The sequence below is a fragment of the Sorex araneus genome, chromosome 1, assembly GCF_027595985.1.
Source record: "Sorex araneus isolate mSorAra2 chromosome 1, mSorAra2.pri, whole genome shotgun sequence".
Taxonomy (NCBI): Eukaryota; Metazoa; Chordata; class Mammalia; order Eulipotyphla; family Soricidae; genus Sorex; species Sorex araneus.
The window spans coordinates 28,014,685-28,158,863 of NC_073302.1; positions in this window are offsets into that span (position 1 = coordinate 28,014,685).

Sequence of the window (144,179 nt, forward strand, 5' to 3'; positions counted from 1 at the left end):
TGCCGTGGCCCGGTGCCAAGGGACATGCCTTGCCACCAGAATATGCAGCCCAGACTCCCCTCCTAGCAGCCCTGGCCCCTGGGTGTGTTCTGTGGGCGGGTTTGTGTGCGCTGCTGCACACACGTGGCGGGTTCGGTGGTGGCAGTGGCAGTGGTGGCGGCGGCGGTGGCGGTGGCTGTTTTTGTTGTTGTGGGGGCCAATGACAACAGAGGCCTCGCTGGCTGGCTGCTGCTTTCCATTCTTGGCAGTTTCCAGATTCCCAGACAGGAAATTTGCCCAGAGATTGCAGCTGTGAATTGGCCCATTTTTCTGGAAAGAGGATAAAGAGAAGAGTTTTGTGGGATCTTTTGCAGTTCTCACACAAGCAGGGGCACACTGAATACAAATGAGGAAGTAGAGGAAAAGGTGGGGCGGGAATCGTCCCTGGACACAGACACAGTGCTTTTCCCTGCAGCCAGATGTGGGGTGGTCCTGAAGGTAAGACCTGCTCTTGTTCCTTACCGGGTTTCAGCAATTTGAACCCTTAGACCACCCAGAGAAACTCACTTCTTATTCTTCCTTCCACAGATATTTGAGAGCTTGTTCTGTGACTGGTGGCTGGGAGATGGGGATATACCAGCACTCAAAACAGACAAGGTCTATGACTGAAGGAGCTGGCAGCGGGATTGACAAAATACATACCAAAACAAACACATCACAATCGCTCCTTCCTGTCTGTATGGGTAGAGAATGATGATGATGATGATGATGATGACGACACTTAGGGAATAATTCTTAAATTCCCAGTACTGTTCTGAATGCATTTCACATTTAATCTTTGTAATTACTCTATAAAGTAAATACAATGAAAGCAGGCATTTGGGGGGTGGTTGAGAACAGCCTCTGCAAGGAGTTAAAATCTGAGTTGAGACATGAAGGACCCAAAGGAGTCGGTCTTTTAAAGAGACCAAGGGAGGAAACAACAAATACAAATGTCCAGAGGTGGGGAATAATTTGGGTGAGAAAGATCTACCGGGGAATAGAGGAGGGAACTGGAGGGTTTCAAATAAACTCAGAGAAATAGACTTCTGGTGATTGTGTTCTGGTTAAAGGTATAAGCATAGAAAGATATTATTGGATTTAGGACTGGGAAGAAGCATGAGAAGATCACATTTTAAAAAGATTTCTCCAGGTAAATGGGGAGAATGAAGTGGATTGGGTCAGACAAGTGTGGAAGTTAGAGTAAAGGAAGCTATTACGGTCAAGAAGTGATGGTGATGTGAATTAGGGCAGCAGATGTGAACACGAGAGGTAGAATACAAGTATCTGTGTCGGAGGGAGATGCAGGAGGAAGTGCCAATCAGCAGAGTTGGTAAGGTAGCAAGGCAGAGGAGTCAAGACTGGCACCCTGTTCCTTTGATCTGCATCTCTCTGATGATTAGTGATGAAGAGTGTTTTTTCATGTGCCTTTTTGCCATTTGTATTTCTTCCTTGAGAAAATTTCTGTTCATTTCATTGGAAAAGAATAAAAGCAACCGCTGTTGGCATGGATGTGGGGAGAAAGGGACCCTCTTACACTGCTGGAAAGAATGCCAACTGGCTCAGTCCTTTTGGAAAACAGTATGAACACTTCTCAAAAAGTTAGAAATTGAGCTCCCATTTGACCCAGTGATACCACTCCTGGGAATATATCCTGGAGAGGCAAAAAAGTAGAGTCGAAATGACATCTGCACTCGAATGTTCATTGCAGCTCTGTTTACAATAGCCAGAATATAAAAAAATTCTGAGTGCCCGAGAACAGATGACTGGTTAAAGAAACTTTGGTACATCTACACAATGGAATACTATGCTGCTGTTAAGAAAAGATGAAGTCATGACCTTTGCATATAAGTGGATCAATATGGAAAGTATCATGCTAAGTGAAATGAGTCAGAAAGAGAGGGACAGACATAGAAATATTTCACTCAACTGTGGAATATAAAGTAACAAGATGGGAGACTGGCACCCAAGAATAGTAGAGATAAGTACCAGGAGGTTGGCTCCAAGGCTTGGAAGCTAGCCTTACACGCTGGAGGAAGGGGCAGCTCAGATAGAGAAGGGAACACCAGGTAAAGTGTGGTTCGAGTACCCGCAAGGGATGGGAGGTGTGCACTGAAAATAGACTATAGACCAAACTCAATGGCCACTCAGTGCCTCTATTGCAAACCACAATACCCAAAAGGAGAGAGAGAACAAAAGGGAATGCCCTGCCACAGAATTGGGGTGGGGTGGGGGGGTGAGGTGGAGGGGGTGGGAGGGATACTGGGATCTTCGGTGGTGTAGAATGGGCACTGGTGGAGGGATGGGTACTCGAGCATTGTATGACTGAAACACAAGCACGAAAAGTTGTAAGTGTAAAAAAATTTAAAAAATTAAAAAATAAAAAGACTGGCACCCTGATTTCTGCCTCCAGTCATTGCCTGGCGGTCATTCACTGAAATGTAAAAGATGCACAACAGACCTTAGGGGCCCTCTATTGGCACACAGAACTGAGGTAGTCTTGTACGCTAGAAAAATCCATGCACAGGGAGGAAATATGAGGCTATTCCAGGGAATAAGAATGACCATACCATAGAAAAGAAAGAATTTACATTTGTGAGGAAATGATTCACACTTTAGTTTCTAGTCTCTATCGTATTAGATCCTCACTCTAATATTGAGAACTAATTATTTCAGTTTTGTAGATAGAGAAAACGAGATCTACAGATGTGAACTGACTATACTTCTAGTTCTTGCTACCATGAAGGGAAGGCTTACTTTATACCAAAGACTGTTCTATGCATTGTGAAAATACTGAGTTTTAATAATCATGTAAGACATATCATTCCTACTGTATTTTGCAGAGTGCTGGGGCGATAGCACAGCATGTAGGGTGTTTGCCTTACATGCGGCTGACCCGGGTTCGATTCTCCCTCCCCTCTCGGAGATCCCAGAAAGCTACCGAGAGTATCTCAGCCACACAGTAGAGCCTGGAAAGCTATTTGTGTGTATTTGATATGCCCAAAACAGTAATAACAAGTCTCACAGTGGAGACATTACTGGTGCTTGCTCAAGCAAATCGATGAGCAATGGGATGACAGTGATACAGTGATATTGTGATTTTGTAGAAGCCTAACTGAGGCATGGAAAGTTTGAATAAATTCATTCAAGGCTATACTTTTGCAGGTATACAAGCTAGACTTCAAAGCAAATTCTTTATTTGTGTTCTTAACCACCCATGTGCATGAAGTATGATTAACTAAGGAGTTTGATTCTCACAATTTCAGCTATCCCACAATTACTACTCAGTGCTTCTTGCGATGATTACTTTCTCATCAATGAATCTTTGTATCTGGGGCATATCAGCTTTTTTTTCAGTGAATATATACTCATTCCTCAAATATTTTGTTCCAAAGGCTATAGAGCACCATGCCATGATATCTGAGAAGACTATAACTCGAAGTGACACTACTTACAATAAAAAATTTAAAAGACAAGAAAGGACCTAGAAAGTAATTCAGCCTATGTTTATATATTTATTGGAAAGTATGTTTTTCTATTCTAAGTTAAAAGTTAGTACATGCATCATAGAATGTGGCTTCTTATTTTCTTGAAAGTCCAAAATCCAGTAAGAAGGCAGGCATGTAACTTTCTAACAGTTTTATTTTCGTGTCTCTTAAAAGATGATTTATGTATATAATAAAGATGAAAGATTTGGGCCAGGAATAGTCCCCACATATGCCCTGATGTGGTCCTGGAGGTGATCTTCTTGGCAGCATCTAGAATGTTCTTCACATCACATTTCTTTAGTAAGGCAAATAAGAGAGAGACTATTCAACTTTATTGCACATATGTATCCAATCAGGCTTTCAGACTTCAGTGTGGCAGTGATGATGAGCATGCAGTCTGGCTTGCACACCCTTTCAGGAGGCTACTTTGCTCCCAAGTAGGGTTGAAACAACCACAGACAATTTTGTTGTTGTGGATACTGCTGTTGTGTAGTGGAATAACCATGGGGCCATATCATTCTCAAAATGCTCCACATAGTATCTTGTGCCCAGATCATGACGAAGGGTTGTTTGCCTCACCAGGTTGATTGTTGAGGAGATAAAGTGAGATAATTTCTCCATTCTGGTCACTATCCAATCAGTTATCTACGACAGAAAAGCAAAATCGGTATTTCATATTTCTAAAAAAAAAGATTATAATATTTATTTTAGTTCAAATGTTCATTTTGGAAATAGTACATTCTCTTCCTGACACGTACTGGCATTTTCCCCCCGCTGTATTTAAACACTGTGGTTTACAAAGTTGTTCATGATGATTTGTTACAGGCATTCAATATTCCAACACAAATGCCACCACCAGTCACCTTCACTCCACCATTGTCTCCATTTTCCCAACCACCCTTCAAGCCTGCCCTTAGAGCAGTAGGCCCACAATTATTTATTTTGTACTGCTTAATACCACTAAATGGCTAATGGAATGATCAAAAAATACTTTAGTAAAAGAAAACTTGTGAAAATGATTGTATCTCACCATGGGGGACATTAGGTCCTTACCCTGAGGGTTTACTAAGCTTGTGTTCCTAGTTAAACCTTCTGTGCCAATGTTTTTCTTAGTGAAGATTAGTTATCTTCTACTTTACATTCCCAGTCAAACTGGTGTGCTCATACTGGGATGTTAGTAGTGTAGAGTTTGGAGATGTTGCCCCAGAAAATCCAGAATATTTAACTGGACAGTCCAGACAGAGGCATGCAGGCAGCTATTGCAGTTATGAGTGTGGCTGCCAGAGCTTTTGTAGGGTGGGAACTTGGCCCACAGAGATCTCAGCTGGAACCAGGTGTCCAAGAACTGTTTGCAACTAGTTGATCTCTTTCGAGATTTAAGTATGAGTCTCTGGGACAGGGCTGGTAGATGACCTTACATGACAGCAGTCGTGGGACATGGGTGTGGCTTCAGAAGCTTCTGAAAGTACTGGCATTTTAAAAAGCTTTAATAAGTCCTATAGTAAAGACACTTACTTAATTTTCCTTAACTTTTACCAAACTTTAATTACCCTCAATGCTGATAAATAGTTGTCACTGATGTCCCAGTCAGACCATTTTTTACTTTATTCAAGACGTGTTGAGACTTAATCCCTCTTAAATGAAACCATATGAGAAAAAAAAAGTGTCTAGAATAGATTCTGATGAGCTGGAGCTCATATATAAGTTTACTTTATTATAAATTCTGTAATGTGGGGCAAGCATACTAAAATTTTTTGAGTTACTGCAAAAGCTCATTTGCAAAATAGAAAAGTGACCCCTCAAAAGTCACTTGCGGGAGCTAGAGATGTAGCTCAATGAAGTGAGCACATGCATTGCATGTGGGAAGCTTGAGTACTATCCCCAGAACCACATGGGTTCCCTAGACCTCTAGGAGCAACCCCTGAGCATAGAGCTGGGAGTAGACCCCATGCTTGGCTGGGTGTGACCTAAACCCCCTTGCAAAGAGGCACCGTGATTTATTCATTAATAAATATATTCATCTAACCATTATCTACTGGATATCTTCAAAGTGCCTGGTACTGTGCTGTGGACTAGGAATTCAGCAGATAACAAGATATGCTAAGAGTTTTCTAGAGAACAAATCCAGTAAGCTATTCCGTGACTTATAAACAGAAATTGTCTGATTCCAATTAGAGAGTCTGAGAAGGACCGTGATCTGCAGTCTATAGATGGTGACTCAGGATATCTCCCGTGTGATTCAGTGTTGGAAGGCCTGAGGTCCAGGAACACCAAAGGTAAGAAAAAATTAACAATGTGCACAGGCTCACAGGCAGGCTGGGCCAAATTCCCCCTCCACTTTTCGTTCTGTTCAGGCCGTCTGTGGAATGGGTGATACCACCCACTGTAGGAAGGCACATTGCACTGCTGAGTTGATTTCATCCAGAAACACTCTCACAGACCCAAAAAATAAAGACTGAGCCAATATTTGGGTATCACATATTCACAGCGAAGTAGACACATAAAATGAACCATCAAACCTTTCTACTTGGAGTTGAATTGTTTACTCACAAAAATTTCCTGATTAATATATATTTTCTTACTTATGCCATCCTCAGGCATCTCTTCCTCAATCTATTTTTGGCATAATGTAGCAAGAGAGATTTACCAGCAAGGCTGGTCTGTGCCAGACAAAGCCAGATGTTTTTCAAAAACTCCAAGCAGAAAGGAGCTCCCTCACAGCCTGGATGAAAAATATAAAATGTGCCAAAGCAAAGACAGGCTATTTGTCAAGGTTTCTCCTACAAGAGTTTTTAAAAACATTATTCTGACTTCTATCTTTTGTACTGCTTAAAAATATTCCTGGACTATTTCATCTTGGTTCTTTCATTTGAAAAATTTATTTTTAAAATCTCACACATGAAAGATTTCTTTTTGTAGATGGATATGCTAAGAAAGAGGGGGGGGGGAGGAGGACTGGTGCACTTGTGCCTTCTGTTGTTATTACTGATTCCCAGGTGGAGAAGATGTTTGATCCCCTCACCTCCTCTTTCCTTCCTGCTGCCTTCCTAGCCTAGAACAGGCACCCTGTGCTTTGTGAGGTCATTGTGTAACTGAAGCTACACCCGCCCTCCAAGATGTGTGGAGTTAGACACAGGAAAAATGGATCATCTTTGCTTTTGCCAATGGGACACCAACTACTTACTTATACTTCCAAGGAGTTGATTTTGTAAATTCATCCATACTGGTAACTTGGCCCTACAGTTTGTCGAGCTCATAGATCCATGGCAACTTGTTACCTGGAGAGTTAGGGATAGGTGCCCAAACTAGAATCAAAGGAAACATGAACCTATTTAACCTGGTCTGTCTCAAAGAGGAGGAGGACCCAAAAGGTGAATGTAAGTGGGAAACAGGTGGGAATGAAAAGACTAACTTTTGTTGTTGCACTTTAACAATAAAGGTTTCTAAAATTCAGCACAACTAACATATTTTGGGCTCAAGTTTTGTGTATGGATTCTATCCTGTGCATTGTGAAATATTAGCCGTATATCTATCCTTTAACCCACTACATGCCAGTAGCAACTATTTCCTGATATTGCTAGATGTCCCCTGGGGTTAATGACAAAGGTATCCCCAATTGAGAGCCAGCAGTTATAAAATTAAAAATTCTTAAAGATTTTGTGGCAAAGGATACTTTTGAAAATCTGAAGTTTAAAATGCACAGAAAAATCAAAGAAATAATTGCTACTAAAGTTATATAAATATTAAAATTAATTCATACTATGATAATTTATGGCTTTTAAGTAGAACCAAATACCAACCACAGGTTTGACTAGTGATGAGCTCAACTGGTATTTTAGGAAACCTGCAACAATTCATATATTTGTGAGTTCATGCGACAAAATTATGAGATTTCTGTGATTTGTTCCCTACATTTATATTTAAATGTAATATTAAATGTCAGTTAATAACTGATGAACATGTACCTTCCCTCATTCCCATTCAGAGAGTCCCTGAATTTGGAGGCATTTAATTTAGCATCTCCTTTTCTAAAGTATGAAAAAACAAAGCAATATAAGATTCCATTTTTAAATCATATTTGATTAACACTCCCGGTTTAAATCAAATCAAACTCCTGAAGTAAAGGCAACATTTTGGCATTTGGACAACTGTAAACCAGCTGGGAGTGCAGGAAAAAACCTCTAGATTCAGGACAGCACATATTTACAGGCATATTTACAGGTATAACCAGAGCACTCCATTCCATAAGCATAGAACTCAAAGAAGGAAGAAGACAATAGAATTGGAATGAAACAAAAGAAGATGCCATGGTGGAGTCCAGCATCCCAGAAGATAAGCTGGGCTCTTATGATGATGGTGTGAATATTAGTGTTGGCAAGTGGCTTGATTTACTGTTAACTGTCATTGTGAGAAAGTTAGCAGATCCCTTTAGGTCTTATATCTAAAGAGATAAATAGGCTCAGCTTTGACCAATACTGGTTAAACTAGCTAGTTAAAGCTGACATAAAGGAAGTGTAAATGGGTAAAGTATATGATAAAAGAATGTAGTGGAGACTGTGGTCAACTAGAGGTATACCATGTCTCATTAAAAAAAAAAACAACCACTAGTCATTTTCAATCCATTGTACTATGGTAGATATAGTCTAATATTGCAGCTTTTTCAAAACTTTTAAACTACGTTTTGGTTTAAAAGTTGACAATGCTTTTCAAAATTTAAAAGCACCTCATACTTCAGATTTGACCCCAGATTTGACTATGAGGGCTCTCTAACTTTTGCAAAATTAACAATTTAACAAATAAAGAATATAGATATGTTTTTGTTCTAGGAATATTTATTTTTATTCACATTTTACAGTTTGCTACTCATATGATTTTTATCCAAATCTCATGGAAACCCTGTTTTACTGAGGAAGAATCTCAGTTTCAGGTATGTTAAGGAATGTGTCCACTATTGAAGAGAAAAAAAAATGGCAAGATTTAAATTCTCTCTCTAGTCTTAAACTAATGCTTCTGCCTAATATATTGTTCCATTCCAAAATACTTAGAATCCCAATTTTGTATCTCTGGAGGTCAAAGAGAAAGAGAACACAAAGGAACATCATCCTCTAACCATTCAGCCATGGAAGTCTGCTCTGAAATGAAGGACTATGGGAAAACCAATCTTGTATACTTGGGGGCTAGAGAGCTAGTACAGTGGCTACTATACTATTTGACTTGCAGGTGACCAACCTTGGTTCAATCCCTATCACTGAACATTTCAGGGCGCATCCCTGGAGGTCCTAGAGCATCACCAGGTGTAGCTTTAGAGGCCCCCAAGCACAGCAGAGTGTGGCTATGGAGCACCGTTAGCATAATGGGGTGGTTTGAGTAATCTCTGGTACTGCAAGTACCAGGCAGCACTCAGTCTTTAGGTCATTGAACAGAACCAATAGCCCAGTTGGCTAATAATTGTAGAAAGGGGACCTCAGGGTTCCCAAGCATCACTTGGGAGACCCTCTCTACCCTCCTACCCCCAAAATGTATGTCTAAATTTGTATTCCATACCAGGTTAAATATGAGGTCAATGTTTTCTCTAAATTCTTCAGTCACTGCAAAAATAAAAAAAGAAGAAGAAAAAGAAAAAGAGAAGAGGGGTCTGGGGAGATAGGGTGCTTGCCTTGTACGTGACCAACCCGAGTTCTGCCTGCCAAGAGTGATCCCTGAGCTTTGAGCTAGGAGTAAACCCTGAGCACTGCTGTGTGTGGGACCCCAAACAAAAACAAACAACAAAATGAGAAGAGAGCTGAAGAACAGAATCTTTTACTCTGGTGTTCATTAAACAGCCGTGACTTTAGGTGAAAGATCCTTTGTCTTCTTCCTGAACATCAGGATCCTCATCTATATAGAAACCATAATGTACAAGTGGCAGACCTGGAAGCCAGATCAGTACCTTCCCCAGTTCCATCACCATCAATCAATCATTTATAGACCACAGGCAACTGCAGGAAGCCAGCCTCCAAAGTGCATTAATACTACACAAGGTGAAGTATGCTACTAATCAGGGAGGCAGAGAGAATGCTATATAAGGAAGATACTGAGCGAGGCATCCTTGGTATTATGGTGCTTAGGCACAATTCTTTTCAGTGGTTATGAGTGAACGTAACATAGAGGCTGCCACTATTTGCATTATTATCTTAATGCTTTTCAGAAAGGCTGAAAAATTGTAAACATTAAGTATATACAATGGAAAATAATCACTCAATTATTCTGTCCCCAAATGTTATTTTGTAAAAGATATCTTTAATTTTTAAATTTTTGTGTTCTTATTAATATTTTTGAGCTGTACAGAAGTACTTGGTACATATCTTCCTCTCTATGTTTGTATATATATATGTGTATATATAATACATATACTTATAAAACTTTGTAATTCTAAACGTTTGAAAATATTCCATGTTTTTCAAAAATGGGAATACACAACACGCACCTTTTAAATTTGCTTTCTTTAGTTAAAAACAAATGAGATCTTATTCTTCATAGTAGCTCTATGGTATTCTATCATCATATTTCTATATACCTATCTTAGTTCTGACTTCTGCAGACTTGGTGACTTAAAAACAAATGTTTATTTTTCTCAGATTTATAAATTTATAAATTCTAAGATCAGGAAACCAATGTGGTTGAATTCTTGATGAAGACCTTTACCTGGTTTAGTGTGCTGTCCTCTCAAATGCTTACTTTGCTGAAATCATACTGAGAGGAAGCACATTCTCGCTTGTGTTTTATCACTAGTGCAATAATATAATTTGTTAAGGATTCAGTCATAGGACCTTATTATCTCATAAAGGCTCCACTTTCTAATATCACATCAGAGGGTTTTGTGTCAATATATGCATTTGGGGAACACAAATATTCAACCTATAATATTTATTTCTAACTGATGAAATACATGTTCATTTAGAGCATATCTATTATTTTCCTATTTTAAAAGGTTCTACTGTATCTACTTATGTATATCTAAGAGTGAAAATTTACTTAAGGGGCTGGAGCGATAGTACAGTGAGCAGGGCTTTTGCTTTGCATTCGGCCAACCCGGGTTTGATTTCCAGCATCCCATATGGTCCCCTGAGCACTGCCAGGCGTAATTCCTGAGTGCAGAGCTAAGATTAACCCCTGTGCATTGACGGGTGACCCAAAAAGCAAAAAAAAAGTCTACTTTAAATAATATTTTACTATTGTTTTATTATAGATTTTGAATGTCAATAATATTCATTGAAGACACTGTACTCTTAATACTAAAGAACATTTCAAGTAAATACCTACATATTTTACAAACATTCTATATAATAATACTTTTTATCTAATGAAATGAAAATGTTCCAACTTTATTCACACTTAGTTGTTTTTCATTACATCAAACATCTTTCCTAATCCTGGCAAGATAAGTTATCTCATGATAGGTAATCTGATGATGAAGTGATGTCACTGAAAAGCTGAGCGTATACCACGGCAACAAAAGCTTCTGCTCATCATGATGAAAGGATGAAAGGATGGTGCAATACTTCTTGAATAGGATCAGGTTTATGCCACTGTGAGTCATTCAGGTTACTGGAAAAGCTGATTGACCACTAAAAATGATCGCACATTTCCTGCAGTTCTCCAGGGATCTGAGGGCATTCCAGCAAGAATGTTCTCATTCCCTCAGTATACAGCCATTGTCCTGACTTCAAGGTTTGTCTCTGCAAGAAAAATTACAAAGAATCTCACAGCAAAAAAGAGTTCCTAGTTATTCCGAGTTTATGAAAAATAGTGTTTTTTTATCAACTGACAGGAATTTGGAAGGAAGAGTCTGGAGACATGTTGGAGAGTCCTACACCTTCAGCCAGCTTTGTTCAGTTCCCAAGCGACACAATGAAGTGTTTAAAGTATCCTAGCCAAAGCAGAAGGAGTGTCTGTTAATCAGGGAGAGAGAGTTGACAGCAGCCTGAACCAGTGGAGACAAAAGTCATATATAAAGTCATATATAGTCTCTGAGGCAAGATGAATGTCATTTAAAAATTCCGATCCACATTTGATAAAGCAGAACATGAAACAAGCTCCCCACTACAGACACTGAGAATGGATGTTCATGCCAAAGAGATTTGGCTCTGGTGTTATGGCTTAGTGGTAGAGGGGGTCTTTCTTGCAACTATGAAGCCACAAGTCCAATCCCCATCACACCCTACATGCTGAGTTTGTTTTAAGGGACACTGCCAGTTGTATGACCCCTGGCATCATAACCGATAGTGTGTGATCTCTGTTGTAGTACATTCAACTGTGTTGGACAACCAATATGTGGAGCCCCAATCATTGTAACAGCAGGAAGAGAAGGGAAGTTTATAATAACTAGCAAAACAGTTCAGGAAAAAATGCATTTATGCCACTAAAGCTTTCAATGATCAATAAAAAATCATGCTTAATTAAGGGAAAATTTGTTTGGGTTTATATGGGGCATTTGTTTCAAGTGTCTTATTACTGCTGCTGGTCTCTATTTGTATACAATATGCAATAACAAGTTGTAAGTTATTTAATTCTTGGCTTTTAAAAGTTAAAGAGATCAAAATTTGTGCTCTGAGAGATAAAGGATCAGCTGTTTCTGTTTCCTTAGAACTAAATTTTAGTGTGCTGGGGACACCTCTCCTCGTCTCAGACAAATTAGAATTGTCCCAGCTGATTCTTTCTCTAGTCCTGTAGTCTATAGAAAATTAAGTTAGATCAATTGCACTTGAATTTAATGGGGATTTATAACATATAAATAAGATCATAGCATTGAATGAGAGATGTTGAAATTATAGATATAATTTATACTATATAATTATATGGGGCTGGAGCGATAGCACAGTGGTTGGGCATTCGCCTTTCACACGGCCGACCCAAGTTCGATTCCTCCGCCCCTCTCGGAGAGCCCAGCAAGCTACCGAGAGTATTGAGCCTGTGTGGCAGAGCATGGCAAGCTACCTGTGTGTATTGGATATGCCAAAAACAGTAACAAAAAGCCTCTCAATGAGAGATGTTACTGGTGCCCGCTTGAACAAATAGATGAGCAACGGGATGACAGTGACTCATAATTACATATTAGGTATAATATATATAATCACATTTAATATATTATGTATAGTCATATATACATATATATGCCATATAATACAGAAGAGAAAGAGGATTTCTGACATATATAGTATATATTACTAACAATATCATATCATATATAATATATATATCATATATAATTATCTATACATATATGTCATCTAATACAGAAGAGAAAGATGATTTCTGAGGTAACTTCTAATTCTGTGATTCTTTGATTGTAGAAGACTACTTCTTATCACCTTGGGGAAAATTAAGAGAAGCAAAATTAAAAGCATATTGTGATTTATTGAATAGTACCAGGTAACACTTTCTGTGGTAAATTCTTTATTCCCTTGATAGCCTTAGGAAGTATATTAGCTATAAAGTAGGGGTGATAAAAACAAGTATAAAAAGATAGTATCAGGTTAGTGAGATAGTACATAGGGTAGGGCACGTGCCTTGCATCTGACATAGTCTCCTGCCCACCAGGAGTGATTCCTGAATGCAGAACCAAGAGCAACCCCTAAGCATTGCTGGGTGTGTCTCAAACAAACAAAGAAGCAATCGTATCATGTCCAAAGTTATGCAGGTAGTGAATGGTGAAGAGAGGATTGGGATTCAGGTCTGTTTGCTGCGCTAGATGTCACACCCGTCATCTCCCCAGCTTCCATCATCCATAAACAGTGCTGAGCAATCATTCTTGCTGCTCTCTGATAGGATACTGGTACAGGTTATGATGTGATACCACAGAGACCTGGACTCCGGCACCAGGCTGTTTTCACTCAGGCCACCCCAGAGGGGGATGGGTGAGAACCCTCCCGGCCCTAAGGGAGAGACCTTCTCATGCATTGGGAAGGAGGGGAAATGGGGAAAGAGGAGAAACGAGGAGGGACTAACGAGGAGGAGCCTCTAGCTGGGTGACTTCCCCCCTTTTATCCCTCTCGCTGCTTGTTTATGCCCAAGTGTCTACAGCTGATAGGCTAGTTACACCTTGTGGGCGTGACAGGACATCCTGTTTCCTTATTAGGAGTTGTTTTCGAAGCACGGTGCAATTAACAAGAAACAGGTGTTGTTTACAAAAATAAAATGCTAGGCACAAAAGGTTCAATAACAATAGCAGAACACCTATTCTCTAGGACAGATACTCTTTCAGCAGGACCCATCAATGATGAAATCCCATGGTTGTGTTTCTCCTCTCCTTGTCCAACAAACATGAGCATTCATAATATTAATCGTTTTGTATGGGCATAGCAAGAGATGCATTAAACTTTTAGAATTGCTCTCCTGGGGTCATCTCAATCTCAGACTACAGTGCCCAGGTCAGATTAGTCTTTCCTATCCCTAGCAGGGTCCTAGTCTCATCATTACTTTAAGATCATGACAGCACTTGTCCATGATCAGACTCTTAACTTATAGTTAAGAATGAGGCACTTTGGCCAGGCCCATCTCGATGCCAGGGTAGCACATAACTTACCGCTTGCCCTGGGTCCGTCTCGTCCCCGGTTGGGACCCTGCCTTTTAGAGGGCTAGGAACTGAGGGCAACCAAGGCTACAGTCAAGAAAGCAGATGCCCGGGAATTAATAATACTCAAAGCCATTAAATCCCACTTGCAAAGGCATATTAATAAATGTCTTTCTTTGTCCATACAAAAAGGACTTGCTCTGAATAAGCTATGCAAAGGACTCCAGGAGAAGAGAAAGACATTATTTACAAGTCAACAGAACACTAAGAAAGAAGCTACAAATAAACACAGAGGAATGGGAGCACTGTGACTGGAGTAACCCAATAAACCTAAACTACCTGAAGGTATGTAATCCTACACAACCCCAGCAGCCAATCTCCACTACCTAACTGCCATCACGCTCCAAGGTGCTTTCTGGACACTTCCTATCCGTTTTCCATAATTACCACACCATATTTGATGGAGTTCAATCAGTAGGCAACAAATCATAGAGTAATAATACATATACATATACATATACATATACATATACATATACATATACATATATATTATACACACACACCTCTCAGCCTGGCAAGCTACCGAGAGTATCCTGCCCGGACGGGGAGTACCTGGCAAGCTACCCATGGCGTATTCGATATGCCAAAAATAGTAACGATAGGTCTCATTCCCCTGACCCTGAAAGAGCCTCCAATTGTTCGGAAAGATGAGTAAGGAGAAGCTGCTGAAATCTCAGGGCTGTGAGGAATCGAGACGTTACTGGTGCCTGCTCAAGTAAATCGATGAACAACGGGATGACAGTGACAGCGATACAGTGATACCACAGAGACCAGAGAAATAGTAAAAACCACAGCATATATTTACATTACATAGTTTACATTTCAAAACACAATTTTCTTCTATATTTTTCCTGTTACCATTCAAAGATTCTGCAAAGAAGTTTATGTTGATCCCATATTGATTTATAAGGGCTAGGAAACAAAAAATATGGATAACTATGGTCAACTGTTGATGGACCCTCCAGGGGAATGGAAAACTGGACTCACAGATATAATTCATGATTTTTTTTAGGCACCAAATCTAAGTTAAGCAGAAAAGAGGAGTTCTATGACTCTCCTGATGGATATTCAGAGAAATGCACTTGTTGGCAGGAGTCAGTCTTTGTCCTCTTCACTTATTTATTTCCTCCACTAGACAATTCTGACTTCTGGAAAAGCTGGATTATATCTCTCTCATTTTGTATCCCTTAACTCTGGCACAAGGTTTATTAGTCTATATTGAATAAACAAATGAATATGCTTCACCCGAACTTCTTAATTCAGAAGGTACTCACCCTCTCCACTTCCATGCTATGTAGCTCCTTTCTCACAGCTCTGCCTGTTTCCTCTTCATTTCCATATAATCTAAGTTTTAACTTCTACATGTTTGAAGAACCAAAGGTTCTTCGGCTGTGATTTTGTCACTTCCTCCAGGCAGATCTCCCAGGTGCAAGGGTTGACTCCTTAAGTCTACTCCCTTCTTCTGTTCCTCTGGATCCTGTTTCTTTCTTATGATAGTGATCTGTAACTTGCATAAATCAATAAGGGGTGGGAACTACAGCTTACTGTTTTATGTAATAGTGGCACAGCTACTCAATTTTATTCATCATTACTATGCTGTAATGTAATGACAATGCTGCCAGATCTTTCTGATTTTCTTAAATGGAAATTGATTGGAGTTAGAAATATTGATGACCCTTTTCAAAATCTTAAAGATACATTTTAGGCTAAATTTGACTCCAGGATGGCAATTATTCCAAAGTTTAACTATTCAATGACTACTGAAGATATACTTATTATCTGTGAAATCATATTTTAGCACTTTCATGTAATGTTATATGTGTCCTGGGGAAGATCCTGTAGGTTACCGACATTCCTATTTTCCAGAGAAAGAAAATGAAGCTCAGAATTTTTAAGTGAATGACTTAAATTTATTCACACAACTAGTAATAGTGTCTAGATACATTTCTCTAATCTTTACACTCCCATTTCAACCTGCAACCTTATGTCCCTTTTCCTGGACATGTAAAAATTAGTTTGGTCTTTACCATTATCCTTATAGAGCTGTCTTAGACATGTGTCCGATGCATGTTTACTTGGAAAGAAAAAAAATACACAGACATGCTTAGAAGGAATAAAATACTCAACAGATTATATTTCCTTTTTATTCTAAGAAACCAGCTGCATTATAATTTTCTTGATTATTTTCGATGATGTAGGAATCCACAATCAGATATTCAAACCATTCCATTTCTTGGTGCAACTCCTTCGAATTCTCATTGCTTTTATGCAGATAGTCTGTATTCAAAAGAGTTTCAGTAAATATGTATTGATTAGCTGTGCCAAGTCTTATAAAAGATTTTAGTGTGTGGGTGTGCATGTGCATGAGAAGGAGAGAGAGTGTTCTGGGGAGGGGAAGAGGGTGAGGGAAAGAGAGAGAAGACTGGGCGTGAGTATATGCTAGGTAGGAGTTACAAAGTTAGGAATAGAAGGGCTGGAGTGATAGGACATTGGGTAGGGCACTTGTTTGGCATGCAGCTGACCTGGGTTAGATTCCCACAACAACATTAAGTCCCCCAAGTCTGCCAGTGGTTCCTGAGTGCAGAGCCAGAAGTAAGCCCTGAGGAACTGTTGGGTATGCCCTCACAACAAAAAGCAAAATAAAATAAAATAAAACCAAGAGAAGAATATGCCTTAATTAATCAATAAAAATTTGTTTGATTTCAATTCAGTCCAAATATGTTTCTTATAGAAAAGTGTACAACCTACTTGAGAGGGAGATGTTATACACATTCACATAGACACACAGACTCCACATTTACACTTTCTCACCAATTGCCATGCTCAACCAGAGTATATACCTTTCCTTACTTTTAAACATTTAGGAATAAATCATTACTTTGTCCTCTACCACTTTTTGACTCTTCTTAAAAAAGAGAAACAGTTGACTCTTTCTAAAAAAAATGTAATTTTTGAAACCCAAATAGATTTTCTTCTTTTTAGCCAACTATCATCTAATCTAATTTATATTTTGTGTTACTTAGCTATTTTGAAAAGAAGGCGACTTGCCACATTTTTGTGTAAAAAAGACTCTTCAGTACTTTCATTTGCATGGTGCCAAAAACTGTGAGTTTTGCTTTTTTTTTTAAAAAATGTGTGTTTGTGTGTGTGTGTGTGTGTGTGTGTGTGTGTGTGTGTGTGTGAGAGAGAGAGAGAGAGAGAGAGAGAGAGGAATGCCTCAGAATCTGAATTAAAATCCCTCATCCCCCAGGACAGGCTCTTCTCATTGAGAGCTTCCTAGATTCCCAGTTTCTTTCCACCTCCCCTTGGGTCAAGAGGGCTTCACATTTCTTACGCTGTCAACTCTCTAAAGCTGCACTCAGCAGAGCATCTATGAAGGATCCTTTAAGTGCTGCAGGAGTCCCTGACTTGTATTCTGAACCACTACCGAGTCCAGGGGTTTCTGGAAAGAACTCAAGCTCTTTGTAACATAGATGCATTGTGGATTGGTTGGTGCAAATGTGATGTCCCATGAAGAGTCGGAAGAGATGATTTTGAGACCCATGCAGAGAGCTTGTGGGCATTGTTCTCCAGTAATGAAATAAACTGCCCACAGGGCTTGTGTTCATCATGCCATATCTACCTGTGGGGTCAACTCCAAGGGGTCATCTCTGATTAAGGTTTGGGGAGTGGGGTGGGAGAGAGTACCAAGTAGTGCTCTAGGTGAACAAGGTGCTCTTCCCCGGGATTCTTATTCAGCTGAGCTGGTGATTCAATGCAAGGTCCCAAGGATGCAATGCTGCTCAGCCATGTTGGTGCAGGAGATTACCTGGATTATGCCTCTGGTGCTCCAGGGCCTCCAGGGCTTCACCCAGTGATGCTTTGGGGACCAATTGGTGCTAGGGATTGACTGAGGTCAGCCACATGCAAAACATAAACCTTAACCCCTGTACTGTCTCTTTGGTTTCTCTTTGTGAGTTTTAAAGAGCTGGAGTGATAGCACATGGCCAACTGGAGTTTGATTCCTCCGCCCTTCTCAAAGAGAGCCCGGCAAGCTACTGAGAGAATCTTGCCCGCACGGCAGAGCCTGGCAAGCTACCCATGGCATATTCAGTATGCCAAAAACAGTAACAACAAGTCTCACAATGGAGACATTACTGGTGCCCGCTCAAGCAAACCGATGAACAATGAGATGACACTGACAGTGACAGTGAGTTTTTAAAGGATGACTGTCATTATTTTATCCAGCCCAAAGGTGATAGAAATTAGTTAAAAAGTATGGATCCCAGATAGCATAAGGCCTTTTAGACTTGCCTAAACGGTCAAGTTGTTTGATACGTACAGTTTTCAAAATCCAAATAAAATCCTACAACAATCTCATTCTTTTACTCAATGTTACAGACATCAGGGGAATCACAGAATCATACTGAAGTTGTGGACACTCAGGCTAGAGGGTTTCTCTCAGCACAAGATGATTTGATTTCAAATTTTTGTTTTACATTTTTCACTATAAGTGCCAGATGATATTTAAGATAAATCTCATTGAACCAGAGCAAGATGAAAACTTTGACATGTCACTTGCTAGCACTGTAGCACTGTCGTCCCATTGTTCATCGATTTTCTAGAGTGGGCACCAGTAACGTCTCCATTGTGAGACTTGTTACTGTTTTTGCAATATCGAATACACCACGGGTAGCTTGCCTGGCTCTGCCATGCAGGCAGGATACTCTCAGTAGCTTGCCGGGCTCTCTGAGAGGGACGAAGGAATCGAACCTGGGTCGGCCGCATGCAAAGCAAACGCCCTACCCACTGTGCTATCACTCCACCCCTACTTGCTAGAGAAACCAGAAAAATTTAGTCATTTATATACTCGAAAAGGAAGGGTGTATTGCTTTCTCCTTTCCTTAACCAGTAAACAGTCATCTTAAATTGACTTCTTAATAATATTTCTAGTGATCTTGTATGGATACGGTAAGAGATATATTAAGTTTAAAGGGTGATTTTCCTGGGGACATCTAGCTATATATCTCAGACTACGCTTCTCAGTCTAGAGTAGTCCTTCCTAACCCCAGCACGGTCCTTATCCAGTTACTTCTTTCTGGGTCATGACAGAGTTTATCCCTGCTCTTAACGTTATATTCATGATACATTTTATGGTGCTTAGCCTGTTCCTTTTCAATGCCAGGATAGCTTATGGCTTGCCCTGGGTCCACCCAAGTCCCTTGCCAGGACCCTCCTTTGGGGGGATTTAGGAAGTAAGGGAAACTGAAGCTTAAGTCAAGTAACTATGATAGATGCACAGGAGTAAATATTATTAGGAATTAACTCCCATGCTACAAAAGCATAGAATTGTCTTCCTGTGTCCTCACAGAAAGAACATTGCTCTAAAGTACACTATGTAAAGGACATAAAGGAAAAAGAAAAGCAATATTTCACTTACAAACACAAAATCCAAAGCCCTCAGAAGAATTTGACTTTATAGGTGACAGGGTCTGATTTGGGGATATTAGTGATTTACAGATAGGGGAAGAAGAGCACAAAGAGTTCAAGATAACTCTTTGTTCAAGATAAACACAGAAGAGTGGGAGTGCCTGATGGAATTGGGTGTGCTTTAGGACCACTGTTCTGGGAATAACTCAATAAACCTAAACTTTCTGTGGAGGTAGAAAAGACAAACCAATGTTATTTCTTAAAATCCTTAGAACTCTAATCCAGCAATTTTCTCCTTTAGTGCATTTTTGTTATAGCAATGGTTTGGTGTAATGAGCGTTTTTCTCATAAGGAACAACTGTGTTATTTTGGTAACATATGATGCATTTGGTTTCGATTTTGAAAAGCCAACAAAAATAACCTCCACTAACCCAAACAACCTTAAGTGTGATGTTCTTAAAGTGTGAATAACTTTCAAAATGTCTGCTTTGTCATTAGTTGGCAAAGAAGATACCCCTTACTTGACTCTCCTATGATCCCCACACTGATTTCATTAATCATCCTAGAACAACAGGAGTAAAAATGGAATTTATTCACAAAAACCAGTCCTACCAATTCTTAGAAGCCTAACTTGGGGCAAAGATTTTGTCTTCTCTATGTCTTGAATGAGAACAGCACTGATGATAACTCAGGTCCATGGGGTTTTGAAAAATCCAAGGTTTCAAAGATTCTAAGATTCTTTGCCTTGGTCAAGATCCTGATGAGTCCCAGGATTTTTTGTTTATCTCTGCCTTCCTTGTAAACAATTGCATTTCTTCTTTTTTTTTTAAAAACCCTTCATATTACCTGACAAAGTACCCCTGAATGGCCCCTCAACACCCACTGTAGCCACACACAAGGGGAGCAAAGCTTTCCTAGTTAGAAGTACAAATTATTTACATTGTCTCAGCTTCTTCTTTTAAACATGAAGTAGCACTGTCCTCCTGTTGTTCATGGATTTGCTCAAGCAGGCACCAATAACGTCTCCATTGTGAGACTTGTTGTTATTGTTTTTGGCATATAGAATACACCACTGGTAGCTTGCCAGGCTCTGCTGAGCGGGAGGGATACTCTCGGTAGCTTGCCAGGATCTCTGAGCCGGACAGAGGAATTGAGCTTGGGTCGGCCACATGCAAGGCAAACACCCTACCCACTGTGCTATTGTCTTGCCCTTGTACCCTTCGCCCAGAAGGATGACGCCCTCCGAGCTCCCATGGTTTGACTGTGAAAACATGAAGTAGATGGTGAAAATTCCAGAAATCAGAGCACAATCTATGAAAGAAGGGAAGAGATTGAAATGAATGAGGATATAATTTCTGAAGCTGAAACTGGGGTTAAGATTTATTTCTCTCAGTGCACTAACCATATAATTCGTATTATCTTCACCTTCTTCCTTTCCTGGGCTTTGCCTGCACATTTATATCTCCTGGTGAGCATAGAATACTCCTTTTTCCACATATACTTAAAGGTTCGGCTCAAAGTCTTCTCCTTTTAAGTCTTCCTTGTTTTACTACCATATAAGTGCATATTATTACTGCTACCCCAACCTCAATACACGCACATACTGTATAAACAGGTCACACTTTCTTTATTCAATAATTTATCAGTGGGCACTTTACTCATTTCCATAGTTCCATTGTTACAAATAGCAGTGTAATAAACATGGGAGATAGAGATTGGACTCTTGTGTCAATGTTTTAGTATTCTTTGGCTAGTTATCCAAAAGTGGAATTACTTAATTCCAATAAAATTTTATCATAGCTTCTTAAGGAAACTCTATCGTATTTTTCCAAAATAGTTGTACCACTTTTGCCCCCCGTCTTATCCCCAAACTCTCTCCAATGTCTCGGATATTTGCTATTTTGATGGAAGCCTTAGAAGTTAGAGAATGCGACTTTAACCAAGCAGAACACTCAAACTAAAACATCATTTTCAATTTTAATTAAGCCTTTGTAGTCACTGGGTCTCGTGTTTGAGACAGTGGTGTCTCAAATTGGTGACAAATATTAATGTTCCACTATGTAATAGAGATTCTCCCATTTCTTAGATTAGCACCTTGACTTTCACCAGCACTTATGATTTGATGATTATATTCAGTTATGATTCTATGTTCCTGCTCTTGTGTCCCCTTCTGGCCTCACAGTGCATCCCAACTTGCTGACCTTCATCTTCTCCTTGTGGCACTAACAGCACGTGTCTCAGCATACATCTCAGCATATGTCTCATGTCTCAGGTTCATCTGCCCCAACTGCCTTCTTCCCATCAATTATGCCATATACCACCATGTATTTAGTGCAGATCTTTTTTTTTTTTTGGCAAAAAAAGTGGGATGATCAGTAGGTAGAATCTTTTTTTAAATTCTCGACAAACACTTTATTAAATAGGGCTTGATGAAGGCCCTTTTCCATTGTATTCCCCTCTTTTCTTTCATTTCTATTAAATTATAGATTAACATGGTGACAATAGAATTAAAATTTGATGGTTTCATATACAGTTACTACACCTCACCATAACCGAAGTACAAAAACCCTCAACCACTTTGCCTTTGTTACTTCTACCTCTTCCTCCCTTTACTTCTTTCCTGTCCTTCAAACTGTTTTGTAATCTGTTTTATAATCCAAGGTCCAGGGGTTATCATTATTTGGTACCATCTCTTACCTTGTTTTGTTTCTTTATCAAAGATGGCTGAGATCATCTGGTATTTATCCTTCTCTCTCTGACTTATTTCATTCAACATGATACTCTCTATTTATATCAAAGTTGCAGAGAACTAAAGATTCCATTATTTTTGCTGCATAATATTCCACTGTGTATTTATACCACAAGTTTATTATCCATTCACCTGTCATTGGACATTTGGATTATTTTCATATCTTCACTATTATAATGCAAAGCACATTGATGTGCATATATATTTTCAATTAATGTTTCTGTGTTTTGGGGTAGGTGCCAAGAAGTAGCATGACCTGTATCATCCAGGTGCCAACATTTTTGGGTTTGTTGAGACCTCTCTTCATGGTTGCAGACTTCTTATATCCTCACATGGCAAGAAGAGGGCTACCAGACTCTCTGAGGTCACTTATGTAAGGACACTAATTCTGTTTACCAAAGTGGACCTTTCATGACCTAATTATCTCACAAAGTCTGTACTTGCCAATATTATCCTATAAGGGGTTATGATTCCATCATGTATGTTTTTCCATGCATCTAGCTATAGGGAGATGGATCTAGGTGAAGGTGGAGACAGAATATCATCTTATGTATCACCTTAAGTTCTCCCTGAGATAGTCTGGTTTATAACCAGAATTCTAGTATAATTATCAATCACAGTCTGCTTATTCTCAAAAGTGTCTGTATGAGGATGATAAGTTTTATGTTTTTTCTTTCTAGCCTGGAGGCATCCCCTTTCACAGAAGCTTTTGTTTTCTCAGTATGAATCATCTTGTTTAATTATTGCCTAGTTTTACCTTCACTTAAAGTAAAATCTTATTACTCATGAAGAAAGGTGAAAAACGTTGAACATTTATGTGCTGCATTGATTTAAAAAACTTATAATTTCTTTTTGGGTCACACTTGGCGATGCACAGGGGTTACTCCTGGCTCATGCACTCAGGAATCACTCCTGGCAATGCTCAGGGGACCATATGGGATGCTGGAAATCAAACCCAGGTGGACCGCGTGCAAGGAAAACACGCTACCCTCTGTGCTATCGCTCCCAAAAGTTATAATTTCTAAGAAATAATAAAGGACATGCATCACATCCTCCATGCATAACTAACATTAAAAAGTACTCATGTTAAGAAATAAGTGGGTAGCTAACAGTCTGAATCATGTACTTGCTTGATTGTGCTTCCCTATCCATGAGAAAATACAGAAACATGGGTTCAAGGAGATGGGCAGGTGGGTGAAAGGGATGAAAAGTCTGAGATTATAGCTAAAGTGGAATCAAGGTGAATGTCATCCACAGACCAAGAGAACACATAAGTTCTCAGTAATGCACGAAGCCCATACCCAGTGTTTCATTTCTATTACATTATCTCATTGGCTAATTAAAGTTCTTATGACTATTGAGTTAAGGAAAAAAACATTCTGAATTTCACATTCTTCTATGCTTTCAAAAAAGGGGAGATTCATCATACCTAAAGCCTATGAACCCACCTGTGAGTGATTCATATAAAACTCTGGCAGGTGTGGTGATGAGAATTTGCATAGAATTTTACTTTCTTCACATGCTATGCTTCCTAATTCTCAACATTTCTGGAAAAACTTTTACATAGTCAGGGAACTACAAACTCAGAGAGGACTGATATAAATTAAGACTCAGGTAACTAGCACATTCAAGACTGAGTCCAGGAATCCTTTGGACTGGCCCTCAAACTTTCCTCCACTGTCATCCTGTTGCTCATCGATTTGTTCGAGCAGGCACCAGTAACGTTGTGAGACTCTCATTGTGAGACTTATTGTTACTGTTTTTGGCATATTTAATACACCCAGGTAGCTTGCCAGGCTCTGCCAGGCGGGCTCGATACTCTTGGTAGCTTGCTGGGCTCTCCGAGAGGGGCGGAGGAATTGAACACGGGTCGCCCATGTGAAAGGCGAATGCCCCCTACGGCTGTGCTAATGCTCCAGCCCTTTCCTCCACTAGGCCTATTTATTTATTTATTTATTTATTTATTTATTTATTTTTGGGTCACACCTGGTGATGTACACGGGTTACTCCTTGCTGATGCACTCAGGAATTACTACTGGCAATGCTCAGGGGATCATATGGGATCTGGGAATCGAACCTGGGTCAGCCACATGCAAGACAAACACTACCCAATGTGCAGCCCTCTCCCCCGCCCATTGGGTTTAAAATACATAAGCAATGCATGAATACAGAAACTCTCAACCTCCCTGATTGGGTATTAAACCTTCATTGAGCACATTACTAATCTACAGATTATTCACCGGTCTCCCTGAATCTATCCCTTCTTCATTTCCACTCCTTAGCCAGGAGTGTTTTATCTACCCTGTCACCTCTTTCTACTCTTCTCCTTCCTTGCTCAAAAGAGTTCTACATACTCACATTCTGCTTGGTAAGAAGACCTAAAGCCTTAGCGCAGCTTCAAAATAACTGACGTGGCATGACCCAGACTACTTCCCTATCATCCCTTAAACCATTTCCCCCCAACCATGTTAGCACTCAAGCATCTGTGCTCTCTTTCAGTTTCCCTGATTACTCATGCTTCACTTGTCTCAGGATTTCTGCCATTCAGGTAAGACACTTTCTCTGACCATTCCTCAAATGTCACTTGGTACATTTTCCCTTCAGGAAACGTTTAGAAGCTATTAAAAGCAGTTCAAGTCTCTTTCTTCTCTTTGGAGGGTGTGTGTGTTTGCGGGGGTGAGGGTGTGTGTAGGAAACACACTACATTGCTCAAAGAATATTTCTGCTGCTTCTTGGGAATGATATGCTGTCCTGGGGATGGAATGGGGATCGGTGTCATGGCAGACAGGCACTTTATTTTCCATACTTTCTCTCCGATCCCCAGTGCAAGTTTCAGTAGAACCCATTTTGTCCCACAATACTCATAACTATTGTAATTTCATCTTGCCCCCGCACCTGGGGCAAAATGACTGCCAATTATTTGTCAGCAGAGGAGTGTGGAACACTTTCATCCCAGCAACAATCCCTACCACCTGAAACAGATGAGCACTATCCTCTCTCCTGTCTTCACCTGTCCTGTGTATCCTGGGACCCTAGCACAGAAGGACAATAAGATCATCCTTCCAGTGCTAGGGAAGCACAAAGCCACATTACATACCTGAAGTGGAAGACACTTAGACACTTAGAAGACACTTAGTAGTTAACCCCTCGACTCTGGAGTGGCTTGGATGTCCCCAACCACATCATGCTAATAATAAAAACTTAATCCTTGCTACAACCATCACAAAATCTCACAAAGGTAGCCAGCCTGGTACCAAGAGCTCATAAAATTCTAAGTTTTAGCTGAAGGAGAGGCAGGATTAATGGCATTAGCAAATGGTGTTGAAAAAACTGATTGGTCACGTGTAAAAGAAAAAAAAGAAATCCAGATCTCTTTCTAGAACCATGCACAAAAGTCAAATCAGAATGGATTTAAAGACCTTGATATCAGACATAAATCCATAGATTATCTCAAGGAAAACACAGGTAGAATACTTCATGACAGTGAATCTCAAGGTATCTCAGTGATTCAATGCCATTGGCCAAGCAAACAAAATCAAAGAAAAACAAATGCAATGGCATCTAAGCAAGAACTTTCTCCATTACCAAAGAAACAATGACCATAAAAATGAAACATGTAACAAACTGGGAGAAAAATATAACTCAAGATTTATATGGCACTGATAGAACTTCACCAGAAAGGAAAAGACCCAGTTTCATTAAATAAAAAAAAGGTGGAAAAAGATGAAGAGAAATATCTTCCAAAAGGAAATATTGATGGCCAAAAGGTATATGAATGAATGTTCTGTATCACTTATCATCAGGTGAATACAAATAAAAACAACAATATCATCTCACACCAGTGTTACTGGCACGCATTCACTGTATCACCGTATCACTGTATAATCACTGTCATCCCATTGTTCATTGATTTGCTTGAGTGGGTGCCAGTAACGTGTCTATTCGTCCTAGCCCTGAGATTTTAGTGGCCTCTCTTTACTTGTCCTTCCCAATGGTGCCAAATTGGACGCTCTTTCAGGGACAGGGGAATGAGACCCATCATTGTTACTGTATTTGACATATTGAATATGCCATGGGGAGCTTGCCAGGCTCTGCTGTGCGGGCAGTATACTCTAGGTAGCTTGCTGGATTCTCCGAGAGGGAGAACTAGACTGTAAGAGGTTGGCTGCGTGGTTCTGGGAGCTTTGTTTTATAGTCACTGGCACACATTACAAAGACAAAATCAAGTAGTGTTGATATGTGTTTGAGAAAAAAGTAACTCATTAATTGCCTGTGGAAATGTTAACTGGTCCAGCCTCTTGGGAAAACAATATGGACACTTTTCAAAAAAATCCAGGAATTGAGCTAACATTGACCCAGCAACTCCATATTTTGGTATTCTACCACAAGGGCCCAGATTTATTCAGCAAAGACCTTTTGCACTCCTATGTTTGATCTGAAAACAACCCAAGTGTCCAAGATGACTGAATAAAGAAACTCTGGTACATATTCACAATGGAATACTACTCAGCTTTAAGAAAAGATGAAAGAAAACATGCAACTTGCTGCTATGTGGATGGATACGGAGTGTAATAAGTTAAGTAGTCAGAAAGAGAATGATCTCTTTCATATGTGGCATAAAGGGAAACACGGTAGAGGAATGACAAATGCCCAAAAGCAACAGGATCTGAGGAGTGGTCTTGAGTAGGAAGCCTCCCAGAGAGAAGGGATGGAAATAGAATAGGAGTTGGGGGTTACTGGTTCAATGATGGAGGGATGAGAACACTTGTTGGAAGGTGTGGTGCTGGTATATTTTATGCCTGAAACCCTACCAGAAACAGTATTGTAAATAACTTTGCCTAGAATAAAATTTTATTATTTTTATAACTTTTTTTGGTTTTTATTTTGGGCAGTCAGACCTCGAGATGTTCGGGGGTTCCTCTTGGCTCTGCACTCAGGAATTACTCCTGGAAGTTCTCAGGGGACTATATGGGATGCTGGAAATCAAACTCAGGTGAACTGCATGCATGCAAGGCAAATGCCCTCCCCTCTGTCCTATCGCTCTGACCCCAGAAAAAAAATAAAGAAAAATAGAGAAAAAAAATTTAAATCTGCAAGATTAGGATCAAATGTTGAATCTGCTTTTAATTCTATGTGTCTCTAGCTCTGGATAAAGTATTGAACTTCACGGAGCTTCGTTTTCTCCAGTGGCAAATAAAGATAGAATAGTACTTATTTGATAGGGTTAATGTGAATATTAAATTAGTTAAATGTGACATAATTTTAATAGTAATTTTATTATGATTCTTTTTGTTTTATTATTATCTTCTAAGTTTTGCTTCTCTAATTTCTGACAAAACATATTGAGACTTTCTCTTCCAAAATAAATCAGGTTGCCTGGTTCTTATATTTCCATAATACATGAAGATAAATTTGTTCAAGATTCTGGGGGTATTTACCCCTTTATTTACTTGCTTAATTTTCTCATGTGAAATGTGAAAACAAAGGAAGTAAGTAAGAATTTTCAAAAAAGAGTAAAAGATTTTTTTCTGACTTATAGCATATAATTTGTGGGATCTAATTGTATACCTACTTCTGGGCCCTGGGAGAACCAGGAGGACACAACCATTATTGTTTCATGAGGTCTCTGTAGTTTTCTGGATAAGATGGTGGTCTGTCTTGATAGCTGCCCTTCCTATGAAGTACACTAAAATTTCTCTCAACCTTCAAACTTTACTGAGCACCTGTGGAAATGGGAATTATAAATTTCCAAACAAGGAAAACTTGGGCCATATCTTTAAGGAGGTCATGGTCTAAATAACATTTAATCCATCCTTAAGGATATTCTACCAGTTCAGTACTGAATAAAAAATAAGAAATAAGAGGAGAGGAAAGTACATTTTTTAGAGATAAATACTCTGCACACAGACATGGAGAAAAAAGAGAGGGAAAAATGATTAAGTTTGTATTCTTGCAGAAATAACCAATGGGCAGAATGTGTGGACTAACACATCTTATAATAGGGTGAAATGATAGAGAGATGGGAAGGTGGAACTAGGCAGATAGTGGTGAGAAATGGGAATCTACAGGCAGGAAGAGGTTAGACATTTTAAGCTAAACAAAGAATCTTGGTCATTGAGAGCCACTGAAAGATTTTAGCAGTGAATGGCACAGCCAGATAAACATTTCAGAAAGATCACTCTTACTTACACAGAATCAATTGGAATTGGACACGAAGTGAGGCAGGGAGAATTGATGGGAGGTTGATACAGTGATCCAGGTTAAGAAATGATACTGGCTTGAGTCAAGGTGACAACAGATAAAGGACACAGAATCAGGAAGAATGGTTGAATTTTATTAACCTGTTATATAAGGTTGGTGAGGGAGCAGCTCGGAAGAATCAATAATTACCCTTGTCCAGGTTTCTGGCTTGAACAAAATGTGCTAATAGCATTCCATTAGTTAGAAATTCAGGAAGAAAAGGAGAGAAGAAGACGAGTTAGCTTTAGACTTGAGATAGCTATGACAGACCAGTTGAAATGTATTTAGCAGAACAGTTAAACACGTTTGGAAATCAGAGAGGGGACTTCTATTAGCATAGGGGGGTGACTGAAACTAGTGGAAGGCTGGAATGAATTTCTTTGTTGAGAGGAAGTCTGAAACTGAATTTCTTGACTGAGAGGAAGTTTGAAACAACTGAGTGAATAAATGGAAACAGCAGAGAAGTCACCCGGGAAGCAAGCAGAGTGAGGAATAAATCAAGAATGAGATGGATCTTGTTTTCTTTTTTCAGCAAATATATATATATATTTATATTTATACATATATAATATAAATACAAATATAAATATGATGTATTTATATTTATAAATGTATAAATATATAGGTATATATAGGTATATATATAAAGAGAGAGCTAATTGATCTGGTTGTGTCCTGCTGAAGCCACAGTCATTATAAAACTTAAAAAATATTAGAGTTATTTCTTAAGATGCAATATTTTCTATCTTTGCTTCTGAGTTGAGATGTAGCACATTGAATCATAGTGATAGTATAACATGATGGTAAAATAACCAAAGTGGGTTTAAGGAAAGTTTATTTTCCTACCTTAACAATGATAGGGAGACAAGCACATCCATAGAAACTGAAAACACCTTTATCAGTAGCACTGATTTACAACATGGCTTGGCTGTTTTTTGTAAGTTTTGGAAGCTTCTGAACCTGATAATCTTCACTGTCTTTTTAATAGCTCTCAGCAAGATGCCCAAAGCAGTTCAAAGTTTTAGAACAAAATGTGATCCACTTATCAGTTTTTAATTTTGATAAGTGAGATGCATATTTACATGCATTACACCTTCCACCACTTACATGCATTACACCTTCCACCTCTCAAATGCCAAACTGATATCAGAATGGATAGAAGACTCAGGAAAATTCTCTCAGCAAACCTGCCCCCACAACACCAGAGTGTATTGCATATCTACTTTTGCTGCGAACTGAGCTACTCTTCACATGAATAGGACTTAAGTGTATGCTAGAAGTCTAAATTATGCCATGGAGATCATCCCTTTGTCACAGAGAAGAGAATTCAATCTTAAATCATGGAACCAGAAGTCGCAGTTAGAATTTCCAATTGTTCTGTCTCTCATCCCCTCCTTGCAGGTTGTGTGTGTGTGTGTGTGTGTGTGTGTGTGTGTGTGAGAGAGAGAGAGAGAGAGAGAGGGAGGGAGAGAGAGAGAGAAAGAGAGAGAGAGAATCTCTCAAATCAAATTATGCTATTATTATCTTTTTTTTTTTTTTTTACTTAGCAGGAATGTTCTTTGGCAATTCAAAGACATGAAAAATAAGAGGAAGAAAGGAGCCTGCAGTGGGTTTTCCATGTTTATTTTCTGGACACCAAGAATTTAATGCATATCCAGATATGTGCACAAATCAGAGTGGTTAGGAAATTTGAGATTTAATATGTCTGCGGTAGTTAGGGGCTCAGCGAAAGAAACTAGGCTATGTATCTCTTGTAAATTCAGATGCTTCTGGGTAACTGCTCAGAGTTCAATTTGTATGAGAGTCTGGGGATCCTTAGTGAAAAAATTGGTAACTCAAAAATTGAGCCGATGGCTGGTACCCTTTTCTGAATGTCATTTAAAATATGGGGAATAAAACTTACTTTTAGCATTAAAGGAAGTAGGGAAGGAGTTGTTAAAATAAAAAGGTCAAGGGCCACACATCTTGGTCCAAAAGGTACAAAAAAATCAAAAATTATTTTTAATATGATATTTGTGTGTATACTGTTTATTAATATTTTCAATCTATTTTAATGAAGAAGATACAGGACAGGGAGATTATGTCCTTTGTTTTCATTCAGACATCTATCAGTAGATGGATTTGAACTCAAGTCCATCAGATGCTAGGGCATGTGTTCCTATACTACATATAATGCAAGAAAAGACAGTTGTGATACAGAATGGGCCATGATTCTATCCTTTTAAAAGGACTTGACTCCAGTCTTTGTAATAGGGTTCCAGGTACTTCTGAAGGCGCCTAGATGAATCAAAGACATTATCATATAACTAGGCTCTATTTCATGAGGACTGGCATGGGAACTAACTGCCAAGTCTACTCTCAGGCCACTATTTTTTAACCTTTTTTATAACCATAATTCCCTTCCAAGCATGTTTCCCTTCTCTGCGTCGGAACCCCATCCTTCTGGTTGGTCCATCATCTTGTCTCATATAGTTATCTCCACTTACGTGATTTTCACCCTTGGAATATCATTCCCCTCAAACCATCCCATTTTAGAAATGCTTCTCTAGCCTAGTCTCTATTCCACACATCAAGGAGAGTATCTCTGCCACCCAGTTATACATTGCTTGTCTTGTCTTTTTTTAAATAATGTAGAAGTATTGCTATTTATTCAGACATTGATTAAGCTGATTGAATTGGGCATGAACTCCACACTTTTTTTTAATTTAAAAAGCATTTTAAAATTGAACCACCATGAGATACACATTTACATGTGGGTTTCAGTCTCACACTATTCCAACACCCATCCCTTTACCAGTGTACATTTCCTGTCACCAGTGTACCCAGTTTCCTTCCCCCACCCCAACTTGCCTCCATGGCAGACACCTTTCTTTCTCTCTTTCTCTCTCTCCCTCTCTCTTCTCTCTTTCTCTGTCTCTTTCCTTTTAGGCACTGTGGTTTGCAATACTGTTTCTGAAAGGTTATCCAGGTATAGAACTTATGACAGATCTCTCTCATCTTAAAAATTATCATATCTCTCTCGCTCTCATCTTCCTGTTCAAAACATGGTGATTAAGAGGGAAACATAGTTGTAGCTAAAACTGTTCTAAGACAGGTGACAGTGTTCATGTAGAAAGAGCTGCAGGAAATATGAGGCTGAGACCCACATTCAGTGTGACTCTGGAAAGAGTCATCACAAGAGAGACAGAACTTGAGTCAGGATTGTTTCTGAGTCATTACAGGAAACTTAAAAATAGGAATTAATGACTCTGGTGGCACTGAAAGCACAGTGGATTCTGCTCTAGGACACTTCTTTTCCATATTTATCTGTAGATTGGCTTTAATGTTTCTCAAATGTATCAGTTTGCTCCCATTTATGAGCTATGTTGCAATTCTGTCCACAACTTTATTTGGGTACATTCTTCCTGGCTTTCAGATATGAATTTTGATGTCAGGTCTCTAGAGAGCCACTGTCTAATCAAATTAACAGCCTTTCCCCAGTGCCCTTGCCGTCGTCACTCTCAGCCCGATAACTCTGCATGTTATTCTCATGCAATTGAGTGAACTTGTTCCATGTATTTGTTTACTTATGTTTAATATCTCCGCTTTTTTTCAAATGTAGGATCCTCTATGTTATAAAACTCATTTGTTTTTCTCAGTACCGCATATTCCAGAAGTCCTTTAGTAGTTGCTTCTTTTGGATGAATAAATGGATGGATACTCAAAGGGTAGAATATGGTTGTGTTGGTATCATTATTAGAATCTTTTCTGCCACTTGTCCTCAGTGACTGAGTACATGTGTGCTGTTAGGTATTGAAGTCCAAATGATTTACTCATAAACTGATTGAGAGGAAGACTAATGAGTTAGAGCAGCTCCTAGGGGCAGAGGTCATTGCACAAGCTAAATCACACAACTGTTGCAAATAAAGAAACATAGTCATAGAACACCTTTCTGGCAAGTGAGACAAGCAGAAGTGAGCACTGGGATTTCTGACTCCATTAATTTTCCATGTCACAAAGTGCCAGGGTAAAATGGCCAAGCATTATTTCTATTACCATTCTAATTTTACAAAAGGGGCACAGAAAAGTTGGTAATATGTGAAAAAAATCTTCGAGCTAAAATGCTGTACTCTAATGCCAAATCATTCTTGTAATCACTGAGATATAATGGTGTCTTCCAGACAGGATGAATCTGAGTCTTCCAAGGTGACAGCAGTGAGTCTAGGGCAATCAGGATATGTGGGAATCATGGAAAGCACTTTTCATGCAGAAGAGACCTTCTGTGTTCTTTCTTCTCGCTTCCCAACATTCTTACTGATCTGTCTGAAATACATTCTTGGAAACATTGCTGCCTCTGATTTCTGAGTAAATGATATAGCAGAGACTGAGTTAAGTAGGATACATGTGGGCCACTGCTTCTCCTTGAGCCAACCAATTCCAGCTATCTTTAAGACCCCTAGGCTCCTAAGTGCTGGTCATCTGAAATGCACCTGGCCAGGTGACCATCCTGGAGTTTCTGCACTATGAAGGAAGGAGACAGCATCCACTGTGTGACACAGGTTATGGACACCATTTGCATTTCATCTAAAACAATTAAATATCCTCACAGCAGGCTCTGGTTGTCTAAGGGATCATACTCATTGCCTTATAATCACATCTAATCCCATTGAGCTCTGCTCAAAATAGCCATAATTGGTGGTTTTATCAAAATCAATAAATACAGCTTCTACATATTGATTATCATCCAGGGTATAAAATCATCATCAGTTACCTGGAAAAGAGAAGCCAGCTGCCAAGGGAAAAGGTCAGATATTCCATTTGAACAGAGGAGAGAAGGGGGAGGTGGAACCAGTGAATTTTAAGGTAATAGTATTAAATTACCTGAAAATGCACACAGTATATTCTTGTAATTTGCAACAACAGAGAGCCCAGAAATAGGTCAATCATTTAAGTGAGTCTTCAAGTCTTCTCTCAGGAATGCACTGAACTAGCTTGCATTAGCAGTCTTAAAGGGGCTGAAGCCAACCAAGATAGAGCTCCTTTTCTGCCCTATATGACTCAACAGTGGTTCAATTTCAGTCAAAGGCATGACTTAGTCCAATTTCTTGTTTGCAATTAGTTATGGAGAGATTCTCAGCTGCTGTCATCAGTGATTATGAGAAAAATCACATAAGAAAGCGGTGAATACACAACACCATCTAAGAATGTGCGAGGCTTAAAGTGAAGACTTGCCATAAAAATGACTTGGGAGGTATTTTCCACCATGGCATTAGAGTAAGGAGCCTGCCCATTTCTGAAGCTTACATTTCCAGTCACAGAATCTAAAATGAACTAGTTTTGTTCTTTATTGCAGGATGAAGTTTTTGCTATTCTTTCTGGCAAATATTTAAAAAGTTGCATTAAATCATTCAACACCATCCTTGTAAAATATAACAAAAAGAGAGCTTTTATTTTTAATCTTGCTACTACAATATATTGAAAATTGTATTGGACAATCCATCACTAGGGTAATTCCCTCTTCTATTAAGAACAGATAACATTGATGACAACAATTATCACTAATGCCTTCTATGAGAAAATTAAAAAATACATACATATGTATATAGATAAAGAGACACATATGTAGTAGGAATTGTAGATAGCTTACACAAAAGCAAAAATGCAACAAGTAAGTCTCAAATGTGTTTATGACTTCTTTTAAACTTCTTACCCTTATAACTATACCATATTTATTTAGCCACTGCAAGAATATAATTTTTCTTTCTTTTCTTTTAAATTTTTATAAAGTTATTCATGATGATTTATTACATTTGATATTCCAACACCAATCCCACCACCATTACACTTTTCCACCACCATTATTTCCAATTTTCCCAACCACCACCCAAGGCTGCCTCAATAGCGGACCCTAAATAATTTACTTTTTGTTACTTGTTATGAGTAATTTGCTAAAAATAGGAAAAACAAAGATATCCTTAGAAAAAAGTATGTGAAGATTGTTGTATCTCACTCTGGAGCAATTAAGCCTTTGTATAAGCACTGTAGCACTGTAGCACTGTCATCCCATTGTTCATCAATTTGCTCGAGAGTAATGTCTCCATTCACTGTGAGACTTGTTGTAACTGTTTTTGGAATATCAAATATGCCACAGGTAGCTTGCCAGGCTCTGCCATGTGGGCGGGATACTCTCGGTAGCTTGCTGGGCTCTCCAAGAGGGACTGAGGAATCGAACCCAGGTTGGTCACGTGCAAGGCAAATGCCCTACCCGCTGTGCTATTGCTCCAGTCCAAGTCCTTGTATAAGAGGTTACTAAAATACTGATACAGGCTAAGCCTTTTGTGTTAATATTTTCTTGATTGAGATTGGTTTCCTTCTACTTTACATACCATCCAAAGTGGTGTGCTACTCCTAGTATATCAGTGGTATAGAATATGAAATGTTGTGACAGTGTGCTCCAGGAATTCTAAAACTTTATATGGGGTGATACATCTAGAGTTAATTTTTAACTGGATGTTGACTTTGGGGTCTGAAGCTTCTCTACAGCTTGTTGCTCTCTTTCAAGATTTATTTATGAGTCTCGGGATCATGGCTGGTTAATGAGCTTATATGCTGCTAGAGGCAGTTCATGGGCATGACTGCCAGGCTCTCAAAAAAGTAGGAGGATGGGGGGAGGTCACCCATCCTGACCCCATGAAAGCCTGGAGATTTCTACTACAAACCCACATACCTGAGTTTTTCAACAGATTCATTCCACAATGAGGTTTGTCCCGAGTCTGTGGAATCTAGCCATGAGCATGGCGGTGTTTGGGTTATTGATGTTTTCAGCTGCTGGGGCTCTGTTTGGGAGGGTAGATGGCTCACCTGCCCCCCTCTGGGATGATGCTCAGCCTGGTGTAGGGTCTGGAGGCATCTCTGCAGCTTGTTGCTCTCTTTCAAGATTTATTTATGAGTCTCTGGATCATGGCCAGTTAATGAATGCATTTGGCACCAGAGGCAGTTCATGGGTGTGACTGTCAGACTTCCGAAAGAACAGGGGGGTAAGAGGAGATCACACATCTCAGGCTCCTTGAAAACATGGAAATTTAAGTTACAAAACCCGCGTACCTGAGTTTTTCAATGAATCAAAAGATTCATTCCTAAATGAGGCTCATCAAGAGCTTATGGAGTCTGGCCTTCAGTAATATAATTTTATATGTCCTTTTTTACCTCATAATTTTTCCTCCGTAAATATGCCATTGTAGGAGCTGCAAAAAATTTGGTTAACTGTATATTTACTTAGTTAATTACCTATTGTAAAATACTTATCTATTATACATAATATTCCAGTGAATGTTTCTGGCATGCTAGTTATTTCTCTTTTTGTATTATTTTCTCAATGTAATGTGATGTGAATGTAGGGGGTTACAGGTAGTATAATGTGACAGACACTGGAAGTAGAAAGGGTTAATCTCTAAAGGAAACCATACTTGGGTATGCTTATTAGAGTAATCATAATTAAGTCATAGTCAGTTTGCAATTTAAGAGTAGTAAGTAGAAAGATAAGTTTCTATTTTGTAGATGAAAAACTAAGAATTATTTGAGGGTATTTAAGAATAGACTTATTAAGCAGTCAAAAATTGTCTAATTGCCTTCATCTATTATAGGTGTTAGCTGAAAAATAGTAGACTTGAGAAGTAAATTCTAGCATAATGTGTACTGCATTGAGAAACCAAATTGCTAAGAGTGAAGAACCAGGGATTTACAGCTGTGCAGAACAGAACATGTAAATGGTTGACTCAATCAAGATCTGTTTTCTTCACCTTCCCAGTTATCTGGATGAATGAGCGGGTTATTATTCTCTCCTTTCTTCTTGCATACAAATTTAAATAACCATCCTTCTAAGTATTTACTCTCTCTAAATCTGGTTTGATTTCCTTGAGTGCAGACTTAGGTCATAGTAATAATTCCTACAGTGATCACTCTGTTGCCAGTCTTAACTCTGTTCAACACCTACTTTGTTGACAAAGTTGATACAATAAACAAAATATTAAAAAGTATAAAACAAATGCAACAATGTCACTTCCTTCTTAAAACTGACTTAACGGTTTAACATGGTATGCTAGGAAAATCAGTCAATCAGTAAATAATGTGCCTGTGGATTTGCAACAAATGTATGCATGAGAGAATAAGAGCCTGGCAAAATTTGCTAACTCACAAAAATCCTGCATGAACCGCCTCTACTTGCATTTCTAACCAAACTATAATTTCTAGCTTATTCCTTTATATTAACAGTTCCACAAATATACCTTGTGGCTCAAATTCTATGAACAGAGCTAGAAAATGCTTCCTTATTTTCCCCCTTTGGTTAATATTTAGACTTCCTTGGGGACTCAGCTGCCATTTCCGTTGACTCATCATTTCTAATTCATAATTCTTCAAATACTTACTTATCCTACTATGTGCCAGAAACTGTTTGAGACTAGAAACAAAATTTGCAGTGAGACTACCTTTGCCCTTGAAAGTAAGTGCAGACACAGACATGAAAACAAACAATGTCATTCACAATGGATATGAGGGAGGGCCAGAAGACTGTTCCAAGGAAGCTTACCACAAGGGGTGTGGGATTGGGCAGAGGGTGTAGTTAGGACAGAGAAGGGACTATGACTATGATATTTGGAAGTGACCGCTCTGGATAAGAACTGGGTACTGAAAGAAGGCAAAGTGTCATGCATGATAATACTTCAGTATTATTACATCAGAGCCTGGCAAACTATCTGTGACATATTTGATATGCTAAAAACAGTAACAACAATGTGCTCTTCGTCTCCTGGAGTGAGTAGAAGCCACTGGGTTACACAAGCACGTGACAGGGACAAATGAAGATATTACTGGTGCCCCCTTGAGCAAATCGATGAACAACGGGATGACAGTGATACAGTGATACAACTGTTGCAAACCATGATGTCTAAAAGAAAAAAAAAAGGTAGGGGTGGAGAGGAGAGAGATATGAAATGTATTTGTCTTAGAAGAAAGCTGGGGATGAAGGGAGGAGGTGGGAGGGAAACTGGGGACATTGGTAGTGGGAAATGTACACTGGTAAAGGGATGGATGTTGGAACATTGTGTAACTGAAAATCATGAACAATTTTGTAACGATAGCTCACAATGATTCAAAAATTAAAAAAATAAATGTCATTTATTGAAAGAATGAGGGATGCAAGAAAATGGTAAACAGAAGAGAGAAAAAATAGAAATATTAATTAATTGACTCTATTTGTAGAGAGTAAAGGCTAGTGATAAAGAATTCCAAGAAAATGGGTCAACATGTAAAAGAACATGTGGTATGGGTTGAATTACCTCTCTCACCTACTAATACATATGTTGAATTCTAATCCCAGTACCTCCTAATGTGGCCTTATTGGAAAGGAGGATGTTTACAGAGGCCATTTAGGTTAAAACAAAATCATTGGGGCTCATCCTAATTCAACACAACTGATATCTTCTAATGAGAGGACATATGAAATGCTGGAAGACAAAGAAAGATGATAGCTGTTTACAAGTCAAGCCAAGCAAAGAATTTGGAATAGTTTCTTTACTCATAATGCTCAGGAAGAATACACTCGGACTGCCCCGAGATCATTTTAGCCTCTGGAATTTGGGAGACAAAGCATTTCTGTTGTTTAAGCCACCCAGTCTAGGGTACTTTTCTACAGGGGACCTAGTGAATGAAAAACAAATGATAACTTGTATGGCTTTAAATATGTGGCAATAGCAGACACAATGAAGAATAAATTCTAGGAAGACTTGGATGATACACTGAGAGTTTCTTTTCTGATCAAAGTTTGAAAAGTTATTTTATAGTTGATGAGGAGCAGCAATGACAATGAAGTAATTTAATACATCGTTTTCATATGTCTATTTCTGGTAGTTGGGTGAAAAGTATGGGGAATGACTACCTAAAACCTATGGCTGTAGTTCTGAGCAGAAAGACTGGGAACTTGGCTCAATGCAAGATAAGTTAGTTGGAAAAGATAAAACTGATGTGAAAAATATTTATTTTAATCTAATATCTTCATTTCAAAGATGAGGAAATTGAAACTGAGAGTGGTGAAATAACCTATCCAAGGTCACTTATCTGTTGGCAGAAGTGCCAGGATTAGAGTACTTTTATGCTGCGCCATGCTTGCACTATGCATCCAGTGTGACTGAGTGAAAGAAAAGAGCTAGTATATAATTTTCTTTTACTCATTAAAATATGAAAGAAATGTGACAAGTGGAAAAGATGAAGTCAACTAAAGCTGACCTCTAACAGAGATTTGGCTTTCAAATGCAGGTGAACAAATACAAGAGAATAGAAGTAAAGAATAACAGAATTGAACTCACTTGGGACAGATATTGCCTTTGTGTTCTTATTTATGAAATAAAACAAAGTTCTTACATTTCATCCAGTCTATATAATCTTAGACAGGGCTAGAAACAGAGCATATCTTCATGTATTTTTAAGTTTGATAGAATTAAATTCAGCCAGCAATGAATAATAATCAACTAAGAAACATATATCTGGGATCCACAAGGCAGATATTGGATAATAGAAGAGATGATCATTCTTTGGTTTCATTCTGGGTCTCATTTATTGCCTTATGTAATGTTGAGAAACTCATTATATCCATTTAAGGAAGCCTGCAGGGCCCAATCAATTTCTTTCTTCCCATAAAAGGAACTCAGCAAGTAGGAACATAGTTTTCTGTGATATTGAGTACTGAACAAAAGACAGAACAGATCTTTGGGTTGTGGCCACCTGGACATTTCTGGATTATTGTCTATTGTTTCACCCTAGAGAACATTTTCCTTTTGACCCCAGAGTTGATAAATTTAACCCTTTAAAATAACAAAATATCTTCCTGTACTTTCCCTTTGTTGTACTGGTACTTTAAAAACAGCGAAATAAATTTAAAATAATAATGTGGAATTGAGAGTTGTTAGCAATTCATTTTGATGGATGCCATTGCACTGAATCTTTTTATTTTGAAGCTTGAGAAAAGCATTGATTCTGGGAAATATTCTTTTTTAAAAAATTGTATTGAATCACTGTGAGATAGTTACAAGTTTTCATGTTTGGGTTACAATCACGCAATGATCAAACACCCATCCCTCCACCAGTGTACATTCCCCACCACCAATATCCCCGGTATACCCCTCTTTCCCACCCCACCCCCTGCCTCCATGGCAGACAATATTCCCCATACTCTCTCTCTCTACTTTTGGCAATTATGGCTTGCAACACAGACACTGAGAGGTAATCATGTTTGGTCCATTATCTACTTTAGGCACACATCTCTGGAAAATATTCTTTATCTACTGTAGTACAAGATGGATAGAGAAAATTTATTCTACACAGAAACAATAAATGAATTCTATATTTATATGATATTTGTGAGTTAGATGGTTAGGCACGCAATAGTTTTCCAATTTCTTCATAGGTTCTTTAGTTTTATTGCTAAAGTCAATGATTTTTTTAGTGGTCTAGGTAAAGGACAGCACTGATTTTATTCCCTGTATTTTGAACATGTTGACAGTTCTAGTGGAAGGCAAATGCAAAAATCTTGCTTACAAGTACTGTAGTACTGGAGCACTGTCATCCTGTTGTTCATCGATTTGTTTGAGTGGGCACCAGTAATGTCTCCATTGTGAGACTTGTTACTTTTCATACACCACAGGTAGCTTGCCACGCAGGAGGGATACTCTTGATAGCTTGCCGGGCTCTCCGAGGGGGATGGAAGAATTGAACCTAGATCAGCCGCATGCAAGGCAAAGATTTCAAGTAAAAATTAAAAAAGAAGAAGCAATATTGAACATAACTGGAGAAATTTAGAAATGTAGAAAAAACTTTAGAAAGAATGTAAATTGTTGAACTGAAATTGGAAATAAAAGAGCAAACATATAAGAATGTAAGATACATTCTGTGAAACATAACTATGTGGTGGCCGGGGAATTAGCTCAATAGTTTGAGCACATGTGTTGCACGAGGGGAGCCTGTATTCAATCTTCAGCATCTCAAGGTCCCCTGTACTCTTCTAGAAAGACCCCTGAGTCCTTGAACACTAATCCAGAAGTAGCTCCTGGGCATTGCTTGATATAACATAAAAACTGATAAGTATCTATAGAGATAGGCCTAGGCCATAAATGTGAATACATTTTTATGCATGTGAGCAGATACATAAATATGTATATGTATACTATATATTTATATACACATGCATAGATGTACTTCTTATTTCTGTGTGCTAATAGGACCCAGAAGGAGTGCCATTCCAGCAGTAATAAATATATCAGATCTCCATATATTGCTTTCTAAACAGAATTTTCTACTAGAAGAAACCAAGTTATTCCCTTGAAGAAAGGGTTGAGGCTAAGGCAGGAAAAGTTTAAGATAAATCACAAACATTTTTGGCAACGTAAGGTAGGGAAATGCTCATTGAATATGACAACAAGTCAAAAGGAAACTAGAGTCATAGCTCTTCTTGGCCAAATACAGGACAAGTTAAGCATTTAAAAAATTATGGCAATAGAATACTTTTGCATGAAATAATTTTTGCATGGAATTGTTGCGTCTAAACTGAAAACAAAAAGATAGAGCATGTCAAATAATAAATGTAGTGAGGATAAAAAAGATAAAAAAATTGGGGCTGGAGCAATAGCACAGCAGGTAGGGCATTTGCCTTGCACTCGGCCAACCAGGGATTTGATTTCCAGCATCCCATATTGTCCCCTGAGCACCCCAAGGGTGATTCCTGAGTGCAGAGCCAAGAGTAACCCCTGTGTATCGTTGGATGTGCATTGCCAAAAAGAAAGAAAAAGATAAAAGATTTATTATTTTATAATTCTGGTAGCTGTTTTAGGCAATAGATATTGATAGATACTAAAGCAGGTGGTTGGCAGCTTATATAAATACAACATATTAGCTTGCTTGCAGTATCTCTCTGTAAAATATTTATGCCATAAAGATAAAAGTTGTGTATAAAATGAAGAGAGGTGTCTTCAATATTCCACTCCATTGGCAGAGACAACATAAACAGAGATAAACAAATGATACTACAAACTAAAAACTTTTTTGCGCGGACAAAGAAACTAAGGAGAAATTAAGAGACTACCTACTGACTGGTAAAACAATATTTGCAGACCGTGCATATGATGAAGTGTTACTCTCATATAAAGCACTCACAAAGGTAAGAAATCCCAATAACCCTTTAAAAATGAGGAGAGAAGATAAAAAGTCACCAAAAGAGACATATGGTTTGCAAGCAGGCATATGAAAAAATGTTCATTGTCAATTACTATCAGGGAAATGCAAATCAAAGCAAGGAGATATCTCATACCAATGAGAATGGTACATATCAGAAAGATTAAAAAAGTGATATTGGTGGGGATGTGGTAAAAAGAGAAGCTTCATTCACTAATGGGAATGTTATCAAGTTCCATAGTATGGTGACTTCTTTTAAAAAAATTAAGAATGGAGTTTTCATATGACCGACCACCTCTTGGTATTTATCCCAAGAACACAAAACCAGTAATTTGTGTGTGTGTGTGTGTGTGTGTGTGTTGAAGGGATGTATGCACACCACTATTCATTGTTGCACTTGATATAGTAACCAGGATATGGAACCAATCCAAATTTCCAATGACACATGATTTTAAAAAAATGGTGCAGACTAGAGCAATAGTACTGAGGTTTAGACACTTGTCTTGCACACAGTTGACGCCATTTGGTATTCAGCACTGCATAAAACACTTCAAGGAGTGATTCCTGAGAACAGAGCCAAGAGAAAGCCCTGAGCACTTCCAGATGTGGCCCCAATATCAAAATAGAAAATTATACTTGAAAAAATTGCAATATATATGTATATATATATATTTTCTTTTTTGATCACACCCAGCGATGCTCAGGGGTTACTCCTGGCTTTGTACTCAGGAATTACTCCTGGCGGTGCTTGGGAGACCATATGGGATGCCGGGGATCGAACCCGGGTCAGCCGCGTGCAAGGCAAACGGCCTACCCGCTGTGCTATCGCTCCGGCCCCCTATATGTATATATATATATATATATATATATATATATATATATATATATACTCTCAATCGGCTATTACTCTGTAGCTATAAGAAAAAATGAAACCCACACATTAACTCCAACTTAGATGGAAATAGAAGACATCATCTAAGTGAAAAGAAATAAATGTATAATATCATTAACCTGGAGAATATAGAAAAAAGAAGGGCATAGACAATAATCAATGAAGACAAAACCTTGGCCTTTGAAGGGCTGAGAATAGTGGGTAGTGGGAAGATAGGAAAGTGGAAAGGAGAAGGTGGGCTGGGAATATCATAAGAACAGAGGTGGAATGTTCTGGTGCAAACGGCATCAGTGAAATTACAGTAGCTTTGTACACCAAAACCTTGAAAGTTAATAATATTTTCATGTTCCCCAAGTATAATAAAGTCATTAAAAACAAACAAAACCAAAAGTGGTGGATAGTCTTAGAAACTTTGGAGATGGTGAGGTGCAAGAACTTTGTACATCAAAACCATAAATCTCTTCTATTTAAACATTTAACTTGGTAACTGTGTTACTTAATGTTCAATGAAAATTTTAATATTTAAAAAAATTAACATCTGACAGATCAAATGATCAAGGTTTAGAAATATACAGCTGGTCCTGTCTGTAATTTGCTGACCTAGATTCTCAAAATCTTGCCTGTGTAGACATCTCTGCAATCCTGTTGAAGTTAGTAAATCATCTTGGGGCTTGATTATTCCTTTTCTTTGCTCTACAGTGTTTTTGATTTTGAGGACTTAGTCCGTGCTATTTGTATGAGGGGGAAAATCAATAGAAAGAGAAAGTTTAATAAAAAAAAGTACATTCTCCATTGACTTTAATTAACTTGGCCTTAGGTTTACAACTCTGGCAAGTATGAAAAATGGGAAAAAAACCAACCTTATATCTCATGCTGTGCACTGAGTTTTTTAAGTATAAAATTTCAAATTAAAATTCATATGTATCAGCTATTTATTTACCTATAACAAATTAAAGAGAAGAAAGAATAAGAAAGAAAAGGAGAAATTTTCTTGTAGATTCTAAAAGATCAAATTGGCACTGTAACAGCTTTTACATTTGTGGTAAGTGACCAAGTGCTAAAATTAGGTCAATAATTTATCGATGTCAGTGAACCCTTGTCTGTTTTCAGATGGTCATGGCTTTGGTGATTTAAGATCCACAATATAAAACTTGTCTGTATCTCCTTGTTCCTTTAGCATCACTACATTCTGTCTCAAGGTGGGATTTTTCTTTAGGAGGGATCATCTAGGTACCTGCTTCCTAACAAGCACTTGCACAGATAGGTAGACCATGTATTCGTGGACAATTAGGATAACCACATACTGATTACACACATACTATTGACACCTTATGGACAGGGCAGATGTGTTTGTAAATGTGTTTAATAGTTTGTAGATGTGTTTGTAAGATGTATTTAATAGCCACACATGTACACATGCATATGGGTGCCATGCTTATTGCATAAAGTTGCGCAATAGATACACAAAAGAACATCTATTATCATGACACAATATTTATGAACATAATAAAATACCAACTGTCACACAAAGATTTACATACTATTTTTCTGTATAAAATACATCTTAGATCATTAAAATACATTGCAAGCTTAAATATACTTTTAAGACTAAAATATATCTCTATCTATGCATGTACTTCCTATACACAAGAGTGTGTTTTCATATGAACTATAATATATAGCCCTCATCATCTCTCTGACTTTATTTCTCAGAATACTCTCTTCCTACAGCTTATATTCCAACCTACTCTGTTATTGTCAGGTACATTCTCACCTCAGGGTCTTTGCATTTGTTGTTTCCTGAAACTGAGAAACCCTGTCTAGCAGATACTACTTAGACTAGTCCCTTATTTTCTGTCTTCATTCAAATGTCAGCTTCTCAATGAAGGCATATAATCATTGCCTTACTCTAAAATTGCAACCTACCCATTCTAGTTCTTACTTTGGATTGGTCTTAGTTCATTGTAGGACTTATCATCTAATATGCCATGTGACTTATTTCTTTCATCTACTTTTTATATAGTAATGTTCACAGCAGTGGAATGCAATCTATAAAGAGGATGAAAAAGTTTTCTGTTTTTTTCATTGATATGTCAGGAGTCTCTGTAACAAAGCCTGGCCCAGAGAAGACATTTGATGTACATTTGTTAATTATACATAAATATGTAGAAAAATTCACAAATATACATCTTTGTGTAATTTGAACATAAATGTGCATATTCCAAGTAACTGAGCTACATTAGTAAAGGTGTGTGAGTGTTGAAAGTGTTTGTTCCTGTTGAATGTGTTCAACAACTCACAAAAAAGATGAACAAGGAGTTGAGTCTCAGAGACACATAGAAATAAATCATGAAGTCTGCTTCAAAAGTACCTGTCATTGCTATAGAGGTATAAGTGCAGGGTGACAAAAAGTTATAAAAAAAAAAAAGAAAATTATTGGACAGTGGAAGACAGAATTTGGGCTCGAAGGACTATGCTGATTCCCAGAAACTAGTTACCAGGGAGTTATTCTGTCTTATATTAAGCTAATAGAGACTTTCAATCTTAAAATCTTTGCTGAAATGTGAGGTAGAAGAATGAAACAGAATACATTTTACTTCTTTAGATATGAGTTCATACTTATCTCTCACTTTCAATATTTCTATAAGATTCATCCTGGGGAATTTGATATAGATGGGAAATTTGACTTTGAAGATTTTAGAAAATATAGAAAGTCAAATGTCTCTCTCTCACTCTCTCTCTCTCTCTTTCTCTCCATATTTAAGCCTATATTTAATGGCATAGGTAAAACAGCAAATGTTTTTTCCAACAAAATAAAGTCTAAATCTTATAATCACACAGAGATTTGACACATGGGTCCTATTTCAGACACAGAGAACCCCTGAGACTCTAACCCCTCTGGACCTATCAGAAATTCAATATCTATCTTTGAATTTGTCTTTCTGTCTTTCTGACTGCCTTGTGACTTCTCTAGAACCATGGCAAATTTCCAATTTTCTAATCTTCCTCATATCCCATGTTCTTTGATATATCTAAAGTGTATCTTTGATCACTAATGAGACAAAACTATTGTGACTATATAACTTATGGATCAGTTTGAGACTTTTGAGAGTAAAGGATGGATATTGATAGTTATGCCACTTCTTCCTTGTTTCCAATTAATCTTGCTTTCCTTTCTTATACATTTACATTCTTATGGATACCTATTTTGTACTGGCTTCTGTGTATGTCCTTAAGAGTCTCATGAATTTGTAAAAATAACACTGTATGCCCTCATGGATATTGATTCATTGTTTCAACAAATAGTTCTTAGGGTGCCTACTAGGTGATTGCCGCTACTTTAAATATCAGAACATTGGAGTGATTAAAAGAAATAAAGATCTTGTTCTTATGGAACGTAAAAATCTACATTACTAAATGCACAATTACAAACTGTGGCAAGTTCTAAGAAAAGAAAGCAAGATGAATGGAAACAAGAAAGAAGTAGCATAACTAGCGAACAGTTTGTAATTGCACATTTACTTACACAGATTTCAGAGTGTAAAGGTATACACTATACCAATCCACACTCGGTTCAAATATGGGGGTGTGGAGAAATTTGTCTAAGGAAATGATATTTGACTGCAGACAGTGTAAGAGTGAAGAAGAAATTTTGAGGGTAGGGGAAACAATATGTACAAAAGACTTAAGGCAGGAAAAGCACCTTTAAAGAACCCAGAGACTGGAGTTTCATTCCAAGATGCAAGTGAATGGTGGGTGGTGTGAGATGAGTCTGGATAAAAACAGAATTCACTTTATAAAAGTGTTTAGACCAGAGCAAGTTTCTATGCTTCATCTGATTGCCCAGGAGAAGGCACGTACTGAGATAATGTTTGAAGAACTGCACAATGGCAGAATCCAGCCAAGCAACTGCAGAGTGCTCAGGAAAATGAGCCTGAACGTAACCCCACACAAAGAGTCTACTGCTCTGATAAGAAGGAGGGAACAGTCAGATGTCTTCCTGAATGGTCACACACAGGAAAGGAAGTGGCCACAAGAGCTGGTGGGACAGAGGAGATCTGTGGTGTCATGATAAAAAGATGTGTTCTTAGAACTGTTATATATTATTGCATTTATTCAGTCATATTTATCAAGCTCTTCTCAAGACCTAGAGCCCTAACGGGCACTGGAGAATTAAGTATTATCCAAAAATAAGGGAGTTATGTTCTACTTGACAGAAAAAATTTGAACGCCATGTTTTAAGGACGATGAGAAATGGGTCCTGGCCTGACAAATGATAAGTCTTGACAGCACAACGTATAAAAAGAGTTCAAGATTAGAGATCATCATAGTGATCACCTTTGTGTAATTTTCATATAGGCAGGAGTGCAGAGGTATTGTATTTTGCAAGGTAGGAGTTGAAGGAGAAGATAGTTTTTAAAAAAAATTTATTTATTTTTAATTAGTGAATCACTGTGAGGGTACAGTTACAGATTTATATACTTTTGTGCTTATGCTTCCCTCATACAAAGTTCGGGAACCCATCCCTTCACCAGTGCCCATTCTCCACCACCAGTAAACCCAGCATCCCTCCCACCCTCCCCAATCCCATCTCCCCCCACCCCACCCTGTCACTGTGGCAGGGCATTCCCTTCTGTTCTCTCTCTCTAATTAGCTGTTGTGTTTTGCAATAAAGGTGTTGAGTGGCCACTGTGCTCAGTCTCTAGCCCTCATTCAGCCCGCAACTCCCTTCCCCCGCATGGCCTTCGACTACATTATAGTTGGTGATCCCTCTGAGTTGCCTTTCCCCCAGAATGTGAGGCCAGCCTCCAAGCCATGGAGTCAACCTCCTGGTACTTATTTCTACAATTCTTGGGTGTTAGTCTCCCACTCTGTTATTCTATATACCATAGATGAGTGCAATCTTTCTATGTCTGTCTCTTTCTTTCTGACTCATTTAACTCAGCATGAAACTTTTCATGCCGATCCACTTAAATACAAAATTCATGACCTCCTTTTTTCTAACAGCTGCATAGTATTCCATTGTATAGATGTACCAAAGTTTCCTCAACCAGTCATCCGTTCTAGGGCATTCGGGTTTTTTCCAGATTCTGGTTATTGTAAACAGTGCTGCGGTGAACATACATGTGCAGATGTCATTTCGATTATACTTTTTTGCCTAGGAGAAGATAGTTTTCTGAAGAAATCTGTTTGGATAAAAACTGAGGAGGAAGACTGTCAACGAGTAAGAGCTTTGGGATACCAAATGTTCCCATTCATAGGAAATGCTTACAAATTTTAACAGTGATCATCCAGTAGTGATGCTATATTGTATTGTTCTTCACAGGGACAGAAAATATAAATGGAATTTGCAGTTCACTAAGGGATACAGCAATACCTAATTCAAAAAAGAAAATCCAACAGTAGAAAAGACCAGGAGGAAGGGTTAGTTATGAAACATAAAAGGCTCAGGTTTCCTGATTATTCCTTGAATCACTGGTGACATATATGCCATTATCCAACGTGCCACATCAGAACTCTGATAGGTAAAATGATATCCTCTCAGGTTTAGGAACAGCAACAAAAAAAATTGGTAGGGCATTATCTCTTAGCTATGGTCAATGGGATGCAAATCTCTCAGATATGGAATCTTTTAACTACAAGCATTTTTTTGGTTTTAACCCTCTTATTTTCTTAGGGAATATTTAAGCAGAGGATTATGCCCTTTAATGAAAGTCTGATGATGAATTTCACTGAAGATTGTGTTATCTTTAAAAACAGCTCATTGTAAATCCAAGGCCAAACCTTGTGAAGCAATGTATTCTTAAGTCACTTTGGAAGGCAAATTCTTCTGTCTTAGTAACGGAGGTTTGGCAAGGAAAACACTTGCTTCTGTTAAAAGGATCGATCACTTATGAGCTAATTTTAGATCTTCAAAGAGTTGATGAGAGTAGATATATTTCCATTTTAAAGATGTGAAACCTGATGGTCAAAAAAGTTGAGAGATTTTTTTTTCAATAATCCATTCAAAGAATTTGCATCAGTCAGGACAGATCATTTGTTGCATGACAGTAACAAATAAATCCAAATCTTAGGAACATCATATAATAAAAATTTTAATTATTTCTGTGACTAGCACAGAACTAAAGATCTACCAAAAGCTCTGATATTTACCACCAGTGTTCTCTCTGTGGCAACCTGGATGGCAGGGTTGTTAGAATTGAAATAGCAGTCAACACCAGGACAAAAGAAAAAAAAAAGGTATCTACTCTCAAGTCTGACGTTTGGTCAGGAAGTGACTCACAGGACTTGTATTCATATTTTATTGACCAACTTTAGACCAAAGCTAACTTTTAAGTCAGTGGAAAATTCAATCCTACCAGGTGCCAGGGAGAGAAACTGGCCTGTTCATAGCAGTCTTAGTGACTGCCAAAGTACTAGGGATGGGATTCCAACTCATTTATGCTGTCCCAACAAATCTATATTCATTCTATTACCTGTTCATGTAAAATGTAGAATCAGGATGAGGTTAACAGGAACAAATAAGCTATCTGGGAAAATCCTACTTTCCCTGCTTCCTTTTGTCCTTTCTTATCTTTCTTTTCTTTCTTTCTTTCTTTCTTTCTTTCTTTCTTTCTTTCTTTCTTTCTTTCTTTCTTTCTTTCTTTCTTTCTTTCTTTCTTTCTTTCTTTCTTTCTTTCTTTCTTTCTTTCTTTCTTTCTTTCTTTCTTTCTTTCTTTCTTTCTTTCTTTCTTTCTTTCTTTCTTTCTTTCTTTCTTTCTTTCTTTCTTTCTTTCTTCCCTTCCTTCCTTCCTTCCTTCCTTCCTTCCTTCCTTCCTTCCTTCCTTCCTTCCTTCCTTCCTTCCTTCCTTCCTTCCTTCCTTCCTCCCTCTATTTCTTTCTTTCTTTCTTTCTTTCTTTCTTTCTTTCTTTCTTTCTTTCTTTCTTTCTTTCTTTCTTTCTTTCTTTCTTTCTTTCTTTCTTTCTTTCTTTCTTTCTTTCTTTCTTTCTTTCTTTCTCTCTTTCTTTCTCTCTTTCTTGCCTGAATACAACCTTTTGGACTTCAGCTTAAGTAAGTTTCACCTTCTCAAATGACTATATGGTCTTGTCTGGTATTACACCAGAGTCCTTTCTCTTTCCCAAATTTTATTTTATTAAAGTACTATGAATTGCAAAGTTATTCATAGTTGGACTTTTGACATACGAAGTTCCATCACCAATCCCCGACCAATGTCAACACCCCTCCACCGAGTGTTCCCGAGTTATCTCTCCTACGCCCCTCTTCTCTCCCAAGTCCCAGCCCACCATCTTGATAGGTACTTAAAAAATTTGATTATTAAAGTTTGGGTCTTGTAGTATCAGTGTTGTTGATTATGTGGTTTGAGTGTTTAGCTCTATCATTCCTTAACACCACTGATATATCTGAATCCCCTTGCTCCTGCTCCTGTTTCTCCTCATATATCTCTTGTCCCCTTCCTTTTCACTCTATTTCTTTCCTTCTTCTCCCTATGCTCTGAGTCAAGGGTGACCTCGGCACCCCCCCTTTAAACCATTGCATTTCTTCATTCAGTTACTCTACATGCCACATAAAAGAGCTATCATCCTGCATTTGTCCTTCTTTTTTCTGACTTACTTTATTTAACATGATATCTTCCAGTTCCATTTTTGCTGCAGCAAATTGCCAGATTTCATCATTCCTCATAGCTGTATAGTATTACATTTGTGCATACCACATCTTCATGATCCACTGATCTGTTGTTGGGCATCTAGGTTGATTCCAAGTCTTATATATTTTACTGAGTGCTGCAATGAATAGTGGTGTGCATATATTTTTTTGAATGAGAGTTTTTCTGTACTGGGGTAGATACCCCAAAATGGAATTGCTGGGTTATAGGAGAGCTCAATTTTAAGCTTACTGAGAACTCTCCATATTGTTTTCTTATAAGCGTTGAATCAAACAACATTCCCACCAGCAGAGGAGGAGAGTTCCTTTTTCCACCACATCCCTGCCAACACAGATTATTCCCATTATTTTTGATATGTGCACTAGACTTTTATGAGAAAATATAAGTAATTTAAATATTATTGTAAGATTTGCTTGAATTACCCAAATGAGTTGTTCAAAGATTTACCACAACAAAATCCAAAGGAGTTATAGCTATTCTCTTCTTCATGAAACACATCTACCATGAAATCATACTTCTATCTCCAGAGCTTGCTCAATACATACTTTTATGCATGCATACATATATACACACATGCACAGTAATCTATAAGTATACAAACACATAAAATCATGGCTGGTGAAAAAGTTATTGGAAGAGGTAACCTTTTATTTTTTCCAAATGTCATCTTTGATTCTGTGCATATGCTGTCTTCCACAATCTCTAAACTAGGATGCTATACATGGAGTTTTTTCAAATAAATTGAACTATTGCAGACAAGAGAATCCTGGAGTTCCTTATTTCCAATCAATTAATTCTAATGTTCTTAGCAGCAGCAGTGAGAGAAGCAGTAGCATCTAAAATAGAGAAATGAGGTATTTGCTGAGAAATCATACACACAAAAAATAAGTGGGTCAGCATTAGTAAGAATACATTCTAACAAAGCAAAATCTAAATGCTATAATTTTGATCAAATACTTTCTTACTTTGAACCCAGAATATGACTCAAGAACGTCTGACATTGCAATATCTTTTTTTACTTTTTTGTGCCCTAGATCCCATCGTGGTGTTCTAATTGTAATGATCACCTAAACAGAATTACTAATAAGTAGATAATGTATGTTCTTGTCATACCTTGATCTATGATATCTTGTGCCACAATGTTTATTGGGTTGATGCAAAGGGAGAGTCAACATAAATGGATAAGTTTCACTGCTTCGTGGTCTGTATATATTAATTTATTTGATACTATGCTATCACCTGCAAGATAAGTGTCACTGTCCAATAAAAAAGCAAAATTAGGACTAAACATATCAAGAAACTGATTTATGCTGTGCAATTAGTAGAGCAAAAATTAAAATGCAGTTTTAGCTGACTCCCAAAACTTTTATTTACTTTTTGTTTTTGACATTTGTTGCTGCCGCCTCTTGCGAACTGTAGGACCCATCTCTGACAGGGACAGTTGCCAAAGAAAAATACATTTTTTTTTTTGTTTTAGGGTCACAGCAGCAGTGCTCAGGGCTTATTCCTGGGTCTGAGCTCAGAGGTCATGCCTGGTGAATTTGGGGGACCATATGGGATGCCAGGGATCAAACCTGTGATTTCCATGGGGATTTACCACATGTGAGGCAAACTCCATACCTGCTACCAGTCAAGCCCCACAGAATACAATTTTTCAGTAAAAAGGCCAATGAGGGCTAAAACTGGGCAGTCTCACTGTGCAAGATGACCTAATAGATGAGACGTGTTTGTAGCTTAAGTTATTTATACTGAAATTTTTGATTTTGGTGAACATTGGTTAAAGGGGAAGATCTTAGAAGGTGATTTCTACATAAGTTTGATTATGATGTATGTATTGTCCAGCCCGAACAACTTTATAAGGTGGTATGTTTGGACAAATGGCTGGAAAATGTGGGCAGAATTCAGTTTATGTCTACTAACACTAGTTTATGTCAGGCCATCTGGATGAGACTTGGACTCCATTAGCAGCAGGGGATAATGTGCTAATCAGAAAATCAAAATTTATTCCTATATATTAAATAAGCCCATCTAATATAAAGACTATAATATAAGGTATAATATAAGGACTAGACTATATGTTTAAAGTAGTTCATCTATTGCTAAATACAGGTAGAATGTTTAATTCCTTGGAATTCCTAATCTACAAATGGGGCAATGTTCAAGATAAATGACCCTGCTAAGCTTCTTGAATATGGTGATGTCTGAGCATAATTTTGAAGGGCATGTGAGAGTTAACCATGCAAGATTTGCAAAGACACTTCGGAAATAGAAAAGGTTATATGCAAAACATGGGAACAAAGAGACGGACTTTCCATTTCAAAAATATATATATAATTGACTAAAGCAGGCTGTGGTAAGTTATGGCTCTAGAAAAGGAGGCAGGAACCACATCATAAAGGATATTTTATATGAGACTTTTATGTATGCTAAGAATTCAAACTTTATCCACAAACAAAAAAAGGTCAGTGGAGTGTCAGAAATAAAATAAAATATAATCAGACTTGTAGAAATTATGACCACAGAAAACAGTTAATTGGGACGATGGTTGGGGCATAGAATGGTCCAGAGAAACCAGTGAGAAGATTTATATAATTCCTTCTTTTAAACCAAGTCTGTCAAGGAATTGTGGGTAAAATGAGAAGAGTAATTTAAAAATATTTAACTAATAGTACCATAGGACTTATAGGATGCCTTGTGGAGAGTGACGAGGGGAATAAAAAGTGAATCCCGTATTTCTGACTTGTGGGGGAATAAGAGACATGGTGCATTCTAATAAAAGGAATAAGGGGCAGAAGCAAGTCTCAGAATTAGGAAGGAAAAGGGATATATGTAGTTTGGAGTATGCTAAGCTTCCCTAGGGACTTCCAGTGGAATTGTACTGTAGGAAGTCATGCCTATGAGTCTATTATTCATCAGAAAGGCTTAGATTTGTATCCTTATTATAAAATTGGGACTTATCCAGGCACAAACCATGACCAAAGTCAAAGGAGTGGTGACATCATTCCAAAAATGTCCTAATTGAGAAGCTGACCAAGGACAAGCCCAAGGAATATCATGGTGTGCATATAAGCAGAGAAAGAAATATATGGAATGAACAGAGAAATGAAAGAAAGGCCAGGAGAGTGTAGAGTAATGGAGTAACAAAAGAAAAGCAGGTGCCAAAGGAGTGTGCAATATGATTAGATGTCACTAAGAAGTCAAGTGATATAAGGGCTAAACAATTCAGTTTTATTTATTTATTTATTTATTTTATTTTTTAAAAATTTTTATTCTTTTATTGAATCACCACGTGGAAAGTTACAAAGCTTTCAGGTTTAAGTCTCAGTTATACAATGCTCAAACACCCATCCCTTCACCAGTGCACATATTCCACCACCAAGAATCACAGTATACCTCCCCCCTTCCCCCCACCTTCCCAGCCCCCCACCCCGCATGTGTAACTGGTAAATTTCACTTTACTTTCACTTTACTTTGATTACATTCAATATTTCAACAAAAAATTCACTATTATTGATTTGGAGTTTCTCCCCCCTAAAGTCGATCTGCTGAAAATAAAGCATTTGGTAATTTGTTTTCCATTGCTGAGAATGAAGAGATATGAGGTCAGGAGGCCACACTAGCAGCAGCACAGATTTGGATTTCTGTATTTTAGTATTTTAGTAACTAAGTCCAGAGAAATATCTGCCAGAAATCGCAACATTGTAAGCTTGTACCTCTCAGCTACTTTATATTCCACATATCAGTGCAATCTTTCTATATCTGTCTCTCTTTCTGACTCATTTCACTCAGCATAATACTTTCCATGTTGATCCACTTATATGCAAATTTCATGACTTCATGTTTTCTGACAGCTACATAGTATTCCATTGTGTAGATGTACCAGAGTTTCTTTAGCCAATCATCTGTTTTCGGGCACTCTGGTTTTTTCCATATTGTGGCTATTGTAAACAGAGCGGCAATGAACATGGAAATGCAGATGTCATCTCTACTATACCTTTTTGCCTCTCCGGGATATATTCCCAGGAGTGGTATTGCTGGGTCAAATGGGAGCTCAATTTCTAACTTTTTGAGAATTGTCCATATTGTTTTCCAAAAGGGCTGAATCAGTCGGCATTCCCACCAGCAGTGAAGGAGAGTCCCTTTCTCCCCACATCCACGCCAACACCGGTTGCTTTTGTTTTTGGGGATGTGGGCCAGTCTCTGTGGTGTGAGATGATATCTCATTGTTGTTTTGATCTGCATCTCCCTGATGATTAGTGATGTTGAACATTTTCTCATGTGCCTCTCAGCCATTCGGAATTTTTGGGGAGAAAGTTTCTGTTCATTTTGTCACCCCATTTTTTGATTGGGTTGGCAGTTTTCTTCTTGCACCACAGCTTTTTTGAGGGAGTTGTTTGCTTGCAGGATTGTTTTCCATCCTTTGACTTTGAGTCTGTGTTTGCTCTGACTGTTCAGATACGTTTCTTGTAGGCAGCAGAATGTTGGTTTCAGTTTCTGAATCTATTTTGCCACTCTGTGTCTCTTAATTGGTGCATTTAGACCATTGACATTGAGAGAGACTATTGTCATGGGGTTTTGTGCCATATTTCTGTAAAGGTTTATTGTGCTTGTAGGGGGTTTGTTTGTTTGTTTGTTTGTTTTACAGTAGCTCCGTTAGTTCTTTTAAGTTTGGTATTGAGTTTATGAAGTTCCTGAACTGTTGTTTATTCATGAAATAGTTTATCGTTCTTTCGAGTTTGAGTGAGAATTTAGCTGGATAAAGTATTCTTGGTGAGGGGCTGGAGTGATAGCACAGCGGGTAGGGCATTTGCCTTGCACGCGGCCAACCCAGGTTCGACTCCCAGCATCCCATATGGTCCCTTGAGCACCGCCAGGGATAATTCCTGAGTGTATGAGGCAGGAATGACTCCTGTGCATTGCCAGGTGTGACCCAAAAAACAAAACAAAAAAAAAGTATTCTTTTTTTTATAATAAAATTCTTTTTAAAAAAATTTATTTTTTATTAATGAATCACTGTGAGGGTACAGTTACAGATTTATACATTTTTGTGCTCATGTTTCCCCCATACAAAGTTCGAGAACCCATCCCTTCACCAGTGCCCATTCTCCACCACCAGTAAACCCAGCATCCCTCCCACCCTCCCCAGTCCCGTCTCCCCCCACCCCACACTGCCACTATGGCAGGGTATTCCCTTTTGTTCTCTCTCTCTGATTTGGTGTTGTGGTTTGCAATAAAGGTGTTGAGTGGCCATTGTGTTCAGTCTCTAGTCTACATTTGGCACGCGTCACCCTTCCTCCATATGACCTCCGACCACATTTTACTTGGTGTTCCCTTCTCTGAGTTGCCCAGAATGAGAGACCAGCCTTCAAGCCATGGAGACAGCCTCCTGGTACTTATTTCTACTATTCTTGGGTGTTAGACTCCTATTCTATTATTCTATATTCCACAGATGAGCACAATCTTTCTATGTCTGTCTCTCTCTTTCTGACTCATTTCACTTAGCATGATACTTTCCATGCTGATCCACTTATATGCAAACTTCATGACCTCATTTTTTCTAACAGCTGCATAGTATTCCATTGTATAGATGTACCAAAGTTTCTTCAGCCAATCATCTGTTCTAGGGCACTCAGGTTTTTTCCAGATTCTGGCTAACAATTCAGTTTTAAACATAGTTGATGGGATAAAAGTAAAGCTACTGGAAATGAGATGCAATAGGAAATATAGTTTTTTTTTGTATTTTCCAATTTAAATAGAAGGGCCATTATTAAATGTAAAGGATGTATATAAATTACCACATAATAGTAAGTAATTTTTTTTTCAGCTTACAATTTCCCCTTGAAACTTCTCTATCTTTTTTTTGGGGGGGTATCACACCTGGTGATGCACAGGGCTTACTCCTTGGTCATGCACTCAGGAATTACTCCTGGCGGTGCTTGGGAGACCATATGGGATGCTGGGAATTGAACCTGGGTCGGCCGTGTGCAAAGCAAACACCCTACCCTCTGTACTATCGCTCCAGTACCCAAACTTCTGTATCTTCTACGATGAACATTCTGCTAGAAACCCAGAGATTCCCTACTTTTCTTTTAGGGGGGAGTTAATGTGATAGAAAAGTAAAATATTGTCTCTATACAAGTGAGTACCTACTTTTCCATCCTGGATGAATGAGAATGGAGCATTTTTATATAACAATCAGTACTGCTGTTAACTTAAAACTCAAAGTATGATGATTTGTCTGTCATTCTTGCAATTCTTATTGCTGGAGGGAAGGGTATTCCTGTTTCCTTGTCCACAAATTCAAGTGGGAAGATATGTTCTTAAATTATATCATATTTAAAGTATAATATAATAAGTTAACCTATATTTGTATCAGTATTAATGAATTCATAGTTGTTGAAAAGTAAAAAAAGTATAATTTCTGAAATAAGAGTTAAAATGTTAAGCCTCTTTTAAAATAATTCATCATAAGGTTTTAAGCACTAATTTTGAAAAATATTATTTTTTATTATTCTTAATTTTGTACATATTTATTTAAGTCATCATTATTGAAGTTCTGGGAAAGAACTGAAGCATTTATTCCAATACCATATTCATCACTGGAATGCCTATTCCCTACACCCAGGTTCCAAAGATCCCTCCCAGCCACACCCCCTCCCATGTAAGCTTGGTTACACAGACAAAATCTACAGTTCTGATGACTGACCATTTGTTGTTTTCTTACTATGTTTCTTTCTTGTTTTTTATTTTAATGTAGAAATACTGCTATTTAGTCAGCCATTGATTAAGCTGAATGAATTGGGCATAAACTCCACATTGCTTTTGTTTTTTTCTATTGAATCATTGTGAGATACAGTTACAAAGCTTTCATGTTTGAGATTCAGCCATACAATGATCAAACACCCATCCCTCCACAAGTGCACACTTTCCACCACTGGTGTCCTTAGTATATTCCCTGCCTCCATCTCAGTCCTCACCCTGCCTTCATGACAGAAAATTTCCCCAATACTCTCTCTCTACTTTTGGGCATTATGTTTTGATCGAATTTTCCCACCATCATTCAAGCCTGCTTGCCAGGGGCAAATGCTAGATCATTATTGTCCCTTGCTCATTTTTAGTATCATGGGTGCCGAGGCTGCATGTTTCTGGAATCCTAGATTGTAGATGGTAGGGTTCCAGAGACATTTCTGTAGGGCTCTAATCCATTTTGGGATTCAGTTGAGCATTTCTGGACGAGGGCTGTTGGTGTGCTAAGATAGTGCCTGGAGGCACATTATAGGGGTGACAGCAGGTGGGGAGCCGAGGAGGGACAGCCCTGCACCTCTATCACCATGCAGCATGGAGATTTAGTCACAGAACCCACATACCCGGTCCTTGTTTGTGGAAGCTCTTGGTTGCCAGGATTCCAACTGGAGTAGGCGCTTACTATGTTTCCTTATATCCCAAATACATGAGCGATTTATTTTTATTTCTTTTGGAAGTAGTATCACGTACACATGTATAGATGATTAAAACTAAGTTCTGAAATTTCATAAAATTGTAAATCAATAAAATTTGAATTTTTTCTCCAAAACTGTATCTTTATCATTTTGTAGGTACATAAAGAAATTAATAAAGTGAATAATTCTATTATAATACATTTAAAATTAGCATGAAATATATAAATCCTATGAATATACAATTTAGTAAGAGTGAGGAGAATTAAGAAATATTAAGGAATAATATGACTAATCTATATAAGAATATAAAGGCGTGTTTTATTCTATAAAGGGAATATGGGCTTTATGTTAAAAATATTAGCTTAAGGACAATGCTTAATTATTTTTACTAGTAAGTAAAAATATTGTTATAAATGTCTCTACAGAAGTAATAAATTACTTGAAATCAACATAGAACATTCAATATAAATGAAACATTCATTACTTAAAAAGTATAAAATCCTTTATCAATCTAAGATTAAACAGACATTTTTTAATCTTGTAAGAGTAACTGTAAGTGCCATGAGTGAGTGTTATACTCCATGGTAAAATACTGAGAAGTTAGTCCTGTTTTTCAAATAAGCTCCTTTAATCTTGCAAAACTGGTTTCAAGGCAATGAGTTCCCTAAACTGTTGCCTGCCCTGAAGCTCTGAATCCTATATTCAAATTGGAATGATAAACTAGCTGGGTAGAGTATTTTCTTAGTGTGTTGTTAATTTCATTTTAGGTATTTAAATTTTTTTTTGTCTATTTACTCCATCATTCTCTTCTGCTAAAATGTCTCATTTGATAGATCTGCTATGAATTTTATGGACTTACCTTTGTATGTAAGTTCCTTTGTTGTTGTTTTGGTTTTTTTCAAGAAGCCAAAGATTGATCTCTATCTTTGGCTTTTGGCATTTGGATTAGGTCTCTCGGAGTTTTTCTATCTGGGTCTATTTTCACTGGAGCCTCCTTATCCTCTTGGACCTCAGTGCCTTCACTTCTCAACTTTGGGGAATTCTTAGCTATGATTTCTGGAGCTAGTGATCATCAAATTTGCCTTTCTATTCTTCATGAACTCTGACAATTCTTAAATTGTTCTTTTGACTTCATTCCAGAGTTAAGGGCTGCTTGTTTCCTTCAGATGTTTCCCCATTTTCCTTTATTTTCTAGAGGATTCCTGCATATGGAAATTCTTGATCCTTTCCTCAGGTGCTGTTGTTCTGCTTATTCAGACTCTAAAGACATGTATTTTCAATAGCCAAAATCTGAAAAAAAAAAACCCGAGTGCCCAAGAACAGATGACTGGCTAAAGAAACTTTGGTACATCTACACAATGAAATACTATGCAGATGTTAAGAAAAGATGAAGTCATGAAATTTGTATATAAGTGGATCAACATGGAAATTATCATGTTAAGTGAAATGAGTCAAAAAGAGAGAAACAGACATAGAAAGATCGCACTCATCTGTGGAATATAAAGTTACAGAATGGGAGACTAACACCCAAGAGTAGTAGAGATAAGAACCAGAAAGTCTGCCCCACAGCTTGGAAACTGGCCTCACATGCTGGGGGAAAAGGCAGCTGAGATAGAGAAGGGACACCAAGTAGAGAATGTTGGGAGGACCCATTCGGGTCGAAAGATGCATGTCGAAAGTAGACTATAGACGGAACATGGTGGCCACTCAATACCTCTATTGCAAACTACAACACCCAAAAGGAGGGAGAACTAAAAGGAATACTCTGCTGCAGAGGCAAGGTGGGGTGATGAGGGATGTGGTGGGGTGGTGGGAGGGATACTGGGAACATTGGTGGAGGAGAATGGGCACTGGTGGAGGGATGGGTAAACAATCACTGTATGACTGAAATGCAAACATGAAAGTTCATAAGTTTGTAACTGCACTTCATGGCGATTCACTAATAATTTTTTTTAAAAGATATGTATTTTTATTTTAATCTATTATATTTCTCATTTGGATCATTTCTGAATGTAGAATTCTCATTTTTGCTCTCATATTTTCTTTTGCTTTACTGACTACCTGTGCCATTGTTCTTTTGAGTTTATTAAACATTGCCAGCATGGTAATGTCACTCTCTGAGAGTTTGTATACATAACTATTTGGTAGTGTTACAACCTCACTTGTTATTTGAACTCATTGAGCTCTGTGGGATTCTATGCTTCTTTCCCATTTCGTTTACTGGGTTCTTGCTCTGCTAAAAGTGAAGCTGTATAGTTTGCACCTTTCTAACTATTACATGGCAGCCTACACAGCTGCTCAGTTCAGAAATTGTAGAGATGACCTACTGAGAAGATGAAAGAAAGGGTCAGGTCTGCGGGCCTGACCTGGAAGAGTCATTTATTCATTCATCTGAAAGAGAGGTGAATCTGCTTCCATATCAAAAAGGGTCCTGGCATGTCAGCCAGGTGGTTAACATCACTTTGGGGGATTGGCAGAGCAAGAAGAGGTTCAGATGTGGAGGTGGCTGGCTGAAAAAATGGTGGACAGGGTTGGATGTCCATTGTTTTTGTTTTTATATGAAATTATCTTAAAGTAACCCAGAGAACTAGACTAAGAACCTTGTTCTCCTTTCTCATCAATATCAACTTATAGCTAAGTGTGTTTTATGGGATATAGTTTAGGAACCAGACTCTTGGGTAATGTATCAACCCATTGGGTTCTTTATAAATGTAAAACATTATTTTTACTTTCAGGATTATCGGAATTAGAAAGTTAACACAGTCTTTCACACATAGGCATTCTACAGATGGTAAACTCTAGTAATACTCATATTGATACTAACTGCTCATTGTAAAGAGAAACTCTAAACTTTGGAATGAAGTGATCAAATTTGTTACAATTGTCAGGAAATACTCTCACATGTGTTTCTTGGAGAAAATTAGGAATACCTGTCATTGCCATTATTTTTAACAAACAAATCCATTCATTCATTTATTAGCTTATTAGTTTATTTGTTGTTTGGGGCTCACACCTGGCAGCACACAGGATTTATTCCTGACTCCTCAGGAATCATTCTTGATAGTGCTTGAGAGACCATACATGTAACTAGGGATTGAACCGAGGTGAACTGCATACAAGACAAGCGTCTTACTCCCTGTACTCTCTCAGAACTCCAAAACCTATATTTAGCTTTACTCTAATGTTTCTGGTCTTAAATTCTAGATTAGAGGAAAACAGATAATCAAGAAAACATTGAAATGATGTCATAAAGAAATCAGGAAACTAATCCAGAATGTGGGCATTTTAGTAGGCGTCTTACCCAGTTTCTTAAAAACACTCAGTGTCATGAAACATAAGTTTATGTGGAAGGACTGGTAAAGAGACATAGTAATCAAATAAAATGTATGTGCCCTCTGGAATCCTACTTTGAAAAAAATATATAAAATGAAATATTTGATCAGAGAGAATTTCTAATTTTTCTTTATTTGAGGTGGAATTTGGGTCAGACTTAGGAGTGCTCAGAACCTATTTGTGGTGTTGCTAGCCACTTGCAATACAAATGTATTACTTCCTCTACTATTTCTATGATTTGATTTCTAATTTTCTGGTTGGAATTGAATAGTATTGAATTAATATAAATGGGCACTTTTATGTTTAGTAGATTTTTCTTGAAATATTTAAAAATAAAGCACCATAATGTGTATAATTTATGTTCAGCAAAAATGTAAGTACATTATAATGGATATAAACATAATGACAGTAATTAATTGTTTAGTGTATATTGTATAATTCTTTCAACTTTCCTTTTTGCTTGAAAATTTAATAAGTGTTTGGGAGAAAAATTGAAAGTAAATCACTTTTATTATAACAGCCAAATGGATTTGATTAAAAACTATCAAATTGAACAGCAGAATCTCAGCACCATAGCCATAGTTTAGAAAGATCACTTTTATAGACATTTATCTGAATGTAGAAGTCTAAAAAAATTACATAAAATAGTTGATCATAGTTTCTAAGAAATTTTATAGGTGATTTAAATAAAAATACATTCAGTAAAGTAAGGATTGATTTGGCGTAACTTAAATTTCTTGAATTTGCTCAAAATACTAATTCTGGGAATCATCCAGGTGATAACTATATTGCTCCCTCTTTTGGAGAGAAATTTAGGTTTGTCTCTCTTTAATTTTTTGTCATTGGTTTGAGAGTGAGTAGAAATGACTTCATTCATTCACCCATTTGTCCATCATCCTGTCATACTAGCACCATGCTCAGGGATACAAAGATGAAGGATCCTGTAGCAGAGTTTGGAAAACAAACATTTAGATGTATAACCACAATGGAGTCTGATGTGGATATTAGGAGAAGCTAATAAAAATATTAGCTAGGATATTAAAGAAGGGGATATCCACTTGACTAAGATACTTTGAGAAAGTTTAATTTGAAAAGGCAGGAGAAAACAGGGCCATCATGTATGGCTGTGTGATAATATTTAAGTACATATTTATGGGGTTCACATACACTGAAGTTTAAAACTATTAACATATATAGTAGAAGGATGCATGCTGAATTTATATCAGCAGTAGTTTAATTTATTTTTCTTTTTTAATTTTCTTTCTATTTAAAAAATTTTTAATAGTGAATCACCATGAGGTACAGTTACAGACTTACAAACTTTTATGCTTGTGTTCCAGTCATACAATGATCAAGTACCCATCCCTCCACCAGTGCCCATTTTCTACCACCAATGGTCCCAGCATCCCTCCCACCAACACCACCCTGTCCCCACCCCACCCCACCTTTGTGGCAGGGCATTCTCTTTTGCTCCCTCTCTTCTTTTGGGTGGGGACATTAGCTTCAATGTCGTGGAGGATTTTGCCGACCTTGTCTTCAATGTAACTGATGGATTATGGTCTGATGTTGAGGCCTTGATCTGATTTTTGTTCATGGTGTTAGGTAGAGGTCTGAGCCCATTTTTTGCATGTAACTGTTCAGTTTTGACATAACCATTTGTTAAAGAGGCTTTCCTTGCTCCACTTCACATTTCTTGCTCCTTTATCAAAGATTAGATGGTCATATATTTGAAGGTGTGTGTAAGGATATTCCACCCTGTTCCATTGGTCTGCAGCTCTGTCTTTGTTTCAGTACCACGCTGTTTTAATTATTACCTCTTTGTAGTAGAGTTTGAGGTTGGGTAAGGTGATGCCTCCCATCTTGTTTTTCCCCAGGATTGCTTTAGTTACTCGTGGAGGGTGGTTGTTCCATATGAATTTCAGGAGTGTTTTATCCATTTCATTGAAGAATTTCATAGATATCCTTATAGGGATCACATTGAATCTGTATAATGCTTTGGGGAGTATTGCCATTTTGACAATGTTAATTCTCCCAATCCATGAGCAGGGGATATGTTTCCATTTCCTCATGTTCTCTATTTTTTTGTGAAGTAGCTTTTTATAGTTTTCTTTGTACAGGTCCTTTACATTTTTAGTTAAGCTGATTCTAAGCTACTTAATTTTCTGAGGCATGACTGTGAATGGGATTGCTTTTTTTCATGTCACTTTCTTCCCCTCATTGTTTGCATGTAGAAAAGCCATGGACTTTTGGGTATTGATTTTATAGCATGCGACTTTACTAGACAAGTCTATTGTTTCTAGGAGTTTCTTGGTAGAGGCTTTACGGTTTTCTAAATATAGTATCATATCTGCAAATAGTGAAAGCTTGATTTCTTTTTTTTCTAACTGATGCCCTTAATATCTTTTTCTTGCCTAATAGCTATTGCAAGTACTTCCAGTATTATATTGAACAGAAGCGGTGAGAGTGGGCATCCTTGTCTTTTTCCTGATCTTAGAGGGAAGGCTCTTAGTTTTTCCCCACTGAGGATAATGTTTGCAGTAAGGTTTTTTGTAGATGGCTTTGACTATATTGAGGAAAGTTCCTTCAAAACCCATTTTGGTGAGAGCTTTTATCATAAACGAATGCTGAATCTTGTCAAATGCTTTCTCTGCACCTATTGAGATAATCATATGGGTTTTTTTTTATCTTTTCATTTGTTTATATGATGGATTGTGTTGAATCCCACTTGGTTGTGGTGTATTATCTTTTTGGTGAGTTGTTGGATTCTGTTTGCTAATATTTTGTTGAGGATTTTTGCATCCATGTTCATCAGGGACATCAGCCTGTAGTTTTCCTATTTTGTGGTCTTTGTTTTCCACAGTAGTTTTAGATAGGAAAGTTCTAGAAAAGCAAATAATGTGGACTTACACTTTATCTGTATCTCGTTCTTTTTAATGAGATAAACAAAGACAAAATAATAAAAATAAAATGATCTGGACATTTTGGACACTGAGGATACAGGTTGATTCTCTTTTGCTATTGATATATAGAAATACTTTTCTATATTCTAAATATAGATTTTTGTCAGAATTAGTGTTTCTCATACTTTCCTTATGAATTATTTGCACAAAAGTTTTCTCAACGATGACTTTTTTGGAGAGCAGCATTATTTATTTTTGATGAAAGGCTACTTTTTCCCTTTAATGTTTGGTGCCTTTGTTTTCTGTTATAAAATTGATTTACATAATGTTTTTCATAATGTTTCCTTATAATTGTTAAGTGCTTGTAGAATGTTAATATCCTTCCTTTCATTTTGATGTCAGTTCTTTCTCTTATTTCATGATATTTTCTTGATCATGTATTGTTACTGTCACTGTCTTACTGTTTTTAGCATATCGAATATGCCACGGGTAGTATTTTCCCTCTAGGTCCATGTTCATAGGGGCTTAGCAACTTTACTAACATATTTTTAAAAATCTACTTTAACATTTGCTGATTTCCCCATCCTCGGTGTTAGATTAATTTATTTCACTGATTTATGTTTTAAAAAGTAATTTTTTTTAACTCTCTTTGGATTTGATACTTTATTTCTTTGAATTCTTGAGAGAAGAATAGAGATTTGATCATGAATATTATTTCCTAATATTTTATTATTGAAGCTATACATTTCCCTCTAAGCAGTACTTTATTTGCATTCTTCACGTTTTGACATTGTACTTTTCATATCGGGACTCCGCACCAGGCTGTTTTCAATTGGGACACCCCAGAGGGGGCAGGTGAGAACCCTCCTCACCCCAAGGGACCCAGCCCCGGCAGCCGACCTCCACTACCCAACCACCACCACACTCCAGACCACTTTTCAGATGTTCCAGCAGAGCCTCAAGCATGAATGAAGTCCCATCTTACCTAGATAATGTGGAACTTTGTGACCTTGGACTCTGAACTCAACGGACCGGGAGCAGAGATCCTCTGCCTGCTATGCCCCAATCTCTGGTGACCCAGGGATCACACCCATAAACCACACCCTGCCACACCCTGCTGGATCAGGATAATCTCCTCATCGGTCACCCTCCAGATCTCACTGGCTGCTCTTCCCAGACGAGAGTATAAAATGAGGTTCCCATAGCCATGCCACCGGACTCCCTCCATACCAGGCTATTTTCACTCAGGGTGCCTCAGAGTGGGGTGGGTAAGACTCCTCCCCACCCCAAGGGACCCAGCCCTGGCAGCCGACTTCCACTACCCAACCACAGCCACACTCCAGGCTGCTTTCCAGACACATTATAAGACACTTCCTACCCATTTTCCATAATTACCACACCATATTTGATGGAGTTCAGACAGTAGGTAGCAAATCATACAGAGTAATATATGTGTGTATATATATGTATATATACATATATATATGTTTCGAAGAGCACAGCAAGTATACATATATGTATATATGTATGTATATATATAGGTATATATACATATATATACATACATGTCTTGAAGAGCCTGGCCACATGCCCACATGGGCAGAACCTGGCAAGCTACCCGTGGTGTATTCAATGTGCCAACAACAGTAACGTTAGGTCTCATTTCCCTGACCCTGAAAGAGCCTCTATTCATTGGGAAAGATGAGTAAGGAGAGGCTGCTAATATCTCAGGGCTGGGAAGAACAGAGATGTTACTGGTGCCCATTCGAGCAAATCACTGTCAAATGGATGACAGTGACAGTGACAATATAATTTGGTAATACTTCATTTGCACTTATAAAAGATGTATATGCTATAGATGTTCTGTAGCATAAATGTTTGTTTTGTTAGATTTCAAATGTCAGTTTTAAGTTGTTAGTTGATGGTATTTACACTATCAATGTCCTTACTAATTATTTTGTCTAAATGTTCAATAAAATATTGAGAGGCAGGTGCTAAGATATACTATAATTTTAAACTTATTTTTCTTTTAGGTTTATCAGTTTGTGTTTCAGGTGTTATGAAGTAGTACTGTTATGGACACAGCCATTTAGAACTTTCAAACCTTGGTCAACTCACTAAAAATCATTCCAAGTTTTCTTTTTACCTCTGGTGATACTTACATCTCTGACAGAATACTTTTAATGCTATTAATAAAACCACTGAAAATTTTATTATAAGTGTTATCAGTATCGATCATTATTTTGCATTCCATTGCTTTTAAGTTGCTCATAGTTTTATATATGAATTTAAAACATATTTATACAGCATGTAGTTGGACCGAGCTTTTAAAAAATCTGGTCCGTCTCTGTTTTTAATTGGAATTTTCTTGCCAATTTACATTTAATGTGGTTATTCATTACTTATCCAGTTGGTGTTCAATCTAATATCTTGTTATTTATTTTCTATTGTCTATCTTTCCCTTTTTTCTGTACTCTTTGAATAAATCAAATGTTTATTCAAAAGTACGCCATTAAATGTATCTACTATTTCATAAAATGTCTGTTTCAAATATTATTTGTTGTATCATTTCACAGAAAACATAATGATATCAATTAATCATTTCATTCTTTCTGTTATTGTTGGCCTATAGTTTATGTTATAGAAACTATAATTGTGTATTTTTGCATCAAATAAATTTTTTTAAAAATTAGGAGAAAAATTTCTATCTTGTTTACCTACATATTGCCATTTACTATATTTCCCATTGCTTCTTGTAAGTTTGAATTCAATGCATTATCATTTTCCTTTTATTTGTAATTTTCTTTACTTTTTTGTAGTATATATTTGCTCTATGTTCTCTTAACTTCCATTTATCTTGCCCTCCATTTTGAAGAATATTTTAACAGCATTTATAATTCTAGATTCAAGGTTTTTTTTTAAGGAAGCTTTCATGTACTTTCCTCTTGTATTCTGACCGGCATTAATTTTAATGAGAAGTTACAGATGAATGTCATTATTATTATCTTATAAGTAAAATGTTTTAGTCTGATTTTGTTTAAAAATTTTCTTTATCTTTGAATTTTCAGAAATTTCATTGCTTTTCTGTCTTTGTTATATATTTTTGTGTGCTTATTCTACTTGGCTTTCATTCAATGTCTTGGACCCTTAGATTTACATTTTCATCTACTTTTGAAATTATTTGTTCATTAAAAAAATCTATTTTTCTTTTAATCTCTCACCTATCTTTTCAGACTTCTAATTTTGCTTGGTATCTGCCCCAAACATGAACCATCTGTCCTTTTCTATCCTCAAGTTTCTTTTTCCTTTTGGTGTTTCAGATTAAAAATTGTCTATTGATTTGTCTTCAGATTTCCTGGTCTTTTCTTATGTAATATACAATATGTTTTCTTTTTTAATTGCATCACCGTGAGATACAGTTACAAACTTTCATGATTAAATTTCAGTCATACAATGATTGATCATCCGTACCTTCACCAGTGCACATTTTCCACCACCAATGTTCCCAGTATCCCTTTTGCTATCCCCATGCCATCCCATACCCTGTCTGTGGCAGGCACCTTCCTTCTTACTCTCTCTCTACTTAAGTGTACAATATGCTTTTAAGACCAGTTAGTGAACTTTGCAAAACTGAAGAATTGGAAATAATATTAGTCAGTTCTAGAATTTTCCTTTAGACATTTAAATAGTTCAGGAGCCAGACAGATAGTACAGCAGGTAATGCGTATGCCTTGTTTGTGGTTGACCTGGATTTCATCCCTGGCACCACCTACGGTCCCCTGATTCCCTCCAGAATGATCCCTGAGTACAGAACCAGGAGTAATCCCTGAGCATAGCTGAGTGAATCCCCCAAACAAAACAAAAAATGGTCCATTTTATTTGGAAGTTTGCACAATTTCTTTATTATGTTCATCTTTTAATTTAAAACCTTGAATACATTTATGGGCTGGAGCAATAGCACAGCGGGTAGGGCATTTGCCTTGCAAGTGGCCGACCTGAGTTCGATTCTTCTGTCCCTCTTGAAGAGCCCGGCAAGCTGCACAACAGAGCCTAGCAAGCTACCTGTGGCATATTCGATATGCCAAAAACAGTAACTAGCAAGTCTCACAATGGAGACGTTACTGGTGTCCGCTCAAGCAAATCGATGAGCAACAGGATGACAGTGATACAGTGATACAGTGAATACATTTATAAAAATAGTTTTTTAGTACTTACCTGATAAATTTAATGTATGTCTGCTTTCTCTCACAGATATCCTCCCCCCCATTTATAGTTCACATTTTCCTGATTCCTTTCATGTCTAGGAAGATTTGGATTTTGAATTTTTCAATTGCTGCATTGAGTGTATGGATTTGTCTCCCTTTAAATTTTCTCTTAGCATCTCTCCCAGTTCCTGTCTCTATCTCTGTCTCAGTCTCTGTCTCTCTCTGTCTGTCTCCCACACACTCTTTGTTTTGATTTCTCTCTCTCTCTCTCTCTCTCTCTCTCTCTCTTCTTTTAAAGGCATTTATGAGAAGTATTTAATTTACCAGATCGTTTTAGTGCTGTCAAGGCTTGGTTATAGTTTATACAGAGCTGGATTTAGAAAAGTTCTTTAAGTCATATTAGGGTCATATTAGCTCTACCTAAACATAGGTCATTTCTGAAGATTTAGGGATATTACAAAAATGTTCATTTCACTGAGAAAACCACTCTTAAACTTACTGGGAATCTAACATCACCCACTACTGTGTATCCTTCTAATCTCTGATGAGCACACAGATCTTATATAGTAGTTTTATGCCAGTCTTAGTGGAATTTTTGTACCACTGGCATACAGATTAATATTTGACTAAAGAATTAAGGGGACTCAGTGAAATACTTGGAGATCCTTATCTCTACAGCTTCCTTCTTTCTAGAACCTTGTCTTATAAATTCTAGTTGCCATAGTAGCCTGAATTTTGATCTATATTCCTTTGCCTTGTAAGACTGATGCTTTCTGTTTAGGCTCAATTCTTGTGTACAGAAATTTTAAAAATCCTACCATGGAAACCTAAGATGAAAGTGAAATCTCACTTTATACATTTTCTTACTCTCTAGATCAGTCTCATAGTTTTTGTTGTCTAATACCTAAAAATTCTTGCTTTGATGGAAACTAAGAATTGGTCTTTAGTAGGAAACTTACCATGAAAGGAGTGATGGGGGAGGGGAATTGAAGTGGGGAGGCAGGGGACACTGAGATTGGTGGGAGGAAGCCGGCACTCTGGTGGAGGATGTGGTGGTGGAATGTTTTTTGCATGAAACCCTATCTTAACACTATTATAAATCTCAGTGCATAAAAAAGAAAATTTTAAGGAAACAAGGTAAACATCCAAATTTTTCATAGTATCCTTATACTATCCCTGTGTAATCTCAATAGATGAAAGATTTTTTTACTTAAAAAAATCTAATCTTTTACTTAAAAAATATAATTAAATTTAGTAATTGAATGTGATTTTTTTAATTGATTGATTGATTTTTTTAATTGATTTTAGTAATTGAATGTGATTTTGATTAAATCATACAAATTATTGATTTATATATTTTCTTATTTTACATTTGTGTATGCTACAGAGTAAGAATAGCACCCATTAATTTATTATAACTATACCCCATAGCTATTAATATATCTAATATTAGATATGTTATCAGAAATGATACATATGATATTACAATAATTATGATGCAGTTTTGGCTATATCCATGTGCAAGAAATAATATATATGTAATATTTGCATATCACTACATTACTAAATATACTATATGTTTACATTTCCTTCAATATATCTTTTCTGAAAGATTTTTTTCAAAGGGGCCTAATTTTTTTTTTCTGATGTAGGAGCACTGCTGAATTCAGCCATTGATTAACCTGGTTGAATTGCACATGAACTCCACATTATATTCTTAAAAATTTTAAAATTTTATAAGTTAGTTCACAATGTTTGACTACATTCAATATTCAAGAACCAATCCCATCACTATTACACCTTCCCACCACCAGATTTGGGATGTTTCCATTCCAAACCCCAATCCCTGTCCCAAAACCCAACTGAAACAATATATTTCGTATTGTCTGTTATGAAGAGCTGCTGAATAGACTTACAAAAATAGTGTTCATATAGGAAACAGTGTGAAGATTGTTCTATTTTGGCAGGAGCCATTAAGACATTCTATAAGATATCACTAACATGTTGTTAAAGTTTGGGTGATGTGAGTTTCGGTATATATATCTGAAAATATGTTTATATGCTTATATATATGTATTTCTCTCTATGATTTGTTGCCAACTATCTGAATCCCATCAAATGTGGTGTAACTATGGAGAATGGATAGGGAGTGTCTTATGATGTGCCCAGGAATATGTTTACTCATATTTGAGGCTTGGCCAAAGCGTGTGGGGAGCAGCCTTGAGCTTGGAAGTGGTTGGATTGTGGGGTTCTTGGCTGCTGGAGCTGGGTCCCTTGGGGAGGGGGAGGGCTCTCACCTGCCCCCCCTCTGGGGTGCCCCGTTTGAAACATCCTGGCATGGAGTCCAGTGGCATGGTTATAGGGGCCTCATGTTATGCTCCCTTTCGGGAAAAGCAACTGTGTGATCTGGACGGTGGCTGATGGTGAGATTATCTGGTGCTGGCAGGAGGTTATTTATGGTCATGACCCCTGGGTCTCTGGAGACTGGGGAAAGCAGGCAGAGAATGTCCGCTCCTGGTCCCATTGAGCCCAGAGTCCAAGGTCACAAAGTTCTGCGCTACCTGGGTTTCGTAGGACTTCACTCATGTGTGAGGCTCGGTTTGAGTGTGTAGGGAGCAGCCTTGAGCATGGTGGCAGTTGGGTTGTGGAGGGTTTTGGCTGCCAGACCTGGGTCTCTTGGGACGGGGAGGGCTCTCACCTGCCCACTCTGGGATGCCCCGAAAAGACAGCCTGGCGCAGGGTCAGGACATTCTGTGGTGCTTTCTTTCTGGAGTTTTAGTTTATAGTCCCCAGATCTTGGCCATTGATGAGGTTATATGTCAAGGGGGCAGTTTGTGGGTGTGACTGCCAATCTACTGGAAAACTGAGGACCTGGGGGGAGGAGGTCCAGTCCCAATCCAAGCATGCCTGGAGCTCTCAGTCAAGGATTCCCGCCTACCTCTGTGCTACAGGCCCTAGCTGCATTTTTTGATCTCTTTTGAGATTTATGGGTCTCTGAAATAAGGCCAATAAATGAGCTTATATAGCTGAGTCAGAGGTGGTTTGTGGGTGTGTCTCTCATATAGCTAACTTTTGGCTGTTTAATTTCTTGGTAAACTTGGCCCCAAGTTTTTGGGGTCTGACCAAAGGCACAGCAGCAATTTTGAGGTATCTGAAAGTCTGAAGGTACCATCAGGCTGCTGATGCACTTGACCCGCAGGTACAGGTTGTCCTGCTGGCAGCACCATACCACCACTTACTTATTCTTTACCCAATTTAAATCAGTTCATAGGAATAAAAGACAAAATAACTTACTTTGGAAAGAGTTTGTCAGAGATACCCTATTACTATGAATAACATCTAGAAAACATTGTACTTGAGCCCTTCTTACACTGTGGCCTCACTTCACATCATCTAGTATCTCACCAAATCTCTGTACTCTTTAAAGACCCTAAAAATTATCTTTAAATTTCCTATACATAAAATATACTTTCATACATTTATGGCTAATATATGGCATTTTCTCATTTATTATGCCTTTTTGTGTCTTCTTTTTTGTTTCCTTTAACAAAATTGGTTTATTCTTTCAGTAAGGACTGTCTATATTAGACCAGAAAAACTAATTACCCTTCCTTTATGCTGCAACAGCTTTGTGTTTTTCTTTAATATTTCACTTATCTCAGTGTATTGAAATTATATTTTATGTATTAATCTCCCTACATCCATCCCCATTAGAGTACAAAATCATAGCAGGAAAATGTCTTATTAATTGGTATATCCCCATCACATTCACTATATCTGGCACTTAGTAGGTTCCCAATGAGTGTTTTCTAATTAGATGAATTAATAAATATATGCATGGTGAAATGAAAATTGATATTTCTACTTCTAATGATAATACTCTTACCCTCAGGACAGTAGACTAAAGACTGAATCACATGTTTCTCAAGCTGTCCAACAGCCATTCTTTGTCTCCTGGTTGCAGATCTAAATTGTATTATTTCTCAAAGGCCATTAAGAACCCTTCAGAGAAAGCACAAGAAATTACCTCCAGTGCTGGTTTGCAATAATGTCCTTTTGTTCTCAGATAGTCTCCAGTTGACAGCTATCAAGGTTGTTCTAATTTGTGTCAAACGGGCCATCTACAGGGAACATTTTGGAATGGGGAAGGTTCAAGAGATAGGAAAAAAAGTAATGAATATAAAGTGTAAATGCCATAGTAAAGTAATAGAGACATATAATAACAGCAAGGGAAATTTGACCTTCTGGCCGGAAACTTGATCGTGAACCAATTGGAGAACTTTAGAAAATTGGATCAGCCTCAATAGTCGCAGAGTAAACATGGGAAGTGCAATCCAGTCTTATTAAACATAATGCACACTTAATGCATAATTTTATTGCAACCAATTTCATGCTAGTGCTTTAAGTGAATCTGGGTTTACTTCCATTGCGCCAGTCCACTACCGTTAGTGCCTCTTAAGAGAACAGCAAGACCGGTAAACTGTTACTGGGCTGATCTCTTCCCCAGCCCATACTTTCTGCTTCATAAATTCACCCAACTCCCACAGCTTGTTCTGAGATCTTGTCTCCATTCAATACATGGCTTTTGAAACACCATACTATTTCAGCGAGTTGTTTGCATATGAGAACATTACAGAATTTCCATTTCATGCCAACACTTAAAACAGCAAACCTCAATCTTGGTAGAATGTTTTCCCGAACCCCAGAAGTTCTTCTTCTCTGTAGATTTAGTCTAGGGGCAAAGATAAATCTTTATCAGGATAAAGGGAGATATAATTTGAACCAAGAGGAAAAAATAAAATCTAGAGCAGGCATATTTTCCACACTTTGAGGCTTAATTTTATTTAATTTTTAGATATGTGAAATAGTTTAATTTAAAGAAATTTACTCAGCGAAATGTGAGGGGAAAGAAAAGGAGAGTGAACATGTACAAGAGAGAACACAGGCTTCTCTAGAAAGGAAAAAATCCTCGAGGTTTAATTTTTCCTGTCAATATTAATTAACTTTGGAAAATATGTCCTCAAATTGGTATGTTTGACACCCTCTAGAATCTACTTTACATATGTCTAAATAGGGAGAATATGGTGAGGTATTGCATAAGGGTGATAAAATCCAGAGCCTAGCCATGGACTTTGGGGTACATTCTGTGGCTACCTGTTTGTTCAGGTAATGCAAATACTACTTTGCCTCTCTCACTTTTAAATTTGTTCATCTGAAAATGAATCTTGGTAGGCTTCTTTTAAGCAATTGATGAGATCAGCCTGCCGAAGTATTTTGTAAATCTGAAATTAGTTGGCATATATTTGTAATAGAAGAATAGCAGATGCAAAAAAAAAAAAGCAAACAAAATCTAAGAAAAAGGTCACACTTCCCTCTGTGAGCTAAAGACGTTGGATTTCTGAAGATAATGAAAACTTTATTGAACGCGTTGTAATCCTCCCACAGAATTATGAACTCCCTTCTTCACAAATAAAATCTAAATAAAACATTTAACTTGAAACAAGACTTCTGAAAGCATTTTCCATTGGGATGAGAGAGCAAATATAAACAGCGGAAAGACCCACCACAGGTTTCCCAGGTTGTTTAAACCCCGCACCGTGCTGTGTTTCCTCTTGAACGACTCCTTCAGCCACAACACTCCCATGAAAGTACCTGTTCGGCAAAAAGTCATGTGAAGAACTCTGGCATCAGACTGGGGCTGGAGTGGTCTCCCGGAGAGACCACAGGAGAGTCAGGAAGAGAACTAAAGATACGCACTGGAATTTCGGATTCATCTGCGTCTCAAAGAACATCTATAGAGAAAGGCAACTGCCTTCAAATAACCAAATGTGATGCCACAAAGTCAGAACTCCCTGTACTCTTTTCCCTATCGACCTGTGCTGTAACGGCCATCATGCTGTGCTTTTTAAAACATAAGCACTAACTCATACAACAGGGAGGAGAGGCTGGGGCCTCTCTCTAGGGCCTGTGAGGCTACTGTGGGAAAGTCAAACTTGGTATATTGTGTAAATTTCCCTTGCTTCTGAGAAGAGCAAAGTTCTGACATTGTTTGAAAATGTTTCTTAGGACCAGAATGATAATGAAGTAGCTAAGGCATCTGTTTTTTTCAAAATTTTTTATTAGTGAATCACTGTGAGGTACAGTTATAGATGTACAAGCTTTCACACTTGCATTTCAGTCATACAATGGTCATCCCTCCACCAGTGCCCATTTTCCACCACCAATGGTCCCAGCATCCCTCTCACCACCTACCCTGTATTCCTACCACCCCACCTTGCCTGTTTCTGTGGCAGGGCATTCTTTTTTGTTCTCTCTCTCCTTTTGGGTGCTGTGGTTTGCAGTAGTGGTATTAAATGGCCATCATATTTGGTCTATAGTCTACTTTCAGCCCACATCTTCCATGCCTAATGGGCCCATCTAGCACCCTTTACTTGGTGATCCCTTCTCTATCTGAGCTGCCTTTTCCCTCAGCATGCGAGGCCGGCTTCTAAGCTGTGGAATAATCCTCCTGGTACTTATCTCTACTGTTCTTGGGTGTTAGTCTCCCATTATTACTTTATATTCCACAAATGAGTGCGACCTTTCTATGTCTATCCCTCTCTTTCTGACTCATTTCACTTAACATGATACTTTCCATGTTGATTCACCTACATGAAAATTTTATGGCTTCATCTTTTCTAACAGCTGCATAGTATTCCATTGTGTAGAAGTACCAAAGTTTCTTTAACCAGTCATCTATTCTTGGGCACTCGGGTTTTTTCCAGATTCTGGCTATTGTAAACAGTGTTGTGATGAACATATAAGTGCAGATGTCATTTTGACTATCCCTTTTTGCATTTCCAGGATATATTCCCAGAAGTGCTATTGCTGGGTCAAATGGGAGCTCAATTTTTAATTTTTTGAGAAGCGTCCATACTGTTTTCCAAAAGGGCTGAATCAGTTGGCATTCCCACCAGCAGTGAAGGAGAGTCTCTTTCTCCCCACATCCTTGCTTTTGTTCTTTTGGATCTGGGCCAGTCTCTGTGGTGTGAGATGATACTTTATTGTTGTTTTGATCTGCATCTCCCTGATAATTAGTGATGAGGAGCATTTTTTCATGTGTCTTTTGACATTTGCATTTCTTCTTTGAGAAAGTTTCTGTTCATTTCATGGCCCCATTTTCTGATGGGATTGGATGTATTCTTTTTGTGGAGTTCAACCAGTGCCTTGTAAGGTATCTGCTTTGACCAGGGTTATATCCCTGGACCCTCACATGGTCCCTCTTATGCCCCCCTTCATCCTCCCAGGACTAATCTCTGAGGTCAGAGCTGGGAGTAAGCCCTTGATACAGACATCTGTGGCCACCCAAACCAATAAAATAAAAATTTAAATGTCTTTTATTTGTACACACACTCTGTCCAATTCCATGAGGAATTGGAGGTATATTGATTGGAGGGAATTGGAGGTGTATTGATAAACACCATGTGAGCATATGGATGCTATTGGCAATCTATGTGCTAGGTTCCCAGTATATAGTCATGTTCTGCACAAAGGTTTTATAATTGACCATTGAGATAATCCATACCTGAAAATGATATAATAGATGATAGAGTGCAATAAAGGTCAGAAGAGATGGTATTCAAAGTTGGGCACATTCACAAGAGGAGTCATTCCAGCTGAATGAAGATTTCCTATTATAAATGAACTAGTTTTACAAAGTTATTACAATGTAATCTTTTGGGCATATACATGTGGCAGTGCTCAGCTCTTACTCTTGACTCTGCGTTCAAGAATTACTCCTGGTGGTGCTCAGGGGACCATATGGAGTGCTGGGGAGCAAACCTGTGACAGACGCTTGCAAGGCAAACACCCTACCTGCTGTATTATCACTTCAGCCCCCTATTACAATGTTATTGTAGCACTGTCTCTCTGTCATCCCGTTGCTCATCAATTTCCTTGAGCGGGCACCAGTAACATCTCCATTGGGAGACTTGTTGTTACGGTTTTTGGCATATCGAATACACCACAGGTAGCTTGCCAGGCTCTGCCGTGTGGGCAGGATACTCTTGGTAGCTTGCCAGACTCTCTGAGAGGGATGGAGGAATTGAACACGGGTCAGCTGCATGCAAAGCAAATGCCCTACCTGTTGAGCTATCACTCCAGTCCTACAATGTCATTATATTGTTGAAATAAAACATTCTTAAAATACCTTCCAGAGTTTAATTAGAAATTCCTAAAAGTTTGGAAATCACACATTAGCTGCTATGGGCCACGTTAAGTTTCTACAGATTGTATTCTGAACAGAATATATAAAAGCTCAATGAGAATTGTTATAAATGATGTTATAAATGGTGAGGACAGCTTAGGTCGTGACAAAAGGGGATAGGTTCAAAAGATGCACAAAAATCTGGAGCTTCAATAAGACAAAATCATTAGTACTGATATGATCAGCTTACGATCTACTCACTTTTCTGCCATTTTTGTCAATGTCCCTTTGTACTATTTATATGAAAACTTTTAATTTAACATTTACTATACTATCTTTTTATCTTTTGACCCTCCTCATTTCTCCGTGCTCATTTATTTATCCGTGATTATAGTTCGTAATGCAGTATATATGCTTGAGAGTTACTGAGTAATATGCTTTGTGACAGTGAATATTAACTTGTTTTTTATATCATTGTGTAATAAGATAAATACTGTTTTATACCCAAAACTAATATGTCAACCATATCTGAATATTTACATGTGTGTATATACGTACATGTGTATATATATATATATATAATATACATATGTATACACAGCGGGTAAGGCATTTGCCTTGTTTGCGGCCCACCAGGGTTCAATTCTTCTGTCCCTCTCAGAGAGCCCAGCAAGCTATTGAGAGTATCCTGCCCACACGGCAGAGCCTGGCAAGCTACTTGTGGCATATTTGATATGCCAAAAGCAGTAACAACAAGTCTCATAATGGAGATGTTACTGGTGCCCACTCAAGCAAATTGATGAACAATGGAACCACAGTGATACACAGTGATATATCATTTTTCTTGATGACAGGTTTATTGGAAATTTTGGTACATTGATTTCGCCTGTCCTAAGATCAGGGGTAACCACTTAAGTATATGAGGTGTGTGGAGTCTATGAACTGAATTCTCCCTCATCCCATTCTTTTCTTCTACTTCCTATGCTTTTTAAACTTTTTAAACTTTATTTAAACACTGTGATTTGCAAAGTTTTTCACATACATTTGTTTCAGGCATTTAATACTTCAACATCAGTCCCACCACCAATGTGCCCTTATCTCCATAAATGTTCCTAGTTTTCCACTCACCCCACAATCCTGCTCTCTTTGCAGTCAGTAATTAATTTACTTTATTTAGTTACTGGTTGCTTATTACAACATATCTCACAATGGTATTGCTGACGTCATGGCCTTAGGATTTACTGAGCTGGTAGGTGCGAGTTGGGCCTTTTATGTTGTTCTCAGTCATTGATCTTAGTGGGTTTCTACTCAGTTTTACCATATAATTTTCTTGTTTCTCCTAATCTATTGGTCCTGTGAAGTTGGTGGTGTTTTGCAGCCGCATATGTGGCTGGTCACTTCCAGCCTTTGGAGATGGGGCAACCAACTGCTGGTGTCCTTGGCCTCTCTGAGATAACTCCTGAATCTAACAGATTCTCTGGCATTGGTGGGGTCCAGATGTGGTTAGGTGGCATGCTCCACCTTTAGCAGGGGTAGGGAGACTCAGTCTCCCCCCATGCTGCCTAGGGTCAAGAGGTCTTGGCCTTGTGGCAGCCAGGCCTTCCTGGGCTTACTCAGCTTCCAGTGTCTCTCTGACATCAGTCATGAAACTCCATGTTTATATTTTTAAAATTGAGATACAATTCAGCATCATTAAATTCACCATTTAAAGTATTAATAGTCAATACTTTTAGTACATTTATACAGCTGTACAAACATCAAGCTATTTAATTTTAGAGCATTTTTATTACCCTCTAAAAGAAACTCTATGCCTATCAGCCAAGACATCTTCGCTTCCCACAATTTCTTATTTTGTCCTTTCTTATGCCCCAGTCCTTGAAAATTATGAGTAAGTTTGTTTCTATGGACTTACTTGTTCCATATATTGTATAGAAATACAGTAGTATAAAATTTGGACTTTTGTGTCTGACTTCTTTCATAATGCATAATAACAAGGCTCATCTGTATCATACATATCATTTGTATGGCTGAATAATCTTCCATACTTTAATTATTTCTCAAAAGATGGTATGTGGCTTGCTTTTGCTTTGAGATTATTATGTAGAACATTGCCCCAAACACTTTGTACAAGTTTTTATACGGTCATGTTTCAATTTTTCTTAATTATCTACATGAGTGGAATTACAGAGTAATATAGTAACATATACTAATGATGTATTTGACATTTTGGGATCTCTCATATATATTTATATGCATATACATAAATATATATATGTATGTATGTGTGTCGGTGTGTGTCTGTGTGTTCTAGTTTCTCTTCAGCATGGTCACACTGGCACTTGCCTACCATTTATATAGTCACCCAGTGCTATAAAGTGTTATTTAACAGTGGCTTTGATATGCATTTCCCTACTTGCCAATAATATTGAATGTTTTCATAAGCTTTTTGGATAATTTTGTAAATTATTTGAAGAAACGTCTTCCATCCATTTTTAATCACCTTTTTACTAGGAGATACTCATCATATTCTAGATATAAGTCCCATATCATACATGTCACTCACAAGTAATTTCTTTCAGTTTTGGTGGTATTTTTACGTTTTTTAAATGATGTTCTTTGAAGCATGAATGTTTTGAATTTCAATGATTTAAATTTTGTCTATTTTTATAAGGTGCTTTTGGTGGCATATTTTAGAATGCTATGCTTAACCCATTGTCACAAAGATTTACTCACAGTATTATTCTAAAAGATTTAGTTTGGGCTTTGAAGTGTGTGCGTTCAAAACATTTGGGGTTAATTTTTATAGATAATAGTAGGAAAAGTTTAACTTCATTTAAAAATAATCCATGGATATCCAGTTGTCCCAGAATTATTTGTGAAAAGAACTTTCTTTACCCATTGAGTAGTGCTTGCGTCATTGTCAAAAATTCACCTTACTTCATGATTAATATAGATACTCACAAGCAGAGAATTGAGAGAAACAGACAATACAATCCTAGATAATACACGAACTCTACATATCCAAATATCATCAATAATCTGTGGGTTTCTGTAAATCTGGATAAATAATAATTAAACTAGAAGCAATAAAGAAAATACGGTACTCTTATGTGAGTGGTCCAAGAGTCTGTTCTAATACTGAGTGTGGGCTTTAGGTTAGAGATTGGCCCCAAGCAAAAATTTTAGATCAGAAAGTGATAGACAGAACTGGTGTGTGTTGTGGGGGAAAGTGCTTAGAAACTTGGGGAAGGGGTGTTATATAAAGATCTTGGAGCAGCTCACATCAGAATCTGAATAAGGAAGGACACTAGAGTCTCTTCCGAAAGATAGCTTTCTCTGACTTCAGTGTTCATGGTTGAATGAGATGGGCACAGACTCAGATGGTCTAGTATCATAGATCTAATGTATATTTTGTGTTTATTTGACACGATAATTACAGCAAACATACCATGTTAATTTTCTTCCAATTCTTTTTTTCTGAAAATTATTATCAAGGGGACATGGGCAAGACCCCACCTGTTCTGAATAATGGACATTCCCAGGAGTGCTGGAAGCAGTCTCTGAAGTGGCAAGGCTGTATGTGTGGCTGGCAGGAACATAAGGATGGAAACCTTGCACTTTGAGAGACCTGACTTGAAGGATTTCAGAAAAGACTAGCCATGATTTCATAACATGCCTCTGTGAATGTTCACAAAGTGAATAAAAGAGCCTGCAATAAAAGCAATAACGTAAAGTATTCTACAGAAAACTCAGGATGTACAGAGAAGTGTAAAGATGACCAGATGAGGTTAAACAAACATGCTTAGAAGAAATCAAAGTCATGCCCTAAAATTCCATTCTGCTCTACCTGCTTTTATATCTTTATCTCGTACGTATACATCACCCATTATCTATGGTCTCTCCGTCTTGTCTAAAATTGCTCTCTCGCTACCAAGAATGACCCTGAGAATAGAACCAAGAGTAGTTCTTGAACAACCCTAGGCGTACCCTCCTCCTCAAGAAATAAAAAAATTTACCTCTCTAAGACCACAAGGGACCAATACAACTCTGAATTCTGTAAATTTCTTTTATTACACCTAATCTTCTGCTCATCTTCTCTATAGTATTTGATAAATCAACTCACTCTCTATTTTTAATATTCTAATATATTTACTTCTTGATAGCTCCTTTTCTGTTTTCACCTATTCATAATTTTAGTTCACTTGCATTTTCTATTGAAATATAGTTTTTCCTATATGAAACTTTTCTATGTGAAACTGTTCCTATAATGAACTTATTTTCTTCAGAAATATATACGCTATCACAGTTTGTTTCTAAAAATGCCATTCTCTCTGGGCTAGTTTCATCTTCAATATTTACTCTACCATCTTAGTAACATATTTCTCCATCACAAATGTGACCATTAGTCTCAAATGCTGTCAAGGACTTCTTATCTTTGACAAGATCAAGTTTAATTATAATGTCTTATTTTTGCTTTTTTGCTTCTGGGTCTTTGGACCAAGTGTTTTTTTAAATTTTTAAAAAAAATTTATTGAATTATCGTGGCATCGACAGAATGATTCAATAAAATAAAATAAAAGAGAGGATCTTGTCCACGCACCTGGCTTTCTTCCCTGGGGCCCCTCGGACGGAGTGGGCTTCAGCTTCCCTCCCTGCCCCGAGCAGAGCTCCCACAGCCGAAAACCTCTGGAGCCAAGCCACAGCCATGCTCAAGGCCCCTCTCCACACGTTTGGACAAGCCTCACGCATGAAGGTACCGGCAGAGAAACCCAGGTGTGTGGGACCCAGGGCTGAGACCTCCAAGCCTGCTCTGATCAGGACCGGGCCTCTTCTGCCCAGATTTTCCATTTTCTAGTAGCTAGGCAGTCACACCCAGGGACTGCCCCCAGCACCTTGTAATCCCACCAATGGCCAGTCTCCAGAGACTTAAAATCAAGCCCCCAGAAGCTCATGGCTGCAAAGCAGCTGTACGACATCTTATAGCCTAGTTCTCTCTTTGGGAGAACCTCGCAAGCTACTGAGAGTTTCCTGCCCACATGGGAAAGACTTGCAAACTCCCCATGGTGTATTCATATGCCCGAACCAGTAACAATGATGGGTCTCATTTCCCTGACCCTGAAATATCCTTCAATGTGGTATCATTGGGAAGGACGAGTAAAGAGAGGCTTCCAAAATCTCAGGGCTAGGACAAATGGAGATGTTACTGAGACAGCTCGAGAAATTCGACAATCAACAGGATCATGATGATGATGATGATGATGATGATGATGATGATGATGATGATGAATCATCGTGAGAACAGTTACAAAACTTTCAGGATTAAGTCTCAGTCATACAATGATCCAACACCCATTCCTTCACCAGTGCACATGTTCCACCACCAAAAACCTCAGTATACCACTATCCCACTCCTCACCCTGTCTGTGTGGCAGATGATTTTCACTTTATTCTCTCTGTACTTTGATTACATTCAATTTTTGACAGAAAAACCACTATTCTTATTTGGAATGTTTTCCCCAATAATCAGATCTGCCCAAAAGACATCATTAGATTATTTGTTTTCTATTGCTGATAATGAAGAACATATGATGCTTCATGGCCACAAAAGTGGCCACACAGTTTTGGAATTCTAGTATTTTAGTAATTAAGTCAAGAGGTATTTCTAACAGCAGCCACTGTGTTCTGAGATTGATTTTTGTGCCTCTGGGATTATGGCTGCTCAGGGGCAGAGGAGTCGTTCCTGAGAGGTTTTTTGTATATTAGAAATAGTCTGGGTCCCACATACAGGAGCCATGTTAGTAGAAGCTCAGTGTCACTGGGATTCCATCTGGAGAAGGTGGGGACTCTGCACCTTCTCTGTCTGGAGCACCCCGGTGTTGATGGCCCTGTCTGGGGTCTGGAGCATTCTCCAGCTTGCAGTGCCCACCGGCCAGGATTCGTCCTGGACCAAGTTTTTTTTTTTTTTTTTGTTATCCTGAACCAAGTGTTTTTTTGTATTTTTGTTGTTATCGTTGTGTTCCCAAACTCACATTTCATTGTGGATAAGAAATATCATCCAGCTAAAACCCCCGTGCACCAGGCCGTCTTCACCAGGGCTCCCTCGAAGGGGGCAGGTTGAGTTTCCCTCCCTGCTGCAAGCAGAGTCCTGGCAGCCGAAAACCTCCAGAACCCAGCCACAGACATGCTCAAGGCCACTCTCCACATGCTTGGACGGGCCTCAAGCATGAAAGGAACACAGGTATGAGGGACCCATGGCTGAGATCTCCAAGCCTGCTCAGATCGGAACTGGGCCTCCTCCACCCAGATCCCCCATTTTCCAGTAGCTTGGCAGTCACACCCACAGTAACATGTAATCTCATCAATGGCCAAGATCCAGAGACCATAAAACAAAGCTCCCAGAAGAGAGTGATGCAGAATCTCACATGGTAGAGCCTAGCAAGCTACCCATGGCGTATTTGATATGCCAAAACCAGTAACAATAAAGGGACTCATTCCTCTGACCCTGAACGCCATAGGGATGAATGGAGACGTTACTGACACCCGTTTGAGCAAATCAATGAGCAACGGGATGACAGTGGTACAGTGATGTTTCTTATAATCTCCCTATTCTGATCTCAATTGGTTGCTCATGACCCCACTTTTTGGCCTATAAATAAAAGCATTGTCCCTTTACTCCATCCTGGCATATAAAATATTATCTATTGCCTCTTATTGGTATTGAAACTATACATAATTTAACCCGATACTTTGTAAATGGGCTGGAGTGATAGCGCAGCGGGTAAGGCATTTGCCTTGCATGTGGCCGACCCCGGGCCAATTCCTCCATCCCTCTCAGAGAGCCCGGCAAGCTACTGAGAGTATCCTGCCTGCATGGCAGAGCCTGGTGAGCTACTCATGGCGTATTTGATATGACAAAAACAATAACAACAAGTCTCACAATGGAAATATTACTGGTTCCCACTCGAGCAAATCGATGAACAATGGGATGACAGTGCTACTTTGTAAACAGAATACTTATCTTTACACACACATATACATGCAACAATTTCTGTCAGTTGAACTGAAGTCCCATTTACCCAAATAGTTGAATTTATTCATGTTAAACAAGCACATGTATGCATATACGTATCTATCTAGATCATGATAATACACCAGATTTTTAAAAGTCTTAGCATTATGATGAATAAAAAAATCAAATATGAATCAACAGTGAGATTTTAGTTTGCCAAAACAAGTGAGTGCAATCTTGGTTTCAATCCAGGGAGGTAAATCATACATTCGTTCATCAATATTCTCGATTGCTTAAGCTGAATGCTCTAGATATGGCACAGTTCTTAACTTTGTGAAGTTTGATGTCTATGTGAAAATACGCATGACACATTTTTTAGCCATAGAAATAATTACAAAGCAATAAATTGTGGTAAATTCTATAAGAGAAACAATCAGAGAGTTGAAGGAGTATAATGGGGAACAAACTTAGGTTAGATGATTAGTAGATCTGCCTAGGAAGTGACTAACAACTGAAGGACAGAATGAAAAAAAAAAATATGAGAGGGATTTCAGGTAAAAGGAGTTCCTCCCTGACAAAGCACAAGTTTAAAAACTTGAATAATCATTTTAGGATGAATGGCCAGTTGCTGAAAATATTTGTTGTTTTTTTTTAGTAGATAAATATCTATTTTGTGTGATCATACTGCCATAGTGTACCATAGGCATTTCATTCTATTTTGCAAATTACCTCTCTAAAGTTATCTGAAGCTTTAAAAAGGGGTTTTATAGGATGACAAGAGCACCTGAGAACAAAGAGACTAGAAGTGGAGAAGACAAAATGGCTGCTTTGAAAAAGACAAAATGGCAGAGAGGATGAAGGAAAAAGACTTAGAAACATTTACCTTGTGTATTCACTAAGTTGGTTTCACAACATCCTTACCACAACTCTAAAATCTTGGCCTGAGTTTCACTTACAGAAGGGAAAATTGAGGCTTGATACTCACAAGAAATATTGCTCTTTCAAAGTCAATTCTATTTGACATTGGTAACCTTGTACTAACCATTGTTTTAATAGGATTCTGGTTTTATCTTCATTTATTTGTTTAGTTATTTATTTTGTGAAAAAAGGGAGTTTTATTGAAACTTATTTAGAAAGATGAGAGAGGAGAGAAAGGAAGAAGTGTGTGCTCAAGACATAGCACAAACTTCTTTGGAGTGGAAATAGGGAGAACACAGTCTTGATGAGGTAGATCTCTGGTTTTAGATTTCTAAAACACTCCCAAGTATTAGAAAGACGGGATCCTTGGCTGGTCGTATAAGGAAAGTAAAGGCAGTCAATGCACCTGGGGATAGAAAGGGTTAAAATAAAATGGCATCCATGGAAACAGTGGAGTTAGGAGCCACATCACGGAGGAGGCCAGATCAGGCAAATAGACCAGGGGAGGCCAAGGGTCAGCAGAGGAATGTAACTAAGAGTCTGAAAGATGCAAAGGAGAGAGTCAGGGAGTGACAATTCATGGAGAGGAATACTTTTCAATGAGCCAGAAGCTGTGGCAGTCCAACATGCATTCTTCAGCACACCATTTAAGAACTTGCCCATCAGCTGTAAGCTACAGTGGTGAGTCTGATGCCACCTTCTTCCTGAATAGCCCCTGGCTAATCATGGAACGTAGCAGCTATGCCAACAGCAATTCCTGTATTAGGTAATCTTGGCTCTGGAGCTTTTCAGAGGATTGTCTCTAATGCTGAGATGGTGCTACTCTCTTTAAAACTTAGAATCTCTGCCCATCCAATCTATTTACTTCCCCAAAATCTGAACTGGCATGGAAACAAAACCTATAAGAGGTCAGACTATTGTCTTGGACCACTACAGTAAAAATCTTACACAGATTTTTTTACTACCTTGATGCGCCAAGTACTGTCTTAGAAGTTTTATGTATAACAATTCATTTAATCCACAAAATACTATGACTGTGAAATTTTATCATTGCTAGTTAAAGATGAGGTTACACTGGAAAATACAAAACTTTTCTAAGTTATTATACTGAGTGGGCTGGAGCGATAGCAGAGCGGGTGGGCATTTGCCTTGCACGAGGCCGACCTTGGTTTGATTCCTCCATCCCTCTCAGAGAGCCTGACAAGCTACCGAGAGTATTCTGCCTGCACCACAGAGCCTGGCAAGCTACCCATGGCATATTTGATATGCCAAAAGCAGTAACAACAAGTCTCACAATGGAGACATTACTGGTGCTCGGTCGAGCAAAACAATGAACAATGGAAAGACAGTGCTACAGTGCTACATTATACTGAGTAATTTGTAAAGTTAGAATTGCACCCTTGCCATCTGGCATTAAATTAAAGTTTATAACCTCATGAGTTCTTTTTGGTGGTTATAGATACACTTGAAAGTGGAAGAGTGTGGTCTTATAATAGGTTTATATTATGTATGGGGTCGCCTTCCCGAACTCTCTCCACAGCTCATTCTTCTACAGTTTGCTCTCTCCACATGGACCCTCCCTCTTTTCTCAATACTTCCCAAATGCCCTTTACTTCAGAGATTTCACAAGAGCAAAGCCTTGTCTGGGGACTCTCCTCTTCACATTGATCTGATGTCAGTGTTCCAATTTCTTTTCTCATTCCCAGATCTCCGTCAGCCACCATTGTTCCAGTGCAAGGTGTCCTGAACATCAGTCTATATCTAGAACTCTGTGACGCTAAGCCAAGACATCTGGTTTTATTCTTCTAGAACTCATTATAACTTCGGTGAAGTAACTTAGAATGTAATAATTTATTTGACGTCTGTCTTCTCCACAGACTTCATGCTTTAATCTCTCAGCTCTGTCTCCCAGCTCTGCCCCAGGTCAGTAGATAATGGTGTTTATGGTTACTCTGACTGGGTGGATTTACCCTAGAAACTTGAGTCTTAGCCCCAAAGAGGAGAGGACAGATGGAGAGATTTACAGCATAAAAATATCCAACTGAGAAAAAAATATATATTGGACAATTAGAACAGGATGTCCTAAATGGGCATTGAGTTTACTGATAGCAGACGTCAGTAAAAAGAAAAATATGGTGAGGATTTGGGAAAGGAAAGTCAATATGGCAGCAAGGACAAGAGAAACATTTTCAACTTCCATTTCTGAGGATCACTGAGTGAAAGCTCCGAGGCAGAATCATCCATAGGAACCTTGCTATCATCCAAAGGAAATGATATTTGAACCTCATAAATGGAAAAACTCAGAGTAGGAAAACTCGAGGGTTGGAAAATGAAGCCTTTTCTTTGGTTTTAACTTAATTTCTATTGCTGCATTATTTAAGGTAAGGTCTTCCTTCCCCATGCTGCCCATTTCCTTACAGGAGAGAAATGAGCTAGACTAGATCATTTCTAAGATTCTTTAATTTTAAGATTGTAGGTCATATTTCTTATAGGAAATCTTTAAAATTGTATAATCCCACCCTAACAGGTATTTTCCTTTTTTCATCACTGATCAGCACATCTGAAAAAAGATCCTTGGGAATTAGTATACAAAGAGATTGATCATCATAACTGTTATAGCTTATAAGTAATGAGACAAAATTAATTTTCTTTGACATTTGGAATTTTATAAACTATTATTTTACTTTTCCTAAAAACCATGAGCCATGAACTAAATCATGGAATTATATTTCAAGTAGTGAAATACAATAAACTCAAGATCTGAGTTAGCAATATTTCTGGGGTTTAAACTAACTTTAGAAATGTTGTTATTATTTTGTTATTATTTTGGTAAGTGGGATCAGGAGTAAAGAAGATCTATTTAAGTGAATATGCATATGATTTGGTCTTTTAGTTTGTAAATGGAAGTCACAATTGAGAACTCAAAGTAAATAATATTATTTAGTGAATTATTTTACTAAAATTAGTTTATTTAAGAAGTATCTATTTGTGAAAATAATTAGCAAGTTAAATTATTTTCTTATTTATTAATAAATAAGAATATATTTTTTGCTATGGGCAAATTTTTTTTTTGCTATGGGCAAGAATTTTAAGAAAGAAAAAATAGAATACAAGTTTTATTTTTTTGATGCTGAAAACTTTTTTTTCATACTGAAAATTTTACACGTAGTATAGCACTGTAGCACTGTCATTTTATTGTTCATTGATTTGCTCAAGTGGGCAGCAGTAACGTCTCTATTGTGAGACTTGTTGTTACTGTGTTTGGCATATCAAATACTCCCCGGGGAGCTTGTCAGGCTCTGCCATGCAGGCGGGATACTCTCGGTAGCTTGCTGGGCTCTCCAAGAGAGAAAGAGGAATCGTGTAAGTAATAGAAAAGATAAAAAAAAATTGGGGGAATAACTTTTATGTCAGCCTTTCAAAAGTTATAGCTCAAAGACATTGTTCTTAATTAAAAAATACTTTTGTATTTTCTCTCTTAATGGTTGAATGGTCATAAGCTGAATTTGGGTGAGGAGTATATTTCTAAAGAGGAATATGGTTGGGGAACACAGACTAGACCTGGGAGATAGTGATCTAGGCTTTCATTAAATAGCATTTTTGGTCTCTGAGATACTTGGGTGAGCATGAGCCAACATTACAGTTTTAGTCTTGCTTTCTCTATCTGTAAATTGGGAGCAACTTGTCAAGTGTTCAGATATCATGGCAACTAAGAGAGATTTGCACTGATTCTCATATATATAAGACTTTAGCGAGGGTATATTAGGCACTTTTCTATTTCTCATTTGATAAATTTCGGTTTAAAAATGCCTGTTAAAGTACGTAAGAAAGAGTTGTACATATTTCTTTAGTAGACAAAGGAAGAGAAACTTGGACTTCCCCACTGTGGCTATCATGTTGTGAAGTCAGAATTTAACCTTTGGTCTGAAGGTTATATCTGGTGTATTTTCTGCTCCACCATGAGGTGCTGACTTAGCCAAGTGAATCAACAGAACAAAAGCTCCATGTTTCTTTTCTAACATACAAGTTTGGGGAAGGATGCATGAGGTGGCTGAGCTGGTGAGAGAGGCATTTATGTGTAAGAGGCGTCTGTGCATTAATGCGGTGAGTGAGAAGTCGAACTAACATCTAATTTTAGTATGCAGCTAGAGCAGTGTGCCTGTTAATCGTATTCAGTCAGGCTGACTGAGGAGGAGAGAGGAATAAAATAAACATTTCTCTTAACCTTTACAATTCTTATATTGTGATCATCCCACAGCCTCAGAATACCATTCCTTCTGTAACTGCCAACTATTTTCTATGCTCTCCAGACTCAATTATTGCTATGTCCTTAGTCCTCTCTTTTTTCTTATTCTACCCTAGAATTTTCCTTCACCTTACTTTCTACCTCCTTCTCTCTATATGCCCACTGTCTCCGGTTTGAGCTTTTTCTTCATTCTTTCCCTTTCTCTACTATTCCTACAGACAAGAAGCAGACATCAGTGGAGCTGGAAGGGACCCCAGAGGAGGATTTTCAGGAAGAGGAAGAGTCTCGAAGAGTCATGAAGCTCCATTAACCACAGAAGCAGGAATTTGACAGCCTCATCTGTGCACAGGCAAACAATTGAGGAGGAAAAGAAAATAAGCACGTGGAAGAAAAGAATTAAAGAATCTTTGGATCTTGGCATTCTCACCCGGCTTAGGTAAAACCAACCACCAACAACAACACAGCAACAACAACAACAAAATATTATGAAATGAAAGCAACAGAGTGGAAACACTTGGTATTGTTGTATGCAACAATGCTAATGACAAGTGAAATGATTAGACACTAATAATGCAAGGAGGTTGAAAGAGATGAAGTTGTGACACTTAATAATAAGGGTGTTATGTTATGATGCAACTCCTAGGTGAGGGAGTAAGAGGTTATTTTAGGCTCTGTGAATTAGAAAGGTAGATACTCTATCCATATGTTAGCAGGATGTAACTCTTTGTTTTCATGCCTAGTTGGGCTGAACACAAAGTCCCTGTAATAGATTTGTGCTCTCTTGTCCAATATCAAGAACTCAAGTATGGCTTTTGAGCATGGGAGATGTAACTAGTCCAGACTCAGATGTGCATTAAAGATAAACATTAGAGATATAATAATTATAAATATTGGAGGTGTAATAATAGAAACACTGAAGCATAAAAGATACAATTATTAATGACTTTTGAAGACTGATATATGCTGAAATAGTTTGGTAATATCACTATCACTGTCATCCTGTTGTTCGTCGATTTACTTGGGCAGGCACCAGTAATGTCTCTATTACACTCAGTCCTGAGATTTTAGCAGTCTCTCCTTACTCCTCTTTTCCAATGATTGGAGGCTCTTTCAGGGTCAGGGGAATGGGACCTATTGTTACTGTTTTTGGCATATTGACTATGCCATGGGTAGCTTCCCAGGCTCTGCCATGCAGGAGGGATATTCTCGGTAGCTTGCCTGGCTCTCCGAGAGATATGTATATATCTGTTACTGTATTTGGGATATGAATACACCCTAGGGAGCTTGCCAGGATTTCCCGAGTGGGCAATAGTCTCTCTGTAGCTTGTTAGATTCTCCAAGAGGGAGAACTAGGCTATTAGATGTCCAGGGATATAATCTTTGACAAACGCATCTGGGTTTTCTGCTTTTGCTGTTCCTGGAAGAAGCCTAGGTCACTCAGAAGGTCACAAAGCCTGTCATGGCGGTACTTAGGCTGAGCTGGCCCTAACAGCATTGAACACCTTCCCTCTGCCATGGATGTCAACGCTACAGCCTTTCTCCCTCTGCCTGTAATAGTAGGCAATAGACTCTTGGTACCTTGTTGGATTCTCTGAGGGAGAACAAGGTTATTAGATGTCTCTTGGCCACAAAGCCGCAAAGCTTCCGGGAGTTTGGTCTTATAGTCTCTGGATGTTGGCTGTTGGTGGGATTACACGGCTCTGCCATGCAGGCAGGATACTCTTGGTAGCTTGCCAGGCTCCATATGGAAATTAATGGGCTGGAGCAATAGCACAGCAGGTAGGGTGTTTGCCTTGCATGCAAATGACCCGGGTTCGATTCCTCTATCTTTCTCAGAGAACCCAGAAAGCTACTGAGAGTATCTCACCCGCATGGCAGAACCTGGCAAACTACCCGTGGCATATTCGATATGCCAAAAACAGTAACAACAAGCCTCACAATGGAGATGTTACTGATGCCCGCTCGAGCAAATAGATGAACAAAGGGATGACAGTGCTACAGTGCTATGGAAATTAATGTCTATTTAGCCTATATCTATAACCAACACTAATTGTATTTTTTGAAAACTCTGATTTAATGTAACAACTAGAAGTTTAAGATTGCGTATAGGGTCATGTTTGTAGCTTCCCTTTCATTTCTATAGGCAAGCCCTGAATTAGAGTTCCGGAGTTAAAATTAGGAGCAAATACAAAGGGAAATCCTTTACAGAATAATAATCAAGATGTGTAGTCTAGGCAACACTGGAGAGTATTTGAGTGAGAAAATTGTCTTAAGATTGTTGCTGATAATATCTGGATACTCCAAGTAAACTTTGAACAATTGTGATGGAACTAGAGAAAGTGAACCAATATTAGCGGTCCCTAGTAACAAAAAACAGTTTCTTGGAGGAGGCAATGTATAAACTCAGTAAGATTAGAATAGCGCAAGAGCACAATCCAGCTGAGATTAAAACCTTTTAATTTTTATCACATTTCCTTAAAGCTTTTATTTTAATGTAAAGGAATTGAATGCTCTTCAGAGGAACTTAGTATTATTTACATGCCATTCCATCAAGCAACTGGCATATATATTATTAGATTTATAATAAGCCAGTCATTTCTACACAGGGCATATATTTTATAATAAATCCTTTAAAGCGCTTTGTTCAGCTCCATTTTAAGGACCCCCGTTAGCTACTCCCCCTCAACTTAGAACTACCTCAGACAAAATTCCAGTGATCAGAGTGTCCAAAAAAAGCAAGCTCTACCTCTCACAGAATGTGACTTCAACCAGGCCCATCCCTGCAGGCGATGCTTGAGTTCTATTAACGTTACATTCACTTGTAATGTATCCCAGTTTTGCAAAAACGTGTTAAAATGTCCTAACTTAAGTAAGACCTTTGGAAACCCAGAGTTCCAAAAGGAACAGATGCACATCAAGGCATCCGTGTAGCCATGGCAGTGCAGGTTTCTCCCACAGAGGGGATCTGATGAAGATTTCTCTGCTCCTCCTGTGCCCTGGAGCTCCTTTTCACAGTGACTGTGACTGTGCACCACGGTGCGGCCATTGGATTTCCCTTTAAAAATAGACGATTCCTTTTCAAACCCATCAAGAAATCTAATACCAGAAACTATTTTTCCCCCCTTGTCTTACTTCTTGGTTCTCAGTTGCAACATAAGAATAGACGTGGCTATTTTTAAACCTGAGGGATAAAGGATGTCTGAGTGAGTCTTTTGTATGTTTAACAAACATAAACTAATGGGAAGCTACCGTAGAATAAAACCCAAAGCCAGGTTTTAATCCTCGAATGGGAGATGAGACTGAAGTCTCTTGGATTCTCTTTAGAGATATCCCAGTCTATAGATGATCTCTTTCCTTTTTGGTTTATGGGCGGATGGCTGGATACCCAGGGTCAAAGCCCTAAGTTTCTGACATATATATATATATATATATATATATATATATATATATATATATATTTGAGGCTTTTGAGCAGCCACAGGTTCTGTGTTGACACTTTAAAGATCTTCAATTTATTGTTTCTCTTTGTTCTGCTTTTCAAGGAGATATCAACATTCAATTTTTGTTTTATTTGTTTTGGCTCTACACCCAGTGGTGCTCAGGCCTTACTTCTGACTCTGTACTCAGGAATTACTCTGGCAGTGCTTGAGGAACCATATGGGAAGCTGGGAATCAAACCTGGGTCCGCTGCAAGCAAGGCAAGTGCCCTACCCACTGTGCTATCTCTCTGGCCCCCTACTATTGAGTTTTCAAATGACTTTCTTCATCCCAAGTTGACACATATTAAAGCTTCTCTAAGATTTTTTTTCTGGAATAGAATGATTATCATGTTTGGAGCCTAGCATTCACATTTCTCATTATATCCTGCACCCTCAAGATTCCCTTCTGTTCCTCACAAATTCTACCATCTCAAGCAAACTGTAAGATGAATCTGGAAAACTTAAGTGTGTCCATCTATAAAATGGCAGGGCTGGTGCTGATCTCACTTTGAGTGTGATACATGGTCTACAGTAGCAATACTCAAATCTGAGCTACTTTTCTCCAAGTCTCTTTTTCCCCAGCACATAGTAGGGATGAAGACCATAGCTGCTGAGTACATACTAAGACTTGGTGTGAAAAAGTTAGTGGAGGAGACAGAGGCAAACAACTTCCACATCTCATGGTGGTGAGAGGTAATTAATTAGCAGTGGTCTTCTGATGTTGACAATCAAACCCGCTGGAGGAATGGAAGCACTTCTGGCTAAGGCACTTTCATTCAAAAGGACATTTTCACACCATTCTTCATTGGTACATTTAGCACATAGCTAGGCTGTGAAACCAACCTAGGTGTCCAAAGACAGATGAGTGGATCATGAAGGTATTACACACACACACACACACTTACACACACACAATGGAATACTATACAACTGCAAGGAATAATGAAATCATGCAATTCACTGCAACTTGGATGGAATTGGAGGACATCAAGTTAACTGAAGTAAGACAGAAGAAGGACAAAGACAAGATGATCTCACTTAGCTGTGATATACAGAATAATTGGGAGAGGTCATGCAAGGACCTTATAAAGGGGGAATATTTCACCCCTGATACCAGAATATAGGGAGAAGAACAAGAAATGAAAGAAATTGGTGTGAAAGAGTACCTGGGAGATGAAGAAGAGGTATACAGGGGTCAAGGGCCTCAGATACATCAGTGGTGTAGAAGGGTGGTTTATCTACATATCCAAACTACAGAGTCAACAACAACGAAAGCAGGAAATCCAAATTCCAACAACCAAGCCTAAAAATGTATCTGCTAAAGAGGCAGATTGGGGATGGAAGGGAACCTGGGGACACTGGTGGAAGAAAGTTGACACTGCTGGTGGGATTGGCGCTAAGACATAGTATGCCTAAAAATCAACTATGAACAGCTTTGTAAATCGTGGTGTCATAATAAAAAGATTTAATTTTTTTAATTAGAAAAGTTCCCAATTCTGTGTGGAAGTGGTCACTCCAGAACCTCATTTCACAGGATGTTGACTGCAGTAATGATGCAGGTTAAAAACAGACATGTTATAGGTGTGAACTCGGTGGCACGGGACGAGGGGGAAAAAAATAGAAAAGTTATGTAACAAACAGCGGGACTTAATATCTTTACATTCTCAGCAATGGAGAACTATCAAATGATTCCTTGACAATAGGACTGTCTTTTTCTTTTTTGGGGGGAACCCCAGCAACAATAGCGAGTTATGTGTTGAAACATAGAATGTAACCAAGATAAAGCGTAAACGAAGTGAAACTTATCACTTACAAGGGCGGGGATGGGGGGGCGGGAGGGGGCGGGAGGTATACTGGGGTGGTTGGTGATGGAATAGGGGCACTGGTGAAGGGAAGGGTGTTTGAGTATTGTATAATTGACATAATCCTGAGAACTATGTAACCCTCCACATGGTGATTCAATAAAATTTAAAAAAACAAAAAACAAAAAAAACAGACATGTTATCACATCTTGATTTTGCTTAATGCATTCATCTTCTATTCATCACAAAGGCGTATCACTCTCTTGGGGCGGGACGGGGGGGGGGAGGACTAGTGTTCTACTGATTGGAAATATAGGTGTGAAAAGGCAAGTGATCCTTGTCCTCAGTAACTGTCCCACCGAGAAAGAAACGGGACATTAAAAACGAAATCACTCAAAATGAACTCACGGTCAATACATCTGATAAGCACTCTACAAGCAAAACGGTTTTGCCTGGGATCCTCCTCATAGCTACCCACCAAGGAAATGATGTAGAAATGAGCTCTGAGGAGCCGACGAGTGTCACGCCCAGCCGATCCTGGACCCTGGGTGAAGGGAGCAGAGGTGACCTTCTCCCGACTCCACCACCCACTTGGAGATGACTCTGGAACAGAGGATGCAAAAAATAAATAAATAAATAAACCTTCAGTTTCCTCCTTGTAGAAAGGGGAGAATTTGCCCCTCTCAGGGTCACGAGGATTAAACAAGCTAAGGAAGAAAAGCACTTAGATGGACAGGCAGCTCCCACTCAGGCTTCATTAGAAACACATGGTAGCTGCTGTCAAAACGGCCATAGAAAACAAACAATGGCACATTTGTAGAAATATGACCGGGAAAAGGTGCTAGAGGCTCCCAGAAGAGAGACGGCCCAACCCTCGTTTAGCAGAGGGAGAGAACAGAGTTCGGGGGCTTCCCCAGAGGGAAATAGCAATGTGAGGTGGGCCTGAGGTATTTTGAGGCGAGGAAGGCTCCTGAGCCACGCATGAAGGAGCATGGCTCGTGGTGGGGGGTGAACTGTAATTGCCTCTGATGGTTGGGATAGCGGTGCCCTGGAGGAGGGGCAAGAGATGAGCTGGCTGAGCTCAGAAAGTAATCCCCTTTTCCACGGCTGTCAGGAGCTCTGGGAGGTGATGAGAGAATAGGAGCGCCCCAGCAAACCTCTACGGCCCAGGCCCAGACGCGGTGGGCCATTTGGACCTCCATCATCCGAGAGGTGAAACCCCAATTGTGTGCCAAATTGCCTCTTCAGGCTCCAGTCTCTTCCCACTGTGGACTGTTTGCCTGTCTGGAATGAGATAATTTGTCAGACACCAGCTGCTGATCATTCTTTCCTCATGGGCACATTTATTATTATGTTACAATGCGCATGAAGAATCTTTACCATCACTGGAGTGAAAATGATTAAAATGGTTTTTGTGTATTTTTTTTCCACCCCCTCTGAAATCCTCCAACCTTTCCTCTGCCAGAGACAGCATTGGTCATAGACCGTTGGGGGGAGCCGGATGTGAGGTGGGGGTGGGATTCATTGTCATAATTAACAAAACAGCCAGCAGAGAACCCCAGGGTATATGGGGCTGGGGAAAGAGGACCATTTGGAGCCTTTGTGATCAGACCAGGAGTTTGGCAGCCGCAGAAACTGGGCTGAGCGTCTCTGAAAGATGGGCCGGCGGGCTGGCTTCTAGAGCCACACCATGTCTAATTATGTACCAGGAGGCAAGAAAAGGTGTAGGTCTGTCTTTCCAGTTCAGAGGGAGGAAAAAAAAATGTGGTATCTCGCGTCTAAGAAACGAACAGGCTGACCTTTTCAGAGTGTCTGAAAGAAAAAACCAGATGTATTCCTCAAGAGTCAGTGTGACTGAAGGCTTGCATTGTGCACTCACATAAAGGGAGAGCTAACCAGAAAACAGCAGCTGAGGATCTGAAGCCAGGCTGTGCTATTGTCCGGTACACAAATGTTCTACAAGGACCCAGACCACCATGCAGTTCTCTGTGCATGGACTATGGAGGTGGAGGGGGTTAGAGGGGGGTAGGGCTTTTATTCCTCCACCTCTTTCTTTCCTTCCTGAAATCTTTTCCTTCCAAGCCCTCTACAGCAGCTCACATTCAACGGTGAGCAATTATTCTCATTGACCTTCCTCGCTCTCCAAATGGGGTGTGGGTCTCTGAAGGTTTTTCTCTTTGTATCTGATAATCCCATGTTGCAGGCAGGCTCTCCTGGGAGGAGGTGAGGTCTCACTGGGACTGGAGGGGCTGTGATTTATTTTCCAACGAGCAAAGTCAAAGCAAGGCAAATGTGGGCAGGGAGAATATCCACACCCCCCCTCACCCCCACCCCCCCAGTCTCATCAAGGGCTGCTATTCTATTGTCCTCAGGAGGCTGGGGGAAGGCTGGTGGTGGTGGAGGGGGAAGGGAGAAGGAGGCTGGAGATGAAAAGACGGGAAGCAAAGGAGTGAGGTGAAGTGAAATTCTTTCTGCAGACCAGCTCAGATCCTTCAAGTTTGTCTCCAGCAGCCTTCACCCTTCTCAGCTTTAGTGGATCCGTTTCAGCTGCCCTAGAAACACTGAAGTCCTTGAAACAGGACACTTGTTTTACCCTCCTTCTTGACTTGCCATGCCACCAGGAGGATATCTGCTCCCAACAGCTTCTCTCTGTAAGAATGAACCCTGGACACTCAGGTTCTTGGATATGGTTCCACCCATCAGCAGACTGGGTACCAACTATTATGAAGTGACTCCTGTCCCAGGAACTCCTTATCATTTTACTTGACTGAGAACCTTTTTTCCTTCTTCTCCCTCCCCTCTCATGTCTAGAGAGATTTACTTAATAACATTCACAGGCTATTTGGCAAAATAATAAATAAAAGTTCATCTAAATAGATGAAATCATGGCCCTTTTCCCTTTTAAGTGGTCTAACCACACTTTTCACAATTCACTTGAGGCAGACTCAATAATATTCATGAACCAGAATCCCATTATTTCGATAATAATTGAGATTCAAAGTCCTGCTACCTACTGGCTAGACACTTGTCCACTTTGGGGAAAATCTGCAGTGCTGAATCCTAAGGCTCTAGGCTATATAATTTGGTTTTTTACTTGCTATACAAGTCACATTGGAAAACTTTCTGATCACATGAACTTCTAATTGTTTCTTGTGTGTTTCCCCCACTGGGCATTAACCTACATACAAAAACAGTAACAATAACAAAAGAACCACAATAACTAGCATTTATTGAGCACTTAGTGTGTATCAAGTACTATTCTTGAAACCTCACATGTATTACCCTATTCAATTTTTAATTTTTTGAAAGTGTATTACCCAGGGTCAAGCTAGCACATTTGGAATTTAATAAATTTGCTGAGCCATTAGAGGAGGAATAAACGCTAAATCTCTTCTAGACTGCAGCTAAGAGTTAAAATCCTAGAAAATAAATTTCTTTCTTTTGAGAATGCAACCATCACAAAGAAATAACATGTTCTTGAAGTACAGGTGTGTCCTTGTATTTTTCAGGATGTATTTTCATTTAAAAAGCATCAGGGAGTTGGCTATTTTAAGAGAATTCTTTGTGAATTCTTTTGTTAAGTGAGGATTCAATTTGCAATGAAAATAAATCATCCCCCTCCTCAAAAAAGTATAATCACTGACAAGAACGTCTCAAATTAGCATTCTTCAGAGCACTATTTTACATCGGTAGCCATATGCTTACATAAGTCCTTGCTACACTGGAGAACTTAGTGTATTGAGCACCTATTCTGTGGAATATCTTTCTCCTCCAAATTTCTTCTTATTGAAGTGCCATGGTTTATAATCATGTTGCTATTATTATTAACACTTACAATGCTACAGCATTACACCCACCACCAGCATGTCACTGTTCTCTAAGCATTGTCCCCAGGTTCCTACCCCACCACATCCAGTCTAAGCTCTCAGTTTTGTTGGGAACAAGTGACATATCTCTTACATATTAAAAAGCAGGTACCTCGTTTGTTTATTTTTAAAATAGTTGTGCTGGACCATACAGGGAAGTACTCAGTGTCTATTCCAGAATGTCTTCTGGGTGCTCAGGGAACTGCCCAGTGCTGGGAAAGAAGTTCTGGTCCTATTGCATGCACTGTATGCACTCCCATTTAGCACTTGATGGCACTGATCTTCAAGGAGATGAAATAATTTGACGAGGGTAGGATCGTTTTCAATTTCTACTATGTGAGGGTCTTCTCAGCCATGTTGTCATTTTGAATCTGAACCTAGGATAATGTAAATTTAGAATTAGTCTGGTTTATTACGTTGGCTTCCTTATCAGAAACGTCTGTCTCATGTCCAGGATTTATTTTCAAAATACTTTAAAAATATTTTTTAAATATCTATCTGCTGGACCTTGCTCTGGGAATTAACAACTATGGCAGAAAACAAAGTATAAATAAAAATTTTGGTCTTGAGTACATTCTGGGAAAAGTTCCTGTCGAAAATGATAGCAACTACTCACATATGGTTAACTGAATTTAAATTAAAATAATAGGGCTGGAGCAATAGCACAGTGGGTAGGACGTTTGCCTTGCACGCACCTGACTGGGGTTCAATTCCTCTGCCCCTTTCAGAGAGCCCGGCAAGCTACTGAGAGTATCTTGCCTACACGGCAGAGCCTGGCAAGCTACCTGTGGTGTATTCGATATGCCAAAAACAGTAACAACACGTCTCACAATGGAGATGTTACTGGTGCCTGCTCAAGCCAATCGATGAACAATGGAATGACAGTGGTACAGTGATACAGTGAAATTAAAATAATAAATACTTTTAAAGCAAAAAATTTCACTTCAGCAATTTTACTATGGAATTTTACAAACTCAGATACTGGGCCTACAGATTTTTCCATGGCTGTAATACCGAACAGCACACATAGAGAATGTTTTCATGATCACTAGAAGCCCTATTAGACAATTCTGCTTTCAGTAGAGAGTAAACTATTATTTTGTGTTTCTAGAGGTGATAAGGGGTCAGAGAATGATTAAAGCAGGTCTTAGGAGATGGACAAGGAAGATTTCCAGTAGGTGGTATGTGAAGATCTATGAACAAGGTCAAAATGAAGAGACAGTCGGATGAATATCTTCAGAAAGGAGGTCCCAAATTGTGGAGAATTTAGCACAGGGGAGAAGGCACATGTGTTTAGAAGGTTTTTATGGCTGAGATGGAATGAAGAAGAAGGCAAAAGTTAGGAAGGAGTTAAGAAGGAAAGAAAGACCAGATCACACAAGACCTGGTTTGTTGACATATCTTGGATCTCTGCAGTCCTGTCAGTCCATCCTGTCCCCCGATACATACAAGCATTGCTATGCAACATAACAGCTCACACTTTCACCAGATGTGTTCTGTTGTTAGCACTCCTGAGGGGACTAGAGCACAGAACATTTAATAACAGACGACACCAAGTTCTCTCTTCAGTCAGGATTCTGATTCTGTGACTGTAGGGTGGGCTAGTCTAGTGTGTGGTGGGTGAGTGTGACCATGGAGAGCTTGTCTTTGTTGAATTTCATCTTCTGAGCGAGAGATATGATGGGTAATCAATACTGATCACTACTATGGGTAATTGCTACTACTCTTTACAAAATAAGGGGAAGAAAGCCTTTTTTTTTCCTTTTTAATACATACAGTACATTTATTGAGAACTTACTGTATCCCAGTGGTTTTCCCAGAAGGAAGAAAATTCCCAAGACACTGTACAATTGTGTCCAAACCAGGAATGTTTCCCCCAAACTTGGATGAGTTAGTCAGTCTGCTTGTTAGAGACACTGTGTCTACAAAGGCAAGATACAACATGGTCTTCCAGATGTTTCAGCAAGAAGGCAAAGACAGACAATACAGAATTCTAAGTGCTTTGATAGAGGATAATTGAGTTGCTCAGGCAAGCCCCACACCCAAAAGACCTCCATGAAGTGAGGGAAGTGAAGGAAGTCTTCCTGCTAAAGGAAGTTTGTGCTTTTATTCTTGCAGATTATTGAGAATGCCTATCTTATGGTCCCAATGTCTTCCTGTGTGTTTTCAAGACATTTCTAATAGTAGGCAACATGGACCATCTATCTGACACTTTCTCATTGTGCCTGATCTGACTGACATCAGAGATTCTACTGGATCGAAAGGATAACTACTCATTTGTCTACAGAGATATCAATATTTGTGTTAAAGGAGCTGCTGAGCAACTCTGTAATTCTTTCCTGGCATTGAAAAGGACTAAAGGACATCTACAAGAATGTATATTCATCTAAATTCGTGGGACAGAAGAGTCAGGCAGAAAAGCTTTTCAAAGGCGTGCTGCATCTTGCTCAGTGAGTACGCATTTCCCAATTCTTTCTCAGAAGCAGACATTAAAACCTGCAGCACAGTCATTTAGAATTTCAAAGATTCCTTCTTCAGGGGGTGGGACACAAAAGACACCACCGGTATTCACATAATACTGGGATGGTGGGGAACAGCAGCACACCATTAACAAAGTCTGCACAGCACACCTTTATGGAGAAAGGCAAGAGCTATTCTGCCAGGATAAAGAAGATGCCTCATTACAGATGCTTAAAAAAAGATTATTATCATTATTGCTTTTTAAAATGCACTCCGGCATTCTACCTAGGTTGGGAGAGCTTAAGAGGAAAAAGACAGTTTTTAAAAGTAGTTCATAGATCACTAAGGAATCACAAAACATTCCACATTCAGTACGCATTTCTCCTCTCTCTCTTTGTCTCCATCTCTCCGTCGGTCTGTCTGTCTCTCTTTCTTCTCCCCCTTGCTCGCTCTGTCTGAGTTGAGAGTGTCAATTTGAATTTAGAATAAATGCAACACCCACGAGAAGAAATCCTTCTTTTCTTAAGGCTTCTTTCAGTTCTGCTCTATGTGGTTTTAAACGGTGCCAAAATCCCAGTCAATGGTTTGAAGGACTAAATAAGAAGCTTCTCCCACCAAAAGCTTCTGGACCTTCAACATTAGCTTGCATGGCTTCTCCTGTCTTCTCCCTCTCCTTTGTTTTGGAATTACATGAGGCGAATGCCACATATCTAAGTTGGAAAACCAAGAGCCCAGGCTGCAGAACAGCTAGCAGACAACATTGTCTCTGAACTGCTATTGTTTCTATTTTAGGAGCACATTGAGTGATTAGCTTGGGTAACAGTAACATCACATTACCTTGCACAGGCTGGAAATGTCTTTCAATAAGGAGGCAACACCGAGGCCATGTGATACAATCCCGTAGACAGAGCCAAGTGGAATACATCAAAGAGAGCCTTGATGCAGATGTTTCATGCAGAAGAAAATTAGGTCAGAGACCACTTCAATTTCAGCTTCTGCCAGCCTCGTTTGAGAGCTTCCAGTGAATTCGTAATGAATAGCTTCTAGGGCACTTTTCTCTCATTCAGTCACAGGCTGCCACAGCCAGATGAGCGTTCCATACGGAATCTTCTCTCATTATTTAAAACTGCTACTTTGTGTTCTGAAATTCCAGAACCCCTCCAATGTACCTCCTCTATGTCCTGAAACAAAAAGACTCATATATGGAAGGACATTAATCTGTATCCTATTCTTGCTCTATTTCTCTCTCTCTCTCTCCCCCCATCCATCATCTACATACATGTTTTTCAATCTTCCCTCCTGCCCTCTTTTCCTATAAAGGTACGTAAACCATTGCAGAGAAATTTTTAAAAATCTTATTCAACTTTGAATAAGCCGAGTGGCCTCTAGATGACCAAAATGCTTTGTTGGCTTCTTGCAGGGAGCGTGCATGCGTGAGTGAGTGTGGTGTGCATGTATTATATATAAAAAAAAAAAGGAAGAAGAAGAAGCTTTTCTCTGAAAAGAGCAGAGAAGGGCAGTGTGACCTCAATGAAAGTGAATGATGCATCTTTCCTCTGCCCACCCCCAGCCCCATCTCGTGTTATTTATTATAGCGGAGGGTTAGAATCTGGATACCCTGGTATCTTCTTCTTTTTTTTTTTCATATGCTCTTACTGCCTACCCTTTTCAGGTTTCACACTGACAAATCCTAAATGATTAGGAGGGGGTGGGGTGGGGGCCGTCGTGGAGGGATCACTTTAATTCATGCCAGGAGAAGAATCATTAGACTCTAAATGCATTTGGAAGAGAGGGGCAGAGAGACCGACACATAGGATCACAGAGGCTCCTCCAAGCTGGTGACGCTCCCATTTCCCATGGGAAAGGAAATGAAGTGGCAGCCCCCGCTCCAGCTCACCGTGACACAGTTGCTTTGTCTTTGCTACCTCCAAAGCACCATGGCATTCATTAACTGTTTTTCTCAATTCTAGGGTTTGCAAAGCGGTGGCAGAAAGCCTCGGAAAAGCACTCAAAGGCCCGTGTTTGCTCCAATCCAGGATGGGAAACCATCATGAAGAGGTTGCCTTTCTTGTCCTGTCATTTGAAACACTCTGCCTGGTGTTTAAAGATGCTCCCTTCCTGCCTTTCTCCATTTGCTCTTCTCCTGCCATTGCACTTGCCTGTGACCTGGTAGTATTCTCTCTCTCACTCTCTCTCTTTCTCTCTGTGTCTCTCTGTGTCTCTCTCTGTCTCTTTCTTTCTCTCTCTCACACAGACACATCTATTCACACAATTACAATTTCAGAGGAGGGCAGAAGTACAGGGAAGAGGTCAGTGGCAGTGGAGCATAAAGATGACCTGATAGATCAAGAGAACTAGGTATCAGCTCTACTTCTTGGGTGGACTTTAACGAGTAGCTCTAGGCTCAGTGTCCTCAGTTGGAAAACCACAGGGGTTGACCCTGAATAATTCACAGCTTTGAGACTGGCTTAATAAATCAATCAATCTTGTGTGTTAGAGACGAGGGACATTGTCTCAAAATGTTTGGCTGTGTGATACACTCACAGATCTCCCAACTCAGGAGCTAACAATGGTCTTGCTCATAGAAATAGCACCAAGACCTATGAACTTGTTCACATAGATATAGGACAATGAGGTGAGTAATAGGACGGGGATTCCTTCCTTACACTCTGCACTGGAATAGTTGTAGACAGAAAAAATAACATGACTTTTTTTTTTTTTTTTTGCTTTTTGAGTCACACCCGGCGATGCACAGGGGTTACTCCTGGCTCGTACACTTAGGAATTACTCCTGGCAGTACCCAGGGGACCATATGTGATGCTGGGAATTGAACCTGGGTTGGCTGCATCCAAGACAAACGCCCTATCCACTGTCCTATCGCTTCATCCCTGTAACATGAATTTGAAGCCAAATATATTTAAGTCTACCTTTAGTCTCTGTTACTTCCTGCCTCTATGACCTTAGGAAAGTGCTTAGCCTCTCTGATCCTCTGTTTCTTCCACAGTGAAACTGGGATAAAACCCATGACCAATAAGATCATCCATCTTATAGTAAGATAATATAAGATTATAACATATTATAATCTTATAAGATATTTCCAAGAATATATGTGCTTGGAAAATATTAGTGCTTGGAAAATGCTTGGTGTTTAAAGATTAGTGTAATTCTTATTGTTACTAAAATCAATGATAAACACATGCATGTATATGCAGAAATGTGTTTATGTAGAAGTGGCACATCTGATTTAGCATAGATAAGAAAGAACTCAATTCTGATTGCCTTTTGTTGATCCATAGGGAGACTATTAAAACACACACAGTAAACCACATGTGTGTACAGAAACACATACATAAAATTAGATTTCTGAAGGCAGCAACATCATATTTAAATGCTTATTCATGATTTTGGCATGTAAGTGCTCAATAACTACTTGTCAGTTATTTTTATTTCCAACAATATCTTTTAGGATAGTGAATTTCCAAATTATAACATCTCCCTTCCACATTCTCTTATTTGAAGAGACATATTTTTAGCAAGCAATATGGGGGAACAGATAAGCTGGAGTCAGAAATCATCACTTTTTTCTACTGAGTTCTTAATGACAAAATTATAGCACCTCAGAGTTTGGCTGGTGAGAAACAAAATTAGAGTTTGGGGCCAAAGAAATAGTGCATCATGTAAGGCACAAAACTCGCACATGGGCAGATCTGGCTCGATCCTTGGCACTACTTATGGCCCCTGGCACCCTGCCAAGAGTGATCCCTGAGCACAGAGCCAGAAGAAAGCCCTGAGTACATCTGGGTATGGCCCAAACTTGCTCTTCCCCCTTCTGAAGAAACAGAGATGTTATATGACTTGATCAAATTTCATTAAGTCCTCCCTAACGTCCTGAGCCATCATAAGACTCAACCAAGGTCATGAGCATGAAAATACTTGGCAATGACCAGGTGCTTGGCACATGCCAGTGCCCCTCCCCCAGCACCTGCCAACTCTTCTGCAGCAGCCATGGCAGAAAGCCATTTTCTCCACAGCGACACAGGGCTGTCTGCCACCAACGGCACCATGGTCCAAGCAGAGTGTTGCCTGCCCAGAACTCGCCTGGGTCCTTGTCAAGTTATGGGGCCTGGGGGACAACACAGCCCCAGGAAGAGGCTCCATGGCTCATCATGCTGAGTAGGCTGGGCCAGCACCAGGGCTGAGTGAAGTGCAGGCAGAGCTGCCCAGAGTCAAGCATCAGTCTACTCAAATGCTGGCTCTGTGTGCTGGTATGTGAATGCGGGTATTTACAGAAGCTAAAGAGGACATCCTTTAAAGGAGCATCCTTTTTCTCGTTTCTGTTTTTATTCATCCATTCATTTGCTTGTGCATTTGCTTATTCATTCGTTTAATTCTGTTTTTGATTGAACCTTGTTTGGGAAAACAGGACTTCAAGATTCTATTATGGTTCTATTCTATTCAAGTTGGTACATAGGAGTTACAAAGCTACTGTGGTACAGTGTGGCAATATATCAAAGCTACTGTGGTACAGTGTGGCTATATCAAAATCCTGTGGCAGCACAGGAAAGGGAAGCATCCAATTTTCCTGTGAGACAAGTACTTGATGGAGACTTTGTTATAATCAGAGTTTATACAGAAAAATAAATGCTTATTTATTTGTATGCCTATAAATATACACATATGAATTAAATACATACATATGTACATACAGTATATGTGTACAAATATATATTTGGGCCTCACATTGTGAGATTTGAGATTTGTGATATTGCTTATGAGACTTGGATGGTCTATGACTGGCTCATGTCTTTGCCAAGGGTTTGGCAACCTCTTTCTGAAAAGGGCCAAAGAATAAATATTTTAGATTTTGTTAGACACATGGTCCATTCAATACTGCCTGGATAGATGAAAGTGGTCTTAAATAATCCATACAAAAGTGGTTATGTCTTAGGAAAACTTCAGCACTGTAGCACTGTCGTCCCATTTTTCATCAATTTACTCAAGCGGGCACCAGTAACGTCTCCATTGTGAGACTTGTTACTGTTTTTGGCATATCGAATATGCCACGGGTAGCTTGCCAGGCTCTGCTGTGTGGGCGGGATACTCTCTGTAGCTTGCCGGGCTCTCTGAGAGGAACAGAGGAATCGAACCCTGGTCGGCCATACGCAAGGCAGATGTCCTACCTGCTGTGCTATTGCTCCAGTCCAAGAAAACTTTATTTACAAAAAATAATCAGCAGAGCATATTTGTCCTATGAGTCATGGTTTGTAGATTCCTGGTCCTCGTGACAGTTTGTGGAGCCTGAAGCATTAGGATTGTCGTTGAGTAAGGATAGGTGCAAAATGGAGGAGAGCAGGGTTTAGACTGGAGTCCTCCAGTAACAGACTTCTCATTGGCATCTGATCCTTTAGGAGGAATGGTACCATTCATAATGAAACTAAACCAACATGTGGTTGAGGAACTAGAAATACCAGAGGAGATTTGGGGGTTGGTTGGGCTGCTGCTGGTTTGGGACTGCCCTTTGCCAGCAAGACAAGTCAGCATATAAATTACATTTGTATTTGTACTAGTAACCAGTGCTCTTTTTTTAAATTAATTTATTTTTTAATTAGTGAATCACTGTGAGGGTACAGTTACAGATTTATACATTTTCATGCTCATGTTTCCCTCATACAATGTTTGAGAACCCATCCCTTCACCAGTGCCCATTCTCCACCACCAGTAAACCCAGCATCCCTCCCACCCCCCAATCCCATCTCCCCCCACCGCACCCTGCCTCTGTGGCAGGGTATTCCCTTTTGTCCTCTCTCTCCAATTGGGTATTGTGGTTTGCAATAGGGGTGTTGAGTGGTCATTGTGTTCAGTCTCTAGTCTAATTTCAGCACTCATCAACCTTCCCCTGCGTGGCCTCCAACCACATTTTCCTTGGTGTTCCCTTCTCTCTCAGAGCTGCCTTTTCCCTAGAATGTGAGGCCAGCTTCCAAGCCATGGAGTCAACCTCCTGGTACTTATTTCTACTATTCTTGCGTGTTAATCTCCTACTCTGTTATTTTATATTCCACAGATGAGTGCAATCTTTCTGTCTCTCTCTTTCTGACTTATTTCACTTAGCATGATACTTTTCATGTTGCTCCACTTATATGCAAACTTCATGACCTCACTTTTTTCTAACAGCTGTATAGTATTCCATTGTATAGATGTACCAAAGTTTCTTCAACCAGTCATCTGTTCTAGGGCACTCGGTTTTTTTCCAAATTCTGACTATTGTAAACAGTGCTGCAATGAACATATAAGTGAGGATGTCATTTCGACTATACTTTTTTGCTTCTCTGGGATATATTCCCAGCAGTGGTATTGCTGGGTCAAATGGGAGCTCAATTTCTAATTTTTTGAGAAGTGTCCATATTGTTTTCCAAAAGGGTTGAACCAGTCAGCATTCCTACCAGCAGTGTAGAAGGGTCCCTTTCTCCTCACATCCTCTCCAACAGCCCTTGATTTTGTTCTTTTGGATGTGTGCCAGTCTCTGTGGTGTGAGGTGGTATCTCATGGTTGTTTTGATCTGCATCTCCCTGATGATTAGTGGTGTAGAGCACTTTTTCATGTACCTTTTGACCATTTGTATTTCTTCCTTGGGAAAGTTTCTGTTCATTTCTTCCCCCCATTTTCTGATGGAGTTGAATGTTTTCTTCTTGTAGAGTTCAACCAGTGCCTTATATACCCTTGATATCAACCCCTTATCTGATGGGCATTGGGTGAATATCCTTTCCCGTTCTGTAGATTGTCTTTGTATTCTGGTCACTGTATCTTTTGTGGTGCAGAAGCTTTTTAGTTTAATGCAGTCCCATTTGTTTATCTCTGTTTCCTCTTGGTAACCAGTGCTCTTGCATTGACCTCCTGGGGGTAAATTGAATGTGGATTTATTTAGCTCAACTTTCCCAAAATCCAGCCATATGTCTCTTCTAAGCCACACTAACTAGTCACAATGGAAGGACGAAAGACCGGAGACATATTGTTTCATCTAGTTGAGTAATTTAACCAATCCCACACAGATGAGAACATTTCTGGGAGGAGGTTATGTTGGAACTGGGCCTTCAACACAGGTGAGAACTTTCCAGTTGGACAGCTTTCTTAGAGTCCTTGGACAGTATTTTGTGAGAGATATATTTTCAAGCAACTCCACAGAGTTCAGAAGGAAAGAGAAACAACCTGTTCTTTTGCCTCTCAAACACTGAAAGATTTTATTTTCCCTAATTTTCACTAATCAACTACTCAAAATCCAGAAGGGGGCTGGGTAATGTGGGCTATGAACAACTTTGTTCCAGTCATCTTGAGGATTAATCTGTCCATTCTCAGCAGGTCAATTTACCCTGGATTCATTGTGGTTAATCCGTTCACACAGTACCAGGCAACCAAGGAGTATATTCAGATTTAGCAATGTTTTAGCAGATAATTCACTCTCCCCGATTTTTTTTCTGAGTCACAGCACTGAATGTTTCACCCATTTTTAGTAACTTGTTCTTTCTTCCTGTGTTTTGTCTTCATTAATGCTGTCAGATTTTACTAAATGTTCTGGCATCAGGAGTTATATTTAATGCCTTGTTCTTTACAGTTCCTCCATTGTGTTGATACTACCTCCACAATACTTCTTGCAATCACCCATTCATCCATTATCTGCTCACATATCCATCCTTTCATCCACATTTGCCTTTATTTGTCCAACCATGATCTATCTACTCATCTCCAAAAAAAATTTTTGGGGACCTATTAACCCATGTCATCTCATGTTTAAATGAGTATAAGATACAGTAAACTGGTTTTACAGAAAGACAGGATGAATGAATAGGATGTAGAATACCATGGCTTAGATATGAATTTTATACTTGTCTTTTGCTAAGTGCATGACCTAGAGGACATAATTTAAGCTCCTTGTCTGTTGAAGAACTGACAATATACATATCAGAATTGTTGTGATAATTCATTGAAATAAGTGATGAAAAACAGGCAAAACAATGGAATTAAGTAACAACTGCATGCATTTGTGAAGTTATCTGCAGATATGTATAAAGTATAAATGGTAGGAAAGATAAGGAGTAGAGGGAAAAATAAGATTTATTAAGTTCCTCTTTATTTTTCATCCTTCTTCCTAAGCTTACATTCTTTCCAATTCCTAATTTTCTATTCAGACTCATCACATTTTCACTAGATCTTTAATTGTCAAAAGACTTATTCTTAAGTTATCCCTGTGGTAATTTCTTCTTACTTTTTTTCTATATAGTTTTGCAGAATCAGGATGAAACCCAGAAACTCATATTTGCAAGGCAAGTACACTACCGCTAAGTACTTCCTTTTGTACTGTCCTCATTACTTTCTGTAGAAAACATATCAGATTTCCTGGATCTAATCATTGCCCAGACGAAACACTATCTCTTCCTAAACCCTTCCAGAATCTCCCAAATTTAAACTCCCGCATCCCTACATTATAAAACCTTATTTATAGGAAAGGGAAAATGGAACCATGTTGTTAAGTCCACTCTGTTGAATGCCAATGTCCTTGTCGTATACTTTTTGCAATAACCTTCTAAGTTATTTTTTTCATTTTTTTTCTACACCAAAGCTTTTTCAAGTTCTCTCAGCTAGTAAAAGCGAGTTAAAAAATTAAAGCCAGATATGAATGATAATGGATTTACTTGCGTCTCAATGCTATGTCATCTTCCAGTCTTTAAACTAGGAGTCTGATAAAACATCAAAACTGTGATTAGTTCCATTAATAATTTAATAACATTAATAACATTAAGGATAGGGGTAGTGTTTTATTTATTCTTACATCACTTTAAGTTTCTTAGTATAACATTAGGGAAGTGGGAAATATTCAAGTAAGTGGCATTCATTGTGCAAATAGAACTTATACAAGAGTTCTAATTTGGGGACATTCTGCTTAATTTTAAGTGAACATAGGTGTCTCACCACCATATTCTTAAGATCAAGTTCAGAGTATTCTTCTAGATTTATTCATTTATTTAGTTAAAGTGTGCAACAAAGAATAAATTATTATTATTATTAGCTTAAGTGTTTGGGCTGGAGCAATAGCGCAGTGGGTAGGGCATTTGCCTTGCATGCAACCGACCCAGTTTCGAATACTCCATCCCTCTCAAAGAGCCCGGCAAACTACCAAGAATATCTCGACCGCATGGCAGAACCTGGCAAGCTACCCATGGTGTATTTGATATGCCCAAAACAGTAACAACAAGTCTCACAAGCTCACAATGGAGATGTTACTGGTGCCCGCTTGAGTCAATCAATGAGCAGCGGGATGACAATGATACAGTGACAGTGACATGTTTGTTATAATAAGAAACTGTTCATGCATTTAAGAACCCAGGACTATTTTGTGAAAATCTATGGCCTGATCTCTATAGCCAACAGCCATCCAGACCATTTGTTTATCTCTCCATGACATTAGTAACCCTGCAAAAGTTAAGTTTGTTTTAGTTATAGGTTGGATGAGCCTTCACACACAAGGAACACTGAATAAATAGCATTTCACCATCATTCTCCCAAGACGTTGGAAAGGAACCACTCATGAGGAAAGCCTGGAGGGTACAGATTGTCAAGATGAAGCATGGTCCTTTGTTCAGAATCAGAAGAGTTAACTACTCAAATCACAAAATACCACATGAAATTCACGTCACTAAACAGGAGTGGACAAAAAGAAGAAAGACACGGTGACAACGAAAATGCTCACAGTATAATTACTCCGAGATATCTCAAAACAGTTTATTTGGGATCCTAGAGGTCATACTTTTGCATACAAGATCTTAGAAGTGTGCCTTATGATAGCACAGAAGAGAGTAGAAACATAGATGTATAAGTGTAATAAAATAAGGCAAGACATATTGGGCAATGTAGAATAACTTGCTTATCTGGGAAACACTTATATCTAATTATTTGGACTCCAGTACAAGAAGAGTAATTCTAGGCTATTAAAGTGGTGGTGTGTAAAGACAAACCAGCATCATTAAATAATCAAATTATGGTGTGAATAAACATGAATTAAATAATTTTATTGTATAAAATTATCTCTTTAGAAAGAAATGAAAGGATTATGCTCTAAATTACTAACCCTCAGACCTGCTCACGACCAACACTGTGTTGTTCTTGCACAAGAAACACGCTGCTGATTCACCAGGAGCTTTGAGCTGTTTTCCTAGAGAAAGAATGGGTTTTTGTTGCTCAGTCCTCATGAACTTGCCTCATGCTCCTTCTGATTAATGGCCTTTATTCCCCCAGAGAGCTGCTTGAGGCTGAAGGCAGTGAGATGACATTGAGACAAGCTAACCTAACTGGCTCTCATGGCGATTGATGACTTGCCTTGACCTTTCACTACAATGTTCTCAGCATTTGAGTTTACTGGGTGTGCCTCTTCTACAAGTATATCTCAGTCACTCAATAAAAAGAAAGCTGGCATTCTCAGATGTCAGATTTCATGGTTTATTTATTATTTATTTATTTTTAAAGACAAGTTGAAATTTACTTTATTGCAAGATACTTTCTAAAGTATCTGCATGGTCATACTCTATTCATGTAAATCATCATGTTTCTAGGTGCCTCCTAAGTCCCTTATCCAATCTCAGATATTCAATAATTTTTATCATATCTCTTTTCTCTTCCTAGACTTGATATTTGATCTAGATTTTCTACCTGGACTTGACTTGCCCTGACTCAGACACATTGGTCAGTATTTGTTCTTGAGTTCATCCTCTGCCTCTTCTTGGTTTTGATTTTCCTCTTAAAATGGTTGGCCTCCTATTTCAAGGCACAGCTGAAGCCAAGACATGAGATTGTAAAGTCTCATTTCTGGGTGCCACAAAAGAAGTCTGAAGACTTGTAGGTCAAGAGTTTGTGACCCAGCAACCTGGTATAAGAAGCATGAAGCAGGTTTATATCTCTCATATAACTCAATGACAGACACTTGTACTTATTTCATGCTCTGCTTCAACTATGTTTAAGTCTTGAGAAAGCCATTATCATGCACTGTGATACAATAGAACATCAAAGGCCTCAGAGTCAGGCAGATAGGGTTTGAATCCTAATTCTGTGATTTTTCTAATTGGGTCACCTCAATCAAGCTTTTCACTTTTATGAATCTCAGTTTCTTCATCTATGGAATGGGATGGGTAATTCCTACTTTATGTCATTGTGAAGATTAAAACAATGAGTAGAAAACTACTTAAATTGCACTCAGTCAGTAGGGCGTACTATTGTTGTTATTGCAGTAGTTATTATTACCATGATAAAACCCTGAGACCTTAATATTGGCAAGTATGGAGAACATTTCAAGTATTCAGGCAGTTTATTTCTTGAGAGATGAGCCACAGGTTCCTTCATGCACTGGGCTGGTTGATTAGTGTTTTAAGTCACCAGTTGGCTTCCTGCCTGAACTTTTAATCTTGTCCCCATCTCAATTTAAAGAGGGTGAGAAAGCAGAGACATCAATCGTTTCCTTGTCAAGGACAACAGCCCCTTCCTTCTTCTTTAGTTCTCTCCTGGGGCCCCATCCACCCGATGCCAAGGGAGGGGGGGTTGCTGCTGAATACAAATCACCACATGGTGAGGAGGCTTTGTGCCTCCATGGGAGCCAGGGGCAAACTCACTGGCTCTGTGTAAGGCTGCAATGAGTCCAACTCAGTCCCCACACTCCTCCGGGCTAAAGTGCCCCACCGTGTTCCACAGTCACCCTGGATAGTGATGTAACCATGAAGATGGCAGTTACCCAAGGCACTGGGACACAGACTTTATTGATTTGTTCTTCTAATGCATTAGGAGGAAACAGGAAACCTCAGGAAGGTCACAAACGACAATTGTGCATTGACTGGCACATTTACTTCATTCAGGAAAGCACAACTCAAGTGGCCTTACTTTCAGAGAGGAAGGGAGACCATAGGTAACTTAAAAAAAAAAAGACACCAAGTATGGGCTGGAGCAAAAGGATTGGGAATGGATTGAAACACCTAATTCTCAAGTTCAAACTCAAGGAAGAATCTTTGTTCAGTTTCTGGCACGCCAGATCCTTCATGTTGCTAAATGCTTGGGTTAAAGACAAATCAGGCAGAGTGAGGACCGTAGGTTTTGCTTTATTGACTGAATCAGAAGCAAGCTATTCTACCACAGGTTCTGTGGTTTTATAACCTTCTTTCCATGTCTTCACAATTTTTAAAACTTAGCACACCATCCAGATATCCAGGCATTCCCACTGATTATTTCAGTTTTCTCCCCTTCATAATTTTCCTTGTAATTATTGATCACTGAAAAACATTCCAACATTTTGGAAAAACTTCTAGCCTTTTTTTTTTGGTGGAGGGGTCACACCGAGCTATACACAGGGATTACTCCTATCTCTTACACTCAGGAGTTACTCCTGGCAGTGCTTGGGTGACCATATGAGATGCTGGGAATTGAACACGGGTTGGCCGCGTGCAAGGCAAACGCCCTACCCGCTGTGCTATCTCTCCAGCCGGGTCTTCTAGCCTTTACGTGTCCTCTTTACTCCCAGACCTGTGTCTCGAATGTTTCAAGGGCTTATTACCACAAGTCTAGGATAAACTTGTCTTCTCTAGAGATAATAAGAGGCAGCACCTTCCGTTCAGGTTCCTGTTTATTTAACTCTGTCAACCTATTCTTGTTTTCTAGTGATCAACTATTCCAGAAATACCATCTTCTCGTGTTATATCTCTATCCTCTAAACAATAAAGCTGTCTTCAGATTCAAGTTTTTCTGAATGTTTGCCTTCCAATCATTTCAGGAAATTCTGTGTAGTATGCTCTGGTCTCTTATATCTCATAAGTCCGTCACTGAAGTCAAATAGTTAGCCTAGGACTCACTGTAATATTTAAAACTTCTAGAAACACGTTCTTATTGATTGAACATGGAGCAGAAAAAAATTAGTTATATGAGAGATGGCCCTTCTAACTTTATTTTTGTCCAAGTCTTTGTAGGTTCTATAAATGCATTTAATATTGAATCCTGATTTGAGCAGTCTAGTGAAGCACCATCTTGGCAGTTGAAGTGGGAACAGAGAGATGATATCTATCACCTTACCAAAGACATAATATTGGGTTTTACTCATAAGTCATGTGAAGATTAAGGACAGCCGAACACTTTTATGGAGCTCAGATTCTGGCACAGCAGGTGGTTTGTTCCAATGCTGCAAATTACTCTGTAGTTTAGATATAAAGTACAAATTTTGTGGGTCACGGTGGCATTGTATTTAAAAGAGATTTCTAATTTGGAATTGTTAGAAAGATTAAATAAGATAAAAGATCATAAATAGCTTAGCACATAGTAAGTGCTCAATAAAAAGGTGCATTTTTTTCCCTCTGAAGAACCATAAAATATCTAGCCATTGGATTACATAATTGAGTCCTTGTTTGTAACAGCTGGTATTTAGTAATCACCGATTATTGCTAAGTTGTGTACTAAGTAACATGGAAGCAATAGTTCCTTTACTAGATACAAATATTATATTAGTTGTTCAGATAAGGAAAGCCAGATGTAGAATGGTTAAATAAATCTACTTAAATTATACAACTAAGCACTGTAAGTCAATATTCACATCCTGTACTCTCTCATACTAAACCCATTCTCTCAATGTCTTCATATTACAAGAATTTTAGAATGAGAAGTCAGTGATATGAATTTAATAAGCTCAAAACCCAGTGAACTCTAAAGTCTCTAGGAAAAGCACAGTTGGTGAGTGGAGGTGGAAATGCACTAAAATAATAGATTCAGGTATTGATCTAGTGAGCAGGGCTGAGGAGCAGGAGATTAGTAGGATTTGTAAAGTTGTTATTAGTATTTGCCAAAGATGTTTGCTATCTCCCAAGCTCTTCCTGGGAATTTTGCCCTTTGAATATCTCTCAGGGAAACGATCACACACAAATATTCTCTGCCCCCACCCCCTGCCTAAAACACTTGTCATATTTTTCTACCCAGAGTACCATACTGGCCACCAAGAATACAGAGATATGGAACACAAGGCACATTTGGTATGTTTGAACTAGAAGTTGGGTGTTTGCAAGAATTTGGGTCTGAAGAAAAATATTATAGCAAGATTTGGTTGAGCTTTGAATTTACATTGGAGAGGCTTGACCTAAGCAGCACTCCCACATAAAGAGCTACTTAGGGAGGGGAATTCCGTACGTGCTGTAATTTGTAAAACTCACTCAGGACCAGTAACAATGCTAGACAGTCGCTTGTGCTTGTGACCTCCAGGAAGTTCAAGGCATGATGAGGTCAATGAGGTAAATACTCTAAGCTTTCAGGTGAAAAGTGATGTTCTATGCACATTTGAACTCTATTTTCTAAGAAGAACATCCATAGCTTTATTCTCAAAGGTTAAGTGACACAAAGTGATCATGATACAGTACATTGGATTTGTTCCAGAAGGAAGACAAATTAGAAGGAGGAAGCTACATGGAGAATTGGACAAGAATGCATTCAAGAGAAAATGATGAGGTAAGATAGTGGACACGGAAGGGAGCTGGCAGGTTTAAGGATTGCTTTGGAGCTAGGAATTATAACTAGAATTGACAATCAAATGTGGAAGATGAGAAAAAAGAGAGATGAAGTTTCACAACTTTGATTTTTCTAGACTTGGTGATGAGTTTATTCACAAAAGGGGAAATATGAGAGACTATAATTTTGGAGGGTAACATACATTGTATTGATTGTTTTTTATAAAGTCATTTTGATGTTATCTATGAACTTTAAAGAAAGTCTGTCAGGATGTTATTTAACTATTGACATATCAGGTAAATGAGGGATGAGGGAGAGTATGCTGTTTTTAAATGTAAAACACAAACAAAAGGGTTATTTTCAATAAAATTGAGGGCATGATCTTAACTCACATTTCTACACCTTCAGCCCCAGCAGGTCATTATATTATAGCCATTGTGTCTTAATTTTTGATTTTTTATATAAAGGTATTTGTTATTGTGCAGGGAGTTAAAGTCCTATAAATGCCTTGCCCAGCAAACGGGTAACCAAAAGCTTCTGTGAGTTTATCAAACTAGAAGTTGGCAGCACTCTTTTAATCTCCCCTGACATATCTTCTAATCTCGTTTGGTCCTCTGACACTGCCATTTCTTTTCCATATCCCAGATCCCTTTATGTCTTCCTTTCATTTTACTCAGATAAGATCCTAAAAATCTGAAACCATAACCACTATCTTGCAAACTAGTACTTGGCTAAGTCTCACTACTTGCACTGTTCTCAAAATCAACCCATGAACCCAACATTGTTCACTTTGTTCCTATACCACAGTGAGTGACCGTAGGTAGGAGAAAATCCATGTCGACTGGTCTCATTTTAAATTTTTGGTCACAAACTTCAAATGGGGACTCTGCTTAGTTTGGCAACCTTGCTCTATTTATTAGCCAATGACTCCCTCATTATTCAAGACCAACATGTCCTACTTTTCATATTCTTTTTCCCCCATGCATCCCTTCTTCGTTTTTTCCAATAATAACTTTGCCAGTTATCTGATTGAAAGAAACAGTCACTTTATGAAGATAAAAAGATGTATTCTCATTACCAACTTTCTGAATATTCTGAATATTAGTTTGCAGACTCAGTTCCCTCCTATTTACTGATACTTTATTTATACAAAAGTTCATGCTTATAATAAGACTAACATCTACCTGTGTGCCCTGCTTTTCTGTCTCTGGGACACTGTTTTTACAATTGTCTTCTCTCTGTTCTTTATGATCATTTTCCCTTTCTGTACTTGTAATTTTCATCATCAGGCAAATAAGTAGTACTATCTCCCATCTTAGAAAAACAAAACTTGCCCTTGACCAACATTTGCTTCCATCTCTTCCCATATGTCTTTTTATTATCAAGGCAAAATTTCTAAGTATAATTGTCCATTCAACACATCAGATAAAGGATTGATATACAGGATCTATAAAGAACTCAAAAAAATCAACAACAAAAATCTAAAAGCCCCATTAAAAATGGGAAGAGAAAATGAACAAACACTTCTTCGAGGAAAATCAATGGATGGCCAATAGGCACATAAAAAATGCTCATTTATCCCTTATTATTAGGGAAACCCAATTCAAGACAACAATAAGATCGTCTTATACCGGTGAGAATGGCATATATAAAAAGTACTGGGAACAATCTCTGTTGGTGGGGATGTGGTAGTAAAAGGAGCTCTCATTCACTGCTGGTGGGAATGTTGTCTTGTTCAACCCCTATAGAAAACAGTATAAAGGATTAATTCAGAATCGAACTTCCATATGACCCAGCAATTCTACTTTTGGGTACCTATCCCCAGGACAGAAAAGCATTCATTCAAAACAACACATGCACACCATTATTCACTGCAGCACTCAGTATAATAGCTAAAATTTGAAATCAACCTAGATGTCCAATGACAGCTATAAGTAGATCATGGAGATGTGGCATATATACACAATGGAATATGACACAGCTATAAGGAATGATGACATCATGCAATTTGGGGAAACATGGATGGAATGGTAAGACATCATATTAAATGAATCAAGCCAGAAAAAGAAGGATAAACACAGGATATCACTCATATTTGGTACTTATCACTCTTAAATGAAGGAATGCAATATTTTAAAAGTGGAATTCCCCGAGTATAGGGAGGAGAAGGAAAGGAAAAAGTGGAGGGGAGGATGAGGATGAAAAGAGACAGATGAGAAGCAATGAGGCAAATCGGGGGAGTCAGGTGCAAAGGTGGTATTAGGAATGATTGAGCCAAATATCCAAATCACAGAGTGAACAATACTGAAATCAAGAGACTCAACTTTAACAATAAAACTTAGAAGGGTGCCTCTCAAGAGGGAAGCCTGGGGGTGGGGGTGGGGGTGATGTATGGAGGGAACCTGGGAACATTGGTGGCAGAAAGTTGACACTGGGGATGGGATTCGTGCTGCAATATTGTATGTCTAAAACTCAGCTATGAATAACTTTGTGAATCACAGTATTTTAATTAAAAATGTGGAAGAAGTAAAATGAAATAAAGGAATTGTCCATTCACACTTGTGATCTCCATATTTTCATCTCCAATTCTCTTTTTAACCTGTGATAATGAGGCTTTGGTTCTCACTCCTTTGAACAAATATCTTTAAATACTGCATTTTTCAATGCACCACCCCAAATGGCAGATTGTCAAATCCAATGACTTGTCAGTACAACTTTTAAACTCATAGAAGCTCTGACATCATGGTTTACTTTTTTCTTCTTTAAACATTTCCTTCTTCCCTTGGCTTCAGGGATAGTGTCTCATAGATTTTCTTCTTCACTAATTACCCTCGCTTGGTATGTTTGCAACACCGCTATTGTCTCCTGTTTACCTATACTCACTTCTGGAACATATCATGCAATCCAATAACTCCCTACTTCTATCTCTTGTCCTAACCTTTCCATGTGACTATGACACAGCAAAAATCTAGCGTGTCTGTTAGTATCTTATACTTAACACAGTTAAAGCAGAACCCTTGACTCTTTCCCATCAAAATATACAAATCCTTTTAAGCCTTTCTCAAAACCTAGAAATCATTCCTGATATTTTTCCCACTCATGTTCTATGTCCGGTCCATGAGCAAATTTGGGGGGCTTTACCTTACTTTTATCACGTTTGTCCATCATCACCAACACTTCTACATCTCTACACAAAGCCACTATTATTTCTTGCCTGAACTCCAAAAGTCTGCAAATTGATCTCATTGCTTCTATATTTCCCCTGTCCCAGACTTTCCCCCACTAACAGTCAGTGTTCTTTTAAAAATGAATTGTGTTGCCCTCCCCAAACTACTTCCATCACTTTCTATTTTACTGAGAATTAAATCCATGCTGTTTACTGGTCTACCAGGAATTATCTGATCTAGGCACTGTTTCCTTTTCTGATCTGATTTTCTGCCATTTCTTTTCATTTATCAGTTGTGTTTTATCTACACTGGCTTCTTCCCTTCCACTGACACACCAATTCCTACCTGCCAAAACACACCAATTCCCACCTGCCAAGGGCCTTTGCAATTTTTGATCCCTGTACACAGAATATGTTCAGCATATAATATTTAAATTCCTATCATTTAGAAGTATAGAGGAGGGTTAGAGAGACAATACAGGGATCAGGAGTGCAGACTTTTCATATGCAGGACTCAAGTTCCACTTCTAGCACTTACAAGGGCCAGAGCACTACCAGGTATAGCACCAGAGGCCCTCAACAATCACCAAGATTAGCCTCATGATCAGTGGCAACATAGAATAAGATCACAGAGCATCTAACCTTGTTGACTGGGTATGAACAGGAGGAGTTCTTGGGCTCCTGGACACTACTTGGGAGACATACCCAGTCCTAAAATAAAATAAATATAGAACATCACAAACACAGAGAACATCAGAGTTATTAGAAGCATCCGGATCTTCAAAATCCATTCTTATATTTACAGGTGAAAAAAGTGAAGCTCAGAAAAGTTGGAACTTGTGCACACAAAACGTGACCAAACTAAGAATTCTACTTTTCTCCAAGGACCATAGATACAAGAGCCAGAGAGATTGCCCCATAGCTGGAAGCCTGCTTCATGAGCAGAGGGGAGAAGGCAGATGGAATAGAGAAGGGATCACTAAGAAAATGATGGCTAGAGGAACCAGTTGGGATGGAAGATGAACGCCGAAAGTAGATAATGGACCAAACATTCTCAGTAGCTGTGTTGCAAGCTATAATGCCCGAAAGTAGAGAGAGAGTATGGGGAATAGTGTCTGCCTTAGAGACGGGGGAGGGTGGGAAAGGGGGGGTATTCCTGGGATATTGGTGGTGAGGAATGTGCACTGGTGGAGGGATGGGTGTTTGATCATTGTGAGATTGTAACCCAAACATGAAAGCTTGTAACTATCTCACAGTGATTCAATAAAATTTTAAAAATTAAAAAAAAAAGAATTCTACTTTTCTGTCTTTTTAATTTTAGGCACCGGAATTTACAATGCTATTGCAGACAGGGTTTCATACTTACAATGTTCCAACATCACAACCCTAACCAGTGTCTCCCATGAACTACCCCCACCCCCCAACATGGCAAGCTCAGTTCTGTAGATAAGTTCTCAGATTCTGTTGTCTTTGATCATTTGTTATTTCTTTACTGTATTTCTTTATGTCCCACACATGAGAGATCTTTCTGTATCTGTCCTTCTGATCATCACCTTTTCTGACAACTCTCTTTCCTTTTTATTTTGTTAGAAGAAAGAGTTACTCTGTGTATGGCATTCTTACTGCTTTGGATTCAAATTAACAGTAGTGAGTTTCAAACTCATTTCACTCATCAGTATATTCTCCATGTCCATGCATTTATAGACAAATTTCATGACTTCATTTTTCCTAACAGTTCCATAGTATTCCATTGTGTAAATGATCATAGTTTCTTTATCAGTTGTCTGTTATTGGGTACTCAAGTTGTTTCTAGAGTCTGGCTATTGTCAGTAGTGTTGCAATGAACATAGAAGTGCAGATGGCATTTCTGCTGTATGAAACTACATTCTTAAGAATACTATGCTTATGGTGGAGGGAAGTGTACCAAAAGGATTGGAACACTGTACACCTGAAATTCAATCATGAATAATCTAGTAACTTTGCAATTCATGATGATTCAACAAAAATAAAGGCGAAGAGGGAAGATTTCCATAGGAAAGAAAGAGAGAAGGAAGAAGAAAGAAAGAAAGAAAGAAAGAAAGAAAGAAAGAAAGAAAGAAAGAAAGAAAGAAAGAAAGAAAGAAGGGAAGGAGGGAGGGTGGGAGGGAGGGAGGGGAGGGGAGGGAAGGAGGGAGAGAGGGAGGGAGGAAGGAAGGAAGGAAGGAAGGAAGAAAGGAAGGAAGGAAGGAAGGAGGGAGGGAGGGAGGGAGGAAGGAAGGAAGAGAGAGAGAAAGAAAGAAAGAAAGAAAGAAAGAAAGAAAGAAAGAAAGAAAGAAAGAAAGAAAGAAAGAAAGAAAGAAAGAAAGAAAGAAAGAAAGAAAGAAAGAAAGAAAGAAAGAAAGAAAAGAAAGGAAGAGGAAGAAAAGAAAGAAGGAAAGGAAGAAAGGAAAAAAAGAAAGGAAGAAAGAAAAAAGGAAAGAAAGAGAGAGAAAGAAAGAGAGAAAGAGAGAGAAAGGGAGAAAGAGAGAAAAGAGAGAGAAAGAGAGAGAAAAGGAGAAAGAGAGAAAAGAGAGAAAGAGAAAGAAAAAAGAGAGAGAAAGGGAGAAAGAGAGAAAAGAGAGAGAGAAAGAGAGAAAGAAAGACAGAAAGACAGAAAGAAAGAAAGAAAGAAAGAAAGAAAGAAAGAAAGAAAGAAAGAAAGAAAGAAAGAAAGAAAGAAAGAGAGAAAGAAAGAAAGAAAGAAAGAGAGAGAGAGAGAGAGAGAGAAAGAAAGAAAGAAAGAAAGAAAGAAAGAAAGAAAGAAAGAAAGAAAGAAAAGAAAGGAAGAAAGAAAGAAAGAAAAAAAGAAAGAGAGAGAGAAAGGGAGAAAGAAAGAGAGAAAAAGAGAGAGAAAGGGAGAAAGAAAAGAGAAAGAAAAAGAAATTAGGAAGGAAAGAAGGAAGAGAGAGAGCTATGTGCTTCTAAATTCTTGTTCACATTCTTTTCTGGGGCAGTGGATTCTGGGGTGTGAGGGAGACAGAAAGAGGGACTAAACTACACAGGAGGGTTGATATTTTAATTACATAGTCATCTGTGGCATTTCTCTGAGAGATGAAAGTGCCTCACCCAGGTGCTAATTCCATTTACTTGCTGTCCTCTGAAGTCATCCAGAGACCAAGCCACAGTGCAGAAAACTGAGGCGATATCTCCTGTGTATTATCTCCAAAGCAACTTTTCTAAAATGGAGAACTGACTGCTTCATTCCTCAGCTTAAAAGCCTCTCCTGGCCTCCTTTGCCCTCAGGATAAATTCCATTCTCTGCAAGTCGACTCCCCAGCCCCCAAGAGCCCATGTATGCTTTCATCACTAACTGTACCCCTTCCACTGCCTCTCATGAACACTGCTCTCACCCAGTGGTGCTCCAGTTCCAGTCACATGGGCCCTACTAGGATCTCTCCAGCGCTTCGCCTGTCTTTGCTCCAAGAGCTCTTACACCCGCTTCTTTGTAACAAGGAGCAGGTGTTCGCTCTTCTGTGCATCCTCGGAGACTATCTTAGGCAGTGTCATTTGCTTCCCCACGATCTTGAACATCTTGTGCTTGTCCCTATTGGGGCATTGATCAGTGTCTGCAGGGTTTGTTGGTTTTGGCAAGTCTCACGACCCTTCGAGATCAGGAGCCCCTGGTACCTGTCAGTCAGAGTAAGAATGGCCTTACTCTTTTTGGACTTTTCAGAATCCAGCTCGGAATCCGGTGCACGACAGTAACTGAGAAGGTGTTGGATGAATGAGTGAAGGAGTAAAGGAGTGAATGTGACTAGTGTGCTGGCAGGGAAAGAGAACAGCCTCCCCAAAGAATATTTTAATGGATTCTCATCTGCCACCGCCTTGACCACGCCTCTTTCAATCCCTCTTATATTTCACAGACTTTGCAATAATCTCTCCCCAGGGTTCAAGAGACCAATTACTCTTGCAAGGCTCCTTCTGGCAGGCACTGCCCCCGGCACTTTAAAGGGCCTCCAGAGCCATCTAGAAGGTCCCACACAAGAACACATGCTAAGGGATTTTGCATTCATTTGTTTATTGCAATGCACTCACTCTTCAAGTCATGTGAGAGGATTTCTAGGTAGTCTATGGATATCTATATCTATATATGTAAATATACACATATATGTATATCTACAAATATGCACACATATATGTAGGTATCTATGAATTTAATCATCTATGATTTGGGAAAAATCTTTTATGTGTGATAGCAAATTTTACTATTTTACTATCTGTTTTTAAAATATTTTTTAAAAGTGCTGTTTGAGTCAAATATCCAAAGCATAAAATCAACAACACTGAAATAAAGAGAACCAAACCTTGACAACCAAATTCAGAAAGGTGCCTGGCAAGAGGGCAGCTGGGGTTGGGGAGGGAGGATATGGGGGTGGGGGGAACCTGGGAAAACTGAAGGGAAGTTGGCACTGGAGGTGGGATCAGTACTGCAATAATGTATGTCTAAAATTGAACTATGGATAACTTAGTTCATCACAGTTTTTAATAAAACATATTTTTAGGGTCTAAACAGTCCATTAATTTAAAGAAAAATATTGTTTATTTAACACAGATAGATGGCAAAATAGTGAAGGGGTGCTTGAGTGACTAAAGTACTTTATTCATTTAGGCGTTCATTCATGCATTCATTCATCAAACATGTATGGCCACATCACATGCCAGGGCCCATGCTGTGTCAAGGGTATCTAGCTGGTGAAGAATGTGCCTTGGTTCCATACTTTCAGTTTTAGACACTTTCCCTGGGCATTCTTCACATTCCTCTTTTGAATACTGAGAACAATTTAATATTCATATTGATGTGGACTCACCAGACTGGGTAGAATGGAGAAAGTGATGCAGATGCTCATATACATGTAAGTATGCATATAAATGTGTACACATGTGAGTGTGAGCTAGATTTACTGTTTTGTTTCCAAATAATAGTTTATGTCAGGAGGTATAGATATATTCACTCATAACCACCTGAAAGTTCAAATAGGAAAGACATTCTGAATGGAAAATAACTAGTGGGGGTGGAATTCTAAGGTAGACATGAACAATGGGAAGAAAATGGATATTGGTATTGGAATAAAATTGAAATCTCAGTTTTGCTGCTTCCTGCAAGGAGTTGTGCAAGTCTTCACTACTCTGAATTTCAGTTTTGTTAGTAAAATTAGATATTTTTAAAAAAGTAACAGAAAAAATATTTCACTGATAAAATCCATAGTTTTCTCCATCTACAGCATTCATATTCTGGGTACCAGGTATGCTAGCAAAGTCTATCAGCATGGCTCTCGAAAGATTGTATCATAAGTAATAATAAATTAACTTCTCATTCTAAAGTTTCCTTATTGTTTTTCTTTCACTGGTTTCTCTTCCTTCTTTGTCTTCTTTTTCTTCCTCTGAAAGGCAGTATTTATTTAGAAGAGGAAAGCCCAGAGACTGAGATGACCTGGACTTACCATTCAGCTCTTATATACTCAATATATACTGTGAACATAAATAGTCTTCTGTTTCGGTTGCCTAAATTCCTCAGCCACATTACTCCTTAGTCTAATTGAATGAAGATGATATTAGCACTTCCTGATGAACTTATTACAGTGGTTAAATAAGTCAGTATACACAAAATAATTAGAACAGTATTGGCACACAGTCAGTGCTCAATATCTAATATCACTATAATTACATTCTTATATATATGCATTTATATAATTTCTACAGCATTGTTAACACTGTCCTCTTGGTCCCTCTGATCTTCTGTTGCTGCTCCACTACTTGGGGTCTAAAGTTCTGTTGTGAGGGTCCAAGCAAATATTTTTATTTGCTATTGACCATTTTCTTGTTTTGATTCTTTATATATCATGTATGAGTGAGGTCATCCGTCTTTTGACCTATCTCTGATTCATTTTGCTTAACATGATTCTTTCTAGTCATGTCCAAGTTGTAGTAAAAGGTAGAGTTATATATTTTGTTAAAACTCAGTACTGTCCACTGTGTATACATACTGTAATTTATCCACTCATTTTGGCACTTGGGTTGTTTTCAGATCTTGACTATTGTGATAATGCTGCAATTAACACTGGCATGCATATATCATTTGAACGAATGTTTTTGCATTTTAGAGAATGACTATATATTCCTCTAATGATTTGCTTGGAATAAACTCCCAGAAGGAGAATTACTAAGGCACAGAATAAGAGCATCTCTTATTTTTTGTGTGTCTACTTTCCTTGCACTGATTTCCATTGGATGGAGGTGTCAATCACAGAGGACTAAAAATGAGAGCTCAGAGGGATATGTGCTTCATTGTGATGACTTCATTGTGAGCCTGAGATGCTGCCTCTGCCCTGGACAGCTAGGCTTACATCTGAGGAAAATGCATCCAGACTCACTGACACTATGAAGTTGGTCAGGCAAGGGTGTCAGACAACAAGCTGATACTGGAACAAAGTCAAGAAAAAAATATGACTGCCTAAAGACAGGGACTACTCTTGTCAGGAAAATTCCCAGGAACATGAAGAGAGACACTCTTACACTACCTTGTGAGTCATCGTCAGGAATTTATCAAACAAAAGAGCAATCATGCCATGACCAAGCAAGGCTTCTGACTGAGCCCTTTCTTGGAAGGAACAAGGAAAGGAAAGTCTGAGCGCATAGCAGACCAAATCATTTCCACCCTGGTGCTTTCAGATCCATATTCAGACCCCTGGCACCCCTATCTATTTCCTCAAGGAGGAACATTAGTAGTTGAGTTCTTTTTGGTAACCAGAAAGGTTCTGGGTATCAGAAGGACGGAGAAATGACTGACAGAGTGGTCTGCAAGAAGCCCAGTGCATGCTGACAGGACTGGACTCCTCAAAATAACTTACACATTGGTCCTTGTTGCCAGTGATGTCATTGAAGCTTTTTCATGGCAGCCTTGAATGTTGGGTCACTGACTGGTTCTATTATTGATCACTATGAAAAAGGGTTGATATTGAAAGAATGATAAACAGCAATTATGATAATGAAAAGAAAGAGAAAAACTACTGACTGAGTATACCAGGACTGCATGGTTTCATGGGATTTTTTTAAAATATAGATTTATCTCATACCCTTCCTCCCCAGGCTGGAGCTATAGCATAGCGGTTGGACATTCGCCTTTCACATAGCCAACCCGAGTTCGATTCCTCCACCCCTCTCGGAGAGCCCGGCAAGCTACTGAGAGTATTGAGCCCGTGCAGCAAAGCCTGGCAAGCTACCCATGCGTATTGAATGTGCCAAAAACAGTAACAATAAGTCTCTCAATGAGAAACGTTACTGGTGCCCGCTCAAACAAATCGATGAGCAACGGGATGACAGTGACAGTCACCCTTCCTCCCCACTGCAAGAATGCCTATTAGTTATTCCCATTATACAGATGTACCTCGCAGGGTTTAAGGATCTTAATTGTGGCCACAGAGCTGCTAAATGTTCATGCAGGGTTGAAATTCCTGCCCTCCTCATTTCATATCCTGAGTTCATGCCTCTTAGATGCAACAGATGAAAATGCCATCTGTTCTGTCTCTCTCTCTGTCTCTCTGTCTCTCGGTCTCTGTCTCTGCTGTCTGTCTGTCTCTGTCTCTATTTCTCTCTCTTTCTCACACACACACACACACACACACACACAATGATTGTGGAAAAAAGACTCCCACGAACCATTCCAAAGAGTACTTTTTCTAATTATACCAGTGACCTTGCTGGCTGTCCTGTACACTGTGTCTTCTGTTATATCTGAGCTAACTAAACATGCTATTTCTGCCAGGACTTTAGAATATAAACCAGTTCCAGATACAGGATAATAGTCTCAAGATTTGGCCACTGAAATAGCCTGATGACAATGAGTGGGTTCACTCGAAGGACCAGCAATTCCCCACCCAACCAGCCCAAGATTTAGATCCCCCCATGGGAGAGGCTGTTAGATTTCTCAGCAGACTAGTTGTCCTCACTTGGGTCTCTCCCTTCCCCCTGCCTCCGGATGGTCAGAGAGCCCTTTTGGTCTCTCCCAGTGGGAGCAAACCTGAGGTTGCCGGGCTTGTCAGAGTGCCCAGCAAGTTTGCTGACCTGATTAACCTATGATAATTATCTTCTGAAACTCCATGGTGGGCAGAAGTGACTAGACAGAGAACCCTGTTGGCTTGGCTTTCACAGTTCGCTCCCACAGGGCATTCTCCTTTGGGTTTCTGGACAAGAACTGAGTTCATTCCCACATATTTCTTTCCTTTCTCAGCTTGTCCTCTCCCCTGCCCTCTATCATGCACATGTCAGGGTCACCAATTCCCTTGTATTAAGAGATGCAGAGTAAGAAAGGAAAAGAGAGGTGAATTGCTCATCTCCAGGACAAGCGAAGCCGTGTAAGGCATATTAAACAGGACCGCTTTACGAAGCGGTAGCCACATGTCCCAAGAATTATGGGGCTTTTCAGACAAAGGAAGTGAAGGGGGAATTTACGAAAATGCTCTTCACGGGAAAGAACAGATAGTCAGCTTTCCTCTGAATCAGCACAGCCTCAAGGAGTAATGGTTGGGGCATAATTTCTATGATTACAAACCTGGTTTGATCTGAGTCTTGTGCTTTCATTGACTTATAATCTTGAGCTTATTTAAAAAAAAAAAAACCTTTGATCCTCAGTCTTCTCGTCTTTCAAACGGGACTAATAATACCGAGTAAGGTTTTTTTAAAGACAAAAATGAGGGGCTGGAAAGATATTACAATGGGCAGGCACCTGGATTTGCACACAGCTGATGCAGGTTTAGTCTAATATAGTCTCACAAGCATCACCAGGAGTGACACCTAAGTGCTGAGCCAGGAGTAAGCACTCAGCAGGTGTACTCTCCCCCACCAAAAAGACTAAAATGAGAGGATGTAAATGAGAAGCTTAGCACGGTTCCGGACTCAGAGAAACATACAGTAAGTGGAAGCTGTGATGGCATTGTATATTGTTGCCTATAGTGTCCTACCTTGAGAGCTTGTTTGGAAGTTCTAGCAGGGGAGCACAGCTACTCGTATTCCCTATGCCAAATACAGTGACAATGATGAGTCTCATTCCCCTTACCCTGAAAGAGCCACTATGTGGCACCGCTGGGAAGAATGAGTAAAGAGAGGCTGCTGAAATATCAGCGCTAGGACGAATGGAGACATTAATGGCGCCTGCTTGAGAAAATCGATGATCAATAGGATAACAGTGATATAGTGACAGTGATAGAGTCATACCAAGAAAGTCCTAGTACTCCTGATTTCTTGGTCCAGGAAAGTCTAGGAAACACAGAGTCATACAGGTTAGGTACTGTGAAGCAAGGCTTGAGACAGGAACTCAGGAGGCATGGCATGAAGGGATTCCCAAAGGAACCCTTTAACCCTCTTACGGTTTGCTGAGGCCACTGACATAAAGGCGAACTGACCGTGTGCTGCATTCTAAAGATGATGTGGTATGTGGTGACTTGCTTTGGTCTTATGAGACTTCAAATAGTAACCTTTGTTCTTCATGGTCATGGTGCCTCTTGGACATTTGAACTTTACTGGAAGGCTCAAAGAGCAGTTCACAAAGCCTGATGTGCTTCACCAGGCTAAGGGCAGAGGACAGTTAGAGCATGTTCTAGACCAATGCTATTGAGGATTGGGTTTCTGTTCTTTTTTTTTTTTTTTTTTTAATTTTTTTCTGAGTTTTTCTTATTTATTTATTTATTTATTTATTTATTTATTTATTTATTTATTTTTTTTATTGTGGAAAGTTACAAAGTTACAAAGTTTTCAGGTTTAAATCTCAGTTATACAATGCTCGAATACCCATCCCTTCACCAGTGCTCATATTCCACCACCAAGAATCCCAGTATAGCTCCACCCCGCCCCCTCACACCCCAAACACCCCCACGCCCCTAGCCCCCCCACCCTAAGCCCCCCCCCCGCCTGTGTAACTAATAAATTTCACTTTACTTTCACTTTGATTGCATACAATATTTCAACAAAACTCACTATTATTGTTTGGAGAGTCTCTCCCCTTTCAAATTTTTTCCTCTTTTTTTCAGGCAAGGGAATCTGATGCTGAATGCTACAAGTCATTTATTATTTATATTTTTTAAAAGGAATAATATCAAATACATTAAATAAAATTTGGAGAAAAAACTAGTCAAACAAAACTGCTTTGATATATATATATATATATATATATATATATATATATATATATATATTCTTCTTTTTGGGTCATACCCGGTGATGCACAGTGCACAGGGGTTACTCCTGGCTCATGCACCCAGGAATTACTCCTGGCAGTGCTCAGGGGACCATATGGGATGCTGAGAATTGAACCCGGGTTGGCTGCATGCAAGGCAAATTCCCTACCTGCTGTGCTATCGCTCCAGCCTCTTGAGTTTTATATTTAATAGTTTTATGAATCTACTCATATTTTTAGAAAGTCATAAACAAAAAGTCTATTAAATATTTTCTTCTATCACCTAAAATTATATCATAAGTCTTTGATAGCTTCTTTTGGATATCATAGGTCATTATATAGTATTCTTGTCCCCTGATATTGGGTAGTCAGGTTGTTGGGTAGTCATTTTAAGTTTGTTTAGGCTAATGATACAAAGAGCATTATTCTCCATAGATTCGTTTTATTCCTTTAAATTTTGGGGGAATATGCCCCTAGTTTTGAGTTATTCATAATTTTTATTTGCTTTACCAACTTGCTCTATAGAAGATTTGTACTAATTTTTCTTTCCCTCAGAATATGACACTTATAGAATTTCCAGACTTGGATGCTATTTATTCATTTATTTTTAATTTGCCAATCGATTCTTTGTCTAGTGACTTGTGAACATAGCCATGCTCCCAAAGTGCATTAACTGTTTGTGTTTCCTCTCAAATGGTCTGTTTTTACAAGAGCTGAACCTAAGTTGGCTATCCTAAATGTGTCAGCCCTGAATTCCCTAAGGAGCCATTTCTCATTCTAGTCTAGCCCTGGAAATCTCATCGTCTCATCCTGACATTCTACTCTCAGTCCCCTTTCCCAGCACCAAGATGGGCACTAAAGGATGAAGGAATGGACAAATTAAGGATGCATATTTAGTGGGAAAGACCAAGAAAGTATACCTAGTAAGAACCCATGGGCCAAGATGGGGAACCTAAGGAAGGCTTCTCTAAGAGAAAGCTTCAGCTGATGTTGAACAAATGACTTAGTTTATCAAGCCAAGAGCAAGGAATTTGCCACTCTCACCATCTCCTGTGGTCCCTCCACCTCTCCATATTCTCATAAAACCTGACTTACACTAGGCCACTCACATGTTCATCAATTTGCTGAGTTTGTTCTTTCCTTTGAAATCTCCTCATTCTGAACCACTTCCTCAAAGTCTTGCATAGTCTTCTAAGTCAATGTGAAGTTTACTTCTTTCGAACCTCCCTATCCCAGTCTGGAGGTGGAGCTGACTCTCAAGGAGAATTCCTGTCCCTCTGTGTCATCTCCCCCAGCAGATAGCATCCATGACAGCCCCAGCATTCATCACTTTTTTTTTTCTTTGCTGTCTCCATTGAACCGTGAACTTGGACTCTGTGTGACTCCTCTCTCAGGGTTGCTTTTTCCGAGCCCAGCGTCTACTCAAGAGGTGCTGGGGGACTGCTGAGCCGTGATAAACTAATTGAAAGATCATCTCTGGAAACTCAATCCCTAAACACCATTGTTGGAACCCAGTAGTTCCTCAATAAATAAATGCATTCCCACTGAATACACTTAAATACTCAACCTCAATTTCCACGACTGTTCCCTCCAGGAAATCTCTATTTTTTTCCCCCCACACTGGTGTTTGTGGGGAAGTCCACCTCCTGTTCCAAGTGGTTCTCTCCACTGCCTGGGAAACCTGAGCCCTCCTGAAGATCATCAGCCGACTGCACCAGCCCCACCCACTAACAGGCAGGTCAAAGCATGTCTCTTTAACACTGAGCCCTTTTTTCTCCTTGTGAGAAAACCAAACCTACCCTGCTATCTGCGATGAATAACTCCTGCTCAAATAGAACCCACTGAGTCTTCCAGCCAAGGAGGCGGCTGGTAGAGATGGGGGAGGTGAGCACATTTTGAAGCATAAAATTTCCCAGGATTAGGGCATTTCATTAGGAGACTTCTGGATGTGTTTTTCTCTCTCAAGATTCAAATGAAAGTCCAGAGAATTTACCAACTACAGTGAAACATTCTTTACCACCAGGAGCTCTGTTGCCCATTAATTGTAAACAAGTTGATCTAACAAATGCCTATTTATTTTTTTAGGTTCACCCTGTTTCGTTTTTAATTAAAATCGTTGCATTGATTTGTTTTAAAAATAATAGTGAAGACTCTGACTTTGTAGGTTGAGAAATAAATTATCATTTGAAGGATTAGAGTGGCTCTTCTTTGATTTTAATAAAGATTAGAAGAAGAAAAAGAAGCACAAAGGAATGAATGCAGCTCCCCCAATATAATGAGTTAGACGGCTTCCCCCCTTGATCAAACAAAAGAACAAATGTATTAAACAAAGAGTATAGATTTGACAAACCATCTCTGTTCTCGCAAAGGATTTTCGAGGGGATTTGGAAAGTTGTAGCCTGCCCGTGTTCTGTTATTTCTGAGTATATTAAAGCCAGTACTCTGTTAGCTTAGGTATTGTTTTTGTGTGTGCTTTGCTTCCTGGCAATAGAGTCTTTCTTTAAGAAAAGCAATTGGGAGATACCCTGGTCCTGGTTAATCTGTTCCCCCTTTCACACACAGACCATTGTCTGCATGTGCTTCCCAAGAGGCACAGGCATTATGTCCTGGGCCCCCTCTCCCAAGTCGGCAGCCTGTACAAAAAGGAACAGTACATCTTGGGAAGAGCCTGCTGGATTTCCATTTGACACTGGAGCTGTTTTGCTTTGTGCAAACCTCAATGCAAAATGTGCTGCTTCCCAAGGAAAGACAAAACACACAGCCAGGAACAAATGTGAAGGCAGTTTATCAGTGTTCCACCCAGGCTCTCCACCCCAAAGATGAAGGGTTGGGAGCTCTTCCTGGGTGACAGCAGGACTCTAAGGACCTAGTGAAAAATTCATCCCCATGAGAGTGCTAAGGGTCTGGCTGCATCTCCAGAACAAGAAATTCTGGAACTGTCCCTTTGTCTTGTAGTCAGTGGGGCTTTCTACCCAGATGCAGAAACAGAGCCAGCTAGCTGCATCCTTATCAGTGAAGCCTGAAAATACACCCCTGGACATTTACCCAGCTTTACAGGGTATTTGACCTTTTCGCATTGATATTTAATATTTGGTATCAATCAGATTAATTTTGATTAGTTTAATATTAAATAATACCTGACATTAATTAAATATTGATGTAATCTTTAATATTGCATCATAGTTCCCCTTCAGGTCATAAACATGGTCTCAGCTGAAGATGCAAAGATACAAACACGTAAACTCACACACATACACACACACACACACACACACACACACACATACTGTTTTGGATGTCTCTGACTTTTCCTCTCCTTCCCTCTTCTCTTCATTTCAGTTTCAAAAGTGTGCTTGATCCTTGCTGTCTCTGTCTCCTGCTTGCTTCTTTGGACACTGCAGTTTGAGTGCTCTCCTTCAGTCCATCCATCACTCCTGAAAAGACTGAAAACAGTCCTTTATTAAGACTGGATTTGTTTATTCCTATTTTCTTCTTCCGCACTGGGACCATTTTCAGAATGAGCTCGTACTTTATTCAACTCTGTGTTATAACCTCACGAAATAACCCTATGTCAGAGTGACTTCTCTTCCTGAGTTTAGGAAAAAAGATAACATATCCTAAGAATTTTGTTACACACAGTGCTGAGAAGAGCTTTGTATATTTTTGGTGATCTTTACTAAGAAAAAAAAAGGCATTTTGCAGATGAAATAAGTGAAGCTCTGAGAGACTGGGTTACTTTCATTGGATGACACAGTAAGTTTTGATGACTTAGAGCTGTGTTTTCAAGATATTCCTTTTCTCTACACTGATTTAGATTAAGGTTCCACACTGAAGTACTTCATAAAAATGAATACTCAACTGAGGTGAATGTGGGCTCCTTAGAAGTTTAGGAAGTGGGTAGCAATATTCAAGCAAACAATATGGCTGTGAAAGTTGGTTTTTCTCTTGGGAAGCTGAGGAAAAATTGGTACTACACTTGATCTTAGCCAAAAGGCCAAGAAGCGAGCAATTAAGGACATAATTAGGAAATGAACAGTTTTAGCAAAAAATAATATATAATAAAATGTATGCTGTCCGATCGCAATATTTTGTGTTGTTATTAATTTTACTGTCATTCCCACCATCCTCCTTTCTGAAATCCAACACGGCATTTCATTGGTAAAGATACGTACAAAACCTGGTCCAGACAAAGTCAGACCCGAACACCTCAAGAAATCTGCCACCAGTACTCATCAACACACTGACTCAGCTCTTCACATGCTACCTGTCCGAATGCAAGGTTCTGTACCAATGGAAAACCAACAGGACCTTTCTGTTGTACAAGAAGGGAGATATCCACGACATTGGCAACTATCACCCAATCTGCCTGTTATCCGTCATCTACAGGTTGTTCACTTGAGTCATCCTGAATAGAATAGGCAGAACACTAGATGAAGGGCAACCATGTGAGCAAGCCGGGTTCTGGAAAGGATTAGCACAATCAACCATATCCACACGGTGACCAAGCTCATTGAACTTTCGTGAGAGTTCAAGATGCATTCTGTCTAACATTCATTGATTTAAAGAAGGCTTTTGATTCTGTTGAGACTGAAGCAGTCATCGAAGCCCTATCCAAACAGCGTTCAAACTCAGTACATCAAGATCCTCCGCAAACTGTCTTACAGATTTACTACCAGGATCTCACCATTTTACATGGAAGTAATCATTGACTTTAATAGAGGGGTTCGGCAGGGTGATACCATTTCCCCAAGACTCTTCAGTGCTATCCTTGAGAATGTCATGTGATGACTGGAATGGGAAGGAATGGTAGTGAAGATAGATGGTTGGCCACTACACCACCTCTGCTTTGCTGATGACATCGTTCTCATAACACCAAACATTAGCCAACCAGCACAAATGCTGGTCGACTTTGACAGTGAGTGTGGAAAGGTCGGGCTGCAGCTGAATCTCAGCAAAACAATGTTCATGAAAAACAAACTAGTCCCTGATGTTCCATTTGCCCTCAATGAAATGAACATCTCCAAATGCAGCAGCTATATGTACTTGGGTTGAAAACTCAACATGAGGAATGACTTGGCGCCAGAACTGTGCAGGAGAAACAGAACAGCGTGGAATGCCTTCAAGAGTGTCGAAGAAGTGGTTAAGAGGACGAAGAACCTCCAGCTCTGGGCACATCTTTTTGACTCCACTGTTCTTCCTGCACTAACATACGCCTCAGAGATCTGGGCGCTACAAAAATAGGATGAGAATGCTATTCGAGTCTCCCAAAGAGGAATTGAAAGAGCTATGCTTGGAGTATTACATTTCACTCAAGTGAGAGAAGGAATATGGAGTTCCGACATCCATAGATGATCAAGAATCAGGGATGCTGTCTCATTTGCCAAGGCATCAAAAATCAGATGGGCCAGATACATAATGCAATTCAGAGATGACCTCTGAACTAGAGCTGTTACCGACTGGATTCCACTAGATGTCAAAAGACCGAGTGGCCGCCCACCAATGAGATGGTCAGACATTTTCATCAAAACCCTGAACGAACTGTTTGAGGCTCTTTGTGTTCCTGGAGTAAGCATATAACTACACTAGCACACGACAGGGATGAATGGAGATGTTACTGGCATCCACTCTAGCAAATCGAATATCAACAGGATGACAAGTGATACAAGTGATTAATTTTACTTATATAATAATCTTCTCTCTCTCTCTCTTTCTCTCTGTCTTTCTCTTTCTCTTTTTTTCAGCATTATGGTTTGCAATACAGATACTGAAAGATTATTAGGTATATCCCTTTACTTGCTTTCAACACTCATATTTTGTCCAAAGTGATCATTTCCAACTATTATTGTCATACTAGATCCTTCTCTGTCCTAACTGCCTTTTGTCACACACACCTGTGACAAGTTTCTAACTATTGACTTTCAAATAGTCATCAGAAAGGTTCTATTGTGAATCCTGATTTATTGATGGAAATACTGATGTACAGAGAACTTAGGTAGATTATCCAAGAGGACATAGCTACTACATAGTAGAATTAGGATTCTAGCTCACACAAATATTGTTTCCCAGATGGTCATTCTCTTCTTTAGAAAACTTAGGTTTCTACCTTTACTGGAAATGGGAACACCTTGAATTCTTATCACTGATTTCCAAAGTTAAGCAAAATGCACATTTTTGTCATTTGACACAACCATCGTTTTGACAGTTTACCATTCTGTCTGCTTTTTGGAGTCATACTCCACTTCAATTATCTTCCTCTTAAAGCATGAGTTTCCAAAGAAAGTAAAGTATTTCAGGAGCCATCTGATATAGCATAGTTCACTAATATGCTAGGTTTTTTTTTGTGGGTACTACACATATATAACATTTTATTTATGTAATGCTTTCTGCTAACCATACCTTCTATAGTTTTGCTTTTAGTTTTCCCCTCACTAAATAGGATCTTTCATATGCTTTTTTTCTACAAGTATTTTGGGCATAAATTAGGAGAGTTCCTTACATTTTTCCTTGACAAATTTCACTGTATTATATTCATCAATTTATTTTTATTCGAGGTGGGGTTTGGATCACTTCTGACTCTGTGCTCAAGGGTAACTCCTGGAGGTGCCCAGGGGATGATATGCCAGGGATGAAACCAGGATCTATTGCATGGAAGGTAAATGCTCTCACTCCTTTACTATCTCTCCAGTTTTCATTGAAACTCCAACTTCTATAGTTGTTTTCTTCATGTCATTGCAAATAACAAGACAGTAATATTGAAATATATATGCTATTTGGAATCAGAGAATCTTGAATTATGAGCCTACCTTGTAACTTCTGTGTTATTTTTCTTGGATAATTCCCATTAGCTATTCTTGTCTCAGTTTTCCCATTTGTAAATTTGGGCTAGTGGTATCAACTGTAATTGACTTAGAAACTTACTGAGAGAAGGGTTTTTAAAATTGTACCTCTACTATCATTATAATCATAAACACTTCCTTCAGTTCTTCCCAGTCACCAAAAAGCCTAAACCAAAGTCATGAGAACATAATATGACAGTGTATAATGTGGATGTTTTTGGTAAGGTTTGCTGAAACTCACATTTATTTATTTTAAAAAACATAGCAATTGATCACTAAGAAATGGAATGTGTAAAATCTATTCCTAGCAATGCTTCTCATGAGCTTTAATATTCTGTAAGAACTTAAGTAAATTAGTAAGAAGGCTATCTGTGCAAACTATTAAGAGGAGATTATTACTTTCTGGATAGATTACCTGAGCTGGGGAATATCATACAAAGAGCCTGATGATTTTATGCTCCCTCTCTTTGACAGAAACAGAGACACGGATCATCTCTACTTTTCTGGCCTCCTTTTCATGCTCAAGTTGCCAGTCTTCAGCTGGAAATCTGAGAGAAAAGGAGAACATAAAAAATATAACTGATTCCTGACTCAGAGCAGAAATGAATCTTGATCATATTGATCTCTTTGATTATATAAAATACTGGATTCTCAAACCTTTTGCTAGACTAGACTTTCAAAGTCTTCCCAGCCCTCTAGCATTTTACTGACTTCTCAGATTCCTCCAGGACAGACTCTGATCACTTATATCGGTCTGAGCCTTGCAGACTTAGAGGATGTCTGGACTTGCCCATTGTCTCTGCTGACATCAGATGCTGCATAACCCTCAAGTCTTCCATAATCCTCTGAGCTACAGTTTGAGCTGTAGATCAAACTGCTGATACATGTAAGCAAATAGCCGTAAACTATATTGCTAAGAGGGCCTACTAATAGCCATAAACTATATTGTTAAGAAGGCCTACTAAGATTTCAAGATGAGGAAAGCCCATGATAAAAAAATTTCCCTTATGTTAAAGCAGTGGAAATCTATATAGTTAATTAAAAATGAATTTGAATCTAACGGGGCAGCCAACACATTTAATGGTTAAGAGTACGGACTTTGGAATGGAAAGGATCTTTTAATTTTTGGTGTAAAGTGAGAGAAAGATATTTCCTTCCCAAATCTCAGTTTAAACACCTATAAAATGGAAAGGATAGTGTGACAATTTTGTGTAACATATGATTTGTTTATGATAACTTAAACTTAACATAATATGACAGTGTATAATGAAAACTTAAACACTAGTTCTTTTTTTAAAATTTATACTAAGAAATATTTCATTACTATTGAGGCAACATGTTTATGATAGTGTTGACATTTATAGTTTTGCTGTACATAGTTACTCCACCTTCACCACCAACAAAGTGTCAAAGACCCTCCACCATTGTCTTTATGTCACATCTGGTCTTATTTTTTAATTTGATGTGGCAGCCTTGCTAAAAACTTCAGTCTAGCATGTCTCATCCCAAGGTCCATGTCCTTGGACACTCGGCCTTGCATCTTATGTTGACGACCTCAGATTTATCAGTAGATTCACAAGGCTTCTCTTCAGTTATAGATGTCTATTCGGTATTTTATAACAGTGATTCTACTTGAAGTTATATATCATTTTTTTCAAGCAGTTATTCTTTTCTCAGTGTCTGATTTTTATACTTCTTAATGGCTTTGCAATTACTTTAACAAATTTGAATAACTTTAAAATTTTACTCTTTTGAAATTTGACATACAAAATTTATCTATAAAATTATTTGATTTGGGGGGCTTAATTCTATGTTTTGTTTCTACTGACAATGATACATTTTTGGAGAAGTTTTTAGTTTGCAACTGAGTGCCTTAGGATGGAGTCTTTATCTGTAGAAATTACATTCTTTTTTAAATTTTTCTGAAAAATATTTTCTTGTAAGAGTGATGATACTTAACTTCTTCTCAATGCTTTGAAGGGGTTACAAACTTAGAGCCTATTGTTGCATGTGATTTCAGTATGAGAAGTTAGAATTATATTACGAGAATCCCAAACATACATGGGATGAAAATTGATTGCTAGAAATTTTAAGGAGGTATTTTTCCCTTTAACATAAGTGAAAAAAATCAGATTTGTTACTATCTCTTTTTTAGAGAGATTATTTCTAGTTTCTCCTTTCATTATACATGTTATACTTCATAGAGTCTTATTTCAAATGACTAAGTTCTGACTTTACCCACATTGAATAAACAAAAGATCTTCTATCTTACTACAATGTAGGCATTAAAACCAAAGCCCATTGGTTGGTCAGTACTAAGAGTAACTACATCTACTGCAGGTCATATTAGAGTAGCTATAGCATCAACTTTCTTTCAACTTTGCTTTAAAAACTCTCCTTCATTTCTGATTTCTTGCCTCAAGATTTCTCATTTTTGTGATCTAAATCATGCATCTAAAAGGATGCTTGTTTTATTTACATTGATAAGAATTCATGGAAAGTTTCTTTTCAGACAGCCTACTGTGCATTATAATGTTGGAAGTGCAAGTTTTGCAATGGGAAACTCTCCCACTGTTCAAGTTCTTCCCTCTTTAAAGTTTATTTCATCATGAACTGTTTCTACCCAAGGGTGGTACTCTTGGGAGCTGACCAGACCTTAGGATTCCCCTTGAACTACTAGAGGGTATTGTCTAAGTATCTGTAGTTTAACTATTTCTTGTCCACTAGACATGAAAAATCATTTAAAGTAGATTTCTTTCAATTTGGTTAAAACTATGAGGTATTAAGCTATATCTTAGATGATTTCCATTTCCCCTACATGTATATATGCCTTTTCTTGATAATATTTTCCCCAAGTGCAGTCTCTGATTATGCAAACATGGATTTCTTATGTACATGAAGAGTTTTACAGAGCAAAAGTAAATAGAGCAGAAGTATGCATTTGCTGCCTCATGGGGGATGGTGAAGTGGAAGTCCACTTATGTTCCTTTGAATAGTGACAACTAATTTATTTTTAAGGAATTATTATTATTTTTATAGCTCAAGCTTACTAAGTCTTACTTCCCCCCCCAAAAAAAATAAGAAAAAAAATTAGAATAATTTTCTAGAGTAGGAACAAAACACATACTAATTTCCATACACACGACTACTTCCTTCATTTTTTTTTTCTGGTAGAAAAATGAGCTTCAGATCTTCTCAATAAAAGCCATCAAGTCTGCACAATCCAGACAGCCCTTCTTTGGCATGGGATATGTGTCTTGTTTCATATCACCTCATTCTGCAGTAAATTGTGACTTCTGGGGCACAGGGCAGCACAATTACTGAGTCTCTCTTTGAAAGGGTTTGGACTTCAAGATTGAAGGAGCAAAATGTTTACTGATTGGCAGGAACCCACAGGGTTATTTTATTTTCACTAAAGATATGTGAAGCATGGAGGAAGGAGCATCAGTGCAGGAATCAGTCTGCAACGAATTCCAGTTCCCCTCCTGTAACTCCCCGACAGTGTGCTGTTAGGCAAACTACTGAACCTCTCCAAAGCTCAATTATTTGAATTAGAATAAATTTGCAGGGCATAGGAAACAAATTTTTGTGAAAAGTCAGCATGTAGGGGCTACTTGGTGTAGCCTAGAAAGCTTAAGTTCAAACTCTGGATCCGACACTTCCTTTGGGGAGGTTACCTGTCACCCAAAGCCCTCTTGTGGATGAAAGTCAATGAAAAAATCTCCAGGAACCACTCGGTCCACAAAGTAATTTCTTTTCTTCCTGTTGTTAGCATAGCCTTTGGCTGAGTTCAGATCAGTGCTGGTTGCTTGCTCCTTCTGGGACTCTGTGCTTTGACTCAGTTCCACCCTCCTAGTGCCCTCTGCTCAGGGCAAGGTCAAATGCTGCTTTTCACTGAAGTAAGATGATGCCTTCCCTTCTCCTTCTCTTGATTTCCCAGCCGGAGTGAGTGGTTATTGGTAGCTGTGAGTGGCTCCAGGCCAGCGGGCCGCTTCCTGCCTGCCACCTGGCCCTCCCACAGAGCTTTCCATCTTACAACCTCTGGGCCTATGACAACAGGACCCAAGCAGGAGGCCTTGAGCCAAGGCCTGGTCTGAGGTTCCCGAGAAGCCTCTGGAATTTTGTGGGACAAACTGGGCTCTGTCAGCAGAGCCCACAGCCTGGAAATGAGTGAACAGGAGTGTGCGGCAAGTTTTTGACTCGGCGCCTGCTCTCTCCCTGAGGCTTGTGGTTTTAAGGTTTAATCACAGAGATCAGAGCCATTCTGTTTTAGCGCAGTGCCAAAACCGGGCCACCCCAGCCCAGAGCTGGTGAAGGAAGCGCCTTCCAGAGCCCCCGAGTTTGACCTGGAGAAGCTACGGTGGCCCCTAGCTTCCCGTGGGGTTTGTGTTTCCCTTCCTATTAAATCCTCCCTGTGCTCAGAAGGCCGCCTCGTTCCCAGCTCTCCAGCTCTGCCTCCAGCTTCTTTAAAGGCTTCAGTGTTTCCTCAAATTAAAGGACCCAGCTGCTCGAGGCCCTTTGTTCACTGTCTCCAGGATGACCTTTCAGATAATTCGTCCCCACTTGCAGAGGCTGAGCTTTGCTGGTATTTAGACTCAGAGCTTCCTTGGCTAATCGGAATTTATTATCCTCTTTGTTAGGGGACTAGGAGGCTCTTTTTCTCCATGGAGGGCTGTCTGCTGGAGAAGTGATCCATGGGCTGGTCCTGGCTCTCTAATCCTGGCAAGCTCTGCTCCTAGGTTGTGTCTCCATAAGCAGGAGGTTCTTTGCGTGTGTGTGTGTGTGTGTGTGTGTGTGTGTGTGTGTGTGTGTGTGTGTGTACAGGATGCACATTCACTAGACCACAGACAAAGACTTTCACAATCTCAGGATCCTTCTAAAGTAAGGGAGTCAGATCAGAGTTGAAGAAACGTGCAGTCACTCGTGGCTTTTTACCAGCTTCAATGGCTTTGCTATAACTCTTTCATTATGCTTGCAAATCTGACTAAATCTTGTTCATTGAATTCTTTGAATGGCAAAATGGATGTCGTATAAAATTTACCATTTTAATTATTTTTGAGTGGGCAGCTTAGGATTATTAATTATGTTCATATTGTTGTATAGCCATCACCTTTCTCCTCTAGAACTTCTTGATCTTTCCAAATATTAAAAGTCTTGCCATAAAATAATTACCCATTCCCCCTACCCTTATATAACTTGGAAAATCACTCTAATGCTGTTTTTCCTATGAATGTTAGTGCCCCGTGTATCTAATAGAAGTGGAATAAAACTATTAGTGTATATTAGTTCACCATAATTTTATCATTATTTGTTTATACAGTCCCATGATGATAGATGTTTAGATTGTTTCTGCTGTTGGCTACCATGAATACTGTAATATTAGAACTTTGTGTGAGATTTTCTTGGCTCAACTATATTTAACTTGGGGAAGGGTATATACCACTAAGTGGAATTGTTGGATCAGATAGAAATTTTAAACTATTATGTCTTTTCTTAGGATTTCTCATGCTGTTTTTCACCCCTTCTATACCATTCCTTTCTACTTTATTTGTTTTGTAACAGTCATTATAGCAAGTGTGAGACATGAGTGCATTTACATTTGGAGGTGATAGAAATGAGAAATGCAATATTGATCATTTATTAAATTCATTTTTCAAATGAAATATTCAACATGATTTATTTCAATGCATTTTCAAGATAAACTATATGTTTTGTTGTTAAAGGAAAACTGAAGCTCGGAAAATTATGTAATGCTGAGGTATAAAGGACTGGAACAAACACCTTGCATGTACAAGGGCCTGAATCCAACCCCTGCCACTACATGTCTCCAGGAACCACCAGGTGTAGCCCTAGTGCGTCTGTACCACCAGCCCAAGAATGGCAGGAAATGACCTCAGACTCCTGAGCACTACAGGGAACCCTCCAAAGTAACATTAGTTGCCTAAAATGAAACAACTGAAATGAAAAGAACTAGGAGTTAAATACAGTGCTGTGCAAGCCCCACATCCATGCTCTTTCCACCACACACCTTGCATTCTAACCACATAGTTATACTTAGATAGAAAATTGAAATTTCTTGCCAACTGGTTATGACTACATTGAAAAGTCTTCAAAACATAATGCCAATGGCTTTCCACAAATATGGGGCCTTGGATGTGGTCAGGTTACCTGGAGAAAAAATAGTACACATACAGCTATGTTACTGAAAATATAGTCACCTACCTGCATGTGTTCTAAGTATTCGTTCGGTCCTTTCTCATTGTAACATCTCTGTGCTAGATCCAGAGGCATGAGGTGTGGGTTTGTTTTCAGGGATAATCCTACTGAATTAGCGAAATACCTTCTCAAATAATTAAAGTACCATGTGCTTAGGACATAATTAAGATTGGGTAGGGAGGGTGACGTTGAGAACTAGGGGAAATGACAGATAGAAAAGATAATCAACTCCATTCCAAGTTTGAATGGTCAGAAAGGGATTCATATCAGAGTCATCATCTGAATTGAATGTTGAAAAGTGAGCTTCGAGATATTGTTGAAGGAATGGTAAAAGCAGAAGGGGAAGGGTATTTTGTACCTAGAAACATCATATACAAAGGCTGAAACTATGGTGGAAAGTGATTTCTGTAAAGCAGTGTAATTATTTTAGTATACCTGCAGCATTAGGGGTTTGATAAGAAGTCAGGTGATATGGGTCAGGTGATATGATATAGCTTGGGCCTAGCAGTGATGAACTAGGGCTATCCCTTATGAATGATCAAATAAGTTCTGATCTACTTGGAGTCTACTAATTTTATAATAGGTTATCAATAATCAAGATTTAAAGTATCTTCAGTGACATTTCATTGTTATATATAGTCCTCTTGACTACTTGCTCCACTTAGGTACATGGAATCTGCATCCTAATATTTGTCAATAATTATTCACTATAAATATTCAACACCGTTGAATGTGTCCATCCTCTTGGTCCTCATTCCTGAGATGTCATTAAATACCCGATCATAGTTTGCTAAGTTCAACTTATTTTCTTCTAAAATTAGCCATACAAATTTATCCTTTAAGGTCTTTTTAAAAATAAAATCTGTTCATGTAATTTTATTGCTTAGAACCTCTCAATGATTCCATATTGCCCCTAAGGCACTCACAGCCTTGGTCATCTGTATCTTTCCCTCTTCTCCCATTGTCAACTACATGAGATATTTATAGAGACACAAACAAGCCCTGTCATTTCACAGTACCATGTTTTTCATGCCAATATTCTAATACAGTCTTTCATTCTTACTGATCTGGAAACTACTTATTTGTTATTACATCCTTGCTCTTGTCTCCTCTTCACAGAGGAGTCCCCAGCAGAGTTTAAACTTTATTTCCTTATTTATATAGTATACCCATTACGTATTTGTTTAGCAAAGTAATGAAAGTATGTGTTTTGTGTCATGGACTGATAGCTCTCCGAGAATAATATGACTGATACAAGTAATGGTTGACCAGCTGTTCATGAACTAAAGGAATGAACGATTATTAAAATAATTGCTTAAGTATACATACTTAATATGTATATACTTAATATGTATATATGTATGTATACATATAATACTTAAGCAATTATTGTAAGCTCATATATATGTATGCATACATATATATGTGTATGTACACACACACATATATATCTTTAAAAAGTGTCCTACATATCACTGTATCACTGTCATCCCATTGTTCGAGTGGGCAACAGTAACATCTCTATTCCTCCCAGTCCTGAGATTTTAGCAGCCTCTCCTTACTTATCTTTCCTAATGATTGGAGGCTCTTTCAGGGTCAGGGGAATGAGACTTATTGTTACTGTTTTTGGCATATCGAATATGCCACTGGTAGCTTGCCAGGCTCTGTCGGTGAGGGCAGGATACTCTTGGTAGCTTGCTGGGCTCTCTATGATTTGTTGCCTACAGTCTGAATGTCTGAATTCCATTAAATATGGTGTGGTAATTATGGAAAATGGCTAAGAAGTGTCGTATAATGTGTCCAGAAAGTGGCCTTGAGCGTGGCAACGGTTGGGTAGTGGAGGTCTGCTGCAGGGCTGGGTCCCTTGGGGCGGGGAGGGCTCTCACCAGCCCCCCTCTTATTTGTTATGGATAGAATTTAATGTCCAGGAAATTCTGTGTCTATATATAATAGGTGATATTTAATTACGGTCATTATTTTCTACTGCATGACTTCTTATTTGTTTTTTATTGTATTGAATCACCGTGAGATACAGTTACAAACTTTCATGATTTTCAGTCATACAATGATCGAGCACTCATCCCTCCACCAGTGCACCACCAATGTTCCCAGTGGACATTGGGAACAATGTCCTGCCTCCCACCACCGCCATCCCATCCCAACCCCCGCCTCTGTGGCAGGTACATTCCTTCTTACTCTCCCTACTTTTGGACACTGCATGACTTCTTAAAATAGTCTTTCTAGTTGGTTTATCTAAGCAGATTAAAGGAAACGAGCAAGTCTTCTGTGTCTTTCAAATAGAAGTATAGACTCAAATCATTCACACATTCATCAAGCTTTTGTGGTTTTCCCAGTCCAAACTTCTGCCAATTTTCTTTCAGTCATATGTAGTAGTACTCTCAGATTGCAACCTGATACCTCACCTCTCTGCGACTTGCTCTTTTCCCCCCCACACACCAACATTTTAAATCTCTCTCACTTTTTCTCACTTTTTCAATGGTGCTTTCAATCTTTCCTTATCCAAAAGGATCTTTGCAATAACATTAATCTCTACTGCAAAAGACTGCCACCTTCTTTTGGTCTGGATTTATCTTTTTGGATTTTGCCCCCAAATAAATAAAACAGTGTGTCACATGCTGCATCTGAACAGTGAGGTATGTTTTTCTTCTATGAGGCTGAACATTTATTGATGAATCCATATTGTACTGACATCAACTTCTTCAATAATTTCATGGATTGTATAGCAGTTGGTAATAGTGCATGCACATGGGCAGGGAGAACTATGCAAATATCAATAATAATTATGCTTGGTGTATGCAAATTCCACCAGGTATTTTCAGAAATTAATCTTCCAAATTACTTTTGCACAATTCAGGAAAATTGAAATATGCATTTAAATAATTGTATAAAAACTTAAAGCAATCTCTTCTTGTTTAAATTACCCAGTTAAGGTGCTATTATAAACAAAGGGGATTGCAGATTTTAGACACAGCAACCATACAATCAAAACAGAATTATCTTGATCGTGAGAGCTGTTTTGTGTGTAGACAATTTATCAGATATAACATTGTTTGTATTATTTTATTTGGTTCAAAATATATTATTAATATATATCAAAAGGAAGTATTTATAGTTTGATTGTTCATATACTCA